Source organism: Thamnophis elegans, chromosome 14 (assembly GCF_009769535.1).
Source record: "Thamnophis elegans isolate rThaEle1 chromosome 14, rThaEle1.pri, whole genome shotgun sequence".
Lineage (NCBI taxonomy): Eukaryota > Metazoa > Chordata > Lepidosauria > Squamata > Colubridae > Thamnophis > Thamnophis elegans.
The window spans coordinates 20,843,161-20,986,520 of NC_045554.1; the positions used below are offsets into that span (position 1 = coordinate 20,843,161).

Sequence of the window (143,360 nt, forward strand, 5' to 3'; positions counted from 1 at the left end):
AGGCAAGCGGCAGGCCGCGTGGCTGCAAGATGGAGGGGGTAGCCTTTCCTCCCCCGGAGAAGCAGAAAAGCGGAGATCGAGGATTTAGACATTTTAAAATATTTGCCAAAGTTGTGGACCGAATGGGGGTTTGCGACCTCTCTCCGGTAGAAAAAGCGGATTAATTCTTATTAGAAGGGAAAGTTGGGTGAAATTACTTTGAGCTAGATCTTAAACTGATGTCTGCATAAATTTGATAGTGGTAAATATCAGACAAGCAAGGGATGAGGGTAAAATATATGCGGAATGATTTACGTTGTTTAAATCCTATTAGAAGAGAAAGCCGGTTGGGATTATCTTAAAATAGATGTAAAATGAATGCGGAATGAATTATGTTGTTTAAATTTTGTTAGAAGGGACTACCTTAAAACAGAAGGTTAACTGACTTTTGTTGAAAGTATTATTTGAATATGTGGAATGATCCATGCTATTTAATTCTTATTAGAAGGGAAAGTTGGGTGAAATTACTTTGAGCTAGATCTTAAACTAATGTCTGCATAAATCTGATAGTGGTAAATATCAGACAAGCAAGGGATGAGGGTAAAATGCATGCGGAATGATTTACGTTGTTTAAATCCTATTAGAAGAGAAAGTCGGTTGGGATTATCTTAAGATAGAATGTAAACTGATTTTTGTGTAAAGTAATACTTGATCTACGCTGCTTAAACTTTACTAAGAAGGGAAAGCTTGGTTAGATTATTTTGAATTATTGTTTGAAAATGAGGTTAAGAAAGATTATTTACGCTGTTTAAATTTTATTAGAAGGGAAAGTTTGATTATTCTTCTGTAAAGTAATATTTGAATATGTGGCATGAACCACGTTGCTTAAATTTTATCGGAAGGGATTATTTTTGGTTAGATTGTATATTGATGCCTACACAAATCTGTATAAATGTTTATCGGAATATAAGGTTTAGGAAGAGGAACGGGAGAGTCTACAGAAGGTTGGGGTAAATAACAAAGAAGTAAGAGACGAGAATAAAATATAGATAGAATGACTTATACTATTTAAGCATAGATAAAGATGGGGGGCTGAGCTCAACACAAAGAGTGGTGTTTTTTTTTCTCTTTTCTTTTCTTTCTTTTTTCTTGTTTTTCTTTCCTTTAATATATTATTTTTATTTTTAATCCATACGTACACAAGATACTTTAGACAGAAGGTAGTGCCAGGTGTGGGCCCTGGGAAGTCGGGAGGATTAGGGATGGGGATTTGTGGGGGGTGGGGTGGGGGGGGTGTTAACATAGTCTTAATAAGAACAAGAATGTATTTATATACGGCGGTTCTTTTTTTTTTCTTTTTTTTTTTCCTTGGTTCATTTTATCAGATCAAACAACACTCGAATAAAGGCATACACCAAGGAGGGAGGTAGAGGGAAAGAAGAGGGAGGAGTAAGGAAGGAGTAAGGGGAATGTAAGGAGGGTGTCCTGGGAGTAAGGGGAGAAGGAAGGTTTGAGGGGAAAGGGAAGTAGGAGGGGAGTGTTAGAGGGAGAAAGGAAAGTTGGAGGGGGTAGATGGGGTGTATGGAGGATGGAAGTGTTAGGTGGGGTTGTGAATGATGAGTAGTGTTTTCTTTTTATTTTGTTTTATTTCATTTTTTTTTCTTTTCTTATAGCAAACACCCTGTATATAAGTGATTGCAAAATGGATGTGAAAATGAATAAAATATATTTTAAAAAAAAAAATCTTCCATTACAAATTGTAAAAAGTATGTCAATTGGTTACAAAGAGCTTTCGTGCGTCTCTTTCACAGTCATCACCTACAATTCATATCATGTTATACATTTTAAATCAAATATATTTATATATATATTTTAGTATCATCATACCTCAATCTTCATATGACTATAATTGTTTTTACGTCCCTTTATATAAAATATTCCAAAATTTAAAGCAAAACCACATGATGGCATTCCATTATCTATTTTCAATATCATCCAGCAACATCACATATTTATAACTTTCTAAATAAAAATTAATTATGTTTAATAACAAAGTTTCTAGACCTCCTTTCTTAAATCACTGTTTACAATTTATATCCAATTTTCCTTTTATCATGTCAATACAAATATTACATTATTAACTTTATCAATCACTTATTTAACAATATCCATCATCATTTCATATATATTTTTGGTCTTAGTTTAATTAAATTTAACTTACTCTTTTTTAAAATATCATAAGCTTTCATACATAACAGAGTTTCTAAACTTCCTTTTATGATCACCATTTAGAATTCATACCAAATTTCCTCTTATCCAACCAATACATATGTGTACATTGTTATCATTATCAATTATTTATCTAACTATATCCATCATCACTTCATTTTTAACATAATGCTCTAATTTTAACTAAATTTGACTAATATTTTGTTATTAGTTTTCATATCTCAATCTGTGTCTTTCCAGTAATAGTGCAGTCTTATGTCTTTTGCCATTTGTGGAATTAGTCTTCTGGTTATTTCCTTAATCAAATTTGTGTGGATTTCTCTTTGCAACTTGTTGCTTTTTACATATCTTGTAAAATCTCGAGACCCTCCATCAGCTTCTTTAATCAGCTTATCTTTGGTTATCAGTAGTGCTTTTGTCAAAGTTTCTCTCCTTAAATCCATCAATTCTTCTCTTTTTTGAAATCTGGGGTAGAGCTCCTTTCCATCTATCTTCCCTTTCCATGTTCCACTCTTTCCATCTCCAACCACACTCAGTTCACCGTCAGTATCCACTATTATCTTGCCTCTTTGTTCATTTCTCCCCTGGGTTTTTAGGACTCTAACCTCCATTTTTGCTGGATATCTTCAACTCTTCCATCGAATTTCACTGTATTATAATTCAGAATTTTGCAGGCCCTTTAGAATAACAGAGTTGGAAGGGACCTTGGAGGTCTTCTAGTCCAACCTTCTGCTCGAGCAGGAGACTCTACAACTTCAAGCAAATGGCTGTCCAGTCTCTTCTCAAATAGCTCCAGTGTTGGGTCACCCATAACTTCAGGAGGGAAGTCGGAGGCATCTCACCTGCTGCCTGGTCAGCTCCAAGAGCAGCAAAGGAGGCTGGAGGCAGCCCAGCCTACGAGCCAAAGCAAGCAAGGTTGGCTGCATCGGGTCCCTCCCTTCTGGGGGCTGTATCCAGAAGTGGCAAAGTCCCTTCAAGCAGAACTGCCACAGCTCCCATGGCCAGGTCTCCGTATGCACCACCTGGGCCAGGTGAGCTCCTGGATCCCAAGAGCAGCCGGGCTTCATCCAGCCAACGTGGTCAGGAGCTTAGCAAGAATGCAGCACAGAAGGATTCTTGGGCCAGTTGGGCGAGGAATGAGTGTCCCATGACAATCTCAGGGGCCTCCCACTCTGGGCCTCTGATTTGTTGCCACAAGGCAAGAGGGATGCCAAGGGATGGGAAAGAAGGCAGAGAAGGCAGCAAAAGAGGGAGCCGAGCCCTCTGAAGGTGAATCGGGGGACCTGGACCTGTGCAGCCCAAAGAGGAGAGGCTGAGAGGATGTAGGATCGCAGTCTGCCTAGATCGGAAAGACCCCAAAGCTTCTTTCAACTCTGTGACGCCATGAAGAGAGAGAGCTCTGGATTGCTGCATGTGTGCTGAAGGAAGACCTGGAGCTGGGCCGGAATTCCTGGTCTGGGTTTCTTTTGCCTAAGAAAGAGAAGCTCGTGGGGATGCACAACATGATAGTCTCCCAGTGCTTGAAGGACAGCAGTCTGTCAGAAATGGCATAGGTTCTCCTGCTTGAGCAGGGGGTTGGACTAGATGACCTACAAGGTCCCTCCCAACTCTCCTCCTCCTCTTCTTCTTTTTCTTCTTGAGGCTCTGGGCATATTTGGCTCAGGGCTAAGAGGAGGGCAGAGCCAGTGGGGAGAAGCGTTAGAGGGATATCAAAAAGGGAGACTGTCCAGGTGGTGAGAGCTGGAGAGTGGCAGAGAGTGGAATGGTTGTCTGCCTCCCAGAGTCAGGGGAGCTCCTTCCCCCAATGTTTTCACACCAAGGTTGCACGGCCATTACTCTGCAGCATGGGCATCCGGGCATCCGAGCCCCAGGCAGGGGCTGGACAAGACCTTCAAGGCCCCTTCTAATCCTACCATTCTAGGACTGATGAGCCAAGCAGCCTCAGGGCCTATGAGAAGTGGGGCTCCTCCTCCCCCAGCTGAGCTCAGTCTGGAAAGGCCAGGACGTCAGAGCGTGAATGCCAGCCAGCTGAGGGCAGCTGGAACCATCTGCAGCCCTCCAGGCCTCTAATCAGAGAGTGGTGCCCACTGGGCCAGGCAACCTTGCACATCTGCAGGGCCTGCAGGTGGGGAAGGGCTCAAGCCAGACTAGCGAAAGAAGCCACGGGAAGCAGGATCGGGATCAATCCCGTGGGGTGTTACCAGTCCCCCAGGAGGAGATCCATCTCATTTGTGGAAGGAAGCTGGTAGGGTTGATGGGGACGCAGGAAAGCCCACAACTGAACCAGAGGGAACTTCAGGGACCACCTTTATCCAGACCCTGCTACCCCCTCCCCCAACCTCCTTCTGCCCGGCTACCTCTGGCAGCAGCACCCATCTGCTGGAACCCTACAGCCCAGGGAAGAAGTGAAGAGAGAGGAGGGGCTATAGGCCGGATAGGAAAACCCCACAGTTGGAGAATGATCCCCATCCAAGCCCCAAGAGCTCAATGGGGTGCAGCCCCATGGTTTGGGGGGGGGGGCTCTTCATTGAGCAGTGCTGCTCACCTGCGGACGAGAGCTGGCCAGACAGCAGCTTTGCCAGGCAGCCCCCCATCCTGCAAGGGAGGCTTTGGAACCCAGCTGGAGGCAGGCTGTGCCAGCTTGGTCATGCCCTGGCCTCTGGGATTGGCACTGAAGCATGGAGGAAGTTGGGGGGACCAGGTGCTGGGAGAAAGGCCCTCCCTGGATCTTGCTGCCAGGCGCACTCGAGGGAGAAAACGGCTGAGGGTTCCCCAGGACAGCTCAGCTTCCCCCACACCTGCTGGCTGACAGGCTGGCAGTGGAAGGGCTCTTTGGCCCAACTGCCCTGGCACATGGGTGGCACACAGTTCTGGGCCAGCCCTGCAGAATAAGGCTTCCCCCAAGCCCCCCCAGAGCCTGCAAGAGATGTGGGGAAGGCAGTGGGGTGGGAGATGTCTTTCTTTGCTGAAGCTCAGCTTCCCTGAGTGGCTGGGTTCTCCTGCGGGGCGCAGATTCTCGGGGCGTCAGGCGGGGGCGCTATTGCCAGAAGAGTGGAAGCCTCTCCCTTCCATGCTGTACTAAGCAGCGACTCCCGAGATCTCCAGAGATGTTTAAATTACCGGCTATGTCATAAATCAGCGGCAGAAACAAGATGAAGCAAGACTCCTGCCTGTTGCTGAGCTGCAAAAGGCTTCATTTATTTACTGCAATGGCCAAAAGAGCAGGCAGCTGTCACCGCAGTCAAAAAATTAATCGGCTCCCGGCTTGTCTTGTCTGCAGCCCAACGTAGCCTCTTGGGGATGAAGTGGCGAGGTGCACTTGGGGGCTCCGCACCAAGAATGTCCCCTCCCCCGAGGCTGGGGGTCTTCCCTCCCCCTGGGGCAAGGGGCTTTTGGCAGCCACACAGCACAACGCTGGTGGGTTGCTTGGCTTTGGCTTCAGACCCCTTATCCCACAGGGGGCTTCGGGGATAGAGTGAGGTGACACCATTGGTTCTTGCTGTGCTTGGGATGACCACAGGGAGGGGTTTGCTTCACAAGCCCTGCACCAGACCTTGGTGGCCGCCCTTCCTCCATGGGTCTCTTTACCCTTTGACTGGCCAAAGGATGAATCTGCCAGCACTGAGGGAGAGGGTCCCAAACACTGCTCGCTTGGAAGGCACCACTGGGCTCACTGGCAGCTCTCGCAGTGCCTGTCCGATGAAGAGGCATTCATGGATAATACTGGAGTATAGGGAAGCTGCATGAAGCAGATGGTTGCGCCAACTGCCAGCCGCATTTCCCTTCCCAACACCACCCCTGGCATGATCAGAAAGGCCACGGGCTGCTCGTCTGCCCACCTCGAAGAGCACCGGTGGCACCCAAGACTGGCTGTGGCTGGGCTCAAAGGGCTTCTTTGGGCTGCGGTGAAATCGGAGAGAGATTTCTTCAAGGAACTCTTAGCGCCTGCAATGGGTTGCACACCTGGAGACAGTCTTCTTTTGCTGAATTGGGGCAGGAAGCTGGGTGTCCCCAACCCTGGTGGCCGCCTGGTCATCTCGACCCGTCCTCATGGGTCCCCCACAGCTTTTCTGAAGACCCCTCATTGCCTCAACCGTCTCGATTCCCTTGTCTTTCATTCTACTTCTGGTCATCAATATTCACGTCATTTTTCTGTTATAAGGGCTGCTCCTTTTTTTCTATTCTGAACCTTCTTTTTCCTCCACTCCAGCCTGTCCCCTCTACAGGCTCTTCAGAAGCACAAGCAACTATTCCGACAGTCCCACTAACTTTGATGTGTTCCAGATCTACCCAATCAAAGGCCTGGCTCAAAATGGTCAATTCAAAAGGAAAAATGAACCATTTTCTATCTCTGTCCCTCCTCTCCACTGTCACCCCAGGGCAGCTGCCTGATCCAGGGTCTCTGCCTTTTCTGGAGCAGATGGTTCCCTTGGTCCACAACTTCTGCCCTCCCTAGTCCTTCTTGCTTTTATCTGCTACCTTTCAGTACTTGCCACCCCCCCACCCGGGAAGGGTTTGGATGCCAGCTCCCAACTTAAGTAGAACCGGGATGGTAGATAACAGCCTCCTTTCATTTCTCGGGGAGAGGGGATAACCTGCCCTCTGCTTTCTCCCCCAGCTTCCTAAAAGCTGCAGACCAGAGATGGAAGCAGGCTGTGGCAAGTGCCACCGGGGCTTCCATGAGCCACAGAGTCAACTCGGCTTAGGCGGCTTGCTCCCTTGGATGGGCTGCTCCCTCCTGGCCTGGTTTGTCCAGAAGGCCTTTCTGGGAGATAGACTTACCAGGCTGACTTGGAGGAGACGGATTCTGAACAGCTCTTTTCATTCAGGCTTAGGCCCAAAGCCGGCCTTGTCCTCAACTGGTCACTGTGGAACTTTCCAGACCCTGCAGGGGGGTGCGGCCCTTTGGTTTCCCCCCCCTCCCAATCTGGGCATCCTTCTGGAGCAGCTCTTCAGGGCAATCACAGTAGGATTGATTGGCCGTGTTCTCCTCTTTGAGGGAGGGGGTGTTTGTATGGGACAATTTCTATATCTGGCACCCCCCACAGGTTCTACCTGCCCTCCAGGCAACTGGGGCTCTTCAAGAAATGGCTGAACAAGGATATTGAGGCCTCTGGACATTAACAGCACATGGATGACTCCCGGCAGTGTTTGTCTTCTCTCTCTGGAAGCAGAGAAGATTGTCCGAGTGCCAGACAGCTGCCTAAGACTCCGTAATGGATGGGATGATGATGGACAGGCTTGTCTGGACACAGGCACCATCCTATTGGGAAGATGTTCCTTGGACAGGCTGAATCGGGTCCAGCTTGGGACCTGCTCACATCTGTGGGAATGAGGGGACTTTTAAAGCCAAAGAAGCCATCCCAGAGCAGGAGAGCTGAAGGCCCTGAAATATTTTGCCCCCTTGATGGGACCAGCTCCATTCCTGCTTTTTTCTGGAACAAACCATTGGGTGGGTCTGCTTGGAACAAATCCCTCGGTTTCAGTGGCCCAATGGGCTTGGAGAGGGGGGAGGCAGAGGGGGCCAGGCACCTGTGAAGTTGCAGGGCCATCAGGAATACTGGGTAAATTACAAAATTAAACCCCCGCACTGATCGCCCTCTCTCTCATTTCTAGAAAAGGAACTTTCTGCCAACCCTCCTGGCTGGATTCCCAAGTCCTTGGGGCTGCTGATGAGAGGCACTTTGAGTGACAGGATGGAAGGCCCAGGAGGGATCCGCTGCCTGGAAGCCCCCAGCTCAAACCTACCTCTGCTGGGCCTTTCGGGGGAGTCTCAGGCTGTTTTTCGTCCTGACCTCTTTTGCAGGTCAGAGGAGATAATCAAAGGGGGAAGAACTGCAGAGAGCCTGGAGCTGGTGGGGGAGGAGGGAGCAGGACTACTGACCCCCTCCTCCCCACTCAGGCAGTATGGGAAGGTGAAGGAAGAGGGGGGGGCTCCTGGGCCACCGCCAATCCCCCTCGCCTGCCCGGAGAAGCTCTTTGCCCCACCCAGCAGCAGGAGGCAGGCCTGTCCACTTCGGCCCACGAGGGTCTGGGGCAGCCGACTCCACAATCCGGAGGCTTCCAGTGACAGCAGCAGCTCAGAAGGGAAGCCTCCTTGCTGAGCAAAGGGCGGCTCGTGGCTTGCCCACCCGAGAGCAGCTCTGACTTGCATCTGCAGGCCAGGAAAGCAGCCAGCAGCCCAGCCAAGGACCTGCCAGCCCTTCCGCCTGACGCGCCTTCCTCGCCGGGCGCTTCGTGGATCCAGCGGAGCATTCTGGACGCTGGGCTGGGAGGCGCCCCATTCGGCCAAGCTCTGCCCGCCAGGCCCTCCCGAGGCCGGGGCTGCCGCCAGCCCTCGCGGCTCCCGGAGAAGGCAGGAGGCGGCCCAGCGCCGGCGGGGAGAGCGGCGGAGGGGAGGCTGGCCGAGATCCCCTTTGCACCAGGGAGCACAAGTCGCGCGGGTCTTTGCAGCTGAGGCCGCACTTTGCACGAGCCCCGGAACCCGTCGCCCGCCTCGGCTTCCCGCGCCGCCCGCCGCCCCGCCCCCGCAAGGTTGCCTGCGCAGGGTTGGCGGAGCTCGGGGCGGGGGGCGGGGCTTCCCCTCGCCAGCCTTTCACGGAGGCGGCCAGCCGGCCGGCCGCCCTCAGCAGCCGAAGCGCCGCCGCCGCCCCTTGCGTCCTGCTTGGCCCCGCCCCGCCTCGACCCCGGCCCAAACTTTCCCTGCTCGGGCAGCTGGCGCGGCGCGGAGCCTGGGCCGGCCGGCGGTGCGGTTCACTGGCCAGGGGCGCCCGGGCAGCGGGCGGGAGGCAGCGGGCGGCTGTGCCATGCGGGGCTCCCCTCGGGCGGCGGCGGCGGCGGCGGGGCGGGAGGGCGGCAGCGGCCCCTACAGCCGGGGGGGCGGCGGCCGGGCTGACACGATGCGGTCGGGGCTGGGCGCGGGCAGGCGGCATGGCCCCCCCGCCTAAGGGCCCCCCCGCCCGCAAGCTGCTCTGCATGTGCAGCCTCTCGCTCTGCCTGACCTACGCCTGCTACAGCCTCATGAGCGGCCCCGGCACCCTCCGCTCCCCGCTGGCCGCCCAGGGCTCCCCCAGCCCCGCCGCGTCCCCTGCCAGCCCCACCGCCCCCCGCCGCCCCGGCCGCCCCGCGCAGCCCCCGACCTCCTCGCCGCCGCCGCCGGGCTCCACAGCAGCAGAAGCGGTGCCGGTTCGGAGCAGCTCGGCTGACGCCGCCGCCGCCGCGCAGGCAGCCGCCATCAGCCCTCCCACCGCCGTCCCCGGGCGACCGGCCGAAAGCCCCGGCGGCGGCAACGCCAACACCTCCGCCCCCGCCGATGAGCTGGCGGACGCCACGGCCACGCCGGCTTGTGGCGAGAAGCGGCTGCCGCAGGCGCTGATCATCGGGGTGAAGAAGGGGGGCACCCGCGCCCTGCTGGAGGCGCTCCGGGCGCACCCCGACGTCCGCGCCGTGGGCACCGAGCCCCACTTCTTCGACCGCAACTACGGCCACGGCCTCGACTGGTACAGGTGAGGCGGCGGCGGGCGGGCGGGGAGTGGGGAGGCTGTCTGGGCGGCAAGCACGGAGCTCCGCGGCGCCGGCCGCCCTCCAGCCGGGCCGTTCGAGCGCCGTCGCTGCCTCCGCGCGCAGCAGGAGCCGCTTGGCGCCCACGCCTGTCCGCAGGTGTGGAGGGGACAGCCGGCCGGCTCGGAAAACGAACGGGGCCGCTCGGCTCTCAGCCGGTTGCCGGCCCGTCGGGCGCGCGAAGGTGGCGAGGCTCACCGGCTCGGCTGCTTTCGCCCGCCCGCGAGCGGTGGCCGGTGGTCGGGGACCACCGGGTCCACCCGCAGCTGGCTCGGCAACCTCGGCCCGGCGGGCGGAGAAGTGCGGGGCGTGGTTGGGACCGGCGCTTCTGGAGGGAGCAGCCCCGGGTGGGCAGGAGGCGGTTGCTCGCCTGCCCCGAGGAGCCTCTTCGTGTCTTAAGGGGGCCCCGAGGGAGCGGCTGCTGGGGGGAGACGGGGGGTGGACCAGCAGGCAAAACTTGGGGCTGAGGAGCAACTTGGCTGCTTTGGGACAGACTCCCCCCCCCCCCCCCAGCGACTTGGTGCCCACCGCTTGGAAATCTCTCTTTCCCCCTTGCAGCGTGGCCACTGCTTGGCTTGGCGACGCTCCGCTGCCCGGCTTCAGCCCTGAAGATAACGGCTGCCTCTTCCCGGATTCCCGGGGGATTTCAGGGCAGGTGGTCTGGGTCGAAGGTGCCATCTCTGGGGCTGGCAGCTGCTGGAAAAGGCTGCCCGGCTGGCTCCTGAGCCTGTGGGGGAGCTGGCTGCACAAGGCTCTCCTGGCCCTCTCCAAGTTTAAGGCTCTGCTGGGGCCCTGAAAGCTGAGGAAGGAGGGGGACCCCGGAGAGCCCAGCCTCGAGGAGGAGGAGGAGGAGGAGGCGGATAGTCTGCACCCTTAGGACTTCTCTGTCTTGGGAAGTCTTGGGCATTGATGAGCAGAGGGGCCCAGGGAGGCTCCATGGGGTGGCCGTTGGTGCTGAGCTTTGCTGGGTGGGGGGCCCATGGCTGCCTTCCTTGCTCAGCTGCCCGCTCACTTTGTGTGCCTACCTTTTAGCACTCCCGAAGGGCACCAGGGAAGATGTTAGAGATGCCCTGAAAACAGGGGCTTCCCCAGGGCCAGGTGGGTGACAAGAGGCAGGAAGAAGTCCTTACTTGCATCCTTACTTGCTTCGACTAGCTTTGATGTGTGTTTAGTGTCTGTGTTTGCTGCCTGGAGTCCGAAAGAGTCCCTGTGGCTCTTTGGGGTAGGAGAGGCGCCTCTTCGCCTTCTGATGTGCAGTTTGCACCTAGCCGCCTCCAGCGTGGCCCCTGGGACAGAGGCTTCAAGCCAGAAGCTGCCTTACTTGTCATGTGCAGAGTCTGGAGGGGCCAATTCTGCTTCCAGTCCCTTTGCACTGTGGGGGAGCTGCAGCCAGTGTGTGCTGCAGGGAGAGGCTGCTGGCCACCCCTGGGGCAGCTCTCTTTGCTTCTGCTATGGTTTGTGTCACACGTGGCTTAGTCCGTCTGCTTTGGCTTCCCTGAAGTGGGGCTCAGTGTTTCTGGTGTGCTTGGGGCTGGAAACCTGCTGTGGGCAGGTCCTGTAACCCTTGACAAACCCCTCATTCTTCAGTGGAGTGGGGATTCTCCTCTGGCTGTGGTCTTGCTGCCCAGAGTGCTTAGTTTTAGCCCAGCCCAGGAATTTGTGGCCGTGACTTTCTTGGGGAGCATTGGAGCACCCAGAAGAGGATTCCTGTATGCAGCTGTCCTGGCTTCTAGGAAGTGGGTCAGGAAAGTCCAGGGCGTTTTGCATTGTGTGATGGCTCCAACAGAACTGAGATGATCCAGGATTCTAGGAAAGGGGTTGCCAGGGACTCTGTCCAGCCAATTCAACAAATGTGGGAGGTCTGAAATTGATCTGGTCCAACAACTGCCCGCCTCTGCCCTAGATGGCCATCCGGTGCCAGGGAAGAACCTACCTGTCCAGTCCTGAGGCAGCCACTTCATTGGTCAACAGCTGGCCCTGCTCCTTGCCTTCTGCCCATGACGCTCCCCCTCCCCTGCTTTGGCTAGTGCCAGAAAGGCAGGTGGTCGAGGGGCCTCTCTGGCCAGACTGGAGGCTTCCTGCAGAAGCAGCTCTTTCTTGGCTCATTTTTGCTGGCCCTACGGCTTCAGCTGAATTGTCAGCTCCGTGGTTTCAAACTCAGGCCTCGGGGTGGGGGGGCTTTCGGATTGGTTCCACTCTGACATTTCCTCCGAGTGGTGTGTCTGTGCGTGGGTGTACATGCCCAGTTAATGGCTCACACAGCAAGAGGTGACACTGCTCATTCTGGCTTCGCCTCAGCCCTCCGTGGCCTCTTAATACTGCATGCTTCGGAAGATGTGAGCACATAAGCCACGATGCGGTTGGGGTGGCCAAATTCCTGGAAGATTCCTGCAGCTTTGCTATTGAAGCTCTGCTTCTCAGCCAAGAGGGGGTCCAACCTGGCCGCCCGTCATGGCTGTAGGCTTTGTGCTGCCCCTCAAGATGGGGGGGGGGAGGGGAGAGGAGGCAGGATTGCTGTAAAAAGCTGGGTGAAAAGCCGGCAGGAAGCTGGGGAGCTTCCTGGCTCAGAAGCTTCTCAGTGCTGGAAAGGAAAGATTGAAGGTGGGGAGCAACCTGTTTGGGGAGGGGGCAGGTGGGGCTGCTGCGAGGGTGTGACCAACCAACTGATTCATGCTGGAGAAAGAGAGAGAGGGGAGTTGATGGAGAACGCCTGGCCTGGCTGCTGCCCCCTCAACACAACACACAACCTCCTGAACCACAAATCCACACAGCCATCTAATCATCTTACCTTGGAGTGCTGTGCAGATGCCATGCTGGGTTTATGACTGGCTGGCCAAGTGTGTCACATAAGCACAGCCCTCATGGAAAACTGGGGACCAGAAAGTATGGGGAGGGGGAGACCAGAAGAGCTTCCTCTCGCTCTCAGATCATCCAGAAAAACGGATTGGTGGAAGGACCCCTCCCTTCGCCCACCCATTTGCTCTGCACTGAGTTAAATTCTGGTGCCTGCATCCGCCAGAGCTTTCAGCACCCCAGATGGGTGCAGCCAAATTGGGGGGAGGGTATTTCTGGGCCCAGGAAAGCAGCTGTGGCCTCCTTGCAGCCTCCCCTGGCCATGGGGCTGGCTCCTCTGGCCCAGAGCCAGCTTGGGAGAATCAACCTGAAGTGGACCGCTACGTTCTGGGGGGTGATGGCAGTTGCTGCCGCACTTCTTGGAACCCCCGACATTGGCAATAATGCAGCATGTGGTGGAGGGGTGAGGGGGGGGGTGAGGGGGCAGCCAGCTTAGTTGCCTCTGGCACTGGATGCAGATTAGCATGTTTAGCTCTTCTGCAGTTAAGGGAGTTGATGTCTATCTGGGTGTTTCCGATTGAATTTTGTAGAAGAAGTAGCAGGATTGGGTGGTAGCCATCTCCCTCTGGGGCAGACAAGGGGGTCAGACTGACAAAAGCAGTCTTTTACTGCGATCTCCCCCTTTCCTGCAAGTGTCATCCTGTCACACATGGGGCCTTACCAAAAGATCCCGGGGAAGCTGCTGGCAATTCACCAAGGTGATTCTCTGATTCCCCAGGTGAGGACAGCAGCAACAGCAGCAACTGAAGTTTGCAGGAGTCTGAATGTGTCAGAAAGGCCTTCAAAGTACAAAGAACTAGTCTCCCAAGAGCGAAGAGGGTTTCAGCTGGGTCTGCAGGAGAGAGAAAGGCAGGCTGCTCCTGCTTGGAGGAGGGGGAGGGCAGGAGTTTCCTAGATAAGTCCTGTTCGCTTGATGTTGGTCCTGACAAAATCTGAGGACAAATTATTAAGCAGTCAGCATTTGGAAAAGAATGCTATTGCTTAGCAGATGTCAGCATGGATTTATCAAGAACAAATCATGACAAATTATATTTGCTACTGAAACTTCAGTTGACCACAGGAGAATTGTGGATGTGGTGACTAAAGAAGTTTTTGGTGAGTTTTTTATGGAAAAACTGGCAAAATGTTGCTGGATTATCCTATGATTAGCCGGACCCAGAGCTGTCTAAGCAATTAGTGCTGTTGTGTGGCTATGCGAGGGTTTCTTTCGGCCCTGGGCTCTTCTCCATGTTTACAAATGGCCTGGAGGAGGCATTACAAAATATTTGCGGACAACACAAAGATGGGAGAGTTCCAGCAGAAGAACAAATATAGCCCAGGGTTGAACTGTGGAGGTAGAAAAGAAAACATCTGAGGAGGGAATCAGAGTTCAGGAGGATCTTGACAAGCTGAAGAAGAGGCCAAAGCAGGTGGTGGGGAGTCCAACAGGGACAAAGGCAGCGTCTTGCATTTGGATGGGAACCAACCCAATCAGAGAGAAGGAAAAGTGGTGCAACCTGAGGCTCCTTCTGTGTGTCAGCAGCCAGAGTAGCCAGAGGTGCTCTTTCTTTTACCTTGGTCGGGCTGCAGGGAGGATATATTGGGCAGCTCTGGGTGGGCAGCGGTCCCAGGCTCAGCGGAGAGTGTACTGGGAGTCCCAGAGGTGATCTGGGGCCTGGAAGGAGGATGTGGAAGCTCTGGGTCTCTTTAGCCTGAAGACGAGAACTCTGCAGGCAGGAAAGAATTGTCCAGGCCTGTTCAGAAGATGAAGGAGCCAGGGCTTTCTGTTACCAAGAGTGGTTTGGGGTTGACTGTGAGAGCTGTTTGCCAGCAGGACAGTTCCTCAGGAGGTGGTGGACTGTTCTTCCTCACGGGTGTTTATAGAGGTGCCCCCCAGAAAACCTGCCTTAGCTAGAGTGTGTGCAGTAGACACCCCTGCTGGGATTTTGGCTGAGGCTGTCACCAAGGATGTCCCAGGTCATTCCCTGCCTTGATGGATCTGTGATTCTGTGCATGGAGTAAAGATGGAGCCCCAGGCCCCCTCTCCCCTGGGAGGGGTTTTTCCTTTTCTCCTAGTCATTATACTGTGCACTTCAGCAGAGATTTCATGATTTCAGGGCTGGTGGGGTTCATGTGGGACTCTTCACACGGCTTGTATGTAGCGGTCATTTCTTGCAAATGATTTTTGCTTGGAAAGGTTTGCATGGATTGAGAAGGCTTGGGGTATGAATAAGCAGCCAACGGCCTAGTGTGAAGAGCTGCGAAGGGAGGCAGATCAACATTTCACCGTAGGAATTACCTTTTGGTGGCTTTATGTACCTACAGTAATCCTGGGAACCTGCTTTGGTGATTGATTACTTGCAATCCCAGCGGACCCTAAAGCTTCCTTGGCTTTTTGTTTTCCTATCCAGCTGCTCTCCAAAGTTGTAACCTTCATCCCTCAGTGCTCCCTGCAGATGGAATTCCCAGGCAGATTGCAGGATTGTTTTTGAGTGTTCAGTTCCCCAGAAATCCCGATCGAATCGCTCCGTGTTTCCCCAGAACTGGAAGTGTGAGAGACAGAATCATTTTCCTGTTGCAGCTGTCGGGTGTTGGGGGGAGTTGGGGCTCCTAACAGGAAGGCAGGAGGGCTGATTGGTTTCCATGGCTGCTGGAGAGTGGCTCAGAGATGCTGCAGCGGCCACTGCCCCTCTATACTTTTCTCTAGCTCCCCAACGGCCCCATGGCCCCACTGAAAGAGCCCTTGGTAGTGCAGATCCCAAGCTGCCCTGAAGGGCAGGTTGGGGGAAGGCAGCCCTGGAAGCTACCCTGGCCTCCTTCCAGATGTCCTGTGTGCAGAGGCTGCTCCCCTCCCCAGTCACCTCTGTCTAGGAATGAAAGGGAGGCTACTTGAGAAGGAGGAATCCGAGGACCAGCAGGTTTGCTTCTGTCCACATGGGCAATATTTTAGAGATGGTGCTCTGGACATCAGCCACGGTGCACATCTGAAAAAGGCCAGGCAGCCTCTACAGTCCCTGGCCCTTCCCTGGAAGGACCCCGTTGCTTCTTGTGCAGGGCTGGAGTGCGCAGGGGTGCCGAGAGAGGGCGCCTTAATACGGCCTTTGGAGTGGCTTAATTCCTTTGTTCAGAATTATTGATTACATTTTAATAGGGAGTTGTGCATTTAATTTAAGTGGGTTTGGATTTTATTCTTTTTGCTTGAGGCCTCCCAGCAGGGCCGGATTTAGATGAAAAGAGGCCCTAGGCTACTCCACTTATGAGGCCCTTTCACCTCCCATTTTTAAGTTTGTAAATTACATGAGAGACAATAAAATACATCATTACTCTGATATATATCAATATATATCAATATATATAGCTGGCCTCCCGACGGAGGGCGGCTCTGCTCTGTGGCAAAGGCAGCGAGGCCACGACCTCCCCTGCTGCGCTCAGCTGCCCGGCTCGGCCCCCTCGCCCTCACCTGCCTGGCTGCTGGTGGGCTCCGTGTCGACGGGGCGGCTACTGGGAGCGGCCGCGCCTCTCGCCCGACCGCCGGTGCCGGGAACATGGCGGGCTCCCCAACTGATGCGGCGCTGGAACGATCTTTACCAATACATTTTTATATTTGTTTAATAGTCATATGCGTAGAATTTCTCCTTATTTTCGGTTCAGTGTTTTAGTGTTCACTGTTTTTAGAATAGTGTAATTTTAATTTTGCTAACAATTTGAATGTAGGCCCCTCTTGATCTTGAGGCCCTAGGCTGAAGCCTAGTTAGCCTAGAGGAAAATCCGGCCCTGCCTCCCAGGTGTTTCCCTGGAGGAGAGAAGGGAAACGTGTCCCTTAAGAGTGAGACCAAACTGCTGTCTGTGCCTTGCTTCTCCCAGGCAAGTGGGGTGAGGAGGGGGCTTCCCCCCAGGGCATCCCCTTTTCTTTGGCTCTGCTGCCAGGACCCAAAATCTCCTCCACGGTTGCTTTTCATCCCTAGCCACTGGGTGGGTCCAGGGGGGCAAGGGGCAACCCTGAAAGTCCATGGTGGGCTGGTCTGGATCATGTTTTTGCTGCTGGGACTGGATTTTCTTCTATCAGGCTCTCTATAGAATTGTGGATCCCACTGTGGCAGATGGCCTGTCCAAGAGACCGAGGGAGTCTGGAAGAACTGCAGCCCTCAGGCGCTTCAGATGTATGGTGTTCTGCGAACCTCAGGACTCGTTTGGTCTGAAGGCCCAGAGACCCGCAGAAGACCTTTCTGGCTGTGGTGTACGACCAAAGGCTGCTCCTCCACCTTCCCAGCTGGTCCACTCAGTGGAGAATGAGACCTTGGCTATTGGTATCTTGTTCCTTGGAGACTATCCAATCTGTTCCTCTGTGTTGCCTGCTCTCCTAGTGTGTCTTTGTAGGCTGTACGTGTGACACTTTGCCAAATCATCCTTCTATAAGGGTCTTTGCACTGGTGTCTGGGTTTCCTAGGCAGGAAATGACTTCTTGGTTCTGGAACCTTTTTATTGGTGTTTGAGCTGTGGCTGACAGGGAAGCTGCTGCTGAGGTCCAGAAAAAGAATCCTTGGTGCTACTGCCCAGCACCAGCATTGCTCTTCGCCAGCATGTTGAGGCTGAAAAATTAGGGTCTGTATGTGTGCATGTGAGAGAGGGAGGCAGGGGGAGAGGAATGCCTTGCAAAAACTTGGTGAGCAGGGTGGGCATTGCTGCTTTTTATTTCCAAGCTTGGCGGTTTTATTCACTGATTCATTTTATGTCATATGTAAAAAAAAGTGGGGGGAGTGAGAAAATCCTTTTAAATATGCAGTGCTTGAGAGCTGCAGAAAGAATGTGTATATTTGAGGAAAATTAGCTGTTTTTCCTTCCATGCACGAAAGTGTCCAACTTAAAGAAAGCACTCCTGTCCTGACTCACATCAGTTTTTACATGCTGCAGGCATTGAGGATGGGTCATAAACTCCTGGGCTCTTTATGACTTCAACTATTACTAACACCACTGCCCTTATATAACTGAAGGCATTTACCTTGACAAACTGTCCTGTGAATTCTTTTAAAAATTGCAATATAAACAGAAGATGACTACACCTTAAATTACTGTTCACCTCCAAGGTTACAGGATGGGTAGGTGGATAAGATGAATAAGATGAGCATGGAAATTATCTGAGGAGCAAGTATGGGAAGGAGGGCAAGAGGGAGTTTGGAGCTGATGCAAAATCTTGAGCAAAGGGGAGGTGGCCAAGGAGATGTGTGGCTCCACAAATAAACATCCAGTCCCTGAGTAAATTTTTTGCAATTGGGGAGGTCTTATTATCTGAACATGAGCTTCTGAGTGAGCTGGATCAGAGACCAAAAGTCAAGTTGGTTGGGTCAGCTCAAGTGACCTTTCATTTGGGCTTGAGCTTTGTTGATAGGCTTTCAGGTGCCACTGCTGGATACTGGTGATAGATCAAAGTTGACCCATGATGTGATCCCTGCCTTAAGTCATCCTGACCAGTGGTGAAATTCAATTTTTTTTACTACCAGTTCTGTGGTTTGGTGGATGTGGCAGGGGAAGGTTACTGCAAAATCTCCATTCCCTCCCCACTCCCCACACTGGGGCTAGCCAGAAGTGGTATTTGCCAGTTCTTCGAACTGCTCAAAATTTCCATTACCGGTTCTCCAGAACCTGTCAGAACCTGCTGAATTTCACCCCTGAACCTGACTATTTGTTCTGGAGGATCTGTTTCCAAGCTCCAATTGTCCATTGGAAGCAGCGAGGAGACTCAGTGAGAAGGTTGTTCATTGCCAGTGGCTTTGCACTAATCTAGAAAAAAGTTATTTATATTTTCAAAGACCAAAAACATCATATTGGATGAGTACAGTACATCCTGTTGAAATAAGGCTCAGTCAAAGGCTATATTGAAACTTCAGCACTTCTAAAATATGATTGTTGATCCTAACTACATGGAACATCTCTTTAGTTTCCTGTAAATTTCTAGGTACAAGTCCAAATGCCACGTCTGATCCATGAAATGATGGCAGCTGTTGCCCAATTAACGTATGCAGCTGTTCCAAAATCCAAAGTTCTTTTTGGATGCCTCCGTTGGACATCGGAGATGAAGTGGGTGAGATTAGCCTGAGGACCTTCACTGTAGGGGCACCCAGCAGGGCAGATCCTCCTCTTGAGAGGCTCTTGGACACTGGGAGGGAAAAGGAAATATTTCAAAACATGGACGTTTCAGTCCGTTGTACTTGCCAAGAGGCCTGATGGTTCTTCAGTTTAGCAGTTCTGAGAAACAAAATCAAACGTTTCCCAGAGACTCCATCTCAATTAATTCACTCAAGATTAGGGCTGGCATTTTGCTTATTTAGTTCTCAGGATTCTATGTCCTGACACCTTTTTCCTGCCATTAAACCTGGTTTATAAATCTCTCTGTAAATCTTGTTTGGAGCTTGACAAAGAGTTGGCTTGCTACATTTTGAGAGCCATGTTATATTGATCTTCCCTATCTAGATTTCTGATGAACAGAAATGCAGCTTTTATTGTTGTGATTAATGTTCATGGCCATGTTTGTTTTATTCTGCTGGCCCTCTATTAATGTCAATACTTTGCAGCAATTTTCAATTTTTTTTTCAGTGCAAGGAGATTGTCTGCTTTTTTTTGGCAGAGTTAATCGGTAGCTTACAAGAATCAGGAACATCCGCGCATACTCCCCTCCCCCCCTCTCTCTTTCTCCATAGTGAGGGGGGAGGAGTATCCAGGATGGGGTTTGACTTTGTCCTCTCATGATTGGATGAGTCAGATAAGCTCTTTGGGTAACGCCCCCTGGCCAGCAGGACTACCCATTCTTCTGACTCATCCTACAAGGAAAGGTTGCACTACTCGGTAACTCCAGTAATTTACAAAGGAGTAAGGAAAATAAACTTGGACCCCGTGAATCCTGCCTCCCTTCATCGCACACAGCCTCCTCCTGCAAGGATTGGACTGCCACAAGCCCCCTGGGGCGGCACGCTGCCCTGGCCACTGAGTGAGACGGAGTCACTCAGGGAGGACAATTGCCGGGCAGGCAGGAGGAGAGGGCAATATGCTTCCTAGAGGCAGCCCTTGACGCAGAGGCTAATCAGGAGCAGAAGCGCTCCTCTGCTCCCCTCGGGTTGAGCCACTGGAACACCTGTGCTGGCAGCCGACAAGGTGAGAGCCGGAAAGGCTTAGAAAGAGCTGCAGGAGGCAGGGGGAGATGAGCTGCAGCCATGGCAAGCCTGCAAAGGCAAAAGCCATTTCCATGTGCTCCAGCAAGGAGGAGCCGTTTGAATTTGGAGCCGGGGCCATCTTGAAACCATGTGGTCCAAGATGGCTGCCCCCAGCAGCTCAGAGGAGGCAGGCAGAGCCTTAACTCTCAGCCCTCCAGCCACAACCGGAGGCTTGTGGAGCCCTTGAAAGGTGAGAAACCATCGCAGAGGCATTAGCCAAGGGCGGGGGACGCAGCAAAGGGCCAAAAGGAGGCTTGTTAAGGGAGTTAGAGGCAGGCGGTGGATCCCCCCCCAAGCCTACTTCCTAGATGAATCACAGAGGCAGCTGCCACAAGACTGCACGAAGAACCCTGCCCCCCCCAACCTGAGAACTCCTTCCCTCCCAGGGGAGGATTCCCTTCGGCTTCGGTGCTTCAGAAATCCTGCCTAAAAGCCCGTTCTCTCCCTTTCTAACTGCATAGTAACAGGAGAAGCCCCCCCCCCACCCTTAAGGACACTCTCCTTTAAGTAGGAGAAAGAGACTTGGGGGCGAGAATGCCATCAGAAAAAGACTTCCAGCAAGAGTTTTTTTTTGGGGGGGGGGCTAAGTCTCCTTCACCCTTAAGAAAATTCTCCTTTGAGTAGGAGAAGGAGGGGGGAGGGGCGGGAAGTCCCTGAGTAGGAGGCAAAACAAAAGCTGTTTTTTGTGGCTAAGTTCTGAGGGCGGGCGATGGCAATTGCCCTGCAAAACCATTTGGAAAGAAGGGGGGAGGGGCCCCACGTGGCCCAAGCCAAGGAAGACTATTCAGCCCCCAGGGAGAGACAGAAGAACCTCCAATCAGGCTAGAGATTACCCCCCTCCCCCAAGGCTTTCCAAGGGTGGGGGTGAATAGGCAAAGAGCAAATGCTATACAATACAATACTATGCAATACAATAGCAGAGGGGGCAGGAACTTTGCAGGTCTTCTAGCCCAACCCCTTGCCTAAGCAGAAATTCCTACACCATTTCAGACAAATGGCTATCATTACTAGTCGAGCCCAACGGTTAACACATCTGCCTAAGAGGCAAGAGAGCACAGGTTTGATTCCCAGCAAGTGTATGGCTAGCTGATGAGAGCTAAATAGCTTGAATTATTATGCTGACTCTGTAAACCACTTAGAGAGGGCTGAAAGCCCTACGAAGCAGTATATAAGTATAACTGCTATTGCTATTACCATCCAACAGCTGCTTAAAAATCTTCCACTGTTGGGGCATTCACAACGTCCGGAGGCAGGTTGTTCCACTGATTAATTGCTCTAACTGTCAGGAAATTTCTCCTCAGTTCTAAGTTGCTTCTCTCCTTATTAGATTCCACCCATTACTCCTAGTTCTGCACTCAGGTGCCTTGGAGGATAATCAGGTTGCCTCTTCCCTGTGGCAACCCCTGAGATATTGGAACACTGCTATCACGTCTCCACTAGTCTTTCCTTTCAGTAAACTAGACCTACCCAATTCCTGCAACCGTTCTTCATAGGCTTTAGCCTCCAGCCTGATCCCCTCTATTGCTCTTCTCTGCACTCTCCCTAGAGCCCCCACATCCTTCTACATCATGGTGACCAAATTGAATGCAGAATTCCAATCTGGCCTTTCCAAGGCCTTATAAGGTGGGATGAACACTTCACGGGAGCTTGATTCTATTCCTCTGTTTATGCAGCCAAAAACTGTGTTGGGTTTTCTGGCAGCTATTGCACACTGCTGGCTCATATTAAAGGGTGGTCCACTAGGACTCCAAGATCCCCTTCACAGTTACTACTGTGGAGCAAGGTATTCTGTACCTGTGCCCTTCACCCTCGTTGCCTAAAGGTAGAACCTTACCTCTTTGAATCCCATTTTCCTAGGTAGTGTCCAATGTCCAAGGGTATCAAAATCCTTCTGTATCTGTAACGAGGCGGACGATCTGCGAAGCCCCTGGACCAGGGGTTGTCGGTATGACTTCCGCCCTTACCCCTGATCCCCAGGGTCATATGGGAAACCCTTCGGGAGGGGGCGGAAGGGGTTCAGTTGGCGCCTCACTGGCTCCGGAGACTGTGGTTGCAGAGCTCCAGTCGCTTTCAACGGAGAGGCCATGGAGAATCCCCCAGGAGGGAATATCCCTTAACCAGGGGTCACTGGAGCACCCAGACCGTCAATGGCTTCAGCTGACCACTTAGCTCTTGGAACGGAGCATCCTGGGGAAAGACCCTTCCCCCCCCCAGGGTGAAGCAGACTATCCAGACTGCCCGCACACCTTCCACAGAGCGTATATATGGCTCCATGTGGCAGGCCTCTGCCTCATGGTATAATTCCCTGGGGCACAATCCTAGCCAGGCCTCAGTGCCTCAGATTCTGGACCTCTTCCAGGCAGGCCGGGACAGAGGGTTAGCTTCTAACACAATTAGGAGACAGGTCTCAGCCTTCTCGCCAGTTCTCCTGCGTGGCAGGAACCAGAGCTTGACTCACCATCCTATGGTCAGGCAATTCCTCAAGGGGGCTTCCAACCCCAAACCGCATGCAGCGTTCAAGTACCATTCCTGGGACTTGCACAGGGTAGGGGACGCTCCAATAGGCACTCCATCTGAGCCTTTACGAACAGCTTCCCTTAAGTTCCTGATTTTCACGGTGGCCTTTCTGGTGGCCACCCCCCCCCCCCGCCAGGCAGATATACGAACCGCAAGCTCTCCACCGGGGAGGATCCCTGCTTCCCCCTCCAAGACAGAGCGGGGTTACGTCCTTCATCCCAAGGTGGGCTCCTGCCTCCATCAAACCCAGGAACTGATTTGCCCAACTTCTGTCCAGATGTTGGGAAAGAAGTGGCTCACTCTGGGCAGAAGGAGGGCTCTGAGGATTATCTCGGGAGAACCAGGCCAGACAGGAAATCCGAAGCTCTGTTTGTTTCCTTCCAAATAGGGGCCTGGGTAACAGGGTGACTTCCACCACAATAGGTAGGTGGTTGCAAACCTACGTTGCCACTGCATACCAATTGCAGGGCTTACAGACACCAATCATATCACAGCTCACTCCACGCGGAGCGCAGCCATGTCCATGGCCTGGGCCACGCAGACAGCCCTGGCCGGAATCTGCAGGGCAGCCATGTGGGCTTCCCCCTCTCCCTTTGCTAGGAACCATAAACTGGACTCTTTTGCCCCAGCAGGGCAAAAGCCTCTTGGACGCAGGGCCTCTTGGACGCAGGGCGTTGCAGGCGGTTCACAGGGCGGAGCCCACGCCTCAACCGGCATGAGGGTCTCCCTCCCTAGGGACGTGCAGGCTTTGGTACGTCCCATCCTGGATACTCCTCCCCCCTCACTATGGAGAAAGGGCGTTGGTACTTACCTGATACGCCTCTTCTCATAGTGGGGGGAGGAGTATCCAGTCCCTCCCTGACTATGTTTGTACGACTAAGTTTTATGTTCACAGTTTTATGAAGTTATATAAATATTGATGTTGAAGATGTTAAAAGCTGAATTAAGAGTCTGGAGTGAATGGTGCAACGAGTCGGATGGAGCTCTTCGTCAAAAGAATGGGTAGTCCTGCTGGCCAGGGGGCGTTACCCAAAGAGCTTATCTGACTCATCCAATCATGAGAGGACAAAGTCAAACCCCATCCTGGATACTCCTCCCCCCACTATGAGAAGAGGCGTATCAGGTAAGTACCAACGCCCTTTCTCAGCCCAATATTTCTGGATGGCTCGTCCCTCATCCTTCAAGCCAGGAATGTTTTTCCATATTGCCAGAGGTCTTTTGTAGCAACTTAAACCAGGAACAATCAATCCCAAAACAGGACCTCAGAGCTCTGACTAGTAAGGTTCATTTGAAAAGAGAGTGGGGATTATGACCAAAAACTTCCAGCAAGAACTTTTCCTTTCCAACGAGGCCTAATTATTTGCCGTAAGAGCTTTTGAGGGTGGCAGACAATTTACTGTTATCAAGAATCTGTTGCATCTTTCCTTAAAATGCAGGTGGGCATCCTCTGATATCCTGAGGTTCAGCCTGTGGTTGAAGGTGGAGATGGATGAATATCAGTATTGCAAAGGATGAAAATAACACTTGGCCGCAAGTGATTTTCCAATGTCCTGTTTTTCTCATTCCGGGTCAGTCATAATTCAAAGCATCCTGTTTGCTGTAGCTGCCCAGAGCTGTCAATTTTCAGGCAACCCAAGGGTGTCTTCTTCTCAGGCTGAGCCCAGCTGTTCGTTGCAGCTCTCTGTTGTGCGTCCATAATTCAAAGCATTGAGATTCCTCTGGTCTGATTTCACCTTTTGTTGATGAATTTTGAGCCCATCTGAATGCAGAGTAAAATGACAGGACTTTCCTTCTCGGAGAAGGAGGCTGCATTGCAAGCTGCCCTGTTCCCTGCTGGCTTCCTGAGATGATGACTAGGCAAAACACAAAAGAGGCAACGTAGGTGATGATGATGATGATGCTTCCATTGGGCAAACTTTTTTGTGTGGAAGGAGGATGGCAGAAAATCGGTTATGATTGATGAGCGGGGGAGGGGGCATGATGAAGTTCCCAGGTTAGGAATCTTCTGCTGAACTTTCTGGTTCTTTGCTTGCATGCAGAGCCCTAAAAGCTAATAGTAACTTTTAAATAGTTTCTTAGGAGAAATAGAAGTTTTTTTGGAAAACCTCAAACAACCTCTTGGTCTTCTTTCTGCTCTGAAAATAACATGTCTGCCTCCCCCCCCCCACTTTTTTCCCCTGACCATCTGAAACACCCAGCAAGCAATTCTGGTGGGAGCAGACTCTACAGGTGTGTTTGTTCAGAATTTGTGATGTATCCTCAGTCTGTGCTGATCACTGAAGAGCAAGTAACACAAGTGCTTTGGATGTTTGGCTCTACGTTACCCATATTTCTGAACCTTGACCCTGGTGGCAATGGCTGATGGAAGCTAGAACCTAAAACAGCTGAAGAGCATCTGGTATTTTGGGTAGTTTTCTTGTATCTGAGGGGATGAATTGGTACTTCCATCCCAGGAGAAGGGAATTCTCCTGCTCTTTAGGTGAAGTCAGATGCTTCTCTTCTGGAAAATTTCCCAACTATAGTATCTGTTGGAAAGAAAGGAATTCCTTCAGCTTATCTTGGCACTACCTAGAGCCAATACCTGGTTTTGCCACAAGCCGCCTGGTGGGCTATTGGTGCAGGGCTCAGGCTTCCTGGTTGGACTTCTGGGCATCCAGTGGGTGGGACTGGACTGCCAGGCCCCCAACCACAATGTGGCAAGCTGGGGAAGAGTCTTCCCTACAAACTCGGTCAATCAGGAGATGCTCTTTCTGGGCATCAAGAAGACCCAGATGCTCTCTCCCCCTGGCAGCAGTTCAGGCCAGGCCCTCCTTCCCACTGTCCCTTCTGGGCTCCATGGTCCTGAAGCTGTCCATCCGTTGGCTGGTGCTGCAAGCGGGATCTGGGCCTGGGAGCCCCTGGTGCTCTACCTTGGAAAGTCTCAGGGTGCCCGAAGGGGGAAGAGAACGAGGCTGAATGTGGAGTGTGGCAGCGGTGCTTGAAGGGTCTCTGGACTGAGGTGAGGAATTGGATTTCCCCTCCTTTGTCCTTCCCCAGAGATGAGAATTGCTGCCTTTTTACAATTGCACACAGATGTATATACCCACAGTGGGCTTGGCATCGGAGGAGAGGGATCCCAAAGAAAGGAGGCCATGGTGGGGGGGTCATCCTATGCCAATCAGTTGCCAGGCTTCCTTCGTCCTCCTGCCTTGTTCTTAGGAAGAAGATCCCCTCCCCCCCCAATTGGGCCCTGAGCTGCTTCCAGATGGGCCTGGCTGCTGCATCCTCCACTCCCTCGTCCACTCTGGGGCTTAGTCCTACAAGTAGAGACGTGAGGTGTGTTATTCTCCCCCACACCCCAGGTCAGGAAGAGATGGAGCCCTGATGGGAGGGGGAGGCTGTTCTCAGGCAACCTCAGACAAGCAGGACCTTCTTCGCTTGGGGTTAAGCACAGTAGCGAGTGGGAAAATTGGATGCCACCTTCAAACTCCAGGTGCCCCTTAAAGGCTATAATTGAAGCTTAAACCTGTCTGATTGGGGGTGATGGGGTGCTGATCTACAGAGAGAGAGAGAGGGGGGGGGAGAGGGAGAGAGAGGGAGAGATTTTCTCTCTCTCACACACACAAACACACAGACAGAAAGATACACACACAGACACACACAGACACTGAGGCAAGTGTTCCCCTCCACCCCACTTGGGGGAGACCAGGAATATTTAAGGAAAGCAGGACTGTTGGGGCCCCCATTTGTGATGCTTTTCGGGATTTTAAGAGGAAGGAGAAGAAAAGGCTTCCGGCTGCAGCTGTTTCTTCTGTTTCTGTGTTTTTCAAAGAGAAAAGATGGACTCTGAGGAATTCCTAGTTTTTAAAAAGATAGAATGGAATTATTTGCTGGCACTCCTTAGAACCAACAGAGAAATATAATACTGTAGTCAGTGACCAAAATTAAATATAATCTTTAAACAATTAGGATATATGGACTATTATTAAGTAAAATAAAACAATTCTAAAATCTATCCAGATAATTTGGTGGATTACTAAAGCTATTAAGCAACCATTTCATTACTAAAAATAAAAGAAACACTGTTAGTCCTTGACTTATAACCATTATTTAATGACCATTTGAAATTGCCGTGCCACTGAAAAAAATTATTTATGACTGGTCACACTTATGACCCCTGTCCTTGTGGTCATATATCAAAATTTGGGCACATGGCAACTGGCATGTACTTATGACGGTTGCAGAGTCCCAGGATGACGTGATCACCTCTTGAGACCTTCTGACAAGCGAAGTCGAAGGAGCGGGCAGGTTCACTCAACAACCGTCTTACTAGCCGTCTTTCTTTGCTAACTAACAAGTGGGTGACAAAAAGAAAAGTTGCGAAATGGGGCAAAATTTACTTAACAACTATCTACCTTGACAACACAAATCTTGAGCTCAATTGCAGTCATAAGTCATAATGCTGAGATTTTAATTCAGTAGGGACTAAACCTTTGAGCAGCTTAAATGATGATTAAGGTCAGTCTGTATTTATGGAGAAGCAGCACCTGCAATACTAACCAAAGGCTGCGTCTGGGTTGAAAGGATTGTTGGTGACAACACTGTTGCCCAGGGGGACACTTCTTTGCCAAAAGTAACACAACCTTTGGGGAGGCTCCTTTCTTTGAAGGCATTCCTTCAACTGTGGCTGGCCGTTAAAGAAATGCAGGAAGTTCCTGAGTTACGACACAATTGGGAACAGGTTTGCCATCTCTAAGTAATGCAGTCATCAAGGGGCATTCCAGTTGCCATGGTAACACCAGGATGCCTGGGTCATTAAGTGGGAAGCAGCAGAGCCCAGGTAAGCTATCGGGTGCTGGTGTGTGTGTGGATGGAGCTTTGGAGGGGGCAGTGCAGGCTGTGTCCAAGATCAGGGAGGCCGGGGGGGGGGGAGGAGCAGGGTGGCATGCCGCACTAGGAGGTGGGGGGGGCTCAACCCAGCATCTTGCAACTTTCTGTGTTGGATTCCCCATTGACTTTCCTTGTGGGAAGCTGGGAAGGGAGGGGAAGGGATCTTGTGATTGCCAATGTTGTGAGTGCAAGCCAGTTGCCAAACGCCTGAACCATTGTGTGACTGAGGTGGTGGGAGGGCAGCAAATTTGAGGAATGGTTAGGCCTACAAGAGTCAGCTAGCTTAGCAGCAGAGGGCAGGGAAGGGCAGCAGAGAAGGGCCGGTGCTTCTGATCGTCTCTCCTCCCAGGGGCCTGGTGATAGATGATCTTGCCTGGGGAGCCACGGAATCTCTCCCTCCTCTGGAGCTGAAGGTCATGCATTGAGACGGTTGGCCAGGGCTTTGGTTGGGCTAAGCGCTCTGCCTGGCATGGCTGAAGTTGTGTGAAGCCCATCTGTGAGTCCAGGCCAAGGTGTGGCGTGCCTGACGGAGGAAGCGTGCTCAGGGCCAGGCCAGGCCAGGCCAGGTGGTGCTCCACAGGGTCTTAGGTGGGACTTCCAGGCCATGGAAGCATAAAGTTAGAGCATCAAAATGGCTTGAAGACTTCCACTTGAGCCAGTAATGCACAGGCAAAGGTAGAATTGGAGCAATATAAATCATGGAAAAGCACCTTGAGGTTTTGATTTCGGAATGGATTTGGTTTAAACCATTATTAATTCACTTGTCAGGGAAATTCTGTAACCATCCTTTCCAATAAAACGGAATTCTACTTCTTTGATATAATCTAAATACATGTTCTTTAGCACTGTACTTAAAACCAGATGTAGCTATCAATTTTGGAAGTACAGAGTGTATAGAGAAATGATTTAGTCAGATTTTTCTCCAGATTATTTTTCATTAGAAAATAGAAAGTAATCATTGTGTCAAGCCAACTTGTGAGAGATCTTTGTGAAGTCATCAGGCACCAAACAGCACCAGCTCAATTAATTGTTGTCGACGCTTAGAGGATTTTTTGGCTGAGATGTGTGAGGGGAAAAAACATCACCGGCTTTTCCATTGTACTAATAATATTTATTTCTTTATCAGCTTTTTAAAAATATGACATTTTAAATTAATTATTTCATTTATAAACTATGTGTTTTTCCAGATGAAAAAGAGGCAATTTCAACCAAGGAAGCACCAGTAATTTCAGCTGGCAAGTGGTTGGTAGAGTCTCCCTTTGTCTGTGTCTGTCTGTCTGTCTGTCTCTCTCTCTCTGCATGGGAAGGAAAAGCAAACTTTCTGCTTTTTACCAGGAAGGGTGGTCTAAATCCGAAGGACAGGTGGCTCCTGTTGCATTTAAATACCCCTTTTAAAGATACGTTGTGCTCTCTAAAGTCCACAAAGAAGCCACAGCCCTGGAAAGTATGACGCTGAGAATGAAGGAAGGATGATGGTTTTTAGAACAAGTTTCTAAGGGTTCAGTTTCTCTTAGCTCTGCTGAGGAGGCCGTCCTGACGCTTCTCTCCCTTTTCTCCATGATTTTGGTTCTCAAGTTGCCCCGCTCCCCATTGGCAGGAGAGGCATCCCAAGGGGCCTGGGGCTTCCTTTGCCCATTCCTTGCAGGACCCCAGGAGGAGCAGCATGGATGGGGCGGGGCTCCGAGCGTCTTTGTGGCCGACCACCTCTTCCTCCTCTCTTGGTCCATCCCTGGGAGATGAGCTTAGAGCCCTGCCCTTCCCTCCTTGTCCTCAGTCTGCCCCTACAGAAGCAAGGGGAGAAAGACTTGCACAGGGCTGGGTGTTCAAAATCACGCCTGGTGCGGAAAAGTGGACAAGAAGGACAGTTGCTCCTTCGCAAATACTGTGGGGAAAGTCGCCCAGTGTTGCTAAATATTGGAAGGATCGGGATAAAGGAGTTTTGTTTTGGTTTACACAAAACGGGGAATTCAGCTTTGGGATTCATTACCGTGGTGTGGCGCTGGCTGGCATGGCTGGCTTCAAAAAGGGTTGGTCCTGGGGACCCCTGGCTGTTAGCATTGATGGCTGTGGGGCTGCCTCTGAAGGCCATCTGCTGGGGCTTCCTTGGTGGGCCCTGTGAGGACAGACAGCTGGACAAGACAGGCTGGGAATCCCACCTGGGAGGTACCACTCCTGAGTCGGGGTCTCCTAAAGGAGCCGGCTTGACTGCCGGGAGGCAGGGAGGCAATCAGTCCCTCTTAAGTCAAATGGGAGGAGATTTTTTGTGTGCATTGAAGGGCAGGAGGGGAGATGCCTGCAGGGCTCGGCCCACTTGGCTTGGGGGAGAGGGATGAGGAGGAGCTGGGTGCTCCTTCTGCCCTCTGGTGCTGCAAGCTGGCTCAGCTTGGCTCCTTCCCTGCTTCTGTTGAGGAGGAGGGTGCAGTTTTATTTGGGGCCCTTCCCTTGGGGAATCATTTCTTTCTTTCCTGAATTAACTTTCTCAATAACTCAAGGCAGCAAACAGCTAATCCTCCTTCCTCCTCCTATTTCCCCCACCAGCGGAAGCCTGTGAGGTGGGTTGGGCTGATGGAGTGACTTGGCTTTCTTGCCGAAGTCGGGACTGGAGCTCACTGTCTTCTGAAGACAGGCCCAAAGTCACCCAGCTGGCTTTAATGCCTAAGTTGATGTTTAATAAATTTATAGGCCGCCCAATCCCGTTGGAACTAGAACTCACAGTCTCCTGGTTTCTAGGCCAGCACCTCAGCCACTAGGCCAAACTGACTCTGCCTGGGCCCTGGCCATAAGAACAGGCCAGCTCGTAATAGGAGATTCCAAAGAAGGCATTGGGTTCCATCTGGCCTTTTATTTTTCAGAATTGACCTAAAAGAGTATTTTGGAGGGCTTTGCCGTGTCCAGTGCATTAGCCACGTCTCTTCAAAGAACTGCATTAAAGGGTTTTTGCAACTGGATGGCATTAATAATAATTCCTTGCTTTTTAAAACAAAGCCTGACCTTGGATACGCTTGCGGAATTACACACGAGAAAGCTGCAGATGGAGATTAGAAATCATTTTAGCAGAACAGAGGTCAAATTGTCTTCTGCACTTGAGGTTCTGCATCCAGTTGAGGGTTTAGCTGTGGAGACCAATGAAGATGCTGGAGCGGGTGCAGGAGATCAATTTGAGGATTTGCCCAAGCCAGCAAAAGAGGGGATGATCGAGCGATTATAGGATGAGAGGGGTCCCCCACAGGGAGGGTGAGAGGGAGACTAAAGAGCTGAGATTCAGGTTGGGAGGAATTCCTGATGGAAAATGGGTGGAACTATTTACACTGAAGCATTTCAGGTGGTCAACTGTGGAGGAGGAGGAGTTGGGGGAATGGACCTAGAAGTTCTCCTGCAGTTCGGATTCCTTCTGTTTCATGAATTACACCTTTGACTGAGACTTGTCAATATTTGGGCATCCAGGCAAAACCTCGGGGAAAGGGCGCCCTGAATTCCCAGCAGCTCAGAATCTGCCTGTCATGATCCCGACTAACAAACCCAAGTGAATCAGAACTCTGAGGCTGAGGTCAAACTTCTTTATTGGCTACACCTTATTGGCACAATGAAATGGAAAACCAATTCTAAATGTTTCCTATGATTTCAATATAATTAATATAGGAAATAACTCCCTCCCCAAGTCACAAGTTTATGTTGGCCAATAAATTAATCTCCAGGCACGCCTCCCTGTCTCTGTCCAACACCTGTAGAGATAACCTTGGTTCCCACGAGAAAGTTCTTGTTTTGTCTAGCAATGCAGTTCATCCTCCTTCCTCTTCCCCATTGTGCGAATCAATTGAGGAATAGAAAAATGACTTCTGCCAGGTTCAATTTGAACTTGACACTGCCTTTCAGTCCGGCTGGATGTAACACTCTCTCTGTGTGTCCTTAGGATGTTGGCCAGTGCACTGCACATGCTTCCCAGGTGGGGGTGGGGGAGATCTAGGCCAACATGAGTTGGCTTGCAAGGCATTTCTTGGAGAAGGATGATAGCTCACTATCTGTGGGTCCTCTTGGTGCCATCCATGGGTCTAATTTTGGTACCCTGGAATGGGAGGGGGGACAATGATAAAGAGTATGAATTAGCAAATCAAAGAAAGGAAGAAAATGACCATGTGAGACGGGCAAGAAGAGAAGAACATAATTGATCTGAAAGTGATCCAGGTCTCCTGGGGCAGAGTGGCTGAATATGTGCAGGTCTTGAAGGTTTAATAATGAACAGAAGGGTTCAAATCCATGTCAGAGGATTTGAATTGGTTGGAGTTGCATGTTGATACTGAATGAAGATCATAGAGGAAGCAAAATTTGGAGAAAATTACACCATATTCTGAAATAAGGCAACCCAGGTGAAAAAGGTGTCAGGAATGAGAGGATGGAGCCAATCAGGAGAACCCAGATAATTATTGGCCATTTGAAAGCCCAGTCTGCACCTGGAGCAAAGCATGGCTGATTTTATTCTGTTGGATGAAAGATTAAGAAACTTAGTAAAGGATGCAAACTTAATGAGAGACCCTGGATGTGATTCAGGCCAGTTTTTGATAGTGTCAAGTACAAATATTGGGTAAAAACGGACACAGGAGGAAAGGAAAGAAACCAAGGAAATGAGACTAAAAGTGGAATGACTGCCAGTATGAGTCCTGTGTGAAAAAATACTGGAAGCTAAATTAATTTCCCAACAGAGCGAATGGAAAGTAGACATAAGGAAACAGGATGTAAATTCTAGCTGGAACAGAGGGAAGAGAGTCCTTTTCATGTTGGAGTGCTACCAAGCTCTGTAGAACTACACTGGTGGGAAGTATGAAAAATATTTCTTGGTGGAATGAGAATCGTAAAATTAGAAGCGATCTCAAAGGCGATCTAGTCCAGCTCCCTGATCAGCACAAGATCTACTGAAGCGCAGTGAACAGGTGGCTGCCTTGGCTCTGTTTGGAGAAACCAGTGAAGAGCAACAGATGTCTTTATAAAGCAGCCTCTTCTACCGGTTGACACTCTTAATTATAAATGCCTCCTGGCATTGGAGCAGAATCTGCATCGCTCCAGTTTCAAGGCCCTTGATTTGGTTCTGTGCTTTGCAGAGAGAGAGAAGTAGTCCATTTTCTCATCTGATTGTATTTCTTTCCCTCCTTCAGGGCCTGGAGGCTTCTGCCCAGCCTTCTGTTGCCTCTTCTGCAGAATGAACTTATCCAGGGGCTTTTAACTTTTCCATAGAGGGTGGATATCTAGCTTCCCAGCACAGCTGAGCCAGTTTGTCAAAGTCTTTTTGAGGCTGTGCTACTCAGAAGTGGAGACGGGAGGATGGACTTGGTCATCCCAAAGGGCAGAACCAACAGAGTCTAGTAAGTCTGGCCTGCCTTCCCCCTGCCCCAGACTTGTGCCTTTCATTTTTTCTCCCCAGATCCAGATGTTTCTCCCTGTTAAATTTTTCTTCACCAAAGTTGGTGTTAAAAGTGTTGAACAGCAGACAATCCAGGAAGAGCCCTGTGATTTCCCACTAGATATTGCTCCCCAAGATGAGGCAGAGCCAAAGAGAGATTAGCCTGGCCTTCGTAACCAATTCACGATGATTCTTGCTCATTCCAGCACATCTGTCCAAGTGCTCACAATCCTGACAATTCATAGCTGGTTGTGGATTTGCTCAGGGCAGGTGTCAAGCTGGCTGGTCTCTCGATTCCTGGGTGCTCTGTTTTCACCAATGGGAACATTGGCTCTCCTCCAGCAGCTCCCAGTCCCCAGAATGTCCCAATTCTGCTGCCGCCTCTTTCCTTCAGTCCTCTGGGATATCATCCATCTGTCCTGAGATGTCAGTTTCTCTAAACCGGCCAAGTGTTCTCTTGCTCCCTCCTGGTTCCTCCTGAGCTGCAGTTCCCTTCTTCCATTCTGGCATGATGGTGGCCAGCTCAGGCTTTTTCCCTTCTGGGAAAAAAGAGACATAAAGGGGGTTCTCACCATCACCTGTGATGATTCCAGCAATTTCTCTGTATTTTTGTTTGTGGTATACCTGAAAAAGCCTTTTTGTTTGTTTGGAGCATTTTTCACAAGCCTCAGAGTGTGTGTACTCCAACCTTCTGGACACAATTCCCACACTTTTTCCTACAAATGTCAGCCCTTTGAGGCAGACCAGTCAAAAAAAAAGTTCTCTAGAATGCAACTTTACTGGCGTTGGATATATTTGCAGAATCTTGTAACCTGCCCAAACTCTTCCCTGTCCCTTTTCATGGACCTTAAGGTCAAGGAGGGGCTAACCCTAACCCTAAGCTTCCTCCTACTTTTCCAGGATGAACTGGAAAACTGTTCTTCCTCTCCCACCTCCTTCTCAAGGCCCAAGTTAAGTTCCTTTTCAGCTCTTTGGACTCTCTCCATGTGGATTCTTAAATGCCTCTCTTGTTCTCCTCAATTACGAAGAGTTTGTGACAGTTGTGGAGATTTTCTTCTTTCTGCGAATATTCTTCTTCTTCTTCTTCTTCTTCTTCCTCCTCCTCCTCTTCCTCTTTCTCTTCTTCCTCTTTCTCTTCTTCCTCTTCCTCTTCCTCTTCTTCCTCTTCCTCCTCTTCCTCCTCTTCCTCCTCCTCCTCCTCCTCCTCCTCCTCCTCCTCCTCGGTTTTTAGCCATTTGGCTTTCCATCCAAGCTGACCCAAACCCACTTCTCTGCCTCCCTTCTCTTCCTCCTTTCATTGGTAGGTGAACTCAAAGGTCTTGAGTTTCTTTCAAAGCACCAGCCTCTTTCACTTCTTTAATTGATGGATGAGGATAATGTCCATCATAGCAGACCTCCTGGTTCCTCCTTTTCCATTTTCTGACAAATATTCCGCAAACCAGAGCAGACCACTGTCTCCTGGCAGAATTGGATGTCAGAGTTGTTGAAATTGTCACTTACAGTCAGAATAACCTCTGTAGTTAATGCCTCTGCAATAATAAATTCCCACAATGGTATATCACTTTTGTTTCTCCCTTAAAAAGCGCAAGAAAGGAGAACAAAGTAAAAGAAAAATAGAAAAGAAAGAAAAAGATTCCCACACCTAGTGGCTTCCTATCATCTTTACAGCCATTATCAGTACAATTATAAATTTACCTCTTGCTCTACAGTTACAACATAAGTCTTCTTTCTATAATCCATCCTGTCTAATCATCAAAACTATAAATCATAAGTTCATTTTTCTGTTTTACACAAAAAATCTGTCAGGGGTTTCCACTCAGCAATAATCGTAGATATTTCGTTCTGACTGAAGACTTTCTCTTGAGGATTTCCATGTTTTAGAGCGTGAATTTCCAGGCAGGTTGCCTTCCTTCATGCAGATTGCTCCCTCTCTTCCCACTGAGTTTGTTCTTTTCAGTTGTTTTAGCCTCCTGTGACTCTGTTCCAATCTTAAGTCATCACACCTGTGGCATCCTATGTGTTAGATTCTCAGCTTCTCCTTGCTTGGCTTCCCTATTCTGTGTTTTGGTGTGGACTCACACGTATTCCCTTTCCCCCTTTCCCCTGCATTATTGCCTCCAGTCCTTCAGCGGGTGTTTGATTCTGGATTTTAGCCACCCCACCTTTTGCTCTAGTTTGGGACCCTCCTGGTGAGATTGGCAAAATGCCCGCCAAGCACATCCTTCCAATCTGTGTGAGACTCCTCCATCTGCTTGCAGATAACAGAGTTCAGAGCCAAGGAGCCCTAATCCTTCTTGGGAGCAACATCTGTAGAGCCAATTCTTTTCACCTAGACCGTGACCTCAATGCATGAAAACATCACTTGGGGTTGGCAAGACCTCTGGCTGCCTGTAGAGCCTCATAATTTCTGGAGATCTTCAAGGTGTGTTCTGGAAGCACTGCTCATCCCCACCTGTAATGGGTAGGAAAGGGTAATCATTAGTGGATACGAAGCATCTTAGCAGCCTATCTGTACCCTTTTGGATTCCTGGAATACAACACACCTTCTGAAAAACTGGCCAGGTGTGTGCGTGGCTCTCTGATACCTCTCAGCTTGACATGCCCCATCACAGCAACCATGTCCCTTCCTCCAGAAAGCATCCTTTAACTCTGGAGGGCCCAGGAGGACAACTTCTTGTTCTGTGAGACCGGAGTCTTATGCTTCTATTTCATAGTTGGTTTCCCTTCCAGTGGAATTATTTGGGATGAATATGAAAGGAGGGATTGTTAGTGATTTGTTTCAGAGAGAGTGAAATTGGAATTCAGGAAAAAATTGATGAAAACGGTGTCATAAAAACAATAATGTTTGAAAGTGAAAGGATTGCAGGTATACATGGTGTACACAGATAAATGTTAAAATACAGATAGGATTTGCCTTTTGGATTAGCTGTACAGCTTAACATATATATAAAGTCTGAAATTTTGCCTGATAATGATGTCATTCCCCATTAAAAGGGAAAGTAGCCAAAGTGAATGCAAAACTGTAGGGGATGAGTTTGCAAAGCAAGAAATTTTACTTTGCATGTTGTAGCTTTGGAGTAAGTCACTAATGCAAAATAAACCAAATTACCGGTATGTAAAAGTGTGAGATGAGAACATAAAGAGAAATAATAGATTGGCCACATTCTGATTGAAGGACTACAGCCAAGGTCAGTAAACAAAGTTTAGGAAGATGGAGAGCAGAGATCAGATTTTTGCTCATTGGCAGGACACTCTTCTCCTCTCTCTAGAAAAGTTTTTATGCCTATGTTGACTTAGGGATGATAAAAGGAATAGGCTTCAGTTATGGGTATGCATGAAGAATGGCAGGCTGGTTCTTGAATTCAAGGAGAGCAACGGTGGGATATGAGAGTGAACTCAGGTAGTCCTCGACTTACGACCACAATTGAGCCCAACATTTATGTTGCTAAGGGAGAAATTATTTGTGAGTTTTGCCTTGCTTTACGACTTTTCTTGCCACATTTGTTAAGTGAATCACAGCATTTGTTAAATTAGTAACCTGGTTGTTAAGTGAATGTGGCTTCCTCATTGACTTTGCAGAAGGTAATCACATGACCCCGGGACACTGCGACCGTCATAAATGTGAGTCAGTTGTCAAGCAGCCAAATGTAAATTAAGTGACCAATGCTGCAATGGTCATAAGGGTGAAAAACTTTTTTCAGTGCCTATAACTTCAAATGGTCACGAAACAAACCGTTGTAATCAAGGACCACCTGTGAAATGTTTAGGAAGTGATTCAGCACTCAGCAGGGAGGAAGAGAAGAAGGTGCGATGCCTACTTGGTTGTTCAATTTAGGGGTACATAGATAAGAAATGCATGTGAAAAGCCTGTGGTGACCTTAGAGGTGTGTTGTTCGGAGATGTGAAGGTTCCTGTATTTTTCAATGCAGAGAAAGCCATGTTTGTTTTGCAAAAAATATGAGACAGGATGCAATAAATAGGATGGATCTGGAAATAAAAGCTGCATTGTGCACAGAGACAATGGATTGGATGATGGGAAGTTATTCATCAGCAGGAAAAATCTAAAGCAGTTAGATGAATTTGTACTTTGGTAGAATGTTTACTAAAGACAGGAAAATGGGTGGAGAGAAATCTGGGCATAGAAAGAAAGAAGCTTGTAAGTGAGTGGAATGCTGTGGGGATGGGGGTGGTAAGACAAGAACGGATGAGGATGGAATACAGAAAAAGAGTGTTTAGTGCAAACAAAGTACACTGCAGTGGTTTGGCCGTACAGAGAGAATGAATTAGGATCAGTGTAAAAATAAATAAGACAGTAGAAGAGTGGATGGGTTGAGGGGAAGATGAAGGCTAAGAATAGCAAAAGCAATAGCACTTAGACTTATTTATATACACTTCACAGTGTTTCACAGCCCTCTCTAAGCAGTTTACAGAGTCAGTATTTTGCCCCCAACAATCTGGGTCCTCATTTTATCCACCTCGGAAGGAGGGAAGGCTGAGTCAACCTTGAGCCTGGTGAGATTCAAACTGCCAAATTGCAGGCAGCCGGTAGTCAGCAGAAATAGCCTGCAGTACTGCACTCTGACCACTGTGCCACCATGGCTCTTAAATTAAATTAAAGGAAATTAAAAGAACAAAAGGTAGTGAATGAAGTGATGTATAGTATGAAGATGGTCCCAGTAAGGATGGGATGAATAGGTAAAGCAAATGGTTTGAGTGTAAACTAGATTTAGCTCATGTTCCCTTTTATTTTCTTACCACATGCTGTCAGACCGGCCTCAACTTGAACTTTTAAGTAAGAACGATCCTTGACTCCATTCGTTGAGAAAGGTATAGTTTAATGAAGATCAAGTGAAATACAGTAGAGCAAAGTCAGAACTGAAAAACTTGCGCCAAAATCACAGAGTAACTTCCCCTCCCTTAGGTGCATCCCCTCCTGGGCCCCATTGTCCAATCAAATTCAAAGAGATTATTTTTGGAAGGATTGCTTCACGTGTAGGTCGGTCTGTTCTCAGCCATGTGACCTTAAAGTTGCTTCTCAGGCAGATACATCCATGCTTCTCTGGGTTACCCCAACCCTCCCCCCTCCCAGAGATCATGGCAGACTGGCACCAAGCGATAGTAGAGAGTGAGCTTGAGGTGGCAGATTCCGAGACAGGCTTAGGTGCTTTTGTTATTTGGTTTACTTTGCATACTGTTGCTTACCCCAAAAAGAAAACGGCTGATGAGAACAGCCAGGTGTGTGTCTGTCCCATCCGAAGAGCATCTTTGTGGATGTTGCTCCAGCCATCCAGAGCTCAAGGTAACAATTTCCCGGTCTCGGTTATTTGTGCATTTCTTCTTTCTGTGTTGCAGTCTCTGAACGACCTCTTCCGTCGGGTGGGTGGGGTCTTCATTAGAACGAGTAAGCCTCCTCCCCTGATGGGTGTGTTCTCCGCCATATGGACAGGAGATTTTGTGGTGTTTCCTTGGTTGATTTATTTTTATTCCAAGTTACTGTCTCTGTTTTCACATGAGAGGGCTTGCCTTCTCCGGTTCGGCTCATATATTAAGCCTTCCTGACCTGCATGCTGTGTCCAGAACACTGCAGCTAAATAAGGGATATAATTAGTACCAAGGATGGTATGGAAGAGAGTACAGCCATTTCTTCTGAGGATGGAACCAGCCAAAGTAAATAAGTCCATGTAATTACCTATCCTTGGTTTGTTTGGTATTTACTGAAATTTGAGGGGAAACTCTGAATGTCTGGTTTAACTTCGTTAAACTACCTTTAAATAAACAAAACAATCCTATTTTAATCAGGAAGAAGGATCCTAAAGCTCACTTGAGAAGCTGCTGCAGACTAGAGAAGCAGACAGTTCTTCGTATGGTCCTCTCTGAGCTGAAGCATTTCTCTTAGAGAGGCATTTCTTTGTCAACCTATTAGGATTTGGTGCTTTTATCTGTCACAACCTGAGCATATTCAGATATCTCTCAATGCAGAGAGGAGGAGGAGGGGGAGGGGGAGGGGGAGGAGGAGGAGGACGACGACGACTGTGGGGTCCTTGGTGCTCACCGAGCTTGGTGGTTTTCTTGCAGACATTTCATGACCCAAAGTAGGTAACATCATCCGTGCTAGTAATGGTATGTTGAATGAATTTACTGCATTTTGTTCCCTGGGCTTTCTTTGTCTTTGGACTTTTTTAGCAGTCATGTTAATTTCTCTCTCATTCCTATACTACAAGAGCAGTGGAATAAAAATATAGTATTTGTTCATGATTATATTTTGAACTGTATATTTCATTAAACTTTTTAAGGCGTTTTAGAATAGAAACACTATTTTTGTACTGCATTTCTACAATGGTGTAGTCTTTTTCGTCTCATTATGGAGAGGGTCTCCCGAAAGGGCCCATCACTGGCCTTTGGATCAAGCTGGGGTGTGCAACTTGCAACAGATTTCAAACCTTTCACCTGATTTCATAAGCCCCTCAGGTGATCAGCTGAGTCTCCTGGCCGGGGAGAAAGGAAGAGAAATAAAGAGGAGGAGGAGGAGGAGGAGGGAAAGCGGTGGGCTTCACTTACATCCCCTCACTCTCGCCTCTGGATTTGCCCATTTCCTTGGTCCCTCCCTGACACCATCTTGTCCACCTGGCAGGTACTTTTCGATGCTGGGAACTCCGAGCTGTTTGGAGTGTTCTGGGCATTGGGGACCACCCACCTGGAGGGCACCCAGATGGAGAGCAGGAATGGGGCCAGAGGCTTTTGGGGGGGGGGGAGATTGGTAACTACCCTAGTTTCAGCACAGTGGCCTTCTTGCACTTGTCTCCATCCTACTGTCGGCTGTTTCCTTTCGAGGGACAATTTAGAGAAGTTCCTTGAGCCTCCTCCCCCAGGCCCCCTGAGCCCCAACTGCCAGCAAAGCAACACTTCTCCTTCCAGACCCCTGGGGCTCCGATGTTGGTTCCCCTGCGGAAAAGGTGGGGATGGGGCTCAGTGTTATTCTGCATCATTACTCATTGCAGGGAGGTGGTGGCTGCCCTTGTTTAATGAGCTGAACTGTGCAACCTGAGCTGAAAGCTTATTTGCGCTGATTCGGGCCTGATGCTTTATTGCTCCTAATTGTACTGATGATGTTAGAGCAAACGTTATTAGGCTTTCCGTTACAGCTGCTTAAAGCTTTACACCAAGACTTGGCCTGCCCGGCACACCCTTTTTTTCTGCTTTACTGCATTTCAGGAGAGTGCCCGTTTCAATGCGGGAGGCCAGGAGGGGTTTTGCTTCAAATGCGGCTCCTCCACATTGTCTTAGAATCCCAGGAAGACTCCCTGAAGCTGTGGGGATCAGGGCAGGGACCCCAAAGAAGGCACCCTGACCATCTGAGTGACCTTCCTCCCATTAAGAAGCTCAACCGGAATCAGACCTTGTATTCTGGGCTCTGGGAACAGGATCATGTCCTCCCCAGTGAGGTTGAAGTTAATGTCAACTTTCCAACTAGTGAACCCAAAACAAAGAAACACTCTCGGGAGATTTGAATTACCAAAAGGAAAACTTTATTGGATACACCATATTGGTTCTGAAGAAACAAAACCAGCTCTGGTTTTCCTGCGCAAATGCTTGCCTAGTTAAACAATAGCTTCCTCTTCTCCCCATCCCTGGGTGATCACATTGTCCAATTGGATAATGAGATGTCCTTTTGTTATGGGAGCAGAGCATCTCTTTTTCCAACACCTGCAGCAGCAACTTTGATGGTTTCCATGCTCTCACACTCCCCATACCTTTTCCCCCTTCCCTCCCCCCAGTTCTTTAGCAAATTGAAAAACATGAAGGTTTGAAAGAACAAAATGTTTCAATCTTGATTGTTAAGTTTTGTGATGCTGCATTTTATTTACAACCCACAATTAGTTATGTGCTTGTTCTTTAAAGGGTCCAAAATGATGCCCAGTCAAGTGTCCACAGAAGGACCTGAAGCTGGTGATCAACTTGACAAAAGCTGATTAGATTCCCATCTGGCCTCTCCTCCAGAGCTTCACAGTGGCCCCCGGCGCGCCTCTTCCCCTGGCTTCTCCCCACAGTCACCACTGGGGAAGGGGGTGGGGTTGAGATGGGCTGCCCCAAAGATGCCTCTCCCAAGGTGATTCCAGGGCTTGAACCCTGCTGCCCCTCATCTGCTGCCCTCCCTCCCCATGCAAGGCAGTCCAGGGGAAGAGACCTCCTGGAGGCCAGAGGGGCCCCTGGCCCTCTGTTGTCCAGGGGGAACCAGCTGGGTAATGGGCAGGGGCCGCTTCCTAGAGCTTGGCCTGCCATCACAGGGCCTCCGGGCCAGGGATGCAAAGATTGGAATGGATCAGAGGTAACCTGTAAATGCTTCTGGTTGCATATTTCTGAGCAAGCAGGGAGTCACAGTTGTGGTGGCAGCCGCTAGAGGCAGGAAGGCGGCCAGCCCTGCTCAAGCCACGTGGAAAGTTCAGATTTGCCCAACAGCAACCTTTGGGAGATGAGGTTTAATGTTGACAAGAGGGGAGGGGAGGAGGGATTGGCCAGGCCACCCAGGAGGCCTCCTGGCATGATAGCTGTGGAGGGACAGACCTTCCAACGATTCATCCTGTCCTGGGTACTTGTAGCCTCGCCACACCCATTGTGATCTTCTGAGTGGAGCTCCTGCATTCGGAAAGAGGATTCTGAGCCCCAAGAGCCGTTCCACATTGTGTGACTGAGTGGCATCCAAGCTTGGATGGATGGCCTCAAGGTTCCCCGCAAAGGAGCATAGCCCCGGGATAGTACTGGGGGCAGAAAGTCTGGTCGGTCAGTCAGGGAGGGGCCTCTCCTGCCCTGTTTGGGTGCCAAAGAGGGAAGGGTTTGTGTTTGCAGGGAGGGACAGGAGCTGGCATACCTAGGGGTGTGCAGGCTGGCAAGTAACCCCTTTGTCCTCCAGTCACACGGCACAAAGGCTTTTGCAGGCGGAAGGAGTGGCCGACCAGGCTGTAGTTTTGTGAAATGAAGGTTGTTCAGAAATGCAAACCACAAAGAATCTCTTTTGTGTGAGCACTTTTATTGCTTGACTCCTTGGTACTTAATGAATTCGCTGGCTGTTAGAGTAATGCATGTTTTTGTGTGGTAATTAATATTTGTGTTGCCTGTGAAAATGGAGGCCCTGCATGGCCGTGAGTCAGGGATTGAGGGACAGGTTGAATTGGAAAGGATTTGCCCATTAACTAACCCCCCAGGGTGGCCAGCAACCTCCGCCCAGGTTAGCCTCCTGCCAGGCAGGGGATGGGATGCAAGAGCTTTGCAGCTGCTGAACATCTGGGCCACAGCAGGACTTTTTTGCGGAGTCCCAGAGTGGCGGTTGTGCTCTGATGCTTGTCACAGGCGCCCACTGGCCAAGTGGGAGTGGGCAGGAGGGGCTTCCTTGGCACAAGTTGTTTTGTGCTTTTGGAAACGCATTTCTTTGTGCTGAAGGGCTCTTTCCCTCAGAGCGGCTGATCTGCTTGGCTGAAGGAGAGCCTCTCCTGGCAGCCATTTTGCCTGGAAGAGAAGCAGACAGGCCTGGGGTGCAAGGAGGGCGGAAGAGGATCAGCTCAGATACCTGACCAGTGATGGCAGCCCCCTCAAGGCCTGGGCCCTCTTCTGGCACCCTGTTTTAAGAAGGAGCCCTACAAACTAGAAATGCCACGAATGGAGGCCAGAGAGTCGATCCTCTGAGTAGAGAAGGAGGAATTGGGCAGGCTCAGCTTTGGGAAGGGAGGCTGGAGGTGACAGCTCTGCCCACGACATCCAAGAAAAGGGCAGGAGGACTTTGGTTAATGCCAGGCAGATCAGGGGGCGGAGGAAGGAGTTCAGGTGGGGAGCAGACATCTTGGTTTGGAATGCTGGGCTGGACCCCTGTCCTAAGTGGGGGTTTCGACTGGTTGGGCTCAAGGCCCCTTTCATTGATTTATGCCTGAGGAACGGGGGATGGGCCACAGGTGGGCCCCTGGGGCTCTGACCACCCTGCAGCTTCCCTCCAGAGCTAGACTGCGGTGTAGCCATGCGGAGGCCATGATCTTCATCATGATGCTGACAGCGATAGTTATGGCTGCCCCACTGGTCTCATCCTCAGGGACTCGGAGCCAATTCTGCGGCTGCTGGGCATCCCACAGTTGGCCAGGAGAGGTCAGGAGAGCCTCCTCCAGAGTGGCCTATCTGACAATTGGCCACAGCCGACTTGCTGTGCCAACTCACCATGGGGCAAAAGTTACATATTATCGAAGAAACGGTGGAATAGAATAATTAAATAAAGGATGAAATGTGAATGACAAAAATTAAAATTTTCTTATTTATTTTAAATAATTAAATTGAATGGTTGAATTGTCCTGTGCTGAGTTGTCCCATTCTGCCTCTGGAGGGGGGCTTCTTTCCTTCTCTCCTCCTCGTGGTTGCTGGGGAGACCCCCTCCTGGTTCCCCTTTGGGTAGGTTTGATTTCCTCTGGCAGGGGGAAGGGGAGGGGAGGGAGCGGGCTGCCCTTTCATTGCTTCTCTTCCCGCCCTCTTTCCTTTTGATGATGGGATTCCTCCAGGATGGTCTCCAGATGGGGTGACCGTTGCACAATCGTCTCCCCTGGGCAATTTGAGGAAGGTTCGAGCCAAGGGTTGGGGCTGGTGGAGTCTCTGCTGGCTCCCCAACTCCTAGTTGCCCAGAAATTCAGCCCCAGCCAGGACAAAAGGGATTTGCAGCTGGGAGGAGCTGGCTGGCTCTTGGCCTCTGAATGCCCCTTCCTCCCCTTTAGGTGTAAACATTTTCTCCTCCTCTTGTTTCCTCTTCTTAAATGGCAGATTCAATTAGTTCTATTTGCTTCTTTAGTAATAAACCGATTCCCTCGGTGGCCTTAAAACAAGCTTCTCTCGTTATTGGATCTCTCTTGCACACTGAGCAGGAAGGCCTTGCAGGCTGGCCGGGTCCCTCTGCTGCCCCAGCAGCAGCTCTTCCTGGCAGGGCAGGGCAGCTGCTGGGCTCGGAAGCCCTGGAGGGATGGGGAGAAGAGGAGGCCCTGCTGGTGACTTGGGAGATCCCCTCTCCCTGCAGCCTTCAAGGGGGTCCTGGATTTCTCCATCCACTCAGCTGCTCAGGTTCTCCTGGAGGTCTACACTCCAGAGTGGCCAGCTCTTTCAAGGCCAGTGAAGCCTCTGAAAAGAGCCCGTGTCCATCAAAGAAGTGAAATGCTGCCCTGGGACCAGGTCCCTGTCCTGCTTCCCCCTGAAGAAGTGTGTGTGTAGTGGTGGAGCAGCAATGGTCTCCATACCAGGGGAAGTGTAACAGAGAGAGAGATAGCTGGCACCGTGCCCATCATGCCCAGCTTCTGATGAAATTATCCTCCTCTTCTTTTGGGGAGCAGGCATTGCTGAGAACAGTTTCTTGATCGGTTGGGAGAGCGATTGCCCCTCTTCTGCAGGGTGGCCCAAGTTTTGGTGGTTCTTTGCTTATACTGTTTTTCATTTATTTTATTTGACTTGGACATTACCTGTCCCTAAATGGGTCTAGGCAGCTCACAAATATGCAACAAACTACCAGATGATAAAACCCATCCAGAAAATGGACATGCCCCCCAGGAGCTGCAGCCATCCCAACCAGCACCCAGGAGAAGAACCAGCTCTCTAAGGCCTCCAGAACACCTGAGCCCTGGTGAATGGAGTATTGCAGGCTGACTCTACCCACAGTCTGGAGTTCGATAGGGCTGCTGGGCTCGAGGTTGACTCAGCCTTCCATTCTTTTGAGGTTGGTAAAATGAGGACCCAGATTGATGAGGGCAATAGGCTGACTTTGGAAACCACTCAGAGAGGGTTACAAAGCTCTGTGGAACAGTGTATGAATGTGTATGTATGTGTGTGTGTGTGTGTGTGTATATATATATATATATATATATATATATATATATATATATATATATATATATATATATATATATATATATATATATATATATATATATATATATATATATATATATATATATATGTCTAAATGGTAATGCTGTTGCTTCAGATCTTGGAGAGATGCTCATTCCAGAGGGAGTCACCATGGTAGAGAAAGCACACTTCTGGGGTCTTGATAGATGGCATTGCTTGATGGGGTTGGTCAGCATCTGTATTTAATACTTGATGAAGATGATAATCTAGTAGTTGAGGTGACTAGAGTGGGAGTGGCTTTCCAAAGGGGCTTTCACTCTAGAAGATGGCCTAACGGGTCTAACAAATGAAGTTGGGCAAAGGCCTTCCTGGCACAGCTGCCTTCTGCTCACTCAGTGAATGAGTCCTGGAAGACCCTCAATTTGTCTGCCATCATTGACGAGGAAGTGCATCCCATCCAAGGTCCCGGGTGACTTGCCTCCAGATTTAGGTGCCTCTTCCATCCATAGGCTTGGTGGAGTTGAGTTGGAGATGGTTTCTCCCCATCCAAATGCTACAGGCTCTGGGACAGGATCTAGACAGCCCCACTTGTCCAATCTGAGGCAAAAGGAATAATTGGGTATCATGATGCTAGTGAGCTTCATATCACAGGGGGAGAGAGAATCGAGCTTTGTGGCACTCCACAAAGGAGGGGAACTCCCCTCCTGACCAACTGAAACTATTCTTGGAGAAAAGAGGTGGACCCTCTCTCCTTGCCTGGCCAAGGAGGAATTTTTGTGAAGGAGAGAGCCCCCACGCCCCCTGCCCTTCTTCCTCTGAACAGAGAGGTTTGGCAAGACAGCTGCCCAAGGGCTACTTTGAAGGTAGCCACACTGGGGACATGGATGTGGTCTCCATTGGTGCAAGTCTGGTCCTGTGCTGTCTGTATTTCCAGTGCCCCTGCCCCACAAAAAGTGGCTGGGTGGATCCACGACATGCAGTTCCACTAAGGGGCAGCCTATGGCAGTCCTATGCCCACGTCCTACTCCCATCTGGGTCTTCCTTTCCCTCTTGATTTTTGTTTTGTGCCTTTCCTGGGCTTGGAATGGACCACTCAGACTGAGGTCATAAAGTACCAGTTCATCTGTCCATTGGCCTTGGCCTCTTCAGAGAAAATTCTGAGAGTCTCGTGGTGAAATTCAGCCTGGATCTTTTGCACTGCTAAGCCGGCACGATCCTGTTCTCTTGGGGCTTCTGGCTTGAAAATACCTGGAGAAGTCCCCCTCCCTCCAAGAGCAGGAGAATGGGTTCTGTAGTCTTCTGAACCTCGGGAGGAATGTGCTGCAGACAGAGAGAAATGCAGGTGGTTTTCTAAGAGGGGCCCAAATTACAAATTCTATTGGTCTTCCGCAGAGGACTCTGGATAGAAGACAAAGCAATAATATCTCTGGAACTGGGTTTCAACTGATTGGAAGTGGTGATTAATAATCCAGTGCTGTGACAAAGCCACAGAGAAAGAGTGTCCACTTGGGGTGGAAGAAGCCACTGGAGTCAGATGAAAAATTGGGTGGTAGTAATGAGATGAGAAAGACATTCGAATTAAGCAGTTAATCAAAAGGACGGTGATGTGGAAAGGAAATAAATGTGATAAAAAGGATTTGCTAGAGCAATTACAGGCGCACTTTAGGAGGAGGGTAAGGGGGCTGGTGGGCCTGGGAATTGCTCTCCCCTGAGATCTTCCATCAGGTCAACATTTCTCTGACAGACACTTTTAAGGGAGGCCCGACCTGCCTTTGCCCTTCCCCATTGTCTGAGATTAAGCACCAACAGCCACCCATACATCAAAAGGCCTGACTCGCTGGGCTGGAGTGTTCATTTCCCCAGGCAGGGAAGCAGGATGCCGCCCTGCAGTGCCCATGCTCACTTTGTGGCCAGCAGCCATTTGGACGCCTCGCAGGCTTTCTCATAAACGGTGCGGCTGCTCTGGGGGGCGACAGCTACACTGACTTTATTATACAACGTGTGTGTTGACTGCACAACCAACCTGCTTTATCGGGCTTTGCATTGACATACCAAGCCAAGATATCTCTCTGCTCTGCTCTCTAATATGATTCAACTGCACTTTGTTATCTGACCTTTAAAGGAAACTTGCAATCTATAATAACACAGATGAATAGATCCAGAGCTGGAGAAGGAGGACAACCTCAGAGATGCTCTCTGTCCATCAATGTTGGCTTGTGGGGCTGCTCATGAATTCCTCAACCATGGAGGGTCTGAAATGGAATAGTAAGAAAGCAACTTGCAGCCTTCCTCCTCTTAGGTAGCAGATAGCCTGCTACAGCAGCCTTAGCTAGGAAGAGTTCCTGACCAAGTGGCCCTGATCTCTAGATGTCTTTTCCACAGTTCTCCCCACACCGAGGTTAGTTTTCAACAGTACTAAATTACTTGGGTCTAAGGAGATGACAGTATCACCCAATCTTGCTAGATCTTAGAAGATAAGCTGGTTTGGGCCTGCTCCATAGATGGGTGGGAGACCTCCACAAAACCCAAGGCCAGAGAAAGTTTAGAAAGCATCCTTGAAAGATGGCAGCAGCTTCCATGTTGTTGCTTAGATCATCTGCATCTGAGGTGGACTTCAAGAAGACTTGAGATGCCACAGATGAACATTTAGCTTGCTCGAGAAGCTCTTTTGCTTTGGCCTGCTGCAGAGCAATAACTGGCCGAGAGGGAGGACTATGATCACTTGAGAACAGCAAACTCAGAGGACCTGAATGACCAGCATGGGACCTCAGAAGGAAGACCTTTATGGCACTGAGGATGTTGCCAGGGTTGGTAGAGCATTGAAAGGGTGCTGAGGGTGATCAGGAGTTGAATTGTGAAAATGAGGCAGTTCCTCCCAGGGACTGAGCTAATTTTGTGGCACGTTGGTGAAAGGTCAGTCTTGTTTCCTGGCAGCTTCCTGGACAAGTCCCTGCTGTTGCCTTGGGAAGAGTTTCCACAGTAGTGGTGCTTCAATAAGCAAATAATATAAAGAACCATTATAATTGGGCAGATTTGTAAATTATAAAATGTAGTATGCTCAAATATTAGTATTGCAAATGTATCATGGATTTATGTCATAGCTTTAAAAGCAATGGGATTTTAAAAATCACAAAAAATCTTGTCAGGCAATAAAATTGATTAGAAGCAGCTAGAAGTGTAAAAAAAAGCCCCTTGAAAAAAAACTTGAAGAACAAATGCAAGTTCTCCAGGAGGCTGGATAGGAAGCCACAGAAACCATGCCAGGAAGGGAAAAAGGAGGCAGGCATGGCAGTTAACAAACCTGGTTGGATTACATGGTTGCTTCTGGGATGGGTTGTTGGGAACAACACAGCATAATTTAATATCCTGCACCTGTGAGCCCTTGTGCCAGTATCATAACAAAGAAGCAGAAAAGAGCATCTAAAAGCCATTGAGAAATCTCTAACAGCTGCAAAATTTGGTTAGGTTTTCCAAACAGGGATAAATTAGCATCCCTGCTTTAAAAGAGTTAAGGTTAATTGATGAAATTAGTAGAATGTATTTGCTTACATGAAGTTAGGTAATGAAAGCAAAATTTTGAACAAGCACAATATTTATCTTACCTCTCAAATGACAAAATATGGGAAATCATGGGTGTTGTGCTTTTTTATATAAATTGGGTAATTCATAATCTCTTCTCACCCCTCTGGCTGGTCTGTGTCCTCCTCACTCTCAGATCCTCCTCTCCCAGAGGGCCTTGGTGTCTGGGGGTTCCGTGCAGGATCTTAGCTGTTCCTTCTGGATTGATGTTCTTCCTCTTGGAGCCCACCTCCCGGCTTAGGAGTCACAGCCTTGAATGCTCCTACCACCACTGGGACAATTTTGGCCTTCGTTTCTCCAGCATCTCCTTGAGACACTGGTCTTTCTCCAGCTTCCCATCCTTCTTTTTCCTCATATTGCTCTCATTTGGCACTGCTACATGTATCGCCACCATTGTCCTCTAGTCCTTGTCTACTACCACAATGGTTGATTTGATTGGCTAGTACCTGCCTGCCTGTGTGGATCTTAGGCCTGTTAGCCCCATGACCTTCTTGGAGTCTCCCCTCTGGACCTTACCCTGCAGATATGTCAGTTACATGGCTGTGCCACTCAGTGTATGCTCTTCTTGTTTGCATCTTGCACCCTGCCACAATGTGTTTGATTGTCTCTGCATAGTCTGCATCTTGGATTGTGCCTGGTGGGGTAGACTCCTGCTTCTATGGACCTTGTGCCTGTTCTGCTGCTCCTATGATCAGTACCTCAATGCTGTCTTTTAGTCCAGCCCTTTCCAGCCACTGATAGGGTTTCCCAGCGCCCCTTACCTCTTGAAGGTACATCCTATGCAGGGTCTTGCTTTGCCATGGCCCTTCCTCCCCTTGTTCTTCCTCCCACTTCTGCTGCTGCCTCAGGCATTCCCTCAGCAGTTCTACTTTGGCTGCCATCTCATAGGTGCTCTGGCTTTCATCCAGGACAGGCCTTTGACACTGCCATGCTTTTTTCCACAATACAGTAATTATATATACATACTAATACAAACGGATGTAAGAAAAGGAAAAGGAAAGAATTCAGAAAGAAAGCTAAAAAGTGCAAAAAAGTAAAACAAGTAAAAGAAAAACAGGAAAAAAATTTTTTAGTGGTTTCCGATTTTCTTTACATCAGTTATAAGAACAATTACAAATTTACCTCATATTGTATGGTTGCATCTTCTTTCTATAATCTGTCCTGTAATCATCAAACCCATAAATCAAAAGTTCATTGTTGTCTGTTTCATACAAAAAGTCCGTAAGGGGCTGCATCGCCTCCTGTTAGCTCTTCAGTGGACGCACCTTCCCTCCGCCTGCTTTGCCAGTGGGGCTGCTGCCCACATATCTGCTGCCCACTTTGATGGCTCAGGAAGCGCCAAGGAGCTGCTGGGTCCATCGGCAAGAGCGCGGCTCCCTTTTCCTGGTCCCAAAGCCTTTTGAAAGAGGCGGCTTTTGCTTGTAGATGCGCTATGCATAGGAATGCCTGGCCTGGTGCTGTCCTTGGTGCTGAAGAGAGAGAGTTGCTAATGGCTACTTCTCTAAACTCCTCTTTACACACAGGTGGGTTGTAAAGAGGGTTGTGGAGCAGACATACACATACCCTGGTGGCGGGGGGGGGGGGGCAATAGGCCATGCCAGGTTGTCTGGGCACTCACAAAGGGAAGGCAGCCAGCTCCCACACCTTTCTTGCAGTGTCTTTGCTGCCTAGCTGGGCTTCCTGGCTGAGGGCCACACATCATAACTATACATAATGGAATGTGAGGATGACTTTGGGGGGCCAGGGGAAGAGATGCTGCCCAGGAAACAATCAGAAAAGAGAGGAGGGAGACCCCAGTTGTTAATGGTCAGAGGAAGAAACTGAGGAAGGACCTGCTCTAATGGATCAAGCAGTTAAAAGTGGAGACAGGTGCCTTCATAGCTGGAGACCATTTCCTTCAACTCTCCCCAGACTAAAGAAACAGGGGCCAAGTCTCAAAGCAGCTTGAGGGCCTCCATTGCCCCATAGTTTCTACTCCATCAAGTGGAGTGAGCTGTTCATCTACCGTTCTCTTCAGTGTTCAACATTGTTCAGGGCCAGCTGCCCAATTGACTTGGATATCTCTATTCTAAGAGATCTAGGGTTGGAGGTCATGAGAAAAGAAAGAATTTATTAGCATGTTCCTCTAAAAATATATGTTGAAATGCCAAAAGGTAATCACATATGGGTACTAAATGATAAAAAAGACATAACACAAATTTAAAAGAAAGAAATTATCCCCAACAGGTAAAATGTCAGCTTAGAGAAAGAAACAAGTGCATATCAAGATGTTTCCTACAAGGATGATGGGGCTGGTAGTCTGAGTCATAGGAGGGAATTAGCCGAGAAGGTTCCCATCACCTTTCTCTTTGACATGATGGAGCAGATTGAAGGGCTTCTTCTGAGGATCTGACACTGGAAACTGACAGATATAGGAGAACACGATCCCCTCTTGGGATTCCACCTGAAAACAGACTGAGGCTCAGGGAGGCTTTCATTGTAATGGAATAATGTATCAGAATCAAGTTTGAAGCTAGAATGATATCTGTTTAAATATTGGTATCATTCAGAAAACCCTGAGGCTGCCCAGGACATCACCTGCTCTTGGACTTTTTCTAAGCGTGGCATTGTGGAAGTGGCTAGAAAGCATTGTCTTGATATGGCAGGGGAGGATTTTCACAATGATTTAGCACAATAGTATAATATCGACTACATGCTCATGAGATACATGACCTGGTTGCTCAATTGACCTGCATTTTAGATTTGCATAACACGTACTCAGAGTTCAGAATACAGGGGCTGTTTTCTTCAGAGGCAGCCCAATGGAGAACGTGACCACAGACCAGTCAGAATTGAATGGAATGTAAATCTTTCACCAGGAGATCCATCTTCTCTAGGAAAAGGGACAATTGGATCATGCTGACGAAACTGACTCTCCTGGGTACTGCTGAAATCAAGAATGAATTTGGAAATTAAGTAAATCTAGATTTTTAAGAGGAATATAACTGTTCTGTCCGAGAGAAGCTGGACCTTGTGTCCTGATCTCTGATCAGGAACATTTGTTGGTGCTCAAAGCTGGCCAGGAATGGCACCTTCCCTTCTCATGCATCATTTCCTCCGCCGTGGCAACCAGTCAGTGGATCTCCTGTCCATTGCGAAGGGCTTCAGAGAGAGATTCAGAAAGACTTTAGTTGGTTTTAGTTCTTGGGATATTGAATAGAGACCTAACGCAAGATGAGAGAATCATAGAATTGGAAGGGAACTTGGAGGTCTCTTAGTTGCTAGAGTTAAGATTTAAAAAGAAATTATAAATTAGAGACATTTGTAGATGACCTGGTGTTCATTTGGAAGATCTGCTAGAGGGAATAGAAACATTGGAGGGAAAATTAAAGGAGTTTAGTATGCTGGCAGGTTTTAAGATCAATAATCTGAAGATAAAAGGGTTAACAAACATGAAATTAGAAGATCAAATAGAGCTGATGAAGAAAACTGATTTTAAACTTGAGAAAAAACTAAAATAGTTGGGAATTATGAGGAATATGAATTACATCCTACTTCAAATTACATTAAGACATTGAATGAAATTAAGAAGGATATTTTAAAACTGGAGAAATTAGAATGTTCTCTTAGGGAATGTTTCTGTAATAAACATGAATGTTTTGTCTACATTGTTTTTGTTTCAGACAATATCTATTGACAACTGATGTGTCATTCAAGCAATGGCAAAATGATGTATCTAAATTTGTATGGAAGGGGAAATCATGAGTTAAATATAAAGTATTACAAAATGCAAAGGAAAGAGGAGGATAGGGTTTATGGGATTTAAAATTGGCCTGGGTGAAAGAGTTGGGTGTTGATGAGAATAAGACTTTCAGCGTTTAGAAGGCCACGACCCAAGATTGATAATGATTGATAAGGTTAAAATTAATGTGGATTTTAAAAATAATGTCATTAGATGTGCAGCAGACCCTATGCCATTTCAGACAAGTGGCTGCCCAGTCTCTTCTTAAAAACCTCCAGTGATGGGGCTTCCACAACTTCTGAAGACACTGGTTCTAACTTAGAAAGTTTCTATTTAATTCTAGGTGGCTTCTCTCCTTGGTTAGTTTCCATCCATTGTTTCTTGTCCTGCCTTCTGATGCTATATACATACAAACAAACATACACACACACACACACACACACACACACACCTTAGAGAGAGATAGCATTTTACAGAAGAGAAACCAGGAAAAGACAAATGGTTACCCTACCAGGAATTATTGGAAAACCATTAAGGGGAATATAAAATTAAATCAAGAGAGCAACCAATGGCAGAAGATATAATTGTCAGTGTTTTCCCATTTACAGTTTTCAGAAAGATTCAAAATGAATAAAAAGACTTATGGTACAAAGCATAAAATAAAATAAGTAAAAAGCTTGAAGTACAATTATAGACCAATGATGAACATGTAATTGCTAAAATGTATAAACTTTTGCTGAAATTTAAAAAAAGGAAGAATGATTAAAGAACATACAATAAAGTAGGCTAAGAATTTTGGTTATAATGTACAGATGGATCAAAGGAAAAATATGTGGCAAAAAGCTCAAAATTTGCATTATGATATGATCTTAAAGAGAATTTTTATACAATGATGTATCATTGGTACATGATACCAGAGAAATTATCTAGAATATATAAAGAAATTTCAAATGTAGGTTGGAAACGTGAATAAGGATAATTTATCTCTTCCCAGATCCTTTCAATTGGAGTCCTTTAACTGATGGGGTCTGCAACAGACCTTTCCTGCCCAACCGGGTGAGATGGGCCCATGAGATGAAGCTCTGTAAGGCTTTGCAGGACACAACCTTCAGTTGGACTCAGAGGCAATCTGGCACCCAGTGCAGGTGGCTCAGCAAAGGTGTTACTTGCTCCCTTCTTTGAGTACTCAAAATTGCCCTTATGGCTGTGTTTTGTACCAGTTGAAGCTTCTGGATATTTTTCAAGGGTAGCCCCATGTGGAACAAGTTGCAGTAGTCCAAACATTGGGGTCAGTTGGCATCAGCTCTGAAATCCCCTAAGTTGCCCAAGTGAGACCTTTGCTGGGTTGGGCACAAGTGAAATGTAGTGGTAATGTAATGAGGATTGTGACACCTCGAGCCGAAGTGCCTCTGCAGGTGGATTGCTGTGGGATGCTTCCTAGAAATGGCAAATATTTTAGGGAACTCTTATTGCTTTGATTTTAAATTAAATAATCAGGCCCATCAAGGCATCTTCCTTTTTATTCCTGTCAATTCTTTCTTTCCTTTGGTGCCTTCAAGCCAATGTTGATTCTGGCAAGTGGCTGCATTGGTCATTGCAGATTTTGGCCAATCTCTTCGTCTCCAACTTCTTCTTCCAGGGCAGAGGGCAGCCTTGCCCAAGACAGCCAGCTGGCAGAAGTAGAACTTGGATTGTTCTCTGCTGAAGCAGTCATTTCTTTCTGTACCCCTCCCCCCTCTTAACTTTTCTAATAATAAGTGATGCTAGATCTACCACAGAAGTACCAATCCCTCCCTTCTGGCAGATCAGAAGTTCTGACCTGGATATGTGGACAAACACGAGCATGGCTCTTGTGGTATATTTTGCTATTATTTTTACCCTTGTTGCGATTATAAGAGGAAATGTTATAGGAATGGTCATGCTGGTGGGAAAAAGAAAGGATTTGAGGAAATTAAATCCCCTCTTGGAAAAAAAAGACTTGAATCCCAGATGTCCCTCATGTAATTATCTTCAAGTTTGCATAATTGTATGCTATTCATTCATCCATTCATTTAATAAAAAGTAGCACAATTACAGCCCTATTTAATTTGATAGAGAGGTAGCCGCTGCTTTCTAATGAATTGAGAAATTGGCTCTGGGGTATTTGACTCTTCAATAATTTCATCTGTAGTTATGTTGTTTCCCACATCCTGGGCAGATCATTCATGAAGTTGGCCAAGATGATCTCTCTGCCATAATGGAGCTTGAAGCTGAAGTCTACTTAGATGCTTCCTGTGCTGTAAGTCCTCCTGGACCTGGCTCAGGACTGGAGCTGAGTATGTGATTACCTGTCAGGATAATTCATCTCCTCTAAATGTATCTCTTATTTCTCTTTTTTATCCTTTAATACCTGTTGTACCTTTTGGCATTTCAATATCTTTTGTAGAAGAATGGACTCATAAAGATTTCTTTCCTCCTGACCTCCAACCCGGCATCTCCTTGAAGAGGATGTTGCATGCCAGACAACCCAGATCCTCAGTCACCCAGTCCTGGTGCTTTTCCCAAAAGGCAAACTGGCTTTTCCTTAAAGACATTTTGCTTCTAATTCAAGAAGCGTCAGAACGGAATCAGAACGGAAGAAAATTATTGGATGAGAAGTGAAAGATCTTCAATGAATAACAAAGAAAGTCCAGTTGCCTTTTGAAAAAAGCACCTTTGGGACAAACAGACAGATAGATGTTGTTGAATGTTGTGGAAAAACCCATAAATGCTGCCCTGAACCCAGATCGTTTGGCCCTCTGAGATCAGACCTCTTCCCTGGTGGGATTTCTGCCTCCAGGCTAGGAGGGGTGGTTGAGGTGGAGGGCAAGTGGGGCCTCTTCCAGTGGTGGGCATATCCCAGTAATGGTGGTGGTGGTGGGGGACGGTCATTTTGAAGGTGCTATGCTGACTACGGTGCTTCAGCCTTATCAGGAGCATCTCTCTCTGCTGCTGTTTGTTCCTGGAGAGAGCTGGAAACCCATATTCCTAGGAGGAGGAGGAGGAGGAGGAGGAGGAGGAGACCAGTCTGCCACCCCTTTTAATGGATAGCTTGTTAACAGCAAACGCCGATCCACTCCATTAATCTTTTGCCCACTTGCAAGCCATTACTTGTTCCCTTATTAAAACCCCTTTGCTGTCTCCTGGACTCCTTTGTTTTCCTCTGCTTTGATGCCTTCATTCAGAAACCTTGGAAAGTGCAAGGGTACTGGGGAGGAACCTTGTTTCACCTCCCCTCCACCCCCATCCATTTCATTCATAATTACAAGGCCTGCTTTGAAAACCCCTGCAGGGCCTGGGTCTCCCCTGGTGGTCTCTGGAAGCAAAGCTCTCTTGGATGCCCTGTTTGCTTTTGATCTGACTGTTGTGGCCCACCAGCTGCCAGCGGAGCTTGTGGCAGAATCGGACAATGAGGAGGTTGGGGAAGAACTTCTGGAGCCTGGGGAAAGCTCTGATGGATGCTCATTGTTGAATACAGAGATAAAGCCAGGGCTGTCTGGCATTTCCCAGCCTCTGGAGTGGCGGCTGCCTTTGGAGGCTAAGATGAGTGAGGAGGAAGAACAGCTGGGGCCTGTAAGCGCAGAGCAGATAGGAGAGGTGAACAACAGAGGACAAGGAGCTGACTCGGGAAGTAAAGCAAAGGTGGATGCTGAATGCTCCCTTCTTGGCTGGGGAATAAATAGAAGGAAAGGAGAATGGTCGTAAGAGACAACAGTTCACATTCCTGGAGATTTTGCTCATTGTGTTTTGTGCAACAAAGACTGCCTTGCCAGAACTTAATTTGCAGCCTTTCGGCTGGGAGCTCACAGCCTTGCAATTATTGTACTGAACTGATAAGATCGGCTGCTGCACTTAACTCCTTGCAGGACTCTTGCCTGGACTTTTGATGGGTGAATGTAATTAATTCACAGGAGATAAACAAAGAGGGTTTTTATTGGTGAGGAGTCTGCTAAGGCTGGGTCAGAACACTGACTGCTGGAAATGAAAGTGGAAAGAATTGCCTCTGGAAAGGCCTCTGGAAGGGAGCAGGCATGGTGCTGGGAGCGGGCTATGAAATGAGCCAGTGACTTTTCAGAGTAGACCCTCATAAAGGTCACGTCCATCTTTGTCTATTCTCTAATGCCCAGATTATTGCAAATAAATAGGATGAACCTAGAACTCTTACTGCACAAAAGCAAGAATAATTTCATTGGTGTAACTCAGTGGGACTGGAACATCCAATTAAAACATAGAATTTCTCAAAAAGGACAGAAATAGAAGGCAGGCTGAAAAACATGGTGCATTGAAAGAAGCTGCTTTGTTTCAGAAATCCAAGTAAAGGAACTTTGTGCTGGAGAGAATGCCTAGAGGAAAATAAGATCCAGGGAAAGCAATACTACTGTTGGCAACTACTGTTGTCCACCCAACCAAAGGGAAGATGTGGATGACACTTTTCAAAAGCAAACTGAAGATCTGTCAAAGAGGCTTTCGATACCATCGACCATGGTATCCTTCTGCGACGACTGCGGGAGGTGGGGGTGGGAGGCACTGTTTTGCAGTGGTTCTCCTCCTACCTCTCGGACAGGTCGCAGTCGGTGTTGGTCGAGGGACAGAGATCGACCACGAGGCCCCTAACATATGGGGTGCCGCAGGGGTCGGTCCTGTCCCCCGTACTATTTAACATCTACATGAAACCGCTGGGCGAGATCATTCGGAGGCACGGGATAAGATACCACCAATATGCGGATGATACGCAGCTGTATCTGTCCGCCCCGTGCCAACTCAATGAAGCGGTGGACGTGATGAACCAGGGTCTCGAGGCCATCAGGGACTGGATGAGGGCTAACAAGCTTGTACTCAACCCAGAAAAGACCGAGTGGCTGTTGTGTTTCCCTCCCAAAAATTTGGTTAGTGTTCCATCGCTCAGGCTGGGGGGCCAAATTTTACACCCCTCAGACAGGGTTCGCAACTTGGGAGTCCTCCTGGATCCACAGCTGACCTTTGATCACCACCTGTCGGCTGTGACCAGGGGGGCATTTGCCCAGGTTCGCCTGGTGCGCCAGTTGCGACCCTACCTGAATCGGGAGGCTCTCACAACAGTCACTCGCGCCCTCGTGACCTCTAGGCTGGAATACTGCAATGTGCTCTACATGGGGCTGCCCTTGAAGAGCATCCGGCGGCTTCAGCTAGTCCAGAATGCGGCCGCGCAAGTGATTGTGGGTGCACCTCGGTTCACCCACATAACACCTATCCTCCGCGAGCTGCGCTGGCTACCTGTTGATCTCCGGGTGCGCTTCAAGGTGCTTCTTACTACCTACAAAGCCCTTCATGGTAGTGGATCTGGGTACTTGAGAGACCGCCTCCTGCCAATCACCTCCTCTCGACCCATAAGATCCCACAGATTAGGCCTCCTCCGAGTGCCATCTGCCAGCCAGTGCCGGCTGGCAACTACGCGGAGGAGAGCCTTTTCAGTAGCAGCTCCGACCCTCTGGAACGATCTCCCCGTGGAGATTCGTACCCTCACCACCCTTCAGACCTTCTGCACAGCCCTCAAGATCTGGCTATCCTGCCAGGCCTGGGGGTAAAGACCATAATTTGCCCCCACCCGAATGTTGAATGAATGTTGCTTGATTTTAATCATATACTGTGTTTTTATGTTATTGTATGTCTTCCCCTCCCATACAAGTTGTTAGCCGCCCTGAGTCCCCTCAGGGAAAAGGGCGGCCTATAAATAAACGCAACTCAAACTCAAGTAATAGGACGGGAGACTGTAATGACCTAATATCTGTTGGGAAGTAAACTCTGCAAATAACATCTTTTTCAGACCCTTGCTGACAACTTTCTCTTTCGGCAGATGGAGGAAAGTGCAAAACTACTAACTTGAGACTGACCCCTGCAAAAGACTTATATCGTGGTATAAGTATTATGGACACAAGTGAACCCCAAAATTTTATTCCTAAGGAAGGTAGTTATTTTGCCCCCTTTTATGACCTTTCTTGCCACAGTTGTTAAGTGAATTACTGCAGTTGTTAAGTGACTCTAGCTTCCCACTGACTTTGCTTGTCAGAAGGTCATAAATGGTGACCCTGGGACTCTGCAACCGTCATAAATAGGAACCAGTTACCAAACGTCCAACTTTTGATCGTGGGGATGTTGCAAGTCTGCAAATAACCATAGGCCACTTTTCTCAGTGCCATTGTAACTTTGAACGGTTACTATTGTAAGTCAAAGTACCTGTAGTAAAGGAGGCAGAAGCCACAGGAATGCTGTAGAAAGTGACGATCTAGTTCTTGATTTTAATGGGAGCAACATTGAGTGAATCTTGGATTTAAAAAAAAAAGAAATCAGATCTGCGATGAGGGTGCAATAAAAGGGGAGGTGAATGGGAAAAGGTGGGTTGGAATTCTTACAAAAGGAGCTACTGAACCATAGTTGCAAACAGTGAGGAAAAAGTGGTGGCTTGTTGGCTGCAGAAGTGAGTCTGGGGGAAGGTCAGAGAACAAACACAGGTGGCCCCAAACTGCTAAGTGAGGGTATCCAGAAAGCCCTGCTGGAGATGAGTTGGGTTTAGCAAAGGATGTCAGGAACCACAAACGGATGCTTTAAATCAACCCTGAATAAAAGAAAAAGATGCAGCTCACCAGCTGCTCAGTGAAGGTGGCTGCATGCTAGCAGGCAGTACAGACAAAGCTACTGTGGTCCTCCTACTCTGGGCCATTCTTCTCCAGCAAAAAAGAAGGTGCCCTATCAGCAAGCTGAAGAGGCAGGATTAACCCTTGGGCAGGGAATACTTCTTTGAATGAAGGAATGAGCTGAAAGCCTGCCCGAACTCTTTAAATATTTCCTTTGAGAAATCGTGCTGAAGTGCCAGATAACTGGGGAGGGCAGATGTTCCCCTGTCCCCCAAAAGAAGTAAAAGGAAGATTCAGCAAGCAACAGAGCAGTCAGACTCCCACTCATAACTCAGAAGATTCAGTGTAATAAAAAGACAGACTTGTAAGCAGCTTGAAAATAATGTGAGAATTAACAGAAGTCAGCATGTATCTGTCAAGAACAAATAGCAATAACCCTTAGACTTATATACCGCTTCACAATGCTTTCCAGCTCTCTCTAAGTGGTTTACAGAGTCAGCCTCTTGCCCCCAATAATCTGGGTCCTCATTTTACCCACCTTGGAAGGATGGAAGGCTGAGTTGACCTTGAGCCTGGTGAGAATTGAACTGCCAAATTTCAGGCAGCTGGCAGTCAGCAGAAGTAGCCTGCAGTACTGTGTCCCAGCCTCTGCGCTACTGTGGCTCTTAATATTAACCTGATTACATTTTTCATCAGGTAGATTGTGAGAATGTTGTAGAGTGGCACGACAAAACCGCGGTCCACTAAAGCGCGCCCGATTAAAGCGCGTACCTGACGTCATCAGCAGCGCGACAAATACGACCGCAGAGAAAAAAGGGCGCTTTAAAAACCGCTTTTAAAGCAAGCCGATTCACGTAAAGGTAAGGGTTAGGTTTAGGTTTAGGGTTAGGGTTAGGGTTGGGTTAAGGGTTAGGGTTAGGTTTAGGGTTACGTTAAGCGTTAGGGTTAGGTTTAGGGTTAGGTTAAGGGTTAGTGTTAGGTTTAGCGTTAGGTTAAGGGTTAGGGTTAGGTTTAGGGTTAGGTTAAGGGTTAGGTTTGGGGGGGTTAGGGTAAGGTTTTCACATTAATTTTAACTTTACCGCTCACAGCGTGATGTTTTTGTCGCGCTGTGATGACGTCAGGTACACGCTTTCGTCGAGCGCGCTTTAGTCTACCGCAGTTTTGTGGTGGAACCATCTTGTAGAGGTAATATATCTTGTTCTCATCCAGTTTTGATGGATTTCCCCATCACAGTCTAACTAGCAACTTAGTTAAGTATGCTGGATTGGCATGACAATTAGGAAAAGAAGATGCCCCAAATGCTGTACTCAGACAAGTGTTCATCCAGTGCCCCCCCTTCCAGGTTCTCTTCAACATTTGGATGAAGAGGTTGGGAGAAGGCTTGCAGATGACACAATATTGAGGTAGGAGACATGCAATTTGCTAAAGAGTATTTTTCCAAAAGAGATCTTGGATTGTAGCTGATTGCAGAGTGAATGTAAGTCATTAGTGTAGCATGGGTGCAAAAACAGCACATACAATCCTGGCCAGCTATTGTGCTGCAGGTGGCCACTTATCTCGTCACAAGTAGCAGCAGGAAGAAAAGTCAATGGCTGGCTTCATCGGCAAGGAAGAGAAGCAGGTTCTCAGGGATTCCAGTAGAATCAGAGAACGTAAGAGTTGGAAAGGATCTTGGAGATCTTCTAGTTCAGTGGTTCCCAAACTTGGCAACTTTAAGACTTGTGGACTTCAACTCCCAGAGCTGGCTGGAGAATTCTGGGAGTTGAAGTCCACAAGTCTTAAAGTTGCCAAGTTTGGGAACCACTGTTCTAGTTCAACTCCAATTCCATGGGCAGCACAGGAATCCACTACTGCAGCTTTCCTGACAGGTGATATCCAGCCTGCGTTTAAAGTTCTCCAGGGAAGCGGAAACCATCCCTTCCCAGGCAGGCTCTTGTACAGTCTAGGAATTTCCCCCCCTGATTGATAATGACAATTAACTTCCTTAACATTTAAATCCATTGCTCCTTTTCCTGTCTTCTGGAACAATTCTGAACAACCTTTCCCCATCTTTTTCTCTTCTCTTTAACTAAACACAGCTGGACCAATACCTGAAATTGCTCTTCAAGTTTCCTTCTTTCATCAACGTTATTTCTTTCTTCTAGATACGTGCAGTGTTTTCCTAAAATGAAATGCCCAGAATTAGACACAATTGTCTTGGTGTGATCTAACCAGTGCAAAAGGGTAATAATCACGTCTCTCTCTCTCTTGACCTTCTGCCTCTGTGATTACAGCCAAGAACTGCCTTTGTATCCCATGGTTGGCTCAGGTTCGGCCTGTGAACCACCAAGCAACCCAGACCCTCTCCTCACCTTCTGCTGCCTGGTGTGATTCCTTCCATCCTTTGGGGGCACTTTTGGTTTTCCTATTCAGGAGTTTGCCTTTATCGCTGCTGAAACTCAGTTTCGCTACCCTGGCTGGTTAAGATCCTCCTGAATCCTGTTATTGAGAGGTTTTTGCTAGCCTGCCTGTCTTTGTCTCACTTGCAAATTTGATACTCTAAACTTTGGTGCAAGTGATTTCTAAATATGGTGAGTGACTCCAGGATAGAATGGCACACATTATTCACTTCTTTCCCGTTTGATGTGCAACTTTGTTGTAGGATTGTTCAACCCTCTCTCTCTCCACCTGATGGCAGCATGGAGCATGGAGCAACCACATGTTTTGATTTCTCCATTAGAGTCTGTTGAGAGAGTTTGTTGAATCCTTGGCTGGTGCCCTGCGTCCATACTTTCCCCATGTGAGCTAAACTGGTCAGGCTGTTTGTGAAAGGCTTCTCCCTGGCAAACCCATGCTGGCTCTTGCCAACCAGGCGTTCTTGGCTAAATGGTCACCTGTTCCAGTCTTCCCATTGCAGTGGCCAGGCTCCAGTTACTTGGGTCCTCTCTTTCTCCCTTTATGAAGCCAAGAACAATACTTGCCCTTCTCCAATCTCTGGAACTCCATGGATTTGCACTCTGATTTCTCAGCCACCACCTCCAGCCCTCCTTCCCTCGCTGGACAGAAAAGGCGAGGCCTCATTTGCAAGCAGGGGGTGCATGTGTGGGCTGGACTGGCCGAGTCATGGACATTCTCTATGGACTGCACAGTAGTCTGAGAAACCCTCTTTCGGCCTGATGTCTTCCTCCGTGTCTTAGATAAAAAATAGTGATGAAGGCAGAATATTTTGGATTGCTCTTTCAAATGTTTGCAGAGCCTCTGAACGCCCCTGTAAGGTAGGCCAGCATCCCCGGCTGGGGAGAAGCTGCACAAGTGTGGCTACTTAGGTTTCCACAGACAGCTGGCAGATCAAACCCAATCTTTCTCAAAAAGGTAACAATCTCAAACCAGTTATAATTTACCAAAGTATGTTTTATTGGAAAACAGTGACTTGTTCAGCAATGTTGATGGACTTGGAAAAACATTTCCAAAGCGAAGTTCTTGAAGAGCTTTGAAGAGCTCATCTTCATGGGGAATTATGACTCTCTGCAGAGCCAGAAGTTGATCTAAAGCTGTACCCAAAATACAATGTCTGGTCGGTTGAACAATGGTTTGTGAACTTGGAGAGGTTCACAGAATGATCCCACCTCTGCCTTTTGGCCCGCCAAAGCAAGGAGGGTTGGCTGCTCTCTGAGGACCCCAGCCCCCTTCCGGGCTCTGAGGCATCCTTGCTCTGCTTCTGGGTCGAGGGGCCCCAAGAGCCCCCAGGCAGCTTTGCATCATGACTGGCCATAGGCCTAGCAAGGACCTGCAGAGCAGCCTGCATTGGCTGAAGGAGGGTCTAGTCAGCTCTGGGGAAGGAAAGGGTTCTGCATTCGGGGAGGGGGGGAACGGAAGCTGCAAAGGGCGATGGGCCAGTCCGTCCAGGGGCGAGATGGAGCTCCTGCCACCCCACTCGTCTCAGCTGTGAATTAGTGAATTAGCGAATTCATTTCTCACATGCCTCTAATTAAATGCAGCACAGCTATGAGACAAAATTGCAGTTAAAATCACAGTATAAAATAAGGGCTTTTAGACTAAAAGGCTTGGGACAAATAATAAAATCAACAACTGTACAAATTAGTTTATTTATTTTAAATTTTAATGTCTTCATAAAGGCAAGGCATGTTTTAGTGGTCTTTTTTAAAACATTGAGAGGTTTGATTCCAAATGTAATTCTGCTGGGAGATAGGCTGGTGAGGCTCCATCAGAGGAAAGAAGGCCAGCACTCCCTGTTGGGCCTTGGGGAGCCCATGGAGATGGACAGTCCCAGCAGACGGAAAGCTGCAGCCTTCGCCCAGTGGCAAAGGGCCTTGCCAGGCCATCCCTGAGCCCGGGGCATTTGGCACCCGATTCCACCGACCCCCTTCCCTCCTCCTCCACACCTGGGCCCACAGGAGGACGGCAGAGGAGCCTCTGATGCCCGTTTGTTCAGCGCTCTGAGCCCTGTTAGCTTTCTTCATTTGGAGCCAGCCAGTTGTGGGAGAGCAGCCTGTGCATTATTCATTGGCTGATAAGGGTTGCTGAGCCAATAAATAATAGATCCATAGAATAGAGAGGGATTAATGATCTCTGCTCAGAGAAGGGGCCGTGGAGGGGGGGGGTCCCCGCATGGCCCGGCTTCATCTGCTGGGAAGGCACTCTCATTCCCGGGCATAATTTGCAGTCGGCCAGAGGCCACTTGGTATCTCCTGTCCTCCTTGCAAAGGCCTGCAGCCCCAGAGGGGAGGGGACTGGGTGCTGCTCCTGCAAGAGGGCCGTGTTTCCCAGCCCACCTGGGGGCCCTGGGGCGATTGCAGCTGGTCCTCCAGGGCAGGATTGGTGGAAACAAAGCGTTGGCTGACCTGAGCAACTTCCTGGGGTGCCTGCTACTGTTCCTGACACCCTCTTTGGGTGGTGCTCCACACCAGCCGCATGGAAAAGGCCTCTGTGGGGAGGCAGGTGCCAAGAATTGGATTCAGCCAGGGACCTGGTTGTAGGCCTGGCCTTGCTTGGTGGGCCTGGGGGTTCTGGCGGATCTTGGTTGAGAGACTGAGAGGGACCCATCGCCTCACCCAGCCTTAAGAGTGGGCAATGAGGACCTCCCTGTCTCTGCCCATCAGGAGCACTGGGCACTACTACCGCCCTCAACCATTGTTCTGCTCCTCCTTCGAGCTGCTGGGCTGGGAGGATTCAGCAGAGCCTGGAGGCCTCTCTCTGCCGCAGTTCTCAGCCGGGGGTGGCGGCCATTTTGCAATGCAGGCCAGCCCCGGGATGCAGTGACCCAAGGCCTCTGGCAGCAGCTGGGCCATCGGGTGTGGGCCAGGCTCCCCCGCCTCCATAAGCACCCTAGATTTTATTGGGGTCCCTGAAAGACCAGCAGGGCCTCATTTCCATCCAGGTCCTCGTTTGTGCTCCCCACACAGCCCAGCCGGCTGGCGAGAGCTTCCCTCGGGGCCCCTTTGGTTGCACGGCCAGAAGTCTTTTGACTAGGGCAGAAGCGGCATTCCAGGGGAGTCAGGCGAAGCAAAACCATGATTGCAGGCGGCCCCGGCCTTCCTGGTGCGCCTCCCTGCTCAGCTGCCACGGTGGCTGAGTAAAAATTAGTCATTTCAAGCTGAATTAAGTGGGTGAGTGTGAGATCAACATGACAAAGATTAGTGGGCGGTGTTGAAGAAAAAGACAGACTCCACTCAGGACGTGTCCATTGTGTGAAAGCCCTAGCACTGCTTTTTGCAGCCCACCTACAGCCCTCACTCACTCCGTCCCCCCAGGCGATGCTTCTCTACCCCAGGCGCTTCCCTTCCCTGCCAGGAGGGCCGGTGCAAGCGAGGAGCCTGGCCAGAGCGAAAAGAGGCTTCAGGGAAGGTAAAAGAGAAGCTGGGAAATGAGCAGAAACACAGAATCTCAAGGAAGACCTTGTGAAAGGGCCACCGGGCAGTTTGAAAACCACCTCTGCAAAAGGGGGAGAGGGTCTGGGGGTCAAAGGGCGCAGGAGAGCGTCATGCAGGAGGGGAGGGCTTTTAGGTGGGCGGGGAGGCAGGTGGCATCCAGGGGGCAGAGGAAGACCTGCACTACTACTTCCCTGCAGGGCCAAGTGGAGGAACAGCTGACCAGTGGCCAGAGTCAGCCCACCATTCCTGGCCAAGCCACAGCTGCCCACACAGTCTTGCCCAGTTTTTGGGCAAGATTGAGGGGAGCCGGTTGTGCTTCAGAGCCCGATGTCTTCTGAGGCAGGCAAGGGGGCTTCTGGATGCCAGGCAGGCAGGCAGGACCTCTCTGGTTGGTGCTACAGAAGCTTCCTTTCCACTGGGGATGTGCTCAAGCAGAGTGCCTGTGGCTGATGGGTCAGTGAGTCGTGTAGGACGTTGGCCAAGGGAGGCTTGCAAAGCTGCTGTTGCTCCCCTCAAAGGTGGACCCAGGTGCTCCGATGCTGCCTGAATAGGAAGGACTAGGAGGGCAGTGGGGTAGCCCCCAGCATGAAGAGGCTGCCAGGAGAAGGTCCAGGTCCACCCAGGAGAGAGGGGTCAACTCTCCCTCCCGCATTTATCTGTCCTGTCAGGGCCCATAGGAGGGCCATGTATGCGGTGGATCTGTCTGCTAAGGAGCTCCATTGGGCAGGACCCAGAAACAGCCTTTTCAGCTGGGGACCTGGCCACTGAAACGCCACCCCCCTCCCCGGGTGAGATTTGCCCTCATCCGTTGTTCTTCTGGAAATCCCTTGAAAGCTGGGGCTTTTTTTAGCAGCCTTGGGGATCACATTAAAATGTGGATTATTAGGATGTTGGTCTTACTTATATTATCTTTATGGTTATTTATATTTAAGGTTTTTTGTTTTTAATAGTAGTTTTAAACTTACTTTTAGTGGTTTATCCTATACACTACCAGTCACCTTTGTGAGATGGTTGACAATAGACAGGTAGGTAGGTGGATGGATCAGACAGACAGACGGACGGACGGATGGACACCTCCAGCAGAAGGAGGAGATGGGTGGCTGTGCTGGATTCCTGCAGGATGAAGGTTCAAGAAGGGGCATCCGGTGTGGGAGAGATTCTGATTCTGGAAGCATTAATGCCTGAGAAATGGAAGCCAAGATTTCCCTGCAGAAGTGTGGGCTCTTCCTTCCAAGTGGCTCTTCCAAGCGGGGCTGGATTCTTGAGCTGCTGTAGAAGATCAGCAGTTCCCACAGGGCTGGGATGGGGGAAAGCCTGGCACAAAGTGGGCCTCTCATTGGTGGTGCTTTTTGTTCTTGGGGCAGGGCAGTGGGAGGAAGGCTGGGCCCCTGCAGAGGCTGCCTCCACCCAGTCTCTGGCCGCAGAAGAGACCTGCTTCTGTGCCTCGGTGAATGTGTCTTGCCCGTCCATGCCCATCACAACAGCCTCTGGTGACCCTGAACTGCCTGGCTTTAAAGGAAATTAATGAGTCCCCAGCACCCCCCTCAGAGCTCTTAAAATAAAGGCTTGGTTATTAAAGATGAAGTAGGCAGCCTCGAAGCATGCATTGCAGCAACGAGAGTCATTAAACATTTAGCAGAGGTTGTAAATAAATCAAGCAAATTAGAATCATATGTAAAATACCATAAACACAGAAACACAGTAATTCTGCGAAATATTAAATGAAAATAATATTTTTATTTTGGGGGGAGTTTGACTAGAAAACTACATCTATGCCAAGTTAGCAAAGGGCTGTGTGGCTGCTTTGGGGGGAGGGGGGCATGGGGGGAGGGACGATGGGCAGGGAAGGAAACTCATGAGGAGATACAGGCAGAAGGACCATTGGAAGCCTGGAAGCAAGGATTCTCCTATTTGGGGAGGAAGGAGGAGGGGGCTGGGATCAGCCCAAACGCAAGGCTGGCAGCTTTGAAAGAGGGCAGGGGGTGGAGTAAAGGATTGGAATGGAAAGATTAGGTAGTTGTGTTTTCAAATACAGGGTTTCATAAGGAAAATATTTCAAGAGACCAAGAGGAGGCTGAACAGCTTACAGACAAAATCAAAGAAATCAAAACTAATCCAGATATAATTTATGGCCTCTTGGAAGATCCTGCTGCCCACAGAACTGTTCCTGGAGAACTTCAGCCCCAACTCTCTGCAGGCGATTGGGGAGCCCTCAGAGAAGCAGCTGGGCTGAGAAGGCTGCCTGGGTGGCTCCAATGGGCTTTTTTTCAGGTCCCCCGAAAGAGGAGAAACAGGGTTGCAACTTGGCCTCAAACATCCATCAGCCCACAAATTGCCTCCCGGGACTCATGTGGACAAGTTCCCTGACCAAGAATGTCTCACTCCCAGGGCAGGTCTCTCCCATCCTTGCAAGCCGGTGGAGGCCCCTGAGAAGTAGATTCATCTGGCCAAACAGCCCAGAGAGTCAGCAAGGGCATGTAGGGGTTGCAGGTAAATTGATCAAAGAGAAATTTCACACCCCTGGAACATGGTGAGGTCAACCCTCACCTTTGTGACTCGTGGGTGGATGTAGCCTGGCAGGGCAGGATGACGTGGAGAAGTTACTTTCTCTTCCGGGCCCTCTTGTGTGTTCTGGAAGTCCAGCAGCTTTCACCTCCTCAGAAGACCTCCCCAACCTCCTCTTCTCCTGAGCAGGGAGAGCTTTCTCCCCAAGGGGGCTGGTGTGTAGCTGCAACTTGTCTCTGGAGCTTTCTGTATAGCAGAGAGGCGCTTCCAAGGAAGGACAGAAAGGAAGACAATCTGCAAAACTGTCATGGAAAAGAATGCAACAGTAATTTTTTTGGGGGGGGAGAGCTCTCCCAGCTGTTGATCCCCTTGGCAGAGAAGAATTCCATGAGGTTCCTTGGAAAGGACCCGGAAGAAGGAAGGTCTCTGTGGAGGAGGGTGTGCCCAAAGATCCCCAGGCCAGAGATCCACGAGCGAGGGAGAACCCTGTGGAAGCGCTGCTCTTCTTCCTCCCTCCCTCCCAGCCATGGTGCTTTGCAGACCCCCAGAAGGTCTTCCTGAGTGGTTGGAGAAGGGGAGGCTTTGAATCAAAGCATCAAAAGGAATTGGATTCAGGGAAGCTTTGATCAGATCTACCATCCAGGCAGATAAGCAATTGAAGCTGCTTCCAAGAAGTGCTTCACAGATACCACCCTTGTTGTGTTTCTGGGTTTGTAGCAGACGGCACACAACGCAGCGTCTGCTTTTCCATCCCAAGAGGAAGGTTGGGGAGGGCAGGTTAATGAGTGTGATGTACACTCTCTGGCTTAGACAGGAGCATCTTGCCTGTAAGAGTTCTTGTTTGTCTCGGTCAGTCAGATCTTTGCAGAGAAGGAGCCTGCTAGGCTCACCAAATGGCTCTCAGCTTCCCAAAACTCCCCCCTACACACACACACAATTGTGCTCTCTCAGGCTGGTGGATTTTGCAGCTTGAGTTGATTGGCCTCAGCTCAGCTCAGCTCCCGCTCTGTTCTGCTCTGTGCTGAAGGAGGAGCAGCCCAGCACACGGCCTCCGCTCCGGTCTTCTTGGAATGCTGCACACCTGGGGCTGGTTTCAGGCTCCCAGCAATGGAAGTGCCCAAGGGTGGCTGGAGCAGCTTTTATCATTCAAGATGCCAAAATAGCCATTTTCTGGTGGCGAGGCTGCCCCCCCCCCCGCAATTTCCCTAACCTGTTTCTGCTTCCTCCGCTAGCTGAGCCAGCCTGAGGATTTCCAGCAGGGCAGAATCCTGGCTCAGCCGAAACTCCACCTCGGCCCTTTGGAGGCTGCCCTGGTGCGGCTGCACTTTCTGGGACTTTGCCTCTTCTGCCTTGGAAAGGGTCCCGGGAGACCCTTCCCACATGCACTGCTGCTTGATAGCATCCAGATGACAGACTTTCCCCTGAAGGATCTCCCAGCTCCCCAACTTTCATCCCGTCCTGCCCCAAGGAAGAGGCTGCCTCTTGCAGCCCTCGGATCTGTAGCTGCTTCTGATCAGATCTGGAAGGAAGCAGCTTGAATCAGAATGGCTGCCCTCTCATCTTGGCAATTCAAAGGGAAACATGCCCTCAAACGCAAACAGCATCAAGACTTAATATTCAGACCTAATCAGTAATATACGCAGAAGGGAAACGGGGGACCGTGTTGTTTTTCCACTTGCTCTCTTTTGAAAGTGATCCAAGAAAGTACAAAAGAGAATGTCAATAACAAAATTCCTTTCTGCTTTCTGGTTGCACCCCCCCCCCCAATTGTCTCCTAGTCTCTTCCCCCCTCAGTTCCAAATCTGGACTGGCTGGTGTTAGTAGCCGGGTCTTAAGGACTTGGCAGAAAGCCAGCATGTTTGGGGCTCTGTCTTCCCATGGAAGACAGGGTGACTATAACGGTGGGACCTGGCTCATGCTCCTTTTTACAGGCCTCATGAGACGAGTGGAGATATTGGAGAAAAGTAGCCCCCCAAATTTCCTGGCCATGAAAGGCTTTCTAGGTGAGAAGGGCACCCAGGAGTCTACCAGCAGTTGGTGTAGCTCAGAAAGCGAAGCTGTAATGTGGCATATGCCCCTCATTGCTTTTGCTGCCACGTTCTGGACCAATTTCAGTATCCAGATATTCTTCAAAGGTGTCTCCATTTGGAGGGTGTTGCAGGAAGGAGCTCACTCAAGAGCTGACCAAAGCATGAGTGGCCATGAGGGGTCCTTGCTGCTCTCTGAGCTTGGTTGTTTCCTAGCAGACATTTCATTATCCAAACTAGTTAACATCATTACTAGCATTGATTATGTTACCTAGTAGGGTGAAACGTCTGCAAAGAAACAACCAAGTTCAGAGAGCACCAAGGACCCATCATGAGCCATGAATATTCTCCTTTATTAGTATGAATAAAAGAGAATATTCATATTCATGCATAGTGCCTCCTAGTCCAGAAAGAGCTCCGATTGGCACACAACATCAAGCAGTGTAGAAGCCCTCCTGGCCATGTTGCCACCTTCCCCATGACTCCAGGAGGACCCCCGAGGGCTCTCTCAGGAGCAAAGCCCCTTCCAGAACCGGTCTCTGCACCAGAGGCTCAGCACCGCCACTCCACCTTGCTAAGGTTGAGCTGCGGGTGGACTTTCCTCCTGCAAACCCCGATGGAATTTCCACGGCATCCCTTCGCTCAGCCCAGGGCAGGGGGCTGTAAGGGCATCATCAGCAAAGCCAACATGATCAGGAATTTATGCCAACCTGCATTGTAATCCCACATGCATACATAACGCTGGTCATGGTACTTCCAAGAGGGGCCTGTAGAGCTAGACAAGATTCAGAAAAGGGCAAGCGAGATAATCAAGGAGCTGAAGCAATTTTCTTTAGCTCAATAAAGGTTATGAGGGTTTTAATTTAGGAGAAAGGGAGATAAATGAGCGGCTGATGATGGCGAATGCTGCGGGTGAGAGGATCATACTGTAGAATGTAAAGATTAGAAGGCAGCTTAGAAGAGAGGATCAGGCTCTACGAATCCCTGCCCAGCCCAGCCCAGCCCAGCGATAAAGGCTCCCTCAGAAGACGTCCATCTAATACAAAAGCTGCCCTTGAGCCCCTCTGGGCCACTGTTGAAAGAACTCTGCTGATATCTCACTGCAATGGACTCCCCCGTAATTTAACCCTTTGCTTCATGGCTGTCTTCTAGAGTAACCACAGAGAACTCTGCCCACTGTCTACCTGAAACCCCTTCAGGTACTTGGAGAAAGCCATCAGGCTTGCCTGTAGTCTTGGGGTCTCCAGAGTAAACCTAGCCAGTGCCTCCAACTGCTCTTAATTTCCCCTTCCATCATCATCTTGCTGCTTCTCCTCTGCGTGGGCTCTAAGTTATCCATATTCTTCCCAACATGCAGTGTCCAAATCTGGACACACAATTGTCTAGGACCAAGGCAAAGTGTTTTTATTTTTGTAGCTGCCTCACCCTGCTGGGTCATACTCAGTCTATGATGTACCAAGAAATATCCCCCTCCCCATCTTCCCAAATATTCAGACACTGAGATCACATTGGGCTCAGGACGGAATAGGAGAGGGTCAGATAGACTCAAAGGCAGAGGATCAGTAGAATACCACTTAATAGCCTAAATCTGCAAAGCTAAGACCCAGAATGAACTATGACTTGTAATAAATATCAAACATAATTCTAAAAATATTTCTTTCAAAATGTAAATAATCAGAAAAAAATCAAGGAAATGATTGGTCTGCTATTGGGAGAAGATGGGAAGGAGGTAACAGGCAGCAGGGAGAAAGTGGAAAGGCTTCATTCATTCTTTGCATCTGTCTTTACATAAAAGGAAAAAAAAAACAGTCCACACTAACAAAAGTGGTGCAGTGAAAGACAGATTAGGAATAGAAGTCAAAATAGGCAAGAAATGGTAAGACAACACTTCTCCATTCTGCATGATTTCAAATCACCAGACCAGAGGGATTCCATGCCAGAGTTTTGAAGGAGTTGCCAGATGTCATCTCAGAACCATGGAACCATATCGTTCAAAGATCCTGGTGCACTGGGAAACTCACAGAGGATTGGAAAGAGCTGATGTGGTTAGGGTTGGCTTCAGGGGCAGGAAAAGGCCCCTTCAGATACCAGAACAAGGCTGCCTTTTGGCCAGTGGGGGCAGCCCCCTAGGGCAACCAATGTGTGGTTGCAGGTTCCACGGGGTCTCTGTGTGTCTCCTGTGCTCCCATCCCCAAAGGTGGCTTACGTGTGTTGTGCATAGTGATGCAAGGAGCTGCTGGTGCTGCAAGGGGTCTGGCAGCAGACTCACTGCTTGGGAAGTGCCCATCCTCTCCCCCAGGCAAAGGGAGCCGGGGGCCTCCACCCTGCTCCTGGCCAAGGGCTGAGCTCTGGCCATTTCTGGTTTCTGCTCTGGCCTCCAAAACAGTTTGGCCACAGCTGCAACCCCAAAGGAGCCACTGTGGTGGCCAGAGGCCCTTTCTGCCCCCCCCCCCCCCCCAGGGCTGGCTTATTTCACATTCGCTTGGCAGAGCCTGGAGAGCAGCTTGATTTGAAGTGCTTCACCTGTCAAGCGAAATTGATTTCAGCTCTGGCTTTGGGCGATAACCGCAGAGCGGCTGTGGAGGGGAGGTCTGCCACTAGAGAGTCTGTTTCGGACCTCCAATGGCAAGGAGAAGTGAGGACTGACTGCCCAGAAAGTGCCAAGGCCTGGCTGCTCCTGGGTACTGCCACCCTCCCTGACAGCTGAGCCATTGATGGCCAACAGGCCCAGACATAAGAGGAAGGCAGTGGCATCATTAGCAGAGCAGCACAGAGGGATGGTTAAGATGTTGGGCCAGGAAAGGGAGACCCGGGTTCAAGCCCACCCTCACCACACGGAGATGCTGGGTTGAGTGTGGCCCAGTCCCTCTCTCAGCCCAGTTTATCTTACTGGGCTGGCGTTGTGGGGAAAATGGGAGGTAAAGGATCTGCATCCAGTGCTGAAGAAAAGGCAGAGACGCCTCTCCCCAGGAGAGCTGTTGGCCTTCAGCCTGAGCAGGTCCTCCTGCCTCAAAGCTCCCCAGAGCGGCTTCATTGGGCAATGAGAGGCCTCTAGAGCAGCTGTCCTCCCATTCTCTTCCCCGCTCTTGCAGGGATAATTCAATCAAGACAGGTGGGGAAAAACCAGTCAAGGGTTTATTAAGACTCGGGGGTTAAACAGTGAAACTGCTTAGAATGACAGAAGAGTCAGGAGAACCTTCGACTCCTTAAATGTTGCTCTTGGAATGAAAGGCCAGACCAAGTACCCCCTGGTGTGGCTGGCAAGGCAAAGCTCAGCTCTGGCACTGTTGCCATCTTCTCTTTGGTGCTGCCAAGCCTAAGCCCTGGGAGACTTCCAGGCCCCTCCAGTGGTGAGAGTGGAGGGCCAGAAGATGCCCAGAGTTGGAGTGGGAAGACCCTCCACATACAGGGGGGCCTGGCCTCTTACTCAGTCTCCTTCCCCTCCCTCCCTCTCTCCTTCCACCAGGCACTTGTGCCAAAGGAAGTGGGCGTCTGGCAACCTCTGTGTGGGTGGGGAGCTGATGATTTAAGAGTGGGTGAGCACTTTTTCTTTGTCTGTAATGAAGCCAGTTACATTTTATTGCTAAATTGCCCTCCTAATGACCGCATAACTGCTGGCGGGAGGGAGGTATTCAGCCCTGCAAACAAAAGGGGGGAGGTGGGGGGAATTGTTCATCTTGGGGAAAGGCAGGGAGGGGGATTTCAGTGGGGCTTCTTTTCTTGCCAGAGAAGGCCGGGCTGGGCCACTGGCCCTTCCCAAACCGGCCTTGATGTGGAGCGCCAGGGGTGGGTGCCTTGCTTTGGGGATGGCTATTTGCAATGAATTTGACTTGCAGTCCTCCTTCCCCCCCCCCCCACAAATACACCCAGTCACGCACATAGGCCCAGCCCTCTGCGGAGGCTCCTGAGGCAAGGGTCAGCCCTCCCCTCCTGGGGTTGCGGGGTTCAGCAGGAGGCACAACAGAGGTGCTGCCTAATCAGCCAGGCCATGGGGGCTCAGCCGCTCCAGCTCTGACAGCCACCTTGGCGGATGCAAAGGCTATGCAGCCAGGAGGAGAGCAGACTCAATTTCTGTGTAAATCTCCAGAAATCTTCCATTCTCCGTCACCTTGTTTAAAGGAAGGGGGAAACCCCAGGGAAACCAAATGGTGGGGAATTCAAAATAGACGATGGAGGTTGGATGGTTACATAGTCCTAAGCTGTCATCTTTAGTGTGTCAGTCACATGGCTGGGCTCATCCCATCCACTGAGACCCAGCTGTGGGGGCTTGGCTGAGGAGGTCTTCCTCCTGATGCCATCAGCCATGCCCATGATGCAGAGCAGGGAAGGCTTTGGCCTCACCAGCAGTTCTCTCAGCCTTCGAGTCAGCCCAGTGGGGCCCCCAACCGCTCCGATCCAGAATGCTCCTGGCTGTGTTCCTTTCCCAGGGAGATTCTGGGCTGGCCCAGGTTGGCTCTTGAGATGATTTCTGTCAGTCCCCTCAAGTCCACAGGAGCAGCCGCGGGAGATCACGGCCTCTCTGTGGCTTCCTGGGCTGATGGGATGGCTCTGTAGTGACAGCCTTCCACAGAAGGATGGGGAGAGAAAGCCTGCATTGTTTTATGTCATTCATACAATTTCGAGAGGGAGACTTTGCTCGTTCAAATGCGAAGGGAATAATAGGTGAAATTTTCTAGGAGGAACTGACTGTTCTTGGCCGCCTTTCTTGCTCTTTTATGGGGTGATCATTTCTCCAGGATTCTGCATCCACCCTGTCCTTCCTACACTGGGGATGTGGGAACCACTCCCTCGGCATTGGGGTGCTTGTGTTCCTGCCATCCCTCTCGCTCTTGCAGTGTCTGAGGAGGGATCCTGCCAGCCTCCCAGGAGCAGGTCTGGGTGCCTGGAGTTGTGCTAGGAGTTTGCAGCACACACACACACCCAAAGCAGAAGAGAGCTGCTTCCCCCTCCTCTGCCACCTGCCTCCCTCCCCTCTCCTTTAGCCCTCCCCTGCTGCACCCTGCCCTTCCTTCAGCAAATAAACCCCTTGCCCCAGAAGGCAGAGGCAAAAATGGGCAGCCCCCTCCTCCCAGCTCCTGTTGAAATAACTGCCAGGGCTTCACCTTCTCCACTGTCCTGGGTGGCATCCAACCAGCCAGGCTGGAAGAAGATCCAAATCTGGGCCATGGCTCCCTTGGGTAGAGGCATATAAATGGATTAAATATGAGGTCCATTTATCAGGCATTCCTTACTGCCAGAATTTGGGGATGCCATTTCCAGCTCAGCTACAAATCAACTCTGGAGCGCCCCCCCCCATATCACCTCCAGCTTCAGAGGGGAGTTCGAGCACAGGCGCGGCAGGACGGGGACCGATGGGGAGGGGAGAAGAGCCCCTCGCTCGCTCCCTCCTTCTGCGGAGACCCTCGGAAGGCCCATCTTGCCCATTCTCTAGAGGAAGCGACCCGAACCTCTTGCTTACAATAGGGATAAAGAAACGGAATGCGGCCGGCAGGTGGGCTTCACTGGAGGCGGCAGAATATTCGGAAGGGAGGCTCCACAGGTGGCCTCCCTCCTCCTCCCTGGGAAAGAGGGGCTTCCCCTTTCTAAATCTCGGGGTGTCTGGAAGGCACGCTTTGAGTGGGGGGGCTCTGAGTGGAGGGAGCCCGAGCGGGCCGGCTCATTAGGAGGCAGCTGTGGCGGTGCTGACAGGCGGCAGCTGTGATGGGCATCACCAATTGTCTCTCGTTATGGGCAGAGGAGCGGCCCCGCGCTCACCGGACAGCGGTTCTCTAATCCGCCTGAGCTGCGCCGGGGCTCAGCCAGCACTGCCGGCTGTGGAACAACCCACCGCTCGGTTGGGCCGTCCCCAATGAGCTCCCCGATGGCAGCACCAGGAGCTTCTTTACTAAGGTGACCAGATTTTCAGATTGGTAAAGAGGGACATCATTGACCCAGGGGGGAGGGGGCTTGATTAAAAATTTTATATTTTGTCAAAAGGTCACAAAAGGTGAGATTACATGACCCCAGGACACTGAAACCATCATAAATACGAATCTGTTGCCAAATATCAAAATTTTGATCATGTGACCATGAGGATGCTGCAACAGTCGCTAAGTGTAAAAAATGGTTACAACGGTCGCTAAGTGCATTGGCAGCAAAAGCGAAAGTTGTTCATAGTGGGAGGAGCTCGCAGCCTGGGGGCTGCTGATATCTTGCGCAGAAGGGGTGAGGGAGATGGGGGAACTCGATCCGAGCTGTCAGCCTGACAAAATACAACCCCTTCTTTTTCCTTCCTCCTTCCATCCTTCCTTCTTCCTTCCTTCATTCCTCTTGCTTATCTACCTTCACCTTATCTGTCTTCTGCTCTTTCCCTCTCTTCCTTTCTCCTTCCATTCTCTCTTCTTTCCTCACTCACTCCCTTCCTCCTTTTCTCTTCCTTCTTCCTTCCATTCTTTCAGCTTCCTTTCTTTTGCCTATCTACCTTCTCTGTCTTTCTGCTCTTTCCATTTCTCTCTTCCCCTTCGCTTCTGTTCCTTCCTCCTTCCATCCTTTCACCTTCCCTCCTTCCTATTTCTTCCTTCTTCCTTCCTTCTGCCTATCTACCTTCACCTTCTCTGTCTTTCTGCTCTTTCCCTGTCTTCCCCTTTCCTCCCTCCCTCCCTTCTTTCCTTTCTAGTTCCATATTTTCTTCTTTCCTCTCTCCCTCCCTTTTTCTTCCTTCCTTCCTTCCTCCTTCCTCTTGCCTATCAACTTCATCCTCTTTGTCTTTCTGCTCTTTTCCTCTCTTCCCCTTCTCTTCCTACCTCCTTCCCTCTTTTCTCCCTCCCTTCTTCTTTTTCTTCCTTTCTTCTTCCATCTTCCTCCTTCTCCTTCCTCCTTCTTCCTTCTATTCTTTCTCCTTCCTTCCATCTTTTCTCCTTCCAACTTCTCCCCCCCTTCTTCTTTTCCTTCCCCCCTCCCTCCTTCCTTCCTCTCCTTTCCACTCTCTCCTTGGGAGGGTTTGGGGGTGTGGGGACAGCAGAGCCCAAATAAAGTCAGAAAATCTTATTAAAACTTTCCTATTTGTTGGATCACATTGCTGCAAACTTATAAACCAAATCCGGGGAACATTTTGCAACCGAGGATGCTGCAAGGAAAGCGGGGAGGCAGCCCTACCCTTTCCCCAGTTTTGCAAGGAATGAGAAACGGTACTTTAATCCGAAGCAAAGTTTGACTGCAATCAGAACTGCAGACAGGGAAAGAAAGAAAGAAGAAAGAAAGAAAGAAAGAAAGAAAGAAAGAAAGATCCTTGTAGCACAAAACCCACTTTTGCATGGTTGTGAGAACATAGGTAAAACAAACAAAAGCACAGCGTCCCTCCGCCCTCTGAATGGGACTCAGCATGACTCCGATTTGAATACAAGGACACGGAGCCGGGCGGGGAGATAAGCACCTTCATTTGCATTCTCTGCTACCATGATGCTTTGCAAGGAACATTCCCCGGGCTCCCCGTGACTTTTTGCAGATTTTTCCTTTTGTGCTTAAAAAAAAAGAAAGGGACTTCTTTAAAACACCACAGAATGAGCTGTCAGCCTGACAAAAATGCAACCCCTTCCTCCTTCCTCCTCCTCCGTTACTAACAGCTGGGGGCTCAGAAATCGGAGTGAAAAGCCAGTCCTCCATCTCTTCCCTCTTCCTGGATTCACTCCGAAGTTTTAAATCCCCCTTCTGTGCATAAACATTCCTTCAGCCTCCCCCCCCCTCTGTATCTGTTTGTCTCTCACTCTCTGTGTGGCTCTTTGCCTCTATCTTCCTCCCTCCCTCCCTCCCTCTGTCTCTCTCTCTGTCATTCTCTGTCTGTGTCTATCTCTCTGTCTCTCTCTCTGTCTCTCCTCCCTCCCTGTATGTGTGTGTGTATGTGGATCCCTCCCCCCGTGGATGGGCTCTGGACTAGCGGAGCCTCCGCTTCCTCCTTTTTAACCAGGCGATCTTCGGCTGCTGCACAATCCCAAAGGCACGCGCTGCCTGGTTTGCTGAATCCGGCGCGGCTTTCAGAGAAAGAAGGCGTGCGAGAAAGCCCTCCCCCTCCCCTTACTGCCTAAACATTTGAATAAAGGAGGCTGCAGGCTCCTTTGTCCTCAGCTATGTGATTTTCTTTCGTTCTCTGCTGCCCGAACGAGTGAATGAGGCAGAGGGAGAATGAAAGGAGATTGCATCCCTTCTGTCTCCCCCGTTGCTCAGAAAAGCAACTCCGGGAAGGTCCTTTGGTGGCGGCAGGCGTCCTAGAACCTGCCTGCTAGCAAAGGACCTTCCCGAAGTTGCTTTCTGACCAACGGGGAGACAGAAGGGACAAAATACCAGACGGCCAGGATGAGTATACAGGGCTGGGGCGGGGCAGGCTTACTTCCGGGTCCAGTCACAAAAATCGGGACTTTTTAAGAACCGTTCCCGGGACCAGGGACAATGTGCGAAATCATGAATGTTCCACAAAAATTGGAGCGTCTGGTCACCTTATTCTTTACCCAAGGAGCCTCCCCCACCCCCAAAGGTCGTTTCCAGCTGCAGAGAGGAGCTGGCTGGCAAATGCCAAAACCTGCGAGATTCCCTTTGACTCCAGACTGTCTGTGTGGGCCTCCGACCTTCCCGGCACAGCTGGAGGAGCCGCCGTTCCACCGGGATGGTGACCAGCCCCTCTCCCTCCCCCCCCCGTCAGCAGCAGTCCTGGCCCTGAATTTCCCTGGTCCTCTTGGCCCCTGGAGGGCCCCGTTCACCTGTTCACTTGCTGACCCCCGGGACAGGAGCTGTGTGGCAGCTGGGGAGTCAAGGCAGGAGGCAGCCTCTTTGCTCGCCCCTCTAGCAGGCAAGCCTAGCAAAGTGCTGTTTGGAGCATAAGAAGAATGGGCAAGACTCGCCTGCCATTCCAAGTCTTTAGGAAAATTATTGGAAAGGAATTGGAAATATAAATATTAAAATATTTCTGCATGGGCATTGGAGAAAGATGCAAAATGTGAGAATTATGCAATAGGCATTCATATCTGTGTTGCTCTGCTGTTCCACTGGACTATTTCAGCCACGTGGAGAGGGGGGATCTGCTGCTTGGGTAACAAGTCTATCCTCCATATTAATCTACCCAGCTTCATGCTCTGGAGAGGACACGCCAGCTTTGCATGCAGCACACCAGATGTTGTTTTTGGACCTCTTTCCAGAGCATGATACCATAGTCTTTTGAGACTGAAGGATGCCGATGCAATGCATGCACACATATAAGGCAATTCTCATTCAATGACCATTCAAAGTTATGAAAGCACTGAATGAGGGAGAGCATTGAAGTAGCTGTTGCAGCGTGATGACCATTTGCAACATTCACTGGTGGTTTCCAGGAAGCAAAGTCAGTGGAGAAGCCAGGGGAGATTGTAGATCAGGGATGTCAAACCCGATTTCATTGTGGACTGCATCAGAGTTGTGTTTGACCTTGGGGGCATGGCCTGTATTGGCTGATTGCTCTGCCAGAGAAAATGGGCTCCCATTTCCATTGGGATGGCCTCCTGCAACCCTCTGCCAGTGAAAACGGAGCTTGGGAGTCCCACCTGTGGCCCTCGCAAGTTCCACTTTGGCCTGAGACAGCCTCCTGCAAGCCTCTGCCAGTGGAAACCCGGCCCTCCCAAGCTCCATTTTCGTTGGCAGAGGCACCGTGGGCCAGTCTTTTGCTGTTTCATGGGTGACCCACAGGCCAGATTTAAGAGTGCGCACGCGCACACAAACACACACACACCAAATCCCCAGGCCTTGAGTTTGACGCCCCAGGTCACTATGACTGCACAGGATTCGCCTAAGGACAGCAACTGGCATTGCTGCAACTGCTGTCTTACACCAATACACTTTAGGATGGAATTCCAGTCCCAATTATCATCCAGCAAGGATTACCTGTAATTAATCCCCCAAAACAGTGATAGAAGGAATGACGTAAAGTGTATAAATTAGTTATAATTTTTATTAAGAATTTTGTTACAATAATATCTAATCTTAAAGAAAAATTGGACTAGAAAGGTGTGAAAAGTGAAAAAGAATATAATAAAGAGAAAAGATAGATATAAAGAAGTCATTTCCAACATTCATCACAAATATAAACAAATTTAGTGAATCTTCACCCCCTCAAAGGTTGCCAAGAAGTAACAATATGCCGTATTTTAACCTTGATCAAATAAACCAACTTTATATTTCTTTTATTTCTAATAATCTTTACTTCATCCAAATATTGTCCCTTTGATTTCATTTCTTCATTGTCCCATTGCATGGAGTTCTTCAAGGCTTTAACAAGTGTCTTTTGTACATCTAATAAAAATTATCCAGGTCGCTTTCTTGAATTACCATTTGTATTTCCCTTTTAGATTTTAAAATCTCAGCCAGATTTTTATAAATCAGGGAAATAACCTTTCTAAGTTATTTTCTAACTTGCCAGTTATAAATCCACTTCTTGATACCATCTCTATCTTGCCAGCTAAAATTGGTTCTACATCTGTCATTTCTTCAATAAATCTTTCAAATATAAGTTTATCCATAGAAGCAGACATCATTACTGACTTTGTTGATACTGTGGCTACTGATTTCTGATCCCATTCTTCAAAAGTCTCCTTCAGTATTTGTAGGGTTATGTTTTGCAATATTTTGCAAAACTGTTTTGCAATAGTAAATTTTCCCCGACCTAAAACTTTAGTCTTGTCTCGTGTCCAATTTTTGAAATCATGAAATTGCTTCTCTTTGTTGACTTGTAAAAACCAAAGTAGAATCTATTTCTTACACGAGTCCATTTATACTTTATAATTACAAAATCTTATTGTAAAAGTTTCAAAATTCCAAATTTATATGAACCCTTAGTGCATTTATAACTTTCTAAGAACAAAATCTTATTTAGCTCCTTGCCATTTATTTCAGTTTTTTAAAATTCTTCTTCTTCAAGGCTACACACACACACACCAGTATATTATAAGCAGGAATATTTACTGCAGTTTAAGCAGATAACAGCAGACAGGAAAATGCCTCACAAAGAATGCTTGCCAGAAGAGAGCCAAAATCAGTCCAAGAAGCAGGAGCATCATCCAAAAACATTTCCAAGAATCACAGGATGCCAAATTGGATAGTCAGTCAGTCTACAGGTCAAGAGTCACAAACAAGGAGCAAGAACATAACTTGGAGCCAAGACTTGAGAGCCAAATGGTTGTCTCTGACAAGGACAGTAAACACAGGAGCCAACTAAATCTGTCGGCAGCCAGCTGGCTGCAATTACTCATATCTTGGTGCCCTTTGTTTCATAAGAAGGTTCACTGAGGAACATTGTTCTTCTCACTTCAGTACGTGCTTGGGGATTGTGCCTTGTCATCTGACACTATACCCGAACAGGAGATTCCTGTGCCTGATCACCTTCAGTTGAATTCTGGCCTGCTGGGTCCAGAGGCTGATCATCCTGAAGCATGGGCTCATCTGAAGCCACCTCATCAAATTCAAGGTCAGAGTCAGACTCTGCATTGTGGCTCATATCAACTCTTCAGCTTATGATTAAAATTTTCTTTCAGGAATGAAGGCCGACTCATCTGGTGTTTTCAAACTTGTCATTCCAAAGATCTCCAATAATTAAGAAGTAGTTAATGAGCAATTTCCAAAAATGATTAGAAAATGAAGTTAGCAAACTTGGTGTCCTTTAAAATTCTTCATGGTTATGAGCAAATTGCCTAATGCCATCTCATGCCTGATGCTCATAGCTGTGGAAAACCACTTTCCCATGATCTCCTTGCAAGGAGCAGACCCCCAGAGTTTATGTGGGCAATCTCCCATCCTCTCCTTATTTGGAAATGTTCCAAGGACCTGGTCTATTCGCCAGTTCCTTAGTCTTTGATGTGGTGATCAGCTCCACTTTTGCATCACTGTCTTCAGTTCACCAGACCTCCCCTGGAAGTCCACAGAAGGGATGATATTTGAAAGAATTTTGTACTGACACTGGTCAGAGTTTAAGTTAGCAGCCTTCCAGGCAGGAGGGCCAGTCTCTACTTGGATACAAAGAGTTCAGCCTGGGCGCTTGACCAGTGGTATTGCTGTGTGGAATCCCTCTGCCCAGCTGCCTCCACATTCTATTGCTTCCAAATTCTATTGGAAGATTCCTTTGTCACTCCTTGGGGCTTCAGTCTGCCCATGTGAGAGCCTTGCCCAGTGTGTGCTGAACCAAGGTGATAATGAGTTTAGCTAGAAATGCAATGGCCTTTATTGAAAGACCAATGAATCTGCCAACATTGGACCATGCACTACAAAGCAGCTGAATGAATCCAGAAATGATGCAAAATCTCAAGCTGACTCTGGTGTTTCCCTGCCGTCCTCTACCCAGACTAAGCAGGCCTTCCTCCTCTCCAAGGATTCATAGGCAGCTTTTCCTTTCAGCTCTTTGCCATCTTTTTTTTGAGAAATTTTTTTATTGTTTTAGTTAAACAAAAACACACAAAAAAAGAATCATCTTTTGTTACATCTTATAGAAAGCGTATCGATTGGTTACAAATATATTCCGTGTGTTTCTTCCACAATCCTTACATCAGAGGTGGGTTCCTGCCAGTTCGCACCAGTTTTGTAGAACCGGTTCGTCAAATCTACCGAACCGGTTAAAAGAGGTTCCACCAGTGGACCTGGAAAGCAGGCCACACCTACAGAAGAGGTTCCAAAAATTTTTGAAACCCACCACTGACACACAGACAGACAGACAGACAGACTTTTATCTAGAATCATTTATATTTAAAGACACAACCACCTACTGGCATTCATTTGCAGTTTCAATAGATCTCCAATAACATTACACCTTTATGACATATTCTAAAACAAATTCAGTTAAGATATCTAAGCACACACACACCCATAACACACCTGTATGTATCATTAAATATTATCCATTAACATTTCCTTGTTATTATTGTAGTTGACTAAAAGTTATTTACTCATGTTCATCTCACCTCTCCTCTCCACAGGCCCACACAATATTATACCTTTATAGCCATCTTTAAAGAATGATTTATTAATAAGATTTATAGGTCTTTTCCCTCAATCCCAAATTTGTTAATTACGTGCTAAGAAAATAAACATTAAACATCTAAGACAATCTAAGAAATGTTAACATTTCTACTTAACAATCACCAAAAGCATACATTAGCATTTCTATGGCCCGGTTATTTATCCTAACTAAGGTTATCATTTCACTATTAGGATCATAGTAAATTATATGTTAACGAATAAACATTCAATAGTAATCTAGAACAGTCTGTAAAGTACTAAAATCTCTACTTATTAATCATCTATAATTAGCTAGCTTTTTTTCATCAACTTGTATTATTAACCAGTGTCTTTCCAGTAACAAATGGTCTTTCCTCTCCTTGCCAGATGTTGTATTGATTCTCTTTCCAGGACCTTTCCAGGGTTTAAGACTTCTCTCCGCGCTTTCTAACTTAAACGATCTCTCATGTAGTTTTGTTGTCCTTGAGTTGTTATTAATGTAAGCTTAACTTTGGTTGTTAGGTTTATTTCTGAATAGATTTGTCTTATTAACTCCGTCTTTTTCACTCTTTCTTTTTCTCCTGCATCTTGGAGTTTGGGGTGAAGCACCAGATTATCAAAATCACTTTTCCAGCTTCCCTTCTTTCCACCTTCACTCACATTTACTCCATTAATAAGTTCATCTAACTTCTTATCTTTGTTTTCTATGTTTTCATTTGCTTCTTTAATTTCTGGGGCTGCAACCCCATCATCTTTTTTTGTGATACCCCATAATCTGTCCCATTCTTGTCAAATCTCTCAAGTCCTTCTGAGATGTTTTGAAGTCCAGACAAAATGTTTTGAATTGTCAAGTTTTCTTCCTCTGAGTATGATCCATTTTTAGAGTAAAAGAATATAAAGAAAAAGCAAAGAAAGGAATTTGGTACTTTCTGCCACTCTAGCCCGTCACAAATTTTGAAGAATATATCTATTTTTATTTTAAATCTTAAGCAAAAGTTGTTTTATGGCTTTCAAAGAAGAAGGGTTCTAATCTTTTCTTTCCTTTTCCAATTCTTGCCAAAATATTTTCCACACACAGCAGCAGTACACTATTTGTGACCTTGGGTCTTTATCAGGTTTAAAAACAAGTTCCAAACCCTTCTGTTGCAAAGTCAGTGTAGTCAAATAGGAGTGAACAAAGGATACATTGTTACCAACAGCAAAAGAAAAAAAACTTCAGACTTAGGCTTCTAAGTGGCAGATTCAACTATTTAAAAAACTTTTTCCTTAAGTATCTTTATATGATATTGTAACAAGTAGAAGGTAAATTTTATTAAAGTAAAAAAAAAAATTAGTTTAAGCCAAAAAAGTGAAAGTAGTAAAAGAAATAGAGAAAAAAAGATCAGTCCCTTCACCTCAAGCGGAGAAACAGGAAACGTTGCAATCACTTCAATCCACAAAACATCATTACAGGCAAGAGCAAAAAACTTTCTAAGGCAGTCCAATAGGGATAAATACGCCGTTTTGTTCTTACTTAAGGGACTAATTTAGCTTAAGAAAAAAGTTTCTAGGGCAATCTTCTAAAAGAAAAGAAAAAAACCTCACCAGATGGAACACTTTCACTTCTCTTTCTGGAGCCGTCCCCAACTATGTCAGCCTGGGGGCTACCTGTTTGCCGCCAGCTGGAAGCGCTTCCCTTGGGTTGATCAGGAACTTTGTGATGTCCCTGCGACCAGCAAAGTCTTGTCTTCCCAGTCACCGTCTCTTCGGGACAGATTAGGTCCTGCTGGACCGTCCAGGGGCAAAAGTGTCATCGGTGGATTCGGACTGTCAGGTCCGCACGATGTAACGTTGCGATGTTGGTTCCTCCTGCCAGCTCTTCGCCATCTTGATTGCTGCCATTCAGACATACTTCAGGTGTCCCAAACTGGAGGCAATAGTCCATACAACACAATTATAGGTAGGAAATGATAACACTGAATTAAGCCATTGTTGTCCAGGATTTTACCTGCTTGTCTTGAAGTTGCATCATACTCTTGGTGCAAGTTCAGCTTGTGATCCACTTTGCCCAGTATTTACATTGTGTTTTGCATTTACTGCTTTAACTTTAACTTTAACTTTTAATAAATTTATATGCCGCCCAATCCCGTAGGACTCCGGGTGGCTTACAGAAACAAGTTAAAATAAGGAGTTAAAATAAAGAAACAATTTAAAAAGAAACAATTTAAAAACAACGCACCATACACTCAATCTGGGTGGGGCTGGACCTCATATATGAAGTCAACAGCCCCAGGCCTGCGGGAATAGCCAGGTTTTAGTGGCTTTTCGGAAGGCCAAGAGAGTGGTGAGGGTCCGGATCTCTACAGGTAGGTCATTCCACAGGGTTGGAGCAGCTACAGAGAAGGCCCTCCTCCGAGGAGGCACCAGCCGGCATTGTCTGGTCGACGGCACCCAGAGAAGGTCCAGTCTGTGAGTTCTTATCGGCCGTTGGGAGGTATGTGGCAGGAGGCGGTCTCTCAGATATCCAGGTCCTAGGCCATGTAGGGCTTTAAAGGTGATGACCAGCACCTTGAAGTGTGTGCGGAGACCAATCGGAAGCCAGTGCAGCTTGCGGAGGATAGGTGTAACATGGGTGTATCTAGGTACACCCAAAATCGCTCACGCGGCTGCGTTCTGGACTAACTGTAGTCTCCGAACACTTTTCAAGGGCAGCCCCATGTAAAACGCATTACAGTAATCGAGCTAGAGGTGACGAGGGCATGAGTGATCATTTGAAGTGCCTCCCAGTCCAGGTAGGGCTGCAACTGGTGCACCAGGCGAACCTGGGCAAAAGCCCCCCTGGTCACAGCCGACAAATGGTGTTCTAATGTCAGCTGCGAATTCAGGAGGACACCCAAGTTGCGGACCCTCTCTGAGTGGTGTAGGATTTCACCCCCCAGGCTAAGGGATGGAATATCTGGACTATCCTTGGGAGGCAACATCAATAGCCACTCGGTTTTGTCTGGATTGAGTGCAAGCTTGTTCGCTCCCATCCAGACCCTGATAGCCTCCAGGCACTAGGACATCACTTCCACCACTTCGCTGAGTTGGCACGGGGCGGACAGATACAATTGAGTATCGTCCGCATACTGATGGTATTTGATCCCATGCCGGCATATGATCACATCCAGTGGCTTCATGTAGATGTTAAATAGGAGGGGGGGACAGGACCGAGCCCTGCTGCACACCGTATTTAAGGGGCCTAGGGGTTGACCTCTGTCCTCCAACCAACACCGACTGCGACCTGTCCGAGAGGTAGGAGGAGAACCACCATAAAACAGTGCCTCCCACTCTCATCTCCTGCAACCGCCGCAGGAGGATACCATGGTCGATGGTATCGAAGGCCGCTGAGAGGTCAAGAAGCACCAGGATAGAGGAATGTCCTCTATCCCTGGCCCGCCAGAGATCATCGATCAGCGCGACCAAAGCAGTTTCTGTGCCGTAACCAGGCCTGAAACCCGACTGAAAAGGGTCTAGATAATCTGTTTCATCCAAGGACCGTCGGAGTTGAAAGGCCACCACCTTCTCAACAACCTTCCCTACAAAAGGGAGGTTGGAGCCTGGATGATAGTTGTTAAGGATAGCTGGGTCCAGAGAAGGCTTCTTAAGGAGGGGTTTCACCACTGCATCCTTCAGTGGGTGCGGGAAACATCCCTCCCATAGAGAGGCGTTAACAATCATCTGGAGCCAGCCTCGTGTTACCTCCCTGCTGGTCGAGACCAGCCGGGGGGGACACGGGTCCAATAGGCAGGTGGAGGCACTCACCACTCCCATGGCCTTGTCCACTTCCTCAGGAGTGATAGGCTGAAACCTCGCTCCACAAAAATCCGATCAAGGCCCTCCCCCGGCCTCTCCACTGGAACTGTCCAAGTGGAGTCCAGGTCCGTCCGAATCTGAGCGACTTTGTCCGACAGAAACTGAACAAATTTCTCAGCTCTTCCCTGCAAGGGTTCCTCCACATTCCCTCCCCTTCAGGAGGAAACGAGTAATCTAAACAGGGCAGCCGGGCGAGATTCTGCGGATGCGATAAGAAGAGCAGGAAAATGTGCACATTTTGTCGCCCGTATCGCCACGAGATAAGCACTAATAAAGGCTCTTAGCAGTGTTTGGTTAGATTCGGAGTTACTAGCCCTCCAATGTCGCTCTAGGCATCTCTTTTGGCGCTTCATCTCCCAGAGTTCCTCAGTAAACCAAGGAGCCCTCCTGGATCCACTGCCGCAAAGAGGCCGCAAAGGTGCAATCCGGTCCAGTGCCTCAGCCGCCGCTATATTCCAAGCAGCGACCAAGGACTCTGCCGGGTTGTGTGCAAGGGAGTCAGGTATCTCTCCAAGTGCCGTCTGAAATCCCGAAGGGTCCATCAGGCACCTGGGGCGGAACCACTTAATCGGCTCCCCCTCCCTGCAGTGGGGGAGTAGTTTCCGAAAGTCAAGCCTCAATAGGAAGTGATCTGACCATGACAAGGGCAAGATCTCTATGCTCTTCAGTTCCAGATCACGTCTCCACTGCCCCGAGAGAAACACAAGGTCGAGCGGGTGACCTGCTGTATGAGTCGGACCCTGAATTACCTGGGTCAAGTCCATGGTTGTCATGGAAGCCATGAACTCCTGCGCTCCATCCGAGTGTTCGCCAAGAGATGGCAGGTTGAAATCCCCCAGTATTATCAGTCTGGGGAACTCAACCGCCAGTCCGGCTACTGACTCAAGGAGCGCAGGCAGGGCTGTTGTAACGCAGCTGGGAGGTAGGTACATTAGAAACAAGCCCACTTGACCCCCTAGGTCCAACTTCACCAGAAGGGACTCACACCCACAGTCTCTGGAGCAGGGATCCCACGAGGGACTAATGACTCTCGGATGATGGCTGCCACTCCCCCACCCCTTTACTGGTGCCGTGGTTGGTGGAGCACCTGAAACCCTTCTGGGCACATTTCTGAGAGGGGGGACTCCTCCCTCGTGGCCCAGCCATGTTTCAGTAATACATGCCAGGTCTGCCCCCTCGTCTAATATTAAGTCCTGGACGAGGGGAGCTTTATGAATCACAGACCTGGCATTTAGCAACAGCAACCTGAGACCAGGGCCCTGACATCTCTTGCCACCTGGTTCTTGAGTTGAGCTATCAGGGCCGGAAGGAGGGATCGCTGTGATGTAGCGAACCCTCCTTCCCCGGTAATGGCTAGCCCTGTAACTCCCATCGTACCTGCCCCTCCCAAACGTAACCGGGATGCTCCGGTCCGGCCCCGTAGACCTCTCATCCCTTCCCACGGCCCCCGTTCTCCACAGCAGGCCATTCATGGCATTCACTCTGGTGCCCAACATGTCATCCTCTGCTTGTTTCCTTGATTTTTCCTACCCCAATGTAGGACAGGATGTTTGCCAGTTGAATTCTGATGAAGTGATTTTTGCCAAACAAGATGAATTTCTATTCCAGCTTGTCAAGATCCCCCTGAATTGTGATATTGTCCCTCAAATAGTGCTATTCCTCTCCACCTCATCCCCCCCTTTATGTCCCCTCCAGTGTAATCCTCATCCACATCCATCATATCTATTGAATGCGCCAGGGGTGGCGTCGAGTCCTGCAGCCCCTTGATGTTTCTCTCCAGCGTGTTGCAGGCCCCATGAAGTAATCAAACTTATGGGCAGGATCATTCAATCAGCCCTGCATCCATGCAATGGCAGAGCCACGGCAGTCTGGTCATTGAGTGACAGATTAGGAATGCAGAGATGCAGCTGACTGTGAGGTGCTCCGACTTTTTCAGGCCTTGGATTCTCTTCTTTAAAAAACTTCATTTTACAACCTCCTTGCTAGAACCTCATGGCAGCCTTTGCCAAATGCTTTGTGAAGTCAAAGTTTGCTGGATCCTCTGTGTTCCTGTCTTTAATTAAAATGACCACTTTATGAAACACAGAGATCCGGTTGCTTTAGCACGAATTGTTTTGGATAAATTCATGCTGTTATTTTTTTTTTTGCCAAGCAACGTATTTTTATCTGACCAAAAGCAGAACTAAATGGATCAATTATTTCCTGCAATTTAGAAAACAACCTTCCTGTTGCTACAGCCTGAAATGGCATTTGCGTTTTGTGTAGCTACATTGAAATGTTACTTCAAATTCACTTTCTAGTTAGCCACTGTAGCACAATCCTTTTCTCCAGAACTTCTGCCCAGCAGGTGTTTCCCCATCCTATCCTTATGCCTTTTGTTTCCTAGATGGAAAACCATCATTTCATTCTGTTCTCATATATATATCTCAATAAAACATTTGATAAAGCAGTGCAACTTTAAGACATGTGGACTTCAACTCCCAGCATTCTGGGAAATGGTCCCTGTGCCTTAAAGATGCCAAGGCTGAGAATCACTATGATAAAGAGTTTCATGATATTTGGAGGGAACAAGATGGATAAAAGTTAGCAAAAGTCCAAGGATCTACAAAAAAAAAAAAAAAACCCACAACGTAATTGCAGTCTGCCATCTTCTGTACTATAAACTACCCAGAGTTTGTAAGGGAAGAGAGACCTTTTGAATTTCAAATGACACCAAACTGGGGGTTTGGTTAACACCACAGAGATGGCAACACTGTTCAACAGATGTGAACCAAATCAAACAGGATATTCAGTGATGACAAATATCCTGCATCTGGCTAGGAAAAATCAGCTGCAGGACCGAGGAGGCTTAGTCTAGTTTTAGAGCATGTAAAAGGATTTAGGGGCCCTGGTGGACCTCAATTCTATGAGCAAGCAGTTTTGTGTGCATGAGACAGAAATCAAGACTTTCTTGGATTCAGTAGCTGAGATCAGTCGCCTCAAAGCCACCTCATGGGGGGGGGGGCGCTTTCTTTGATTTCCAATCAATTCTAGCATCATTGCCAGCATAATAGGATGGCTTCTCAGGCTCCAAGGAATCAACCAGGCCTCTATTTGATGACCTGTCACAATGCCTTGGCATAGTTCTCATTATAATGATGCACAGAACATAGAATAATAAAGTTGGAAGGGACCTTGGAGGTCTTCTAATCCAACCCCCTGCTCAAGCAGGAGATCCTGTACCATTTCCAATCTCTTCTTAAAAGCCTCCAGTGATGAAGCACCCACAACTTCTTGAAGCAAGCTGTTCCACTGATTGATTGTTTTCACTGTCAGGAAAGTTCTCCCTAGTTTTAGGTTGCTTCTCTCCTTGATTAGTTCCCACCCTTCGCTTCTCATCTTGCTTTTTGGTGCTTTGGAAAAATAGCTTGACCCAATCATTGCAGGAGCCCTCAAATATTAGAAGATGCTATCATGTCACACACACCCTTCTTTTCATTAGATGACAGATAACTAGTTCCTGAAACTGTTCTGCACACATGCAGATGGCAGTGCATTGGTCTTCTATTCCATATTAGTCTCCTCTGTTTAATCATGATAGTTTTCTACTTGACCATGAATAAGAGAGCTTTTAACCAGCCATTGTTTTTCATGCCTTTAAGACATTCCTTCCTCACAATCCTCCAAGGCAATTTCACATTTATGTTTTAGCTTCCATGTAGATTGAGTTGGATCTGCACCTTCAGGTCCCTGTGGACTGCAGAACAATGCAATTACTTTAACTTGAGGGTTTCTGCATCATTAATCAGTACCATAACATTCAAGGAAAGCTTCAAAAGGCAATATTTCCAAGGCCTTTTCTATCCAGTCATCTCCATCTGTATTGGCACTTGAAATTCCAGCTGAAGATAGACACTTTGAGCCCCTTCTAAGGACAGATGTTCCTGGGGTGAGTGGATCTGCTGAATGGGACCTTCTGTTAGTGTGAAAGTTCAATTGTCATTTCAAATGTTAAGACTCCTGTTTACCAGTAGCTGCATTATTCCAGCACTTCTTCTTGTGTTCCCAATTTTGATTAAATTAAGGACAGAAACATTCCTGATCAAGCTGTCCATTTTTCAACAGCTTGGCATGTAGAGAATGTTAGAATTAAAGAGGGGAGAAGCCAACTCCCATTTCAACGTTTTGTCCCAATTCTGTCATAATGATTCCATTAATGGACCAATCCTTTCCTTGACTTTTTTCTTGTTTTTTACATGTTGAAAAGGCTTTTTTCTTGTTTTTGACTTTAGTCGCAAGCCGTGGTTCAATTTGAGCCTTAGCTTTACTGACTTCATATTTGCAGGCTCAGGCTATTTGCTGATAGTTATGTGCCCCTTTTTCCACTTTTTATGCTTGTCCTTTTGTCCTATGATTGTCAGCTTCAGGATTGTTAGGATTCATGAAGCCAGGATTCATTTGAGGCTGATCAGCCACCAACAATTCCTGTTCAGCTAGAGCAGTCAAACGATGGGGCATGAACACCCCACTCCTACCCCACCCCAGCTCCAGGTCTAGGCACGGGCAGTGGCAAACAGGACAATGCTTCTCAATGAGGCTCCTCACTAGGCAGAGGGCAAGCCTTGAGTAATTGCAGCCAGCTGGCTGCAAGCAGATTTAAGTAGCTGCTTTGCTTTGAGTCTTAGTTCAGTGTTCTAGCTCATGACTCTCGGAGTGGCCAACTATCTAACTGGGCATTCTGTGACCCCTGGAAAGTATTTAAACTGCTTTCTTGCTTCTTGGACTGCATTTGCTACTTTTCAGGGCAGCTAAGCATTCTTTGCTAGGTACATGAATTACGATCTGTCTGCAGTTTTCTGCCTAAACTGCAGTAAATACTTCAGCACAGTGGTGGGATTCACTTTTTTTTTTACTACCAGTTCTTTGGGCATGGCTTGGTGGGCGTGGCAAGGGAAAGATACTGTAAAATCTCCATTCTCTCCCCATTCCAGGAGAACTTTAGTGCAAAATCCTCATTCCCTTCCAATCAGCTGGGACCGGGAAGGCAGAGAATAGATAGGGATGGTGCCAGTCAGAGGTAGCATTTACCGGTTCTCCGAACTACTCAAAATTTCTGCTACCAGTTCTCCAGAACTGGTCAGAACCTGCTGAATACCACCTCTGCTTCAGCACCTTAATAACTATGTGGGTATGCATGGAATCTTGAGACAGGTTGGTGAAGTGCCAGGAGCTGGTTTCCCCATCCTTGGTTGCCATTAAATTGGCAAGATTCCATGGACAGAAGCAATTCCATTTCTGTAAAGGAAATCAATGCTTTTTCAAGAGGCAACTGGACCTTCTTGTTTTTCTTTGAAGACATTTCGCTTCTTTTCCAAGAAGCCAGGATGACAGAGAATCTCCATAGACATTCCAAAATCAGAGTTGTCTACCTCACCACCACTTCTCTCCCCCTTCATGGTGAGAGCCAGACATGACTCTGTCCATCTTGATTAGACATCTCCAATTGTACCGGATCATCTGCATTTGTTCAATATATTTTCTTAATCATGGGACTTATTTTCCATCTTTCCCACAGATTTTCCTTATCAATATAGACTTTAGGAATTTGACCCCAATTTCTTTCATTTAACAGCCTGGAAGGTCTCAGATCTCTTCAGAGCCAAGGTATAAAAGATCTCGCTTGCTCCGTGCAAGCCCATCTACAGGGACTTTTCATTGGAGCTAAATGAAAATTATTTTAGGTCTTTGCCGAATCTGATTTCTAGTTTTGGAATTTCTTTTATAGCTGAAATGGCCTGATATGTGCACTCTTCTATTATTATATAGCTGCAGGTGTGGCTTCTTTTTACACAATTAGCGCAACCCATTTCCTTCAGTGTTTGATGAAGGCCTGCCTTGTCTCTGCTCACTGGTTTGTCTGACCCCCTTTTCTTGGAGCCAACTCCTGAGGCTCTATGGCACCACCGTCTACTTTGCACAAGGGCTGGAGGCCACGATGCTGCCCAGCCTGGGGGAGTGCAACCTGGTGAAGGTGGCGGAACTGGTGGAGGCCTCCTTCAGCCCTTACAAGCCCTTCCAGCTGCAGTACCAGGCCATGGAGGAAGAGAACCTCCTCATCCAGATGAGCGCTTTTCCTCTGGAACATGGGGAAGTGATGGACTGTGTCCAGGAGTTGAGCCATTCGGTGAACAAGCTCTTTGGCTTGGCCTTGGCGGCAGTGGACAACTGCCTCATGCTCACCAACGGGCTGGGTGTGAGTGGACTCCTTGGGGCCCTGCAAGCCCTTTTCAGCAAGTACGCCTCAGACTTCAGTAACGCCCTGCAGTCAATCAGGAAGAAATGCCGGCTGGATGATCTCCCTACGGATTCCCACTTCCAGGAAGACTGCTTTCCAGAACGCAGTTTGGATAATCGCCATGAAACAAACAAACACCTGTGGGGAGCTCCTGCGACAGTATGGAGACCTGGAGCAGCAACTGGCCAACAGGATCCTCTCCAGGGCAGGGAAGTTCCTCTCGGAGTCCTACCGGTGTCCACATGTTTCAAAGTCTTGGCTAGCTCTCTACGGTGCCTAGGAACTGTGACTGGCACAACCAAAGGATTCCATGCCTGCCATGGGGATTCCCTCTTATTTTTCATAGCATAGGGAGACGTCTACTTTCTCCCCAAATTTCTCTACATTACATGGGAATCAAGATATTTCTCTAGAGCCTGCTTGGAGGGGAGAACTGCCTCCATGTCTGGTCTCCAGGTTGGCCAAACGGAGCTCATGCAAAGGCATCGGCATCCTGGTCTTAGTTTTCCTTCTAAGAAGTAAGGTCTGTCTTCTCCTCAATTTCTGAGTAATATTAGCCACTTGTGGACTTTCTTACCAGTGTTTAATCATAGAGCTGGAAGGGATTTGGAGATCTTCTAGTCCAACCCCCTGCTCAGGATGGGAGTCCTATTCAACCCGACCAATGGCTGTCTAAACTTTTCTTAGACCTCCAGCGATAGAGCTCTTCCATTGACTAATTGTTCTCACTACCTTTCTTAGATCCAGGTTGGATCTTCCACTGATGGGCTTTGTTGCTTCTTGTCCTCCCGTGGTGCTTTGGAGAATAAATCAACCTGCTGACAGTCCTTCAAATATAGGAGGAAAGCTACAGTCTCTTGGTACCTACTCTCCTTAACCATTCATTATACAATTTAGCCTCCAGACCCCTAATGGTCTTTGTAACTCTTCTCTGTCCTCTTTCTATGTTCTTTTTTTTTTTTTTTTTTTTTCATCTTAAAACTTCTCTTTTCTTTTTTTTTTTTTTTTTTAAGAGAACTTTTTTATTTTTCTTTAAAAAAAACAAACACAAATATGTCATCATTTGTCAATCATTAAGACATTGAAATACAATTTTTTTTGTTGTGTGTACCCCTCCCTCCCTCCACCCCCCCATCCCCCCTCCTCCTTTCCCCCCCCCGACTTCCCAGAACCCGTACACGGTATGGATTTTTAACTAACACAGTCTAAAATCTATTGAGAAAAAAGAAATAAGAAATTAATGACATTCTAGATTGAACTTAGCTTCTTCTTACTGAACTAACTTTTAACAGTTTTAAATCATTTCTGATCTTAAGCATAGGCTAACTGGAATTTCTTAGTCCCGTATTTATTTTGTATATAGTCAATCCATTTTTTCCAGTCTCGTTTATCTCTCATTTGAATGATCTTTGAGATATGCCGATATTTTAGCCATTTCAGCTAAGTTTGTTACTTTCAATGTCCATTCTTGGATTGTAGGCAAGTCTTCCTTCTTCCAATATTGCGCCACCAACAGTCTTGCTGCAGTTATCAGGTGCAGAATCAAATTGGTCTCTACCACTGTAAAATCAGTACATATACCTAGTAAAAATAACTGAGGAATAAACTTTATCCTTTTTTTAAAAACATTTGCATGACCCACCATATTTTTATCCAAAATGCCTTAACCTTTTGGCAGGTCCACCATATATGATAATATGTAGCATCGAGAGAACCACACCTCCAACATTTAGGCTGTACATTCGGATACATAGCAGCCAACTTTTTAGGATCTAAATGCCATCTATAAAACATCTTGTAAAAATTTTCTCTCAGATTTTGAGCTTGTGTAATTTCACATTTCTTACCCAAATCTTTCCCATGTATCCAACATTATTGGTTCCTCAATATTTTGAGCCCATTTTATCATACAATCTTTAACTAATTCTGTTTCCGAATCCATCTGTATTAATACATTATATATCCTCTTTATATGCATTAAGCTTTGATCTCTTATTTGTTTAAACAGATTATCCTCAACTTGAATAAAGCCAATTTTTTGATCTATTTTCCACCTAGCCTGTAATTGCCCATACTGGAACCATGTTTGAACTACCTTCTCCTCTTTTAATACCTCTAAAGATTTTAATTGTAATACCCCCCTTTCCGAGGTAAGAAGCTGTCTGTAAGTAAATCTATCCTGTTTTTGTGCTGTATTCATATTTTCAATTGCATGTCTAGGAATTGCCCACATGGGTATCTTGTCATTTAATTTATATTGGTATTTCTTCCAAACCCGCAATAAGCATTTCTCAAAATATGACTTTAAGTTCTTATCCAATTTTTGTTGAATAACAGGTAAGCATGCCAACCAAATACCAGATCGTGTCCCTCAATGTTCAATATTCTATCATTGGTTAAATGAATCCAATCACTAATTACAGATAATGCCACTGCATCATAATATAGTTTTAATTAGGTAGTTCAATCCTCCTCTCTCACGTACATCTTGCATTATTTTCATCTTACCCTCGGCTTCTTTCCTGCCCACACAAATTTGTTGATACCCTTCTGCCATTCTAAAAGGTTCGCATCTTTTTTAAGTATAGGTAACATTTGGAAAAGAAATAAAAATTTTGGTAAAATGTTCATTTTCACTGCCGCTATCCTGCCCAGCAAAGATAAGTGCAATTTCTCCCATTTTTTCATCTCTGTCTGTATGCTATGCCAAAGTGGTTCATAATATGCTTATATAATTTCCCATTTGAAGTTAAAATGTTAACTCCAAGATATTTGACTTTTTTAACTACCTCACATCCTAGCATCACTCCTAATTCTTCCTTTTGTTTAATATTCATATTTATAGCTAATATTTTGGTTTTTCCTAAGTTTATTTTAAAGCCAGACACTTGACCATATTGATTAATCGTATTCATTAAAACCATACTGGATTCCTGCGGTTGTTCCAATATTATGACCAAATCATCCGCAAAAGCGCGGACCTCTATATTCTTGCTGCCTAATCTTGATCCCTTTTAAACCATCCAAGCCCCGTATTTTATTCAACAATACTTCCAAAGTTATAATAAACAATAATGGGGACAAAGGACAACCCTGTCTTGTACCTTTTCCAATTTGAAAAGAGTCTGTTAAACTTCCATTGACTATGATTTGTGCTGTTTGCTGTTGGTATATTGCTTTAATTGACTGTAAAAAATTATCTCCTATCTGCATTTTTTTGCAATATCTTCAGCAGAAATTGCCAGTTAACTCGATCAAAGGCCTTCTCAGCATCCAAAAATATAAACGCAGCAGGGATCTGGTTGTTCTTTCCCAAATATTCTAATGCATTAATAATTAATCTGACATACTTTTCATCTGTCTCCCTTGTATAAAACCTGTTGGTCCGTATGTATCAATTGTGAATGACCAACATTAACCTATTTGCTAATATTTTAGTAAAAATTTTATAATCTACATTCAGTAATGAAATGGGTCTATAATTTTTGGGTTGAGTAGTATCTTGATCTTCTTTGGGTATCAAAGATATAAACGCTGTCTTCCAAGATGGAGGGACTTTACCTTCCGTTTGAATCATATTAAATAATTCTCTAAGAGGTTCTACCATTTCTAACTGTAAGTTTTTGTAGTAAACCGCTGTCAAGCCATCTGTACCTGGTGCTTTCCCTGGCTTTAATTGCTTAATTACCTGCAGGATTTCCCCCGAGGTTATTGGTTGATTCAATTTTTGCCTGTGTTCTTCTCTAACTGAAGGTATTTTCTCCTTGTCTAAATATTTGTCTATGTCTAAACCATTAATTTTATCCCCTTTATACAGTTCTGTAAAAAATTCCCAGAAAGCCTTTGAATCTCTTCCTGTTGGAACACCTCCTTCCCTCTGTAATCAGTTTAGATATATTTCGAGTTTTCCTTTTTTTCCTAATCTGATAAGCTAACCATCTGCCAGGTTTGTTTGCATTACAAAAGTATTGTGTTTTGCATATAATAAATTAGTAGCTACCTGGTCAGAGATCAACATGTCAAATTGAGATTTAATATGTTAATAGCTTCCTTAACCTTTGTATCGTCTGGTTTCCTTGTTAACTCCAGCTCTTTCTCTTAATTTCCTCTTCCAGTTCTGTTCGTTTTAGCCCTTGCTTATTTCTATGTGTTTTATTTATATTCATCAAAACTCCTCTCATATACGCTTTGCTTGCATCCATACAAATTCCATAGATGTACCCCTTATTCCATATTCAAAACAAATATTCAGATAGTAATTTTTTACAATCATTAATATAGTTTTCATATCTAAATAAATTTTCATTCAGTCTCCAAACCTTCTTGCCTGCACTACCCTTCCCAACTCCATCCAAACTGGGTTATGGTCCGAAAGGACTCTAGCTGCAATCTTTGTTTTCTTGACCCTAGAAAGCAAATCATTAGTGGTTAGAATAAAATCGATCCTTGAAAGGGATTGATGCCTGTCCGAGAAGAAAGTGAAGTCATATTCCTCTGCATTTCTTTCTCGCCAGATATCCCTCAATTCAAAATCATCCATAATGTCAAAGAAAGATTTGGGTAACTTTGCTCGCATCTTGGTATTTAGGCGGGAAATCTTCTTATCTCTCTTAGTGTCTATCACTCCATTCCAGTCACCCAATAGTATACAGGAACTATAGTCCCACTGTACTAATTTAGCATGAAGATTTCTATAGAATCTATCTTGCTGTTGATTGGGAGCATAAATTCCCAAAAGTAATGTCTTTTTCCCTTCTAAGATTAAGTCTAAAGCAATATATCTGTCCTCTTTCTAGAATGCTTTTTTTTTTTGTATTATGGGGACCAGACCTGGACGCAATATTCGAAGTATGGCCTCAGTAGTGCAGATAGAATGATATTAACACTTTGCATGATCTTGATGCCTTGATTACCAAATAATTTCAAGTAAACTTGTCCACCTCCTATGCTAGTCATTTCCCATATGGGTGAATCTCAGATACTGTGAGGAAGAAGACGTGGTCATTCCTCTGAGGCTGCTTTTTTATGACCATCTGGGGATTCATATCCTGCCTCAGGATCTTTCTCAGTCCTGAGGGGCCTTGTGGGGAAGGAGTTGAGCATCTGGCTCCAGCTGAGACCATGTGGAGAAGAAGATAATGATGGGGAAGGAATAGTTGTTGTGGAGGCCTCCTTCAGCCCTTACAAGCCCTTCCAGCTGCAGTACCGGACCATGGAGGACAGAATTGAATCTGTCCACTGTGAACCTCTGGGAAAGGCTGTTGACTCTTCCCCCTTCTGAAGGGAGGGGGACTTGCACAAGATGTCAAGTCAGGCTCAAACTCTGTAGTCCCCAGAGTCTTTTTCCTCCCAGCCTTTACACATCTTGCTTTCTTCTGGATCTGTTGGGCTTCTCCATGTCCTTCCTGATGTCTGATGGACAGAAGTAGACAGGAGCATTTTGGCCCATGCAAAAGAGAGAAGAAGGGCGACTTTTCTTGGACTTGATTCCCTTGTGCCACTCTTTTGTTTCTGGCCAACATGCAGGGCAGGTTTTATTCAGCAAAGCAATGCATGGAAGCCAAAGCAAGCCCTCACCCCTGACTCGGGGATATTGAGTGCCTGGACGCCTGCAGTGGAGTGGCAGGAGAGCACCTTTGTGTCTAGAAAAGGACAAAAAGGAAAAAGGCATAATGAGAATTTTGGCCCTGGGTATAGCTGGAGGCATAGAATAAATTTGTGCCATTCCAGCATGCATGTTTTGACATCCTTGTGTCCACTGTTGGGAAGCAAGTGTGAAAACTAGGGTTTATGTGCCTTTACAATCAACAATTCATCAGAAGCTGCCTTCTCATCCTTTCCCAGACTGCTTTTCTCTGCTTCAAAGGGTCTGCCTCTGCTTGTCCTCTTTCTGACTAAGGCATCAAGATGCAGCCTGAGCTGGCAGGAGGGAAGGAGGGGCTGCTCCCTGTGGCCTCTGCTCTCTCAGGCCACAACTGGCTGCTTTTTCCTTGGGAGGAAAATCCTTCAGATGCAGCCCAGTGATATGGAGCTGAAATTCAGGCTTGGCCTGCTCGGCTTTCTGGTCGACTCCTCCTCTTGCCAAGGCTCGCTGCCTCCTCCTCCACCTCGCCCACCAGAATTGCTTCAAAGCCTGTGAGATAAGCCAGTGTTTGCAAATACGAGGCTCCTCTGAACACCAAATATGCCTTTGATTACCTCCTCCAGCTAATGAACCATTGTTTATGTGGGAGACGTGTTCGCTCCTTGGCATGTGGTGAGATCTGCTCTCCTGCAGCATCTCAGCGGGGAAGGATGGCAGAGTGGCATTTGCTTGGCAGCAGATGGATTTCAGTCGCGCTTGCCTGCTCGGAAGAAAATCCGGGAGACTGGTTGGCAGGATCCATCTCCGAGAGATTCTGCTTGCCTGTGGGAGGGTGTCACCCCGTCAGCCTCCCTGGCATAGCATTCTTGGTGGGCAGGTACTGCGGAGACCAACCATGGGTGGGCACAGCTGCCTGTTTGAGCTGGCAGAGCGAGGGGGAAGCCTGGTGGTGCCATTAGCAGAAGAAAGATGCCTCTGGCAGGCTGTGGGATGGGCCTTCAGTCTCTAAGCACGGAGCAGAGCCGGTCCGATGGATGCCGAGAGGGAAGCCAAGCTGTTCCAGGCAACTGAGTGGGAATCCAGGGCTGGAATGAGCGTCATAATCTTTATTATTCTCTGTCTCAGCTGAGGCGAACCAAATGCCGCAGACAGGGATGGAGTCCACATCTTGCTGAAAACAGTGAAAAATCTGATTAAATGTATAAACTTATCTAAATAGCATTCTGTCTCCATCAGCGCCTGAACTGTCACCCTGGTGGGCGTCCACAGGCGTGGCTGTTTTGCTGGAGCAGACCCCTTCCCACAAGATGGGGCAGGAGCTGTCTGAGCACACACCCCCGCTGCCCCTGGGGCCTCTGCTGCAGTAGCGTCGGTCATAAACATCCCCTGATTACCAGCCAGCCGGGGTCTCTCTTTGACTGCCCCTCGGTTGCAGTGGAGCATTTCCCCCACCCCAGTAAATGAGGCAGAGGCCATTATGCAGCCGGCCAATCCACAAGGGGCGAGCAGGGCCTCCAATAATGGGAAGCCGGGAATTACCGCTTCTGCATGCATAATCAATGGGAACTGGGAGGCAGCCTGGGTTTGTGCTCAGGTGCAGCTGGCCTTGAAGCTGAAGCCAGCCAGCCAGGGTGAGCCAGACAGGGCCAGGCTGGACATGGCTGAGCTGCTCTTGTGATCCCAGGGGGAGGGGAGGCTTCAGCCCAGCGGGCAAGAAACGGGGGTGTTGGTAGTGCTGAAGGAAGGGAATCCCCAGCTGCCAGGAAGGAGTTTCGTTTCATTTCGTTTATTGGTTTTGTATGCCGCCCAGCCCACTCCCGAAGGACTCTGGGCGGCTCACAATAAAACAGGGGAGGGGATAATAAGACAGTACAAACAATATTAAAATACACAACAGTCACAATTGAAGCGGGGCTGGATGCTTCAACAGCCCCCAGCCTGCTGGAACAGCCGGGACTTAGTAGCTTTACGGAAGGCCAGGAGGGTAGCAAGGGTCCGGATCTCCATGGGGAGCTCGTTCCAGAGGGCCGGGGCAGCAGCAGAGAAGGCTCTCCCCCGGGGGATCGCCAGTTGACATTGGCTGGCAGATGGAACCCGGAGAAGGCCGAGCCTGTGTGATCGAATCGGTCTTTGGGAGGTAATTGGCAGGAGACGGTCTCTCAGGTACCCAGGTCCGATGCCATGTAGGGCTTTATAAGGAATAACTAGCACCTTGAAGCGAGTCCGGGGACCAATGGGCAGCCAGTGCAGCTCGCGGAGGATAGGTGTAACGTGGGTGAACCTAGGTACACCCACAATCGCTCGCGCGGCTGCATTCTGGACTAGCTGAAGTCTTCGAACACTTTTCAAGGGTAGCTCCATGTAGAGGAGTTTACAGCTCAGGGTCAGAAGATGATATCGGAGGGCCTAGGGGATGTTCTTGGCATGCCTTGTTTTTGCTTGACTAATGGACCACCAGGTTTCCTCCGGAAACCACCTCAGCCAGGGGAATCTGGATTGTCCTCTCCCCAGAACACAGCACCAGGCACCCCTCCCCTGGCCCAACATGGCCTGGGCTGTGGAAGAGCCATCGGAAGGCTGGGTTGGGAAGGCAGCATTGGGCACTGGCTGCCCTGGGGGTTAGAAGTGCCTGCACCCCTCCTGCACCCCAGGCCCTAAGCATTGTGAGGGGGCTCCAAAGCACCGTTGGATCACGGTGTCTAAGAGGGTATCTGGACTCCCATTGGTGCCTTTGTCCCATTTTATCGCTGGAAGGAGCCCACAGCTTATTTGGAGTGAAGTCTCGCTCTAGCTGCCTCTCAGGGGGATCCTGCTCCTGCTAAATTTCCTAAGCCCACCCAAAACCCTGGAGAAATTAGGTCACATCCCCAACAGGCCCCATCCATGGCTCATTTTTCACCTTGTGTGTTCAGTTGTGGCTTTTTTCCTTAAAATGGATGCTCTAAGAGTACCAGGCTGGCTTCATTATTGTAAAATATTCACACACGATTCGTGCACTAACTAGGATTGTTGACTATTTTTACTTTTATTATGATGCTTCTGTTTTAAACTTAGATGGGATGATATAGGTTAATTTCCCATGATTTGGAAATTATACTTCCAAACAATATATTTGCCTTTCTTGCAGCCACATCAAGCTGCTGATCTATTCCCAGCTGTATCACTGCTGGTCAAAATCCTCTCACATATTTGAAGCATCTCAGTCCTCCATTGATATCCAGGACATTTTCTTCCTTCTCAAGTGAAGAATTTCTAATGATCGTTAAATCTCAGCCCCATTTCTCTAAGCTACCAAGAATTTTTTTGTCTTCTACACTTCCTCCTAATTGTATCTCAGACTTGATTGACGTTCCCTCCAGCTCCTCTACTAAGTCATTAATGCAAGCATAAAAGGGTAGAAGGCCTGGGAGCATCGTGAGCATTCCTTCGGTTCAGCCACTCAGTTGCCATGCCATCCAACTACACCCTGGGTGAGAAGTTAATAGTTTAGGGCACCAGGTTCTTAACACAGGATTCCTTTCCAAAGGCTACATTCATTTTATTTGAGAACATCTCCCACATTCAATGCTAAGACTTTCCAGTTTTCTCCCCTCTGAATTTTGAGTAAAGGAATGGGATATGGGAACTTTCCATCTGCTGTGGAGGTGTTAGAAGCTGCCAGTTGCCTTTCATAGGCTCACTAGGGGCACCTCTTGCGTTGAGGCCAAAAAACTGATTATGTGTACAGGGGACACGCAGTGACCGGAACTGAAAGCAGCCCTCTGGTTCCCATAGATTTTCTTTTCAGTATATTTTCCAGATCCATCTGGCAGTTGCTGTAGCAACTTGGACCTTCTCATCCCCCTTCTTCTATTTTGGATTCTACCAATTTGCTGCTAAAGTTAGTATCAGAAAACCTTGAAAAGTATGTGTTGAATGTGGGGAGGGAAGCAGCCCTAGTGTTTTTGGTATACACCTTCATATTTTGAGGGATAACTTCAGGTTGGCACAGGAGGCAGCTGGGTTGCGAAAAGAGATCAGCCACCAGTGTTATCAGATCAATTCATATTGTGCTTCTTCTCAAAAGTGGCAGCTGTTTGATATGACTCGAGGCTTCTAGTTCTTCAGCGGCCTGGTCCACAGGAGTGGGCATGCTGCCTTCTCCTCTCCACGGTGTAGCTACACTGTGATGCAACAATAAGAGGTGGCTGTATTGGGGAAGGCTTAAGAAATTAAAAGAAAAAAACAGTGTTTTTCTCTTGTACAAATATACTTTCTCATGGCTGTTGGAAGAGTTGTCTCTTCCTTTTTACTCCCAGAATTCTGGAAAATGAATAAACCAAGTAGCTGGAAATTTGGTGGCATATAAATTTAATAAATTATATAATTAATTATATGACCAGTTAGGATAGATAAAGAGGAGAAAACAGATGGCAACATACAGCAGGCAGATAGAATCAGGGGCTTCAGAACTTAAGGTCACCTTAGCTGGAAAGAGATAGCTAATGAGTCAGGGTAGAAACTTCTGCTAAATCCAGAGGCTAAACCAGAAATTAGGGTGTAACATATCACAAAGTTTATGCAATGACTAAGTTTGCCATGCTCTCCTCATCAGCATCTGAAGAGGTGCTTTGAGGATCCATGAATTGGGGGACAACAGGATGGCCACCTGATCTCCTCTTCCCCTTGAATTTCTACAGAAAGATTCCAACAAAAACAGGCACCCGGTTGGAGCAGTTTCATCTCATGCTGGTTTGCTGGGCTTTGGTTTACCATGTTGGGTGAAGCCAGCCATTGTGGTTTGGAGCTGTGTGGGAAGCCAGCCAATACGCGGGAGAGGCACCGGATGTATGTCTTTTCTACCATGAAGCTTTCGCGTGCACTACCTTTTGGGGCTCCAGAATGGCTCGGAGCTGTTCATTTGTGCTGGGTTGAAGTCACCCAAGCAAAAGCCTGGCTGTCCTTGGAAAGAGCAGTCGGGATTTGTAAAAGCGTCAGCAACCTGGCCTTCTTTTGAGTTTTGATTTTGTGAGGACAGGGATGATGGCAGCAGAAATCTGCCGTTGTGCAATTTCTGTAGAGATGCCAGGCTTGGGAAAATGGGGCATGGGGTAGGAGTGTTCTTGTGGACGAGGTTTGGGTGGCACTAGAATAAGGAGGGTCCACAGGACTGGCTGCCCTCGGGGGGGGGGCAATGTGAATGACTCAGCATTAAGGCAGGGATCAGTCTTGGCAATCTGATATTAATCTCCCGCCTACGTGACGTCTGATGAGCTGTTTGTGGATAACATGAAATTGGGAAGTCTTGTCAATGCTCAAGATGGCAATGCGATTGCAACTTAATCTGACAGGTTGGGAGACTGAGCTTGAGAGGACAAAGGTGTCCTTCAGTACGGTGAAAAATACAACATGTAGAAGAAAAAATTAGGGCATCTGAAAAGCATTTGGGCACTGAGAATAAGTTGAACATGAAGGAGAGGGGATAAGACAGGCCTGGCTGCATTAGAAGAGAAATCTGTAACATCTGGAATGCTGTGTACAGTGCTGGACGTCTGTTTTAAAAGGATATGATGGGTTAGAAGAAGCCAAGAGGAGGACAATGAAGATGATGCAGGATCACTGGTGGGATTCAATTTTTTTAATACTGGTTCTGTGGGTGTGGCTTGGTGGGCGTGGCAGGGGAAGGTTACTGAAAAATCCCCCTTCCCTCCCAATCAGCTGGGACTCTGCAGGCAGAGAATAGATGGGGGTGGGGCCAGTCAGAGGTGGTTTTTACTGGTTCTCCAGAGTACTCAAAATTTCCCCTACCGGCTCTCCAGAACTGGTCAGAACCTGCTGAATGCCACCTCTGTGCAGGATGTTGAGGTTTTGCCCTCAGAGGACAGACTGAAGGGACTTGGGAGGAACAAAGACTGAGGGGAGTGTGATAGATAGCTCAGCTTTATAAAGGGAAGTCATGGAAAGAACCAGAAATAATGAGGACAAGTTGCAACTATTCAGATTTTGCTTGAATATGAGAGAAAACTCCCTAAGGGGAAGATCTGTACCACAGTGGAACAGGAGTTAATGCTTTTCCCACTCTAGAGGTTTTTGAGAACCCGGGCAGTCATTCCCAAGGATGGTTTTCCTGATTTTCCTGCACATTCTCAGGAAGTGCTGGGCTAAATCAGCCACAGAAACCATCTCCTTTTCAAAGAGAGTAATTGGGAAGCCAAAGTTTAAAGTCTTGGTTGGGGACTCATTCATACATCTGATGTTCAGGCCAAGGTGGCTTGCTGTTTGTTGAGGGTCACTGTGGAGCTCCATCTTGGGGCCACCAAGAATGGCAGAAGCCAGATCAAGGGAGCCCAACAATAAAAGTCCTTCAGAAGTAGCACCACCACCAGTGTAAGCCAACATTCTCCAGGACTGGCCTGGAAGAGGACCTGAAGGAGGCCAACGTCTATGGGACTTCTCTGGTCCCTGAGAAGCATTTACTCCCATCTCTCCATTGGCTGCTTTTGCTGTGGCTCTAGAGAGCACAGAAACGCCCACACCACTCTCTCCTCCCCATTCTTGTTCAGGGGCAATGGCAGCTTTGGGGAAGGTGCTTTGTGACTTACCATCCCCCACCAGACAATCTATTCCTTCCTTCGACTTACTAGGGAAAAGTTGGGGGGGGGGGAATTGCCTACCTTCTCTGTTCCTTTGCCTTACCTCAGCTGTTCCCCTCATGCAGACTTTTAGCAGGCTCAGGAATTCCCAGATGTTCTGGGTACCTTCAATCTTTGGCTGCCATTCAACCTCTGCAGCTGTTTCTGGTTCCCCTCATGTGTTCTTACGGCTTCTCTCAATGCCAGTTGTGTGCAATTATTTTCCACAGACACGAGCTGCCTCATCCGGAGCCCAGGGAGATACACCAGGCAGGCCAAGGAAAGAGTGAGCTGCTTCTCCTGTGCCAGGCCTCCGTGTGAGGCAGGAAGAGCCTCCCTGCCATGGCACGCAGCCCAAGGGGACCAAGCTCCTTTGGTTCTAATGGGGTATCTTCCTGCAGAGTTGCTCAGGCAGGTGCCCACCAGTGCCATCCATCAGATCTGTTGCTTTCATCCAAACACAACACAATTCCCACCCACCCCCTTTGACATACCTGTCCTTGAGGTCATCAGTCTTTGATGCATCCAGCCTTCTGAGTCGGCCAGAGGCGACCGCATGCTGCTACCCCACCCCCCAGAATGACAGCTGTAGAGTTTTGGTTGTTTACTGGCAGAGACTGGAGGGAGGGATTGAAACAGTTCTCAGAATTAATGCTTTTAGTCTTGAATATGGATTCGGAGATCAGACAGAGGCTTACCAGATGCTTCATCTGTGCAAAATGGAACAGTAACGGAGGGGGTACTTTCCTTCCCGCTCAGTGGGACAAATTCAGCCCCGGGAGTTTGGCTCCCCTGCTGCCTCAAACAGGCACATCCCTTTGAAAATATCCTCGCCAGGAGAAGTGGGTGGGAGATCCCTACTGCAACATGAGATTTGCACCACTACCAGTCCTCCCACATTCTGGCAGCCCCCCTTGGTTGCCCCTTCCACCCCTCCCCCACTCCTGAATAATGAGTAGGCTGCCCAGGCAGAGAGGGTGATGCAGCCACTGGACAGGAGAACCCACTGGACAGGCATGAACCGTGGAGAAAGGCGGGAGACATACAAATTCAGGCAGGCTCCAAAATTGGAACAGCCCTGACAAAAGGCATCATTCCTCTCCAAGGATTTGCTTTTAAAAGCAGCATTTGCTGAAACCAGGAAGAGAGAAGAGGAATTTCCTGCTGGCCGGCAAGATGCAGCCTCTGCTGGCATGAAGCAAAAATCCAGACTGGAAATGTTGGTTATTTCCCAACACAGCAATTGGGAGACTAGGGCTCCCCCCAGCAAAGGGGGGAGGTGTTCCTAATCTCAACCCAGAACCAGACAGCCCCACCGAGGATTGGGTGGGGGGACCAAGCCCCTCCCTGATCCAGCCTTGCTCTCCCAGTGAGGCAGGGCCTCCAAGTGGGCTGAACCAGGATGGGGGATGGGCATCAGGGCAGGATCCTCTGTTGGAACCATCATATCTCTCCCTCCCTCCAAAGCAAGAGGCAACAGAATCTGCAGAGGGGGAGGCTGGTGGAGGGTGCCCCGTTTTCTGCCAACTTTTCCTTTGGGCCAGAAGGAAATCCTCGGGGGGGGGGCACAACATGGAACCCCTCTCCACAATGCTGTAAATGGCAGCTTTCCTTACCACCGTGTCCAATGGGCAGTGGAGGAGATGCTCCTTGGCTGCCCATCCTCTTGCCTAGGGTGGGGTGGGGGGCTTCTGGGTGTTCCACTTGGAAGAGCGGAGGCCAGCTTGTGGGGAATCTCCCTTTTTCCCATCTTCCTTCCTGCCCCCCCCCCCCCCCCCCGCGGAGGTCCATTTTGGAGCCAGCCAGCCAAGCAGCTGAGGAGCCGCATTCTGGCCAGGGGCTACCAGGGAGGTGGCCCAGCAAGGTGGGACAGGCTCTGGCAAGGCTCTGCTGAGGGGAGTGCTCCATGCAGGAGCTTTCCTCTGTCCCCCAGTAGGTGGGCCTCTTTGAAAGCTCTTGTTCTGCTCCTGAGCAGATCAGAATTGAGTGGTTGAGTTTGAGGCCATTCTCTGGCAGGAGCCCCCCCCCCCCGGCCCACCCCCTAGGCTTCAGGTTCAGGGCCAGTTACCCCCCCCCCTTTCCCTGAAGTGGCTGGGAAGTTTCTCTTGAAACCCCACAGCCATTAATTATTGACAAGGCCTGGGAAGGTGAGATAAAAGGCAGTCATTGCTCCTCGCCTGTGAGATAGTAAATACATTTAATTACGGGACAAGCGCTGAGGGATCTCTGCCTATACTAGGTTTATTAGCAGAGACATTTAAAAGCATGTCATCATAACAAAAAGGTCTCGTGTAATCCTAAATGTTCCACTTTGATGCAAGACTCCGAAGTGAATAGACTTAATTGAGCAGATGGCGGCGGCTGCTCGAGCTGGGACGGGCGGCTTTTACGGCCAATTAACTTCTGCCTGCCGAGCTCCGCGGTGAAGGGCGGCCTAACGGCTCCCCGGGACCCCGTTTCCGTACCCGCCCGGCCTGGAGCCGGCGGGCCCTGACACCTCTCGCGCTCTCTCGCCCTGCAGGGAGCTGATGCCGCGGACCCTGGAAGGCCAGCTGACCATGGAGAAGACGCCCAGCTACTTCGTGACGGGCGAGGCGGCCGGGCGCATCCACGCCATGGCCAAGGACACCAAGCTGATCGTGGTGGTTCGGGACCCGGTGACGCGGGCGATCTCCGACTACACGCAGACGCTCTCCAAGAAGCCCGAGATCGCCACCTTCGAGGTGCTGGCCTTCAAGAACCGGACTCTGGGGCTGATCGATGCCTCCTGGAGCGCCCTCCGCATCGGCCTCTACGCGCTGCACCTGGAGAGTTGGCTCCAGTATTTCCCGTTGGCCCAGATGCACTTTGTCAGCGGGGAGCGGCTCATCTCGGATCCCGCGGGGGAGCTGGCCAAGGTACAGGCCTTCCTGGGCCTGCGGAGGGTGGTGACCGAGAAGTACTTCCATTTCAACCAGACCAAGGGCTTCCCTTGCCTCAAGAAGCCGGAGGAGAGCGGCGCGCCCCGGTGCCTCGGCAAGTCCAAGGGCCGGACTCACCCCGTCATCGACCGGGACGTCATTCAGAGGCTGCGCAAGTTTTACAAGCCCTTCAATGTCATGTTTTACCAAATGACGGGCCAGGATTTCCAGTGGGAGCAGCAGCAGCAGGCAGGGATGTGATACAGCCGCGGCAAACGGCTTTTACTTCAGAGGTAAATAATGGCTTTCTCCCAGGGAGAAAACCCCTTTGCGGCCGGAGGACAGGGGGGGGGGGAGCAGCCTTTGTGAGCGTTTATAATCCCGACCCTTCCCCTCGTTCCAGTTGGGACTCCAGCCACACTAGTCCTCCCAACTCAGGCCAACAGGTTGGGGAAGGCGGCCCTGGCTCTCCTTGGCCTGCAGAGTGCCAGAGCTGGGCGCTGCCATGCACCAAGCCCCCTGGGCAGGAGCTGTCTTCACAGGCAGGGCACCAAAGGTGGCATTCACAGAAGCCCAGCAGCACACAGAAAAGGTAAGGTGGCAAGAACTTGTGGGATCGATTAGGCTTCTGACCTGAGAGCACCTCTGGCTTCAGGTGCAAAACAACAAGAGGTTTGTGCTCCCACTACAGCAAGGCTGCAGCACAACAGCTTTCCATAATCTGGTCAAATTTCATGTTTCATTTTTTGTGGCCTTCCACAAGATCACAGAATTGCAATTACCTAAAGATGCCTCAGGTTTTGGGTTCAAAATCCAGCCTCCATAACTGTTCGCAACTTTCTTGTTCTCCTTCCAGCTGTCCCCCTCCGAAGCCCCGCTCAGCTGGTTTTGGGGTCCAACTTTTCGAGATGGCTCCCTGTCCTGCCTGCAGCCTTGTGTTTTGACAATCAGGGATCTCCAAGGAGAAATGTGCGCTGGTGCTGCTCTCAGATGGAAGGGGCGGAAATGGGCTGCTGCAGCCCAGGTCAAAGAGAAGGGGGACATCATGTTTGTGGTTGGGGTAAAATGGAAGTTGGTCCCCCTATGAGTTCTCTGTTTTTATATAGGTAACTTTACTGAGAGCTAGTCTGATGTGGCTGTTAAAGGAGCAGGCCAGAAACTGGTAGCTGTGGGTTCTAGTCCTGCATTAGGCATAAAATCCATACATTGTAAATTTATTTTTTCTGTTTTGTGCAAAAAGTCCATAAGGGACTGCCCAACAGTAGCAAGTTCCATCATCTTCACCAACTGTCCATCATCTTCTTCCATCTTTGTACATACAATAATGTCACTGCAACTAACTGTCGTGTACAAAACAAAATTCCATGATTTCCCCCCCAACTGTTTGTCTTTCAATCCCACTAGAAAAACCTCTGATCACAATTGTTAATCTTTCAGATCCTGTACATAAGTATTTCAATCCAGAATTGTCTAGCTTTTTACACTTTCACTAAACATGGTAAAATGTCCCTTTTTGTTTACATTTCCAAATGAAGTCTATATATTCTAGACATAGTGTCCTTATTCTCTTCTCTTGAGGAGGAAAAGCAACTATAAATCTAACAAACAAAAAATGAAGTATGTGCTAGAGCTGACTTTCACATATGATTAAGTTCTGACTTAATCTATTAAATGAGAACGATGTTGTCACACAATCCATTTTGCAAGGATTTAAAGTGTTCAGGTAGATGACTTTGTAAAAAAAGGGAAAAGAAACCATCGGTTACGGTCTGAGTGGGCTGTGCCACTTGCTTCTTCCTCCCCACTCCCAGGCTCCCCCCGGGGCAGCTTCACATGTTGGAGGATTTGGAGAAGGCGCCTGCATCCCCTCAGACCCTGACTCCCGATTCCCCCAGGTGGGCCCCCTCCTTGCTTGCTGGCCTGGCCTGTGTGCTCCGCCAGGACCGGCAGCCTGGCCTATGAACAAGGTGATCAAGGCCACATGGCTTCTCCTTCCAGTTGATTCATTATCATCTGGTGTGGTTGATGAGTGAGGTTCTGGCTCGCATCCTGGGGCACATTTGCCCCTCTCATCTGCCCCACTGACAGAAGCCACAGCCCACCTCTCCTTCTTGCCCCTGACAAAATGGTGTAAACAGGCACATCTCTCGTGAGAAACAGCCAGTGGAACCTTTGACCAAAGAGCCTGAAGTGCCTGAGGAGCAGCTGTCAAGGGGGATGGCTAACGGGGGTCCTGGGCAATGTCTTCGTCTGCCAGATGGGCAGTGGGTCATCCCAAGCAGGGGCTCCAACTCCTTGGGGGCCATTCTCTGAACAGGCTGCTGCTGCTGCTCATGTAACAAGGTGATGCTTCTTCTTCCCCTCCATGCAGATCCACCTGCAGTGACGAGAGCCTGGCCTGACTTCCAAGGGCCAACTGCCCCCTCCCCAGTGTTGGGGATGAGTGCTCAGCAGACTGAAGAGGCTTCAGGGCATCCCTTTGCCTCCTGATTCCTCCCACTTTCCGAGACCAGGAGGGCACCCCGAGAGCCCCAGCTCTGCCTTGGAGACATCTCTGCTGTCCGGAGAGAAGAGGGGGGGCTGGGTGCCCTTGGTCCCCAGCTGGGGAAGAAGAGCCATTTCACACGTCCTGCATCCTGCGCCGTGTCTTCAGATGTTTATTTTTGCTATGGTTGAGCCGCTGAGCAGACGGAGGAGATCGCCCTGTTCTCGGGGAGCCCGTTCTGGAAAGTGGCATCCCGGTGGGGGAGGCTGCCCTGGTGTTTAATGGTTGGTGTGGCCCTTCCCAACAGAGGAGCGGAGGGGGGCAATTCTGCTGTATGAAATGCTGCCGGCTTCCTGTTTTCTGGACGGCTGGTTCATTTCCTCTGCCAGCCTCGCCTTTTGCTGTGCAAGAAGACCGTCTGTCTTCTGAGGAAGCCACCAGCTCAGGAAACGTTCCTTTTTCCTTTCTTTTTTTCTGTTTTGTCTTCCCTGTTTAAATGTCAGCCTCCCTGGCACAGAGAGATTGAATTTTCTATTTGATTTCAATTAGCAAGGCATAAATTATACTTAATTTTCTGCTCCCAGAGACGGGATGAGTCATTGTCCCAGAAAGCTGGCAATGTTATAGTTCAGCCATTGACAATGGAAGGATTCATTGCCTGGAAGGGAAATTGCTCTCTCTGCCTCCTCCTCCTCCCCTGCCCCCCCATCCTCTGAGTCTCCACCATCTAACTGAATGATGTGGACATGCGAAGTCTCCACCTGGACTTAAACTCACCCCACAATAAAAACTTGTAACAGCAGCTTCTTCTCTCGCTGTGTTTATCAGCTCTGGGGTGGGGGGGTGGGGGAAGCTGCCTTTGGAAGGGGGGGCGCTTTTATCTGGACAAAAAGAGGTCTTAATACCGAACAGATCAAACTGATTCTCACTAACCCAGCTGTATGGGGGGTGGGGCACAGTGCGACCTCCAGCTGTTGCCTAACCACAATGGCAATCACCAAAGGCCACAGGGGGATGGTGGGAGCTGTAGTTTAGCAACATCCTTAATCCTGGCATGGCTTAAAATGTCTCCCTCCATCCTTCTATCCTTAGGTCTCACATTCATCTAATTGTTCTGTTTATATATGTATGTATGTATGTATGTATGTATGTATGTATGTGTGTGTGTATATATATATATATATATATTAGTTTCACAACCCCTGGTAAGCCCCAATTATGGGAGGAAGCTAACTGCTTCCATCATCTGTCAATCGGCTCGTCACAAGAGTCCATCACGACAGAAACCCAATATTTTTACTGTTGCCTTTGTTATATTTGTGTTTTTTTTGTTTTTTTTTTGTGCTGATAAATAAATAAAGGAAGACTAGTATAGATCTATTTCAAGCTATTTAGCTCTCATCAGCTAGCCATATCCTTCCTGGGATTCGAACCTGTGATGTATTGCATCTTAGGCAAACGACCTTTACTTATTTATCAGCACAAAAAAAAAAAAAACCACAAATATAACAAAGGCAACAGTAAAAATATTGGGTTTCTGTCGTGATGGACTCTTGTGACGAGCCGATTGACAGATGATGGAAGCAGTTAGCTTCCTCCATAATGGGGCTTACCATGGTTGTGAAACTAAATATATACCTTCTTCCCTGGCTTCAGCTGATAAGGAGGAGGACCTGTGGCATAATGGCTAAGGTCGTTTGCCTAAGATGCAATACATCACAGGTTCGAATCCCAGGAAGGATATGGCTAGCTGATGAGAGCTAAATAGCTTGAAATAGATCTATACTAGTCTTCCTTTATTTATTTATCAGCACAATATATATATATATATATGTTGTATTTGTGCTGATAAATAAAGGGAGACTAGTATAGATCTATTTCAAGCTATTTAGCTCTCATCAGCTAGCCATACCCTTACTGGGAATCGAACCTGTGCTGAATTGTATCTTAGGCAGATGTGTTAACCACTAAGCCACAGAGTTTGACTCCTTATCAGCCAAGTGAGGGTGAAAGGTATCTATTTAGAGTTACAACCTCCAGTATGCCCAAATATGCGGGGAAGATCACTACTTCCATTCTCTGTCCTTGGCTCGTCACTCCGTTATACAGAACAAAGAGTTGGATGTTTCAGGAGAAGCATAGATAGTTGAGGTGGTTTGGTGAGGTAAAGAGGACAGGATGAGGACAAAATCCCAAACCAAATCTAGAGCGAACGAGTTGTAACTCTAAATAGATATATATATATGTGGCTCTTGTGAGTGTGGGCATGAACAGGCGGGACGATACCTCCCGCCTGCCAGCCATTTGGAAGCCTGCCCTTATTGATAAACGAGTCCCTAACATGATGAATGACACCAGGCCCACACTCACAAGAGCCACACAGGATATCACCACCAAACATCCACAAAGAAAGCAGACAAAAACCCACACTGATGAGGAGGCATGACCAAGGCCCAGAAGCCAGACTGCAAATGCACAATTGGCCTCTTTAAACCCCTCCTATCCTTACATGAAACACAAACCCCCAACCAATCAGAACACACCTCCACCCAATCAGGACACACCTCCACCCAATCAGGACACAGCCAAGCTCCCACCCAATCAGTTCAAACCCCCACTGGCAGTTAAAAGGAAGAAACAGCCGAGATCTCACATTGCTCCTGGAAGCACCAAGTCTGAAGATGACGAATGAAACTTCGTCGAAACGTCGCCAAGACATCTCCAATTTTACGCGGGAGAAACCCGAATAACTAGGGACCTACATACTAACACCCGCGAAAACCTCAGAAAACGTGTGTGTGTGTGTGTGTGTGTAGTGTCACAACCCCTGGTATGCCCCAATTATGGGAGGAAGCTAACTGCTTCCATTCTCTGTCCATTGGCTCGTCACAAGAGACCATCCAGACAGAAACCCAATATTTTTTACTGTTGCCTTTTTGTTACATTTGTTATATTTATGCTGATAAATAAATAAAGGGAGACTAGTATAGATCTATTTCAAGCTATTTAGCTCTCATCAGCTAGCCATACCCTATGTTGGGAATCGAACCTGTGCTCTATTGCCTCTCAGGCAAATGTGTTAACCATTGAGCTACAAGGCTTGACTCCTTATCAGCCAGCCAGGGTGAGAGGTATATATTTAAAGTCACAACCCCTGGTATGCCCAAATATGGGAGGAAGGTCACACTTCCACTCTCTGTCTTCGGCTCGTCACAAGAGACCATCCAGACAGAAACCCAATATTTTTTACTGTTGCCTTTTTGTTACATTTGTTATATTTATGTTGATAAATAAATAAAGGGAGACTAGTACCCATGGAACAGAAGTTGCCTTCGGAAATTGTGGGAGCTTCATCACTGGAGGCTTTCAAAAAGAGATTGGGCTGCCATCTGTCAGAAATGGTGTAGGGTCTCCTGCTTGGGCAGGGGGTTGGACTAGATGACCTACAAGGTCCCTTCCAATTCTGTTAATCTGTTAATTTGTTAATCTGACCGCCCATGTTTGGAGTAACACCTGAAGTGAGCCTTGGAATCTGGCTGGTCCAGGCGAAAGAAACTCCACGTTGCTCAGAAACTAGTCAGGACAGATCAAAGGCTCCCTGTGAAGCTGCCAAGCCTCTTCCTTTTGCTGCCTAATGCAAGCAGAACCTCTTCCATCTATTCTCTCTGTCTCTGGTGTGTTTCCAGGCTGCCATGCATTATTCCTAGCTAGCAGGTTGGGGGAAATTATTTTACCATCTCATATAATTGTGCCACTGGAAAAAAGCAACTGGATTTTTTAAATCAACAAAATGAAGAAGTAGTGAACTATAAAATTGCTAATTATTTTCTAGTAAATTTACTTTTGAATAACTTGAGACACCAATTACAGGGACCATTAAGCACCATTAGCGGTGGGTGTGCCAAGGCTGGACGCCATTCGCAGCAGGCAAAGCAAGCGGAAGCTTTGATTTCCTGCTTGGAGGCGGGCACGGACTGCCTGCCCTCTTGCTTCTCTCCCATCCTTCGCCAGGAACTTAAAAAGTCATCAGATGTTTAATTATGTATTAAATTAGAAAAGAGGGTTTTTTAGAAAAAGAAGAAGGAGCCTGATATTGCTGTACTGGGATTCCAGCATCCCTTGAGGAAAAAACACTCTTCCACTTCACTCAGAACCTGGTTTACAGCCATGCCCGAGGATCCTGGCCTGCAAGGGGAGGGGAAAATTCACCTCTTCCCTTTGGGTGCCCTTTGGAGAAGCTGAGGGGCCCATCCAGCAGCCCTCCTGGCAGCCTCCTCTTCCATTGCAGCCCAAGCAGAATTTCCTCCTGCTCCAGTTTGGTTAGTACACCCCAAAAGGTGACGATGTGTGGGGGGGTGTCCAAGTCTTGTGGCCACCAGTCCCTTTCTGGGCCGAGTGCTCAGGGCTGATGTGCCCTTCACTCTGAAAGGGAGGCACCCACTCCTATGACAATGACTTGTCTTGTCTCCCTCCCCCCACTTAGTGCATCAAGGTGACCCCATGTCTCTTTCCACCCTGAGGGGGTGAGGAATCAGAGGGCTGTGTTTCCAAGCATGGAGCCCATGTTGGATTACTCATCTACATTCAGACCAGTCCAGGGTTTCGTGCCCTGGGAAAAAGCAGCTTCTTTCAAGGGGCCGAAAGCAGCCAAAGGCAACACTCCTGATCCGTGGACACTTTCGGAGATGGGGTTGGAAGAGCCTCCCCTCCTCCTCTCCCTCAGGGGGGCCAGTGAGCGAGGCCTTGTGCAGTTCTTCTCTTGCCACCCCATTCCCATGTGGGGCTGCTTTCACCCCCCAAGTGCAGCTTATGGCTGCGGGAGGGGCACAACAATGAAGGGCCAGCCTCAAAACTCCAACTCCGAGGGATCCTCAGGGTTTCTTCTTCCTCATCAAACTTGAATGGGATGCCCCGAGTTCAGGTTTGGACTCTACTCAAAAAATAAATTATTGACTGAGGTGAAGAGGTGAAGGAAATGCTTATTAAATTTGCAGACAACACAGAAATGGGCAGGGTAGTGAATACCTAAAAAGACAGAAATAAATTTTAAAAAACCTTGATAGAGGCTTAAAAAATGGGTTGAAAATAAGAGATTGAAATTTGACAGATAAATGCAATTTGCTGCTTAGGAGAAATATATCAAGCACACAAGGATAATACGGATGTGCAACAACGGTGTCCAACGTGTGTTCTTAAGGTTCTGGGTCTACCTGGAGAGAGGCATGCTGTGGGGCACCCCAACATTTAGTCCTGGGCCCCGTGCTTTTCAATGTTTTCTTCAATGATGGACACAAGTGGATGGAAAGACGATTCGTAAGGGCAGACACACAAAACTGGCGCAGGGACTGCTAGCACTTCAGAAGATGGGCTCAATGTTAGAAAGAAACCTAGTATACTTGAATATTGGGGCCCCTCCAGCACTATATAATTTAATGGAGGGAAAGGCACAGTTCTACATACCAATAAAAGAGAATATTTGTAGCTCAGGGTTGAAATGAGCGGAAGATGCAGGCTGGAAACAAGAAAACAATCAAGCTCAGACAGCACCAAGCACCCTGCAGTTCTACATTTCAGCAGGGTAAAACCAGAGGCACAGGTGCAAGATAGGCAGGGCCTGGCTCAACCCTTGTGAGAATGGTCTAGGCCCCCTGGTAGAACACAAGCCAACCATCTCCTACAGCTGCCAAAAGAGTCAATGCAATCGTGGGCTGCATCAACCAAGACATGGTACAGAGATCATGGGAAATGATAGTTCTGCTGTAAGCTGAGCTGCTCAAACTGCACATGGAATAACTGTGTACGCTTCTTGTGGCGATATAAGAATGACACTGAGGAAGGGAAGGGGGGCCGAGACAAGTAACAAAGGTGGTGAGGGACTTGGAGTTTAAGTCACATGAAGACCAATTAATGGAAGTGGCTGTGTTTACCTAAAGAAAAGAAGGATGGGAGGATGGGGAGGCAGCCTTCCAATATTATCACAGGGAAAGAGGCTCTGAATTTATTCAACCTAGTGCCTGAGAGTAGGACAAGGACCAATGGCTGGATACGCTACAGTGAGAAGTCCAAAGTCAAAATAAGGTGGGATTTCCTCACCATAAGAATGATCAATCATTGGGGGATCAGCCTGCCTCCTGGAGTCCTGGGTGCTCCATTACTGGAGGCTTTCAAGGAAAGATTGAACAGTCCCAGGCCTCTAGTTTGGCCTGGGCATGAGTTGAAATAGAAGATCTCCACGCTTTCTTCCAAATCTATAATTCCATTATCATCCTATGACAATTTAGAAGAAGATGAAGACCTGAATAGATTATTGGATTTACTGTAAATTCTAAGAAGGCAGATTGTGACACAACAGTGTGGCTAAGTCCTTTCTGCCATCCGGTCACATAATCTTCCAGACAGGTGAGCTGTGCCTGGAGATGAGGAGCTCAGTCTAAGAAACAGCAGGGAGTGAAACATGGAAGCAATCCCACACCCAGGGATTTCTCACTGGGGCTGGGAGGAGAGAAAGGAAGCGAAGTTGCAGATGGATGGCCAGGGAGGGGCAGTTGCCCCTGGAGTCTTGCGAGGGAGAAGATGGCTAGCATCGAAATGGATCAATCCAATCAAAATGAATATAGACAGCCTTGCTGGTTCTGGGATGGGCACTGAAGAATTTTGGGTGGAGGTAAAAGGGGACCAGGCTTTGAAGGATGATGCCTACCTGAGCAGAGGAAGAAGAGAAGCAGAAGAAAGAAGAGGGACTTGAATATGGCAGCCATGAGAGGTTGTCAGCTAAGCATAAATAAAGCCCTTGGTTAACTCTGGTGGGAGTTTTAGGGATAGTTAGATGTAGAATGACAGACTTAAATTAAACCCTGCCTCATTAGAAGAATTATAAGGCAGATGGAAAACCAGATAATCTAATAACCTAGGAATGCTAGACCAAGTAATCAATTAATTCACTGGTATTTTTACTGCATATGAAGCTCCTTTACAGCCCCAACTATAAGAGACTCTGGACAAAGACATTTGTTTGGGTAAGATAAAGTAGAGCTCACCTGATTCGCCTTGCATGAGTGAAGGAGAAACCGGTGTTCTTTGTGTAATGAATAAAGCAGAACAAAAGGAAGGTTTTTATGTGTAGTTCCTCTGATTCACCCTGCAAAAACACAGCCTCCAGGACAATGCCTTGGCAGGGGTGGGGCCTGAGAGACAAATGGCACAGTGTTGCGAATAAAAGCCTGTGGCCAAGATAGAAAGGACTGTTTGGGCTGAGCTCTCCTGCTGAGATCCAGAGGCTTTGCTTGCAAGTCCCGGTGGAGTCAGAGGTGAGTTCCTGCAGGTGGCCTTTGTCAAAGGTGGGCAGAGATGCTCCAAGATGCAGGCTGGGCGAAGCCAGGACTAAGGAGCTGAGGCTGCAACGCTTGAGGGAGGAGAGCCGTCCAAAGTTAGCGCTCCAGGATAGAGCAATTTTCAAGGTGGCAGACCCAGAGTCAATCCAAGGCACCGCACAGCCATTGAGGGTGGAGACAATATTTCCCAAACTGCATCCCCATCTTTGCATGGAGGGTGAGGGGAATGGTTAGGACTTTCCCAAGAAAGGCTTATGCAGCAGCAGCAGGAAGAGGACAGACAACTCTCCAGGAAGAGGCCTGTAGAAGAAAAAGCACCTAATGAGGCCAAACATCCAGAATGGGGTTAAGCCAAGAGAGAGAGAGAGAGAGAGGGCAGAAGGCAGAAAGAGCTCCAGGATCCGATGCCAATTGCAACGGTTGGGCCAGGGAGACAAAGTGACAGGTTCTGGCAGCTGCTGGGGGCTTTTGCCTGCCAGATTAAAGTCCCCGAGTTGGCAGATGGAGGTGAGGCCAAGACTTTCTCTGCAATGTTTGGGGGACCTGCTTCAGTCGATGTCCTGATCCAGGCCCACCTGAGAGCATCTCCTGCTCCTCCAGTCAGAGAGGAGGAGAATGCAAAGAAGACGATGCTGGCCCTGGTGAAATAATCTAGGATGCATCCAGCAGGGACACAGAGAGCCTTCTGATGACCATAGGATGAGTTAGGGAGAGTTTAGGGCAAAGTTACTCGGGGATTTAGGAGTCACATGGCCGGGGCAGAGAGGTAATAGAAGTACCCCACAAACAGGCCTTGCAAGTCCTACCAAGCCCAATCTGATTCTGTCTGAATAAAAAAGAGGCAGGGGAACTGGTGGAGAATTATTCAGCAGCCAGGAACTTAGAAGACACCCGCAGTGGAGTTTCAAATTTGGCCAAAGTCTCAGAGCAGGAATAGACAAAATTCCAAGGAAAAAGCAATGAACAAAACCTCTTAGACAGCCTGAACTAGAAGGAAGAAAAGTCCAAAGAAGTCAAAACCTGTTAAGGACAGGAAAAAGTTTGCAAAATGGGTAGTCACATAGGACAGTGTTTCTCAACCTTGAGAACTTTAAAATGTGTGGACTTTAACTCTCAGAGAGAATTGTAGGAATTAGCAATAGCATTTAGACTTATATACCACTTTACAGGCCTCTTTAAGCGGTTTACAGTCAGCATATTGGCTCCAACAATCTGGGTTCTCATTTTAACAACCTCAGAAGGATGGACGGCTGAGGATTGAACTCCTGAACAGCCGGCAGCCGGCAGAACTAGCCTGCAGTACTGCATTCTAACCACTGCACCACCAGGGCTCTTCTGGGTGGGAGTCTTAAAGTTCCCAAGGTTGAGAAACACCAACATATACTTCAAGAATACACTGAACTAAGCTTTCCCAGCAGAAAGGGGGAATGGCATCCATAGAAGTCCCTGTCAGGACCTTGGACACTGGCAGCAATTGAGCCAGGCAGAACATCTCCCAGATGAGCTTAGAGAGGCCGTCCCTGTTGTCTTTGGGCACACAAAACATTGTCTGCTTTGCCTTCAAATCTTAAATCAGGTGAAGAAAACCAATGCCGATCTTGTGACTGAGTTGCCACAGGAAGGGAACTATTGGTATTCAGCTGCCAGTATGTGGGCACCTAAGAGCTAAAGGTACAACTCTGCAGCATCTGCAGGAAGGAAAAATAGTTTGTCCGAAGAGAAAATGTTAGAAAAGCAGAAGGAAGATGGGGAGGCAGAAGGATTGTCTGCAATTTTACATTTCCATCCAAATCATATTTATTTATTCATATTATTTATTAATCAAATTGTATGGCCCATCTCACTATACTGTATGTGACTCTGGGAAGTTTCAATAAAAAGAGACCATAAAATCATATAAAATCATACAAAGTGAAAAAGAGAGGTAGCTTCCACATGGCCCCAGCCAGGGCTGCCTCTCACTCATGAACCCCAGGCCAGATGGTGAGAATCTGTCTTACCTCTCTTCCGGAAGGCCAAGAGCCTTGGGGGCCAACCTCACTTCCAGGGAGAAGATGTTCCACAGGGTGGGGCAATGGCATAGAAAGCTCTCCTCCTCAACCCCACCGAAGGGGTCCATAATGTGCCCTCCCTGCTAGATAGGATGGGATGAGTTGAAGTAATAGGGATGAGACGGTCCTTCAGATAACCTGGTCCCATGCCATGCAGGGCTTCAAAGGTAATAACCAACATCTTGAATTGCACCTGGAGGCAAACTGGCTCCCAGTGCAGTTCATGCGGCAGAGGTGATGCATGGGCAGCCAACACTCCCATAACTGCCCACACCACTACATTTTTCATGAGCTGAAGCTTCCAGATCCTCTCCAAGGGCAGCTCAGTGCAGAGCATATGGTCCATACAGGAGAGGGCCAGGCCTTGAGTGACCAAGAGGACTTCCTGATCCAAGAAAGGGCATAAGTGGCACACAAGGCAAAGTTGAAAAAAATGTCCTCTTGGCTACGATCAGGATTTGCAAGATAATGAACAGGGTCTATCTGGGGCAATGCTACCCTATCCAGGAGCAGAGATGATAAGCCTCTAGATACAGAAGAACTGCCCACCCACAGCCACTCCATCTCACCAGGTCCAGGAAAGCAGCCAGATAAAGAGAAAGCTTTTAGGGATCTGGCAGAATTAGAGGCCAGCCCATCAGGATGAAATGGGAGGTGGATATAAGACACTCCCCACTTTAGACCCCCATTGGGGGCAGGGCTGGCAAAGGATAATGAGAGGAAAGGTGGACAAAACTGTTGTTCCACAGAGCTTCACAGCTCTGACTGACACTCCTGCACAAAACTCCTGTGCGGTTTGTGTGACGCAGACATAATTCTAACAAGACTGAGAGGCAGGTTTTTTTTACCAGCAGTGATCAAGGATGAGGAACGCATGGCCAATCCTGCCCAGAGGGCCACTACAGCACATGAAGCCAAAGGACGAGCAAGGACCAATGCTCCCTGGTCCACTTCATGCATCGCCATGGTTTAGATGCAATGCCAGTCAAAGAAACCAGCATAGTTGGCTTATCTGTGACTCAGCCACTCGAAAGCTCCAGGCAAAATTTTGCACCAGCAGCAGCAGCAGCAGCTGCCGGAGATCCGGGCAGTTCAAACCACAAAGCTGGAAAATGTGGAATCAGAGCAAACCCACCCCATGCTAGAGAGAGGACAGAGAGTCTTAACCAACTCTGAAAAAAAGAGATCAAGGAAGTGTGCAGAGAAGGACCCTGTGTGCTATTTTGACATGCTCAGCCCTTTTAAACTCTTACATGGAAAAAGGCTGGGCCTGGGGTAGGGGGCGAGGGGGACTAGAGTGACTATGGAGGAGAAGAGTAATCAAACATACCTACCTACCTACATACATACCTACCTATAAAATGGCATAAAGGGAGTACAATCTCAGGTAAACGGAGAGACTGTCAAAGTAGAGTGACAGCAGAAACTGAAGACTGCTCAGCAGAATCAACTGTTGTATGACATAAAACTAGAAGTCACCCTAGGAGATAAAGCGGTGCAGTTGTTGCAAACTCAGGAATCCAACCTTCCTGGGGGTGGGGGGTGGGTCCCACGGATGGTGGCCCAGAAGAGATTCGGGAGGTGTAGAGCAGGGTCTACCTTGTACATGAAACTCAGGGAGGAGAGGAGAAAAGCGTCCACGAGAGGAAGATTTTGCAGAGCAAGCGTTTGACTGGCCCCTCACTGTGCAGGGAGACAAGTCCTAGCTTAAACCCGCAGCAGAGGCTGATCTGGGAATACTCTAAGAGGAATTCAAAGCGTTACAAGCAGGCCAAGGACCAATACACAAAACAAACACTTGAGATGCAAAATCAATAAGGCAGAAAGCTTACCATATTCTGGAAAGAGCTGCAGACAGTCTGGGAGAAAAAGTGCAAAACATGTTACAGTTTGATGTTTGTCAAACATTCACACAATGAACACGATGATGCCCTAAAGCGGAAATTAGGGTGGATCTCTGCTCTTCTAGTTGTGGCCAAGTGAAACAGATTCCTTCAACACTCCCCCCCCCCCACTCTCTCCCTCCCTCCCTCTCTCTCTCTCTCTCTCTCTCTCTCCCTTTTTCTCTCTTTCTCTTTGTCTTTCTCTCCTTCCCCCCCTCCTCTCTCTTCAGGATAAAGAGCTTTATTAAAGTAAATAAAAATATGCTCCCATGGCGCCTTGCCATGGGTAGAGCCCTTTGGGGAGAGTAAATGGGAAATGGCCCCTTGCCTGATGAGAGAAGGTGGGTGAAGCTGCAGCTTTGATTCGTCCCTCCTGATGCTGGGATAGTTGGAGAGACTGCGCTGGAAGCATCAACTCTGGGCCTCCCTTGGAATGCCCTGCTTGGTCCTCTCCTGGCCTCCTTTTCCTATCTGGAGTCTGAAACTCTTTAGCTCTGTCCCATAACCTGGGGCATTTAAGGAACGTCATTGGCCCTCAGAGGGACATGTAGGATGGACTTTGTAGTACATGCATTCTCTTTTATATTCCTCCATCTCATAGCAAAGATGAGGAATGTACGTTACATGTGCTACCAACTGATGTTCCTCATTATCTTCCTTCATGGGCTTGTCCTTCAAAGCCTCATTCATATGGTGATGCATATCTCACAGCTATACAGCTCTGATAAGGATAAAATGAGGCAAAAGGGGCCACGTAGGATGGACTTTGTAATACTTGCAATATGGGTTTTGTAGTATTGTTGCACTGACTAACTAACTTGGGTTTTCTTGTATGTTAAATTGGTCTTTTTCAAATGTATTAAGCCTTAACCTTCCAGAAGAATGCAAAAAGCTTTTCTTTTTAAAAAATAGAACCGGCAGAGAAGTATTTGATATATTGTAGATAAAATAGCTTCATTTTCAGATAAACAACAAAGCGAGTATTGAAGCCCGGTGTTGGGAAGCAATGTGAATGTACATTACTGACACCCATTCTGAGTTTTTCCCCTTGCAATTTTTTTAAACTTTTATTTAGAATACAAGGCTCTATTTTATGGCTGTGCTCACAATTCACTGGATACTTTAATTCTTACAATGTAGCTGGACAAATGATTATTTATAAAGCAATCAACTTTTACTTCAAAGTTTCTTTGTTGTGCTAACTATACAAATAAATGTAAGCCATTTTTTCAGGTTTTCTCTCTATTTCATAGACAGACCCTCTTCATCAGAGTTCTCTAACAAAGTCCTGAGTCATCTTCTGACTCAGTTGCTTATTGGAGGCAGAATCTATGGCCAGATTTGGCCTTCAGAATGAAGATCCCTCTTGAGATAAACTCAAATCTACTTGCTTCTGTATATATCCTGCTCACTAAGGATCCCATTGAACCTACTGGAGGATTCCAACCAGGTTTTCCAGCAGAAATGAGTCATAATTCAAGTACTGCACCCATCATTGTCCCTGGCTGTCATTGGGGGAAGGACTTTCCTGGAGTCATGTCAGGAAGGCAGTCCAGCAAAATCTCTCCTGGCTTTTTGGGTGCCAAGCGGTAAGAGAAATAGAGCTTCTCCCATTTCTGTAGGCCTTTGAAGCTTGAGCGATTCTCATCTTCGGGGGAGGGGGGAACCACCAGAGGACTGGAAAAGAGCTGAGGCAGTTCCCGTCTTTCAAAAGGGAGAAAAAATTTATCCAGAAAACCACAATCAGTTTGACATCAATACCTGGGGAAATTCTGGGAACAGTGATCAAGCAGTGGGTTTGGAGGGCTGTCAGAGGGAAGAGTGGGTTGGTTTATTCTCTGTAGCAGCTCAGGGCAGGACAACCTGCTGGAAGCTGCTCAACCTGGGACTGAGGAGAAATTTCTTGAAAGTGAGAACTATGAAGCATCCACCTGTGCTTTCTTCTTGCTGATGCAGCTGAATAGGCTTCCACTTGTGGTTCGCCAGACATGCTTACCTCTCAAGCCCATATCAGTCCATTGGAACCCCGAGGAAGGAAGAAGAGGCTGCAGGGAGACAATACACCCATTTATTTTTCTTCCAACAAGAACAAATGTGTGTAAGAGTCAGTAGGGTATGATACTAGGGATGGTTGACCAAATGATAGTTGCTTGTAAAATCTTCCAAATTTAAAGCACCAGGAGAGAAAGGGGGGTCCAGTTCATATGAAATGTCCTGACCTAGAACCGAATGGCATCCTGCATCAAACCTGGACCTGGAATCTTGCAAATGCAGGAACTCCTTCATTTTGGGCCTGTCCAGCCTAAAGTGAGGTGGAGGGCCAACCTCTGCCCTGGGATTGCCAGAGAGGAAGCAACCTGCAACAGGAGGCTCGCCTTCCCTGGCTCTTCCAAGAAGGGAAACCACAGCCCCTTGGCCAAGGCTCCCACAGAATCCCTCTCTCTTTGGACCTACCGCTGTCTGGTTCCTGTACGAGGTCCTCTGATGAGCAATTCTAATTTGGCTTTTTAAAAAAAAAAATACAATATTTAATTCATGTGCACCATCTCCTTCCCCTGAGGAAACACTTTCTGGCACCAGCTAATTCCAGCTTATTTCTGCTGCCTAGCTTTTCTTTATGTTATGGAACAGTAATTCTGAATTAATTTGTATGCAATTCTTCAGTTATGTAGCTAATATGCATATTTTACTTTCTGGATGCAAAATGTTTCTGCAAAGGTTTAAGAAAGCAAGGAGGAGAATTTCAGCAGCCAAACAGCTGTAGTTTTGTGCCTTGCGGAAGCGGGCATTGGCACTCTGAGCATGTTGTGGGAAGCAGTAAGATAGGAGGGAAGGAAAATGGAAGAGGAGGCAGCAAAGCGGAAGAGGGAGGGATGGAGGGATGGAGAGAGAGAGAGAGAGAGAGAGAGAGAGAGAGCGCTAGGCCTGATTCCCAAAGGCCCCTGAGTCCAGTTTTTGGGCCCTTCTTTTTCCTTCCCCAGCAGCAGCTGAAAGCAGTCCGGGGTGCTTCTCCTGCTACAAGGAAATTGGAGGAGTTGCTTTTGGGGAGCCCAGGGCTGGCCTGAGGGTGGGGTTCTGTAGCCAGATGGCTTTCCTTGAGGGACCCCTTGGGGAGAAAGAGCCCCTCCTGGGCAGTGCTGAAGAAACATCAGTGCCCCTCTTCCCTTTGGGCCGCCTTGCCTGAACACTTCCTTCCAGCAAGGGGCCTGCCGGCTGCCTGCCCTGCCAGCGTGACAACCTGATGTTCTTTTTTTTAAAAATACTTTTTTTATTTTCCATTTTCATAACATATAATCACATGTATACTATTACATAGCCAGTATCCTATTGTATTAAGTAGTAATTACATCAGTTCCTCTTGTCATCAACTCCCAGAAAGATAAAAACCCATTATTAGCTCTTCTGCTCTCCATACACCTCTTTCTTCTACCTCTCTCCTACCTCTTTTCTTCCCTCCACCATCCTTTTCTACTCTACTTCCCCTTCCTTTCTCCTTCTCCTCTCTCTTCATTCCATTCCTCCTTATCCTCCTCATCTTCCCCCCTTACCCTCTCTCCTATCCCTCTCTTCCTATCTTTCTTCTCTCCTCTGTTTCCCACTCTTCTTCATTGGTGTATTTCAGCTTCTGAGCAAACTCCATTCTATGTTGATGGTATTTATGCTTCCATATCAATATACTTAACATATCTTAATTTTAAAGAAAAAATAAGAGAAGACAGTATACATGTGCAATCATATTACATTAAGATCTAACACCCCTCGTCAAGCCTAAAATATCCCTCCCACCCTCCCACCCAACCCCCCCAGCCTTCCCTCCCCCGACTTCCCAGCACCCATACACAGTATAAATCTTTAACAAAAATAGTCTGAAATATGTTTGAAAAAAGAATAGGAAATTGATAACATCTTTACATTGAACTTAGCTCCTCCTTGCTAGGCTAACTTTAATTTCAGTCCCATATTTATTTTGTATATAATCGATCCATTTCTTCCAGTCTCGTTTATATCTCTCGTTTGAATGGTCCTTAAGATATGCAGATATTTTAGCCATCTCGCCATTTAGCCATTTAGCTATTTGTGACTTTCAATGTCCATTCTTGAATTGTAGGCAAATCTTCCTTCCTTCCTATTGCGCCACAAACAATCTAGCTGCAGTTATTAAGTGCAAGATCAAATTAATCTCTACTGCTGTACAATCAGTAATTATACCTAACAAAAATAACTGAGGGGTAAACTTTATCCTTTTTAAAGAACATTTTGCATAATCCACCATATTTTTATCCAAAATGCCTTAACCTTTTTGCAAGTCAAGAGAATCACATCTCCAGCATTTGGGTTGTAAGTTCGGATACATAGAAGCAAGCTTTTTCGGATCTAAATGCCATCTATAAAAGATCTTATAAAAGTTTTCTCTCAAGTTTTGGGCTTGTGTAAATTTTACATTTCTTACCCAGATCCTTTCCCATGTATCCAACATTATTGGTTCTTCAATATTTTGAGCCCACTTTATCATACAGTCTTTAACTAATTCTGTTTCGGAATCCATCTGTATTAATACATTGTATAGTCTCTTTATATGCATTAAGCTTTGATCTCTTATTTGTTTAAATAAATTATCCTCGACTTGCATAAAACCAATTTCATCTGTTTTCCACCTGGCCTGTAGCTGTCCATACTGGAACCGTTTGAATTACCTTTTCCTCTTTTAATTCATCCAAGGATTTTAGTTGTAATACACCCCTTTCTAGGGTAAGAAGCTGTCTGTAAGTAATTATATTCTGTTTTTGTACTATGTTCATATTTTCTCTTGCATGTCTAGGAATTGCCCACATGGATATCTTATCATTTAATTTGTATTGATATTTTTTCCAGACCCGCAGTAAAGCATTCCTTAAAATATGACTTTTAAAATTCTTGTCCACTTTTTTGTTATATAGCAGGTAAGCATTCCAGCCATATACCAGATCATACCCCTCGATATTAAGTATCCTATCATTTGTTAAATTAATCCAATCACTAATTACAGATAAAGCTACTGCGTCGTAGTATAGTTTTAAATTGGGTAATTTCAAACCTCCCCTCTCACGCACATCTTGCATTATTTTTAGTTTTACTCTCGGCTTCTTGCCTGCCCTTACAAATGTATTAATACCCTTTTGCCATTCTAACAGGTTCACATCTTTTTTAAGTATAGGTAGCACTTGGAAAAGAAATAAAAATTTAGGTAAAATATTCATTTTCACTGCTGCTATTCTTCCCAGCAAGGATAACTGTAACTTTCCCCATTTTTTCACCTCTGTCTGTATACTATGCCAAAGTGGTTTATAATTATACATATAACTTCCCGTTTGAGATTGAAATATGAACTCCTAAATATTTGACCTTTTTAACTATTTTGCATCCTATCATTCCTTCTAGTTCTTCCTTTTGTTTAGTATTCATATTTGTAGCTAATATTTTTGTTTTCCCTAGATTTATTTTAAATCCTGACACTTGACCATATTGATTAATCATATTCATTAAGATCATACTAGATTCCTGCAGTTGGGTTAACATTATAACCAAATCATCCGCAAAAGCATGCACTCTATATTCTTGCTGCCTAATCTTAATTGCCTTTAGGCCTTCCAAGCCCCGTATTTTATTCAACAATATTTCCAAAGTTATAATAAACAGTAATGAGGACAAGGGACAACCCTGTCTTGTACCTTTTTCAATTTGAAAAGAATCTGTTAAAGTTCCATTAACTATAATTTGAGCTGTTTGCTGTTGATATATTGCTTTAATTGATTGTAAGAAACGTTCTCCTATTTGCATTTTTTGCAGTGTTTTCAACAGGAATTGCCAGTTAACTTGATCAAAGGCTTTCTCAGCATCCAGAAATATGAACGCAGCAGGAATTTGGTTATTCTTTCCCAAATATTCTAGTGCATTAATGATTAATCTTACGTTACTTCTCATTTGTCTCCCTTGAATAAAACCTGTTTGATCATTATGAATCAATTGTTGAATAACCAACATTAACCCATTTGCTAGTATTTTAGTAAAGATTTTATAATCTACATTAAGTAGTGGTATAGGTCTGTAGTTTTTTGGTTGGGTAATATCTTGGGCTTCTTTGGGTATCAGGGATATAAAAGCTGTCTTCCAAGATGGAGGTACCTTACCTTCCGTTTGAATCTTATTAAATAATTCCTTAAGAGGCTCTACCATTTCTAATTGTAGATTTTTATAGTAAGCCGCTGTCAAGCCATCTGTGCCAGGTGCCTTCCCTGCCTTTAACTGCTTAATTACCTGTAAAATTTCCCCCGAAGTTATTGGTTGATTCAATCTTTGCCTCTGCTCTTCTTTAACTATGGGTATTTTTTCTTTATCCAAATATCTCTCTATATCTAGACCATTAATTTTGTCACTGTGTACAGTGCCACAACACTGTAAAGAAGGTAAAGAATTCACGGAAGACCTTCTGAATCTCACCCTGTTGAAACACTTCTTTCCCTCTGTAGTGCAATTTGGCTATGTTATGAAATTTTTGCTTTTTCCTAATCTGATATACTAACCATCTACCAGATTTATTTGCATTGCAGAAAGTATTATGTTTTGCATATAACAGACTAGTGGCTACCTGGTCTGAGATCAACATATTAAATTGGTCTTTTAATAAGGTAATTGCTTCTTTAATCTTTATATCTCCTGGTTTTAAAGTTAACTCTTGCTCTTTCTTCCTAATTTCATCTTCCAATTCTGTTCGCTTTTCCCCTTGTTTACGTCTATGTAGTCTATTTAGATTTATCAAAGCTCCTCTCATATACGCTTTACTTGCATCCCATACAATTTCCATAGATGTACCCTTATTCATATTAAAAACAAAGTATTCTGTTAACAATTTTTTATATTCATTAGTATATTTCTCATATCTAAATAAATTTTCATTCAATCTCCAAGACCTTCTTGCTTGCGTCACCCCTCCCAACTCCATCCAAACTGGATTATGATCTGATAAAACTCTGGCACATATCTTTGTCTTCTTCACCCTAGAAAGCAAATCATTGGTAGTTAGTATGAAATCAATTCTGGAAAAGGATTGATGTCTATCAGAAAAGAAGGTAAAATCATATTCTTCTGTATTTCTTTCTCGCCAAATATCTCTCAGTTCGAAATCATCCATCATATCAAAAAAAGGTAGTTTCGCTCGTATTTGAGTATTTGGGCGAGAAGCCTTCTTATCTTTCTTAGTGTCCATAACACCGTTCCAGTCACCCAATAGTATGCAGGACCTATAATCCCACTATACTAATTTGGCATGAAGGTTTCTATAAAATCCATCTTGTTGTTGATTGGGAGCATATATTCCCAGTAGCAATGTCCTTTTTCCTTCTAATACCAAGTCTATTGCAATATATCTTAATCTGCTTCGATTAATTCAGCTTTCATATCCTTCCTTAAGTATATAACTTTACCATTTTTCTTCTCTGTAGCAGAAGCTATAAAATGTTGCCCAAATCTTGTATTAATCAGATATTTTTGACCAGTTGATCTAATGTGAGTTTCTTGCAAACAAATTATATCATTCTTGAACTGTTTAAGATAGTGATATATTTTCTTTCTTTTCTGTGGAGAGTTTAATCCATTGATGTTCCATGTTAGAAACTTAGTTGTCATCTTTGGCTCCCTGAAGCTTTTTTAGAGCCATCTGAACATCCTGGAATTTAACCTTTGGTTTGGCTCCTCCCACTGCTTCTAAGCTGGTAACTGTAGCATCTTGACCAGTAACAGGTGTTTGTTGTCATTGTTGCTTTTTAAATTGTTGGTCCATTCGTCTGGTAATCACACAGGTTTGTCTTTGTTCCTTGGCTTCTTGTGCTTCTGAGAGAGAAAGATGATCCATCCTTGTTGATAATTGTGTAGTTTGCTGTCTATCTTGTCCTTCTTGTTCTCTTTCTCTAGGTCCAGGTGGGACGGGGTGTCTGGCCTTCAAGATATTATGATAAAAATCTCGGGCCTTCCATACTGAATTAAGGCGGTATCTTTGCCCCTCAAAAATGAGTGCTAACCCAACTGGTGCATCCCATCTGAACCGTAGCTGACGATTTTTAAGCTCTTCGACTAAAAAGGCGTAGTCTTTCCTAGATCTTAGCATTTGAGGTGGTATCTCTTTCAAAACAGAAACTTCCTGACCCCCAATTTGAAGCTTGGTTTTATAGGACTCTTGAAATATCATATTCCTCATGTCTCTTGTGGTAAAATAAATCACAATGTCCCTTGGAAGTTGCTTCTGTCTAGCCAGCCAGGAGTTAACACGATAAACCTTATCAATTTGCCAATCAAAATTCCCCCCTGGCCTTCCCATCAGACTATTGAAAGCTTCTGAGAGAATCTGTTTCAGATTTTCCTGTTTATTTTCACACAAACCTCTTATTCTTAGTGCAAGTTCCATTTGTCTATACTGTAACATAATAATTTCTTTTTCAGCATCTCCGACTTTTTGTTGAACCACGTCCATCTTGGATACCAAATTAATATTAGAGTCATTAAGATCTTCTAATCTGCTTTCAATTCCGAACACATAATCTGAAAACGAATTAAGAACCCCCAACATATCATCCCTGATCTTCTGAACCTGGGTCTCAAGTTTACCAGACAGTTCTTTATGCGCAATGGATATCTCCTCCTTAATTTTTGTTTCCATCATAACTACATGATTTTTAAATGCTTCAGCCAGTTCCTTCTGAAAAGTTTCTTTAGTTAACGGCTCCCCTATGGGGGGAGGAAGTAATGACTGTAGTTTTGTGCCAGGGGCGAGCGAACTGCCCGCACTTTTTGAAAGGGGGGGAACCTTTTGGATAGGGTTTTGCTTAGAAGCCATTCCAAATTTTTAATCTTCTTCAGCCAATTAATAAGTCTCTGCTGGTTGATTGTGCAGCTTTTGCTGTTTAATTTAGTATTAAATCACTCCTTTTCTTTGAAGTTTTAAACTTCAAAGCCCGATCAGTAGAAATTCAAAGCCCGATCAGTATTACGAAGCTGCTCAGCGCCATTTTGAATATTTCTTTAGCAAGTAAGATATCAGAAGGAATTCTTGTAAAAATGAAGCTAAGGATTAATACAAACAATTAAAAGTTCACGTGTATAGGGTCTGCTCGTCTTGAATTCAGTAAATCAAATTTTTGTTCTGAGGATGGGTGGTTTGCTTTGTGCTGCTAAAAAAACAGCAGGAATTCCTGGCACGGAGACAATTCTGCTCTCGGGTGCCCTTCCTCCCCTCCCAGAGTCGATCTGAGAGAGTTAGTTGGCGCAATGTCCAGCACAATTAGCTCACCTTATCTTCTTAGCCCGAAGAAAAGGTAAACAAGCTGTCAGACGGCTGATAGATTGCTCAACAAACAGTTTAACGTGACCAGGATTCCGGAGCTGTAACGACCAGCTCCCACTGCCAAGTCCCTCCCCCACCGGAAGTCGACAACCTGATGTTCTGAATGTTGGTCACCATGTAGGTTTAGTGCTGAATCCAGATATCTATTTTGTGCCCCATCCTTTCGGAGGCAAAAGGTATTGTCACATGTGGCTGTGAAGAAGGGGAGAATCGAGAAACTCAGATTCCTTCCTTGGTGTTTCCATGCTTTATTTATTTAGTACTGATTATTTATTATTAGTTAGCTTTGGTTGCATACTTCCTCCCAAGGGTCCCTAAGTGATTTACAGGAGCATAACACAACGTCCTTAAATAAGGCAATTCCAATAAAATAAACAAAGTTTTAAGTCAATACACTCAAAAATTAAACCAAAGCCCATGTTTAAAAGCAGAAATGGTAAATAATTAGCAGATGACCGTGAGATGAAAGTATTAGGGGCAGACTCATTGTGCCACTTGGATAAAGGCAATGGCCTCAAAATTGTAGTCAGAAACGGTTTTGACCTTGCAAGGTGCCAGGAACTCTGACCCTCCCCAGATCCAGGGAGGCACCCAGGAACCCCCATAGACCAGGAAGCCCCAGCCAGCCACACAATCCTGCTGAGGCAGGAAGCCAGACCAGAGAGGCTGAGCCCAGCTGCACCCACAGATGTCCATCTATTCCTTCCGCAAAGGGACAAAGACTGCAAAAAACCATAAAGGAAAGTCAATGGATTGTTTTGAACTTGCCTGTCATATTCATGAGTTGAGAGAAGTTGCAAAACGTGGTGATATCAATGAGCAATTATTTTTCAGACCAATTTTATGCCCTAATGCTTCCACCAAATTGTGAGAAGTATCTTTGCAAATTAATGGTCCTGAATTAGGCTTTAAAATTAGTACAAGAGCTGATATAAGTCTGATTCATTCTAAAGCAGCTCTTAGCCAGCCTGCCTTGCCCAGCAGATGACTGCTTCCCTTACGGTACCTAACAGAAATAACAGAATAACAGAGTTGGAAGGAATCTTGGAGGTCATCTACTCCAACTCCCTTGCTTGAGCAGGAGACCCTAAACCATTTAAGAAAAATGGCTGTCCAGTCTCCAGTGATGGAGCACCCACAACCTCTGGAGGAAAGGCATTTCACTGGTTGATTGTTCTCACTTTTGGGAAGTTTCTCCTTAGTTTTAGGTTGCTTCTACTTGACAGGAAGCACAAAGGCCATGAGTGGTCGGCATCCATGCTCCATGCTCCATGCTCAGACAAGCAGTGCTCAGACTCCTCAAGATGCCTCCTGAGAAAGTGGAGCATTGTGGATTTCTTCCATAAAAATTAAAGAAGGGCTTACTTTCCATGCATGCCAGGATGTCTTCAGTCCTATGCTGCACACTGTCAAACCAAAATGAGCAAGCATGGTCCCCTCTTGATTCATTGAAATATCCACTGATGTCGTATGCTGTCTCTTGAATCAACATCTTCTCCTTACTGGAGATCTTCCAACAAGGACTGGGTTTGTCCACAACACTTTAATGGACCATGCATTGAGCAGGAACAACATGACCATTTATTCATTTGCTGGTTTACCAGATGTGCATATCCACCTCACATACAAGTAGTCCTTGCTTACCAATGGTAATTGGGAGCTCTGTGCCAAAGGATGCAGCTGTAAGGTGCAATCTCACATGGCTGTGCCAAGTTATGACAGCAGTTCCAGCACTCCCAGTTTGGACTCCTCCAGTCATAACGTCCTGCAATCACATGATCGCCATTGGCCTCCTTCCGGTTTCCCCTTTGAAATTGGCTATTGGAAGCTGTCAGTGAAAGTTGCAAATGGAGTTCACATGACCAGGGAATGCTGCGATGGCCACAATTACAGGTATCTGTCATTAAGCCCCCTAATTTTGGTTGCTGAACAAGTGAACGTAAGCAAGGACTACCTGAATGTGACTCTTGGATCTTCATTTATTTCAGAAAATGTATATGGCTGTCCAACTCTCTATATGGCTTACAAAGATAAAAACCCAAAGTAAAAACAATGAAAAGCAACCCAAACAGGAGTCAAGAGGAAGGCGACTAGGAAATGAATAACCGCCCAGAGAGGCTTCCTATCCAGGGAAGGGCGTCACCGGCACATAAACTGCAGTGGCCCAAAGGCCCTCCTGGTCACGACTGACACCTGCTCTTTATCAGGAGCCGTGAATCCAAGAGACCCTCGAGATTATGCCCAGGGCAGTCTGGGGCAGGGCCACCCCATCCAGGGATGGAAATTCTCCATGAACCAATGAAGTCCCAACCCAGAGCCATTCCATCTTGCCAAAGTTTAGTTTCAGCCCATTGCTCCCAATCCAGTCCTTCACAGACTCCACACACTCTCCATTAAAAACAACTGGAATAAAATATAAAACACAACAAACACAGAATGATATTGAAACCACCACTACAAACTTCGTTAAACATGAAACATGTTAGTCGGCCGGTGAAGAATGTAAATCATAGGTCCCTTTCATAGAGCCACTTCCAAGGCACAACAATACTGCCACATGCAGGGTGGGGGGATGTTCCTCAGAGCAGGCATCATGCAGAAAAATCTCTCCTCCTGAGCCCCATCAATTGACATTCCTTGACAGACATGCCTTCCCTGCCAAGTCTCTTTTTTGTAATATTTTTATTGAATTAAAGAAAACCCAGAAAAAAGGTGAAGAGAAAAAAGTAAAGAAAGAAAGAATCTGAAAGATAAAGAAAGGAAATATAACCAAAGACAACAATCAAGAGTAGCCCAAGCAGGCTTCCGGGGGGGCGGAGCCTGTCGCCGAGGAGGGCTCAACCGAGCTCCTCTCAGAGATCTGGTCTGTATATCTAAATAAGATCATAGATATCACCCCTTTTTGGCTATAAAGGGGCAGGGAGTAGCTCTGTGTGCTAGGGTCTATTCGTAATTCACAGCCTTTCTCTTTTTTTTGGCTGTGGACAGAGATTAGATCCAGCGTGAGCGGAGCTTTTATCTCCAGCCAGTTCTTCTCAGCTGCTTTTTTTTGCAGCCCCAGACAGGCGATCCCCCCCCCAGGACAAAGCAAAGTTGTTTGAAGCTAGGATTAATACGGGCGGGTCCCACTCCTGTGAGATTTATGCTTTTATTACTATCTTAAATACCAGCACCATTTGTCTTAGAGGCTTCTTTGTTTAAACGGACTTCAAAATGGCGATTTCTCTCCGTTGGTGACTGATAGGGGATGTACGTAGCCGGTTTTACCTTCCTGCAGACCGCTCCTTAACAAGATAATTTTTTTTTGTTTTTTTGGAAACAGAGGGGAGCGAAAGCGCTGTTTATTTGTTTATTTATAATGGCACCCAGGTCAAAATCGAAGCATCTCTCTACAAATGTGCCTAAAGAATCTATGAATGAACTTAAAGAATTTACACTGGAATCGCAGCCCTTGTCTCCTACGCCCTCTACTGGAGAATTCTTAACACAGGAATTTTTTTTTCAAATGTTTAATGATTTTAAACAAGAAATTAAGGAATTTGTATTGGAGCTATATGGTGATTTAAAGTCTAAAATTGACCAAATGAAGGCGAATACGTTTGCAGCCGTGTCTGCCCTGTCAGATTATACCACTGAAATAGAGAATAAATTGGAAAGCTTGGAGGAGGCTAATTCTAACTTGACTACTAATATTCAAATATTACAACAAAAAATTAGAGACACTCAAGAACAGCTCGTTATGATAAACTTTAATAAGAAGGCATTTGCAATAAGAGTCAGAGGATTCCGCGAAAAGGAGCGAGAGAATCTGAAACAGACCTTTGTTGAAGCCCTCAGCCATGCGGTGGGAAGCCCGGGACTTAACTTTGATTGGCAGATTCGGAAAATCTATCGCCAGAATTCGTTGGTAGCGGAACAGCGACAGCTCCCGAGGGACATAATTATATATTTCTCCACAAAAGAATCCAGAAACGCGATCATGCAAAAATTTTACAATAATAGTTTGAGAGTTGATGGCCAGGACTTGATTGTCTTCAAAGAAATACCATTTCAGATGTTGAGAGCAAGAAGAGACTATGCTTTTTTAACTAAAGAGCTTAGAAATCATCAGATTCAATATAAATGGGAGGCCCCAGCCAGCATTACGGTCACATTTGAGAATCAAAGACTTCGTCTCAATTCTGTTTCGGAGGCTCGAGATTTCTATTACAAGACTTTGAAGGCAGGACTTCCTGATTCACTTGGAAAAGAGGAGAGACAAGCCGAAGGAGAAGGCAAGCAACAGACCACATGGCTGCAAGATGGAGGGGGTAGCTCCCCCTCCCTCGGAGAAGCAGAAAAGCGGAGTTTGAGGATTTAGACATTCTAAAATATTCGCCAAAGTTGTGGATTGAATGGGGGTTTGCGACCTCTCTCCGGTAGAAAAAGCGGAATTTATTGGTGGGGTGATACTGAATGTATATATGTAAAATGCATGCAGAATGATTTACGCTGTTTAAATCTTGTTAGAAGGGAAAGTTTGAAGAGATTATTTTAAAATAGAAGGTAAACTGATTCTTGTTGAAACTATTATTTGAATATGTGGAATGATCTATGCTATTTAATTTTTATTAGAAGGGAAAGCTTGGTGAAATTATTCTGAGCTAGATTTTAAACTAATGTCTGCATAAATTTGATAGTGGCAAATATCAGAGAAGCAAGGGATGAGGGTAAAATGCATGCGGAATGATTTACGTATATTGGTGGGGTGATACTGAATGTATATATGTAAAATGAATGCAGAATGATTTATGTTGTTTAAATTCTGTTAGAAGGGAAAGCTGGATGAGATTACTTTAAAACAGAAGGTAAACTGATTCTTGTTGAAAGTATTATTTGAATATGTGGAATGATCTATGCTATTTAATTTTTATTAGAAGGGAAAGCTTGGTGAAATTATTTTGAGCTAAATTTTAAACTAATGTCTGCATAAATTTGATAGTGGTAAATATCAGAGAAGCAAGGGATGAGGGCAAAATGCATGCGGAATGATTTACGTTGTTTAAATCCTATTAGAAGGGAAAGTTGGTCGGGATCATCTTAAGATAGAATGCAAACTGATTTTTGTGTAAAGTAATACTTGATCCACGCTGCTTAAATTTTACTAAGAAGGGAAAATTTGGTCAGATTATTTTGAATTACTGTTTGAAATTAAGGTTAAGAAAGATTATTTACGCTGTTTAAATCCTATTAGAAGGGAAAGTTTGATTATTCTTCTGTTGTCAAGCCCCACTCCATTACATAATTAGGAAAGAAGACTAAGAGACTCCATGGGTTGGAAATCAAAAGTACTTTTACTAATTATAAATTGGTAAGTGAGGCAGTAAGCAAAGCAAAGTCTGATTAATATGGCGCGAAAGCAATTGATATATAGAATAGCCCGTTCCCCCCCCCCCTTAGGATCAAGCTCCAGTCCAATCATAAGTCCTTCAAATGTCAGGTGTGAGATAACTTCAAAAAGACAGGCCGGACGATGGAAGTCGAGGCTGTTGATGCAGGCGGGAAACACATACGCCTGCGCAATCCCAACGACTGGTACATCCTAGAACATTCCTCCAGCACATCAATTAACCCCTCCCAAATACAAGCCCCCCCCTTCCCGTTTCATGCAGCTGAAGCAACAGCAAGGCAGAAGCTGACATCCGCCGTCCCCCGGAAAAAAGGCTGTCAGGCCTGGAAGAAAAACAAACAAAACAGACAAACGACAAAACACAAAAAGAAGAGGGAGGGGAGAAAAGTCAAGGCTTGTCGGGATACGAAGCATAAAATTTCTGTAGCAGGCGGGGAGCACGAACGTGGGATTTATCAACCCATCCGTGTGGGATGGGGGGAAGTGTTCCAAGCCACCAGATATTGGATGCGATTACGGTGCCTGCGGGAATCAAGAATGTCACGAACTTCAAAATGACGTTCCCCCATCAATCAGCAACGGAGCAGGCGGAGGGTCATCCGGGGCCGTAAGTGGGACACCCGAACCGGCTTGATGAGGTTGATGTGGAACACTGGGTGGATTCGTTTGAGATGTTTGGGGCAATTGTAAACGAACAGAACAGGATTGATGACTTTCACAATAGGAAAGGGCCAACATACTTGGGTCCCAATTTCTTTGATTTCTGTGTAGTGTGCAAGAATTTTGTGGACAAATACACCAAATCCCCAATGTGGTATTCATAGGGCTGAGAGCGTTTCCTATCGCTTGCTTCTTATGGGCTTGATGGGCAGCGTCCAAAGTTGGAAAGAGTCCAGAGGCCAAATGCGACTGAGACGCTCACTCCAGTCCGCAACTGAAGGAACCTGAGGCTGGGGCCGTAGGCAATTCGGGAATAGGAACAAAATCCTGGCCGTAAACGACCCGAAAAGGGGTAAACCCCGTGCTGGAGTGAACCGAGTTGTTATAGGCCACCTCAGCATGTGGTAACAAGTCAACCCAATCGTCCTGTTGATAATTGATGAAACAACGTAAATATTGTTCAAGGACGGAATTAGTACGTTCACAGCCGCCATTAGTCTGAGGATGGTAGGCGGAGCTAAGGCCCTGGGCGGAGCCAATGCGTTTGAGAAACTCCTTCCAAAAAGTAGATGTGAATTGGACCCCACGATCGGAGATAATACGGTCGGGAACCCCATGTAAACGGTAGATGTGGGAAAGGAACAGTTTAGCCAATGCCTTGGCGGAAGGAATTTTGTGACAAGGCACGAAATGAACTTGCTTGGAAAACAAATCAGTGACCACCCAGATGACGGTATGCCCCTGGCTGTCGGGAAGCTCAACAATAAAGTCCATAGAAATCTCCTTCCAAGGGGCAACCGGGCGAGCGACGGACTGGAGAAGCCCCTGCGGTTTCCCCGGCGGTTTTTTGGCGGTAGCGCAAACAGGGCAACTGGCCACATAAAGTTCAATGTCCTTTTTTAAAGAGGGCCACCAGAACTGTCTCTTCACGAGGTGCAAAGTTTTTATGAAACCAAAATGACCCGCCAATCTGGAGTCATGAGCGCGACGAAGGACGACAAGTCGTAGGGAAGCGGGGACGTATAATTTAGCACCAATCCACGGTAGATCGTCCCTCATGGTGCACTCGTCCCGATGGTTCAGAAACCAGTCGTCTTGAGGAAGAGCTTTTTTAAGGTCAGAAAGTAGATCTTGAGGCACTTCCTTCTGAGCGTGGGTCTGTTGACGTGTGAGTACCGGAGCTGCCAGGAGTGGTTGGACGATACTCAGTTTAGAGCAATTATATTGAGGTAATCGGGACAAAGCATCTGCCATGAAGTTCTTTCCACCCGGGATATACTTTAGAGTGAAATTGAAACGGTTGAAATATTGGGCCCATCGCATCTGTTTGGGGGAGAGACGACGAGGCGTTCGCAACGCTTCCAAGTTCTTGTGGTCAGTCCAAACCTCAAATGGGTGTTTAGCGCCTTCCAGGAAATGGCGCCAAGTCGCGAGGGCGCAACGGACCGCAAAAGCCTCCTTCTCCCAAACTGCCCAACGCCGCTCCGTGTCAGTGAGTTTACGGGAAGTGTATGCGCAAGGCTGCAAGTTACCTTGGTCGTTAGCTTGCAACAGAACGGCCCCTACGGCGACATCACTGGCATCAGCCTGGACGACGAAAGGCTGGTCGAGATCAGGGTGCTTAAGAACTGGTTCAGCGGCAAAAAGGCGTTTAAGCTTCTCGAATGCCGCCTGGCATTCCATGTTCCAGTCCAAAGGCTTATTGGGTTTAGGCTTCGGGTCGCCTTTCGTCTTGAGCAAATTAGTAATAGGGAGAGCAATGTTAGCAAAAGAGGGAATGAATTGACGGTAGAAATTGGCGAACCCCAAAAATTTTTGCAATTGCTTACGAGTTCTGGGCGCGTCCATTCAGTGACCGCCTTCACCTTTTTCAGGGTCCATTTCAATGCCATCAGGGGAGATGCGGTAGCCCAGATAGTCAATTTTAGTTTGGTGAAACTCACACTTAGACAATTTGGCATAAAGGTCAGCGGCACGGAGTTTTTTCAAAACAGTGCGTACCAGATTGACGTGGTGGTCGTAACTGCGGGTATAAATGAGGATATCGTCCAGGTATACGATAACGCCCTTGTACAGATGATCGTGCAAGACCTCATTAATAAATTGCATGAACACAGCAGGAGCCCCCTGGAGGCCAAAAGGCATAACCCGAAACTGGAAACAACCAAGAGGGCAGTTGAAAGCAGTCTTCCATTCGTCCCCTTCCTTAATGCGTATCCTATAGTAAGCTTCTCGCAGGTCCAATTTTGTGAAGATGCGGCCCTTCCCTAGTTGCGCCAACAAGTCTTTCATCAATGGGAGTGGGTAGAGGTTCTGAGAAGAGACCGCGTTAAGGTTTCTAAAGTCACAGCATAAGCGAAGAGAACCATCTTTCTTTTCACGAAACAGTACAGGGGCAGCCACTTTGGGTCGGGCTGGTTCAATGAAACCACGTTTCAAATTTTTGTCAATGAAAGAACGCATCTCCTCCATTTCCCTGGGCGACATGGAGTAAATCCGGGGTTTAGGGAGCTTAACCCCGGGTAAAATGTCTATGGAGCAATCAGTAGGCCTGTGGGGGGGCAGAATGTCCGAAGATTGTTCGCTGAAGACTTCCTTAAGATCCAGATATTCTTTCGGAATTTTCTCCTCTCCTGCAATCCTCTCCTGCCCTCTAGCGGCTACTTCAGGAACGTCAGTGACGGCAGGTTGGTCCGGAGAGCCCTCCCCCACTGGAGGCACCTTCGAGCGAACGCGTAAGCGGCCTGTCCGCCAATTTATGTGAGGGTTCCACTTTCAAAGCCATGGGATGCCCAAAATGAGTGGCCTGTCCATGCCCGGTGCGACCACAAAAGAGATTAATTCAGTATGGGTACCCATCCTCATTTCCAAAGGCTCCGTAAAAAAATGGGTGCCCCCCCCCCCCGCAATGGAGCCGTCTATTTGGCAAAATACAATTGGGGTTTTCAAAGTGCGCAATTTGAGGCCTAATTTCTCCACCATGGCTGGATTGATCATGGACCGGGAACAGCCTGAATCAAGTAAAGCCAAGAGGGTGGCAGGTATCCCCTCAGGAGGAACTTTTAATTCAATAGGGATTAGCAGGGGCCCCTTGTTTGAACTCACCCAGTGAGGCGATGTGTCGTCATCGGAGTCCTCCGAAGAAGAGGAGTTAGCGTCCGCGTCTCCCTCTAATGGCTGGGCAAACGGAGGGGGGTTGGATTCCCCAGTGAAAGCTGTCTCCTTCTTCTTCTTTTCAGGGCCTCTGGCAGACTTTTCCTCACGTTTGGGAGGGGGTTGGGCAGAGAGGGGTAATTTAGCACGACATTCGGGGGCGATGTGCCCGAGTTTGCCACAGCGAAAGCATGTTACAGGCCTGGAGAAGCCAGAAGGGGGCCCCCTTGCTTCACCTCGTCGTTTGAAGAGCGATTGAGTGGTTGGAGGGGGGAGGGATTTGGCAGCCCTCTCTTTCCGCTTCCTTCTTTCCTCTTTAGCATAACGGAGACGGGTTAAGTCGAGTTCAGCGTCCGCTGCATGCTCAAACCAAGTGATTAAACGTCTCGGCAGGTTACGATTGACACATTGCTGATAAATGTCTTCATTCAGTCCTTCAGCAAATCTGTCCAGAAGGGCGTCCTCCCCCCAACCTCTCATGTATTGGGAAAGACACTGAAATTCCTGGATGTATTGGGCGACAGGTTTATCGTCTTGTTCAAAGGTTAAAAACTTCAATTTGTTCCGCTTCTCAGTTAACGGGTCATCAAAACGTTGGCGGAAAGCCTCCATAAAGCGGTTGAAATTCCCCAAGAGGGGAGAGGCAGACATATGCAACGCAGTTGACCATGTAGCCTCCTCACCATCTAAGGACAAAAGAATCATCCTGACTCTCATGGTGTCAGTTTCAAAGTCCCGGCCATAAATCTCCATGTAGTTAAACACTTGCATAAGAAACGAGGGCAGGCTAGCAGAACCACCATTATAACGTACAGGCAAGGGAGGGATTTTAGCCATCCGATGTCTTCGGGGGGGAGGGCCTCCTTGATCAGCAACACCTCTAGCCGCAGGGGGCGAAGCAGGCCGAGGGGGAGGGGGAGATGTCGGGCGTGGGTAACGTTGCCAATTTCTCCAGTCTCTTTCCTCCTCCCCCCTTCTCTCCCCCAAATATGTTTGACCCCAATAATCAGGTAATTCACTCCGCTGGGGTTTTCTCATGGGCCCCTGGTGCTGGTAGCTTCTCCATTCTCCTTCATCGCCCCCCCTTCTTTCCTCAAAGTACCTTTGGCTCCAATAGTCAGGGAACTCACTCGTCTGGGGTTTTCTCACGGCACCCGGCTCCAGCGAAGTTTGTCGGGGTGGTCTTTGGGTGAGTCCAGCATTCCAGCTTGTATCTGTCTCTCTTTGTCCCACCGAAGTTGACCATCGGGGTGGGGGGGAAGGTTCAGGCTGGCTGGAAATTTGCAGTTGAAATAAATCTTCGTGCAAGGATCGGTCAGGCGGGCTGGGCTCGTGTAAAGAAAGGTCGGGAGGTCCTAGTTCACTGGAATCCGCCCCTCCAACGGCCCCCTCCTCCTCTCTGCTCGGAGAAGACATTATTTCCCTTCTCGGTAGATGTAAATCTCCTGGAAAGGGGTTTTATTTTCAGACTTTGCTTCTTGTCAAGCCCCACTCCATTACATAATTAGGAAAGAAGACTAAGAGACTCCATGGGTTGGAAATCAAAAGTACTTTTACTAATTATAAATGGTAAGTGAGCAGTAGCAAAGCAAAGTCTGATTAATATGGCGCGAAAGCAATTGATATATAGAATAGCCCGTTCCCCCCCCCCTTAGGATCAAAGCTCCAGTCCAATCATAAGTCCTTCAAATGTCAGGTGTGAGATAACTTCAAAAAGACAGGCCGGACGATGGAATGTCGAGGCCGTTGATGCAGGCGGGAAACACATACGCATGCGCAATCCCAACGACTGGTACATCCTAGAACATTCCTCCAGCACATCAATTAACCCCTCCCAAATACAAGCCCCCCCCCTTCCCGTTTCATGGCAGCTGAAGCAACAGCAAGGCAGAAGCTGACATCTGTAAAGTAATATTTGAATATGTGGAATGATCCACGCTGCTTAAATTTTACTAGAAGGGATTATTTTTGAGCTAGATTGTATATTGATGTCTATACAAATTTGGATAAATGTTTATCTGAATACAAGGTTAAGGAAGAGGAATGGGAGAGTCTACAGGAGGCCGGGGTAAATAACAAAGAAGCAAGAGACGAGAATAAAATATAGATAGAATGACTTATACTATTTAAGCATAGATAAAGATGGGGGGCTGAGCTTAACACAAAGAGTTTCTTTTTTTTTCTTTTTTCTGTGTTCTTTTCTTTTTTTTCTTTTTTTTCCCCCTTAATATATTACTTTTATTTTTAATCCATACGAACATAAGATACTTTAGATAGAAGGCAGTGCCAGGTGTGGGCCTTGGGAAGTCGGGAGGAGTAGGGATGGGGATTTATGGGGGGTGGGTGGGTGGGTGGTAACATAGTCTCAATAAGAACAAGAATGCACTTATATACGGTTGTTCTTTTTTTTTCCCTTTTTTTTTCTCTTTTCTTTCTTTATATTTTTTTTCCTTGGTTTATTTTACTTTTTATCAGATTATAATAAACAACACTTGAATAAAGGAATACACCAAGGAGGGAGGTAGAGGGAAAGAGGAGGGAGGAGTAAGGGAGGAGTAAGGGGAATGTAAGGAGGGCGTGTGGGGAGTAAGGGGAGAAGGAAGGTTTGAGGGGAAAGGGAAGTAGGAGGGGAGTGTTAGAGGGAGAAAGGAAAGTTGGAGGGGGTAGATGGGGTGTATGGAGGATGGAAGTGTCAGGTGGGGTTGTGAATGATGAGTTGTGTTTTCTTTTTTAATTTTTTTAAAAATTTTTTAATTTTTTTTAATTTTTTTTTCTTATAGCAAATACCCTGTATATAAGTGATTGTAAAATGGAATGTGAAAATGAATAAAATATATTTAAAAAAAAAAAGAGTAGCCCAAGCTAACATGGATCTTCACCCTCTTTTAAAATTGCAGACAAAACTTCCCTTATTTTAACTCTCACACAATCCAGATGTTGTTATCTTTTCAATCCTGATTCAGCAAAAAGTCCATTAGAAACTGCCAGAAATATCAAACAGATAATTTACCACTGATTAAATGCTTCAGCTTTGTATCCTTCCTTTTGCCCTTCACAATCTTGGCCATTAATTCCTTCCAATGGTGTTGCCGGATTTGACCATCCATCAATTTTTGGTTCTCCAAAAGATTCTTCAGATTTTTCTCCAAGCTACTTCATAAATCCAGCAAAGAGGTCCAGAGTTTCTTGTCACAGTTGCTTTTTGTCCAAGTCCTTTCTTGGTTTTTCTTGAATTCCTTGGTTTAGCCTTCTTTTCAGTTTTATTATATTCCATGCCTACAAGTGCTAATCCTGTGACAGGAATGTTGCTTTTTAAAGTCTCCCTTAACAACTTCTCAAGATTTAACTATTGGAACTGGGATGCTTTCCAAGATATTAGTTATTAATATCTCAGCCCATGTTTTCAAAGAACTCTTTAAGCAACTCAAAAATATGCCAGGGTTGGCCATTTTAAAACCTTGGTTTAAAAGTTGATAAATGCACTTTCCTTTTTTCTTCTTCTTCTTGGTCCTTTAGTCCCCTCTAGTGTCCATTTGCAACATTCAAAGATTCTCATTTCCTAATATAAATTTAATTTGTTTTGTTCATTTCCCACAGGTGTATTATTTAATTATATACTTATTTTTCAAATCTAAGAGAAAAAATACAAATTTTCCAAATTAATCTAGTTTCCTAGTCTGTTTATAACTTTCTTAAATCCCTTTTTCCTTTTTGTCCATTTATATTGTTTTTAAACTCTTAAGTCTCTATTCCTAGTATTAAAAAAGAAGGTAAAACTCACCAGGTGTCAAATTAAACTCAGTGTTTTGAAGGTCTCTAATATCTATGAGATAGTTAAATAATCCTTTCTGAGAATGATTGGAAAGTGAGTGCAGCTGGCTCAGTCTCCTTTTTAAAGACTCTGTTGTGGCTGAGAGCAAGATATTGTCTCCATCATCTCCTGATGACCAGTCCCACATGGGGGGGGCATTGTTCTATGAGCCCCTCATGTGACATTGGAGTGCTTATGGGCAATCTCCAGTCTTCTCCTTCTCTGGAGAGGTTCCAAAGGATGGGTCTACTTGCTCAAGTTGTCCCA

At 47.4% G+C, this 143,360-nt stretch overlaps 1 protein-coding gene across 1 annotated transcript; it reads left to right on the forward strand.

The window, feature by feature from the left end:
* The first annotated feature begins 8,887 nt into the window (after positions 1-8,887).
* LOC116518086 (heparan sulfate glucosamine 3-O-sulfotransferase 4-like) lies at positions 8,888-110,244 on the forward strand. Its single transcript, XM_032231337.1, has 3 exons — positions 8,888-9,713; positions 106,579-107,250; positions 109,329-110,244. The coding sequence occupies exons 1-2, from the start codon at positions 9,139-9,141 to the stop codon at positions 107,216-107,218; spliced, it is 1,215 nt and encodes a 404-aa protein (XP_032087228.1). The 5' UTR covers positions 8,888-9,138; the 3' UTR covers positions 107,219-107,250; positions 109,329-110,244.
* Positions 110,245-143,360: the final 33,116 nt, after the last annotated feature.

What these genes read in the sequence shown, in the direction of transcription:
- LOC116518086 (XM_032231337.1), top strand. Translation starts at nt 9,139, where the DNA reads ATGGCCCCCCCGCCTAAGGGCCCCCCCGCCCGCAAGCTGCTCTGCATG. An exon ending in CACGGCCTCGACTGGTACAG is followed by an intron (nt 9,714 to 106,578) that starts GTGAGGCGGCGG and finishes CTCGCCCTGCAG; the next exon opens with GGAGCTGATGCCGCGGACCC.